A 144,179-nucleotide genomic window follows, 5' to 3' on the forward strand; every position below is an offset into this window, starting at 1 on the left:
TGATGAAAAGTAAACCTCTCTCCCACTAACTCCTGATTAGAGCTCCCTAACTACATGTTTAGGGCTTTGTGAACACACTCACACTCTCCTACAGGGAGAGCTGGAGAAAAATTTCTTATCCACCCCTCTGCCCTGCGGTTTATTCCTGTCCTCGGTTGGTTATTGTGCATGTGTGTGTGTATGTGTGCATTGCTGCATGGGGTTGATTGTCAGGATTGTGACATAAATAAAGCATGAATGCTGTTATGGCATGGTGGGGAGAAAAGTTGTTTTAAATGATTTAAGTGTTGGTGATTGAGGGTGTACTGTGCATGCATATGTGAATTGGTTCCCTAACACAAAGCTCACTGCTAGGTTACTAGGATACCTACGGCTCATTAAGAACACCTGGAAGGTAAGATGAAGCCTGGCCCACCAGCATGGCAGGACAAAAGCTATGAAGTTGGACAAAACCAGAGGCTGAACTAAAAGAGGAGTCGAGCTGAGATGAGGATTAGTGAAATAGAAATACAACAAGAGGAAACCGTGGGATCCTCAAGAATTGACACAGCAGCAACATTACAAACCCAAGCTAACAATTCACTGAAACCCTCACTACAATGCTGTTTCTGTATTTTACATGTCATGGATCATGAGATGGTAAGGTATGGATGCTGACCTTTTGCCTTAAACGCATGCAGCTTTAGCCTCAGTCTGTTAGCATAAGTCTTTTAGCATCATCACCTCAGTCCTTAAGTTTGGTTATCATGCATGTAGCCACCGAGATCATATTTAAGATTCCTTTGATGAGCTAGACACATTAAAAAGTCATCCAGTAGCAGCATATTAAGCCTTGACCTAGCTAAGCCATGAAGCTAGCCAGCAGATAAGGGAGCGTACCTATGTTCCCCGGATCCTATGTTCCTCGCTTTGTATGTGACCGCGGAACAAAGGGTCAGGTGTTCCCCGCTTTTCCCAAAAAAGGTCTGTTATTTTCACCAGAATCAGTGCCAAATTCTCCAGCAAATAGGCCTATGTAGACCCTAAGGGCGCACTCACACTGTCAATCCGTACCGTGTACCGTAAGTCTAGTTTGCTTGTCCAGTGTGAGTGCAATCGTACCGCGGCTAGGAGCGGTCTGCTTGATGACCACGCACCGTTTGGGAGAGGTGGGCTTTTGTAAAGCACGTTTGCACATGTATGAGCACGAGCGTGCGCATGTGCACAAGCACAAGGCCTACGGCGGTTCTGACGTCATTTTAATGTGTGCCTGTTCGGACATAGAAAAAAAGACGGACCATGTCCGGACATTCAAAACAATGGTGGTGAAAGGTTCGCGTTAGTGTGATGCAGAGGTTGAGTGTTTACTGCAGATTTGATCGGATGAAAATATTCAAAAACAGTCGGACAAGACGCACAAATACTCTGAGGTCTATGGAAAGATTTGTAACAAAGCGACGCATAGCGATGACGTCCATCAATGCGTGTGACGTGTTACGGCGTGATGACGTATAGGCAGGCAAGAAGCATTCGCGCGAGGCCCAGGCAGTGTGAGTACAAATGGGCCTGGGGGGCGGGGGTAGAGGGAAGGGGGGACAAGTACCCTAAAGCACGGGGCATGGTACGGATGGACAGTGTGAGTGAGCCCTAACAGTACCCTCTAACCCTGACCCTAACCCTAACCCCTAACCCTAACAAAAGGCAAAATTAAATCCCCCGAAGGCAGAGACTTATGCGACTGGGGAACATAGGACCCGGGGAACATAGGGATGACCCTGCAGATAACCACATGTTGATAATCTGTTAGCGACAGTTGTTATTTTCACCGCTGAGATGTCTTTTGTCTACCAGTGTAGATAGAATGGAAAGATTGTTAGAAGTAGCAACATTAACTTGGGGGAATAGGGCTTAGCAAACAGTCAATTCAATTAATAAAAAAGAGATTGTTCAGACCAATTAATTTCAATCTTTATGAAAGTTTGATCAAGTAGAGGCTAGAATAAAATTACTTTAATGATCCCAGACTGGGAAATTATTTAATTTGCTACAAGGCAACATTCAAAATATCCTCTGAGTTACTGCAATCAGGTAATATTTTTAATCTTTTCATCTGTGTTTAGGCAATAATAGCTGCACTGTAAGCATGATCCTCTGGACAAATGCTTTCCAATGATTCCCTCCCCAAAAAAGCTTGTGACAGTAGAAATGATTGCAGATTTCTTGTTTAACTTTGTACTCTGCTCGGTCCATTTGGCCACTTAAAAATGACATGAGGTAAACAGTGGTCTCCTGAGAGGTAACAGTGTGGCCCCTGGAGTCCCTGCCTGCAGTGTGGGGGGTCCCGCCCCTGGCACACTTCCCTTGACCTTAGGGTTATCACCATGGTAATTCCGGCTACAGCACCCATGAGGAACGGCTACTGGGTGTTGCCTGGACAAGACTTGCAGCTGTTCTGGTGTGATGGTCACTGAGGAGTCATTTGCTGCATCAATATAGACTCAGCCATATCTGTTATTGTTACATTAGGGAGTTGTCCAACAACAAAACGCAACACAAATGCATACAAGAAACAAAGAATAATGGCTGTGAATAATATGTTCCCATTGCAACACATTGAAATAATTTGTTGTAATAGTTTGTAAGTGTTATATAAGAATGTACCCATGTTCATGCATGTGCACAGTCCTAACATGTGTCTCCACATGCGGCATACAGCAGAGAGATTGTTTGGGTTGAATCCAGGGTCAGTTAGTTTCTCCTGACAGTTTTATGTACCCAATAGATGACAGGCTGCTTTCACTGTGACGCTCAGATGTTAATTTCCTATGTTTGAGGGTTTAAAAGCGTGCTGTGATGGTGTGTCGCATGCTGTATTTACGTTAGGGCCCTGGCTGTTCTGTTTGACCAGGGCTCCGCATGGACCCTCACCGTGCTGCCGTGGCTGGGGTAACTCCTCCGCCCAGGCAGGCTCCTGTGTGTTGACATTTGAAAAACCAAACAGCGCTCAGCAGTGAAACATGAACCCTGCAAGAGTAGGAAAAGGCAGCAGCTAGGTGCTAAAGAAAGAAAGAAAGAAAGAAAGAAGAAATATATATAGAGAGAGAGAAAATATGTGGTCGTAAAACAGAAAAAATAATGAAGGAAATACTCCACACCCTGTAAGATGAGGGAGATGAGTTTCAAAGTCCCCCCCCTCTCAATTCTTTCCTCCTTTTCGGCTGGAGCAGCTGAGAGTGGTTTCAGCCGGGCTTTGGCTCAAATCGTCTGTCAGTGAAAATCTGTTTCCAATATGAGCGTTTCCTGTGAATGCAGGAAACGGCCCTCCACACAAAGCGAAGCCTGTCAGGAGTCGCTGTGGAGCTCCCGCACTCCTCTCTCTCTCTCTCTTTCCACTCTAGAGCCTGCGGTACCACTCAAACCCAAAAGAACACCAACTTCCAAACAGATGTGTAATGGAAAGGGCTTTGAATCCTGTACTAGGAAAATTTGTAGTCATAGTGAAAGATTGTAATATTTGGGTTTCTGATCCCGTCCCAAAAATAAGGTCTCTTAAAGCCCCGGCCTCCATTGGCCAAGTTAAGTTGATCATTATTTATTTTGTATGGTTATTCTCTCCTTTAAATGATCTGGGCCTATACTTTTATATAGTAGTTTAAATGAACATTAACTACAAAAACAAACCCACTTACATGAAGGATGGGTATGGGGGAGTACACAATATAAACTTCTCTGTTTCAGCACATGATGACAAGGATTACCATCCCAATGTGATATTAATACTTCTCTTAAAACCACTGCCTTATCCACTGATCCAAAAACAATCCTTGCACCAGAGTAGCCTGAATCCCATTTCTGATCTAAAAACCAGCAGCGTAACACAATATTTCCCAGGGGGCACGCCGTCATCACACCCACCACATACCACAACAGGCTTCAAGGCTCGGGGCTCAGCCCAGAGGATGTGACAGGAATCAAAGAGGCTTTCCCTGCTATTTAAATCAGCAGCTTCAAATACTCACTTAGTCGTGCAGACACTCAGACCTGCTTTGCCTGCCTTCAGAAGTCGAGGTCAGATGACTTACAGATGAAATAGAATTTCTCATAAGCTACTGCAAGAAGACTGCTGTCCAGAATATTGAAATAAATGATTTGTTGAACAGATTTGTGACATCTTTAGTGATAACTTGCACGGTGTTTTGACTGATACCGGCTTCAAAATGTATAGGCAACATAATATAATTCAATAATAATCTAAAAGTTGTTTGTTTTGAGCCGATTTAACTGATTTCCTTCAAGCACATGACAAAATAACATCAGGCCACAGCTGGACAGTCGTCACAGTCATTGTGTTGTATGACAGAGGCCCCATCTTGTTTTAGATATGACACAATGCAACAGGGGTCACATCATCGCTGCACCGGTCCTGCCCCAACAATGAGCGCTCCTCATTAATGCTTTTTCCCCCTTGTGTTTAGCTACATGACTTACAGCACTTCGCTGAGTAGTTAACCCTGAGGTAGAGAACCGGAGGGACAACGTGGCCTGGCTCCACGCAGCCACATATTTGAAATTCACTGTGTTTTGTCGCTGCCCATATCGATTTTATTTGTCACCTCTCTCTGCCATTGAAACATTGATGAGATGTCAAGATGTCTCATTGTGTGTGCACTGGAGGTTCCAAGTTTCTATATCATACATGTAAGAAGCATATTAAACCATGATTGGCTTCCAAACTAGTTGTAATGTCAAAGAATCATGCTCCTACATATGCGTGCTAAACTCAGATTCAAGGTGAGCACAGAGAACATTTTCCCTGTAGCGTGAATGTGAAAAGTATAGAACAGCTGTGTCATTCTGCACAGTGATATCTAAGTGAGGTAAACAGTAAAGCAAGACCCATTTTTGAGTGTAGGGATACTTTAGTATGTGCACTATCTCTCAGAAAGTCTGTGGCTAATCCTTCTGTTCATGAGATATAATTTTTTTATTTTACCTCAGCTACCTCATTTCACCAATTAGAGAACACACGCTGACAAGTTCTCTTTGACACAATGTGAGCACTAAGTGACCCAGTGAGTCTGGGCATGGGATCAGATACAGACAGTGAACATGGTGTGTTTTTCTTAATGGCGCAGGTCTGTCTACAGATGTAGCGTACACACATGGCGCACGCCTCTGTTTCACGTTGGTGTCCTCTTTAAGTTACAACCATAACAAAGTTTATGTGTACGACATCAGCCATGCAGTGAGATTTGAACTCCACCAGCACATCATTTCTCTATGCCCTGTTTACCCTGTAGCATGGATATAGATTTAAATAGGATGGAGACTTAAGAAAAAGTGAGGGGGGATGAGGGATAAGGGTTATGTATATATAGGAATATACTAGGGATGAGTGATTTTAAGACTTCTGTTAAGGTGTAATGGTTTCTTTTAGGGCCGTTGCTTTACTTTTTGGATCATTAAGCTCATGGATATCAGCCAGGTTCGACCTCGAGAGAGCAATCACTTTGTGCCGAGATGCTGTGTGGAATAACTTAACATAGAGTAGCAGGTGAGTGTGCTCATGCATCAGTCAGTGTAGGGGCCTAATTTACATCCGGCTGATATCGCATGCACCCTTATTCCCATAAAACACGCTGCACATTTCAGAAAAACTTTCCCAAATGGAAAAATGGCTACCTACTTTTTTTGCATGTGTGTACAATGCTTGTGTGTAATAGAGATCCTCGCGACCATTCCTATTCATATGTCGTGCTTCCATCTGGATCCTGCTTCTCTGAACACATGTCAGGTAAGTAAGTGCCGAGTAACAGAATACAGGCACAGATGATGAGCATTTTACACAGAGCTAACCTGTCATTTATCTGATTCTCCACAGCAGGTTGAGGGACTGAAATAGTGGGGTTATACTCACACAGGCTTCCTGGTGGTGCTCGAAGAGGAATGAACAGGCTGTCACGTATATTAAGTTACATGCAAAGTTTCTTGACATTTCCTATCCATGTTAGAAATCAGAAGAATAAAACCAACCTAGCATTAAAGATTTAAGTCTAATTTTGCATTTGATATAATGATGCCTGCTGATGTGAGAAGTGTTGTGATTGATAAGTAATGAAAACCAGGTGAGTATCAATCAGGCACTCTGCTCCTGACACAAGGTCACCAGAGGTCGGACAGAGAGGTCACTTTACCTCAGGGGGCTGATGGGGGGCAGAATAGGCTGAAACTCCAGGAGTCGGTTTTCAATTAAGTCACAGCTCAAAGTGTCACAAGGATATATGAACAGCCAACTGCTATGAAACTCCCAATCCATCTTTCCATTAAAAACTCAAAGGAATCAGAGAAAGCTTCATGTCTTTATCAAACATGAACATGACTGTCTCTCGTTACTATCTATCATACTTTATCAGTCTGAGACTAGTGCACTCTCCCTGCGTGTCTCTTCATCTCTGATCACAGACAGGATGTGGTTAGCCTCACAATTCTCTCATATGGTTCATGAGAGCTGAATGCAAGGTTTTAACTTCAGCATTATCTTTCCATTGTCAAATATCAAACGTATCTTACTGTGCTCATACACATGTTTCAAAAAACACATTCTCAGACTGCTTTTTTCCCATAAAGCCCAGTCTGCTCCAATTGGTCAGTGTTTTTGGGACTTCTGCAGCTGCGCTCTCTGTCTTTGCACCGTCACTGCAGCTGAAGATTACCTGTAACAGCCCTTTTTCCCCATATATAGCGCAATTGTGACATCACAAATGTACAGAAGTCCTGACGGCTCGTTTAAAGGCACAGTTTCTGAATACAGGCTGTGTGCATTTCTCTGTGGATTGAGTGTTTTGATATGCAGACACGGGGGAGAACATGCTAACTCCACACAGAAGATGATTGTGATTAGTTTAAATTATTATTATCATTTATTTTTTTAACCCAATCCCAGAATGTTAAGTTGTGTCACTGCTTTTCTCAAGCACTGACACTGAAACCTGACAGGTTTGGCACTGGGATTCTATACTGTAACACCTCAATGTAACAATATGGGAAGGTAAATTAAAATAATCAAGTGCAATGTGTGTGTGCAATGCAATGTTATTCTGTTCACACTATTGCTCTTATGTTAACCCCAGAAAATATGTTTTTCTCCTCTGTAGATGTTCCACATTAAATGTGCTCATTTGTATCTGTTTGCTTTTGTACAGAAAGAGCAGTTAAAGAGACACAGACACAAATAAAGACAGAGACACTAACAGAGAGATCATATACTACAGGAAAGACAGAGCAAAAAAAATTCAAGAAACCTCAATCTCACTGATGGATGGCTCCATCTCGGAAACTCAGACATGTGAACCAGATGGTGGGCAGGCTCGGAAACAGGTCTCTGCTGATGAATGGGATGACAGTGAGGCTCACATTTATACTTAAGCACTCCCTCTTATGCGATTGGCTGATAACCAGTTGCAAGGTCTTGAAAAAGAAAGATTTTTTTTAGCCAAATAGTAATTTGTTTTTGACTGTATTAATAAGGAATATGCATTTTGTAGTGCTGGTGAATGATTGTGACATACTAAAACACTTGTGCTTCGGTCTTTGTATATGAAGAAGCCCCTCGGCATCTCTACATTCCTCTGCGATTCCTCTCCTTTGACAGATTTTTCAATTAAACCAATTGACCAATTAGTTGAAGAAAGCCTGTGATCATCAGTCAGCTACGGTGGTGGAAAAACTTGGGTCCATGGGTCAATTTGATCTGTTTTCAAATGTATAATGGATTTATAGTTTCTATTATTATTGTTTATTAAGCGAAATTGGCTAAGAATGTGTAACAAAAAAAAGGATGATACATTAAACATTAAAAGCAACCAGTTCAGACCGGATCACAAAAATTGCACAGTCAACTGGAAGCCAATACAAAGAGTCAAATTTAAAAGTAGCAAGAAAAGTAAAATAATATAAACACTCTAGTCAGTACCAAAAGGAAAAGGATGAAGAATGTCCCATGTTCAGAATGCTGTATATTTAATTATGGTGTATGTTTTGTAATGCATTCAATATTATAATTATTGAATGCATTAACATCAGTTGGTAGAGATTGGGATCATTTAAATCACCTTATATTGCTGTGTGGCTTATGATTTTCTCTCTGGGGATAAGGTATTATCTTAACCTGTAATAATACCTTGTGATTTATTTGTTGATCATATTTGGTATCATTAAACTGAATTTGTAAAGTAACAGGTCTTTAAATGTAGTGAAGTAAAAAGTACAATCTTTGCCTAAAATGGACCTCAAATACCAAAAAATTGTACTTAATACAGTAAATGCACTCTCTCTGATGTCCATGCTGTGACATCTCAAAGGTCACTCATTGGCCAACGGACTAACCAGCATCACTTCAGAGTCAACAATTTAGACAGTGTAGTTTTGTACACCATTATTGGTTATTATGGCTAGATGTTCACAAGGTAAGCACAATGCTTTCAGTATATTCACAGTACAGTAGAGTAGCGTTGGACCCCACTGCTGACAAGTAAAAATACAATATCGTAATGTTTATAATATAGTGTTGTTTTCTTTAGGATAATGTGAATAGGCTACACTTGTTATAGAAGAAAACAAAAGACAATACTTTTATCCTGATTTGATGAAGAGACATTATAAGTGCCTAGGGCTTTTGGCACCAGAGTGAAACAGATATTTCTGAACAGGAGAGCCAGCTCTACAGCGGCAGAGCGAAACATGACATTGATTAATCAACAGTAAACAGAGAGGGTCATTATCTCATCTCTCTGGGACTCAATGATGGCTTGAGCTTTGCCGAGGACAAGGGCAGCAGTAAAGAAAGAATGATTGTTGATTTATTTCTAAGACTTTTCGTGTTTTTTTCTATTAACCCTGACAAATCTTTGTGCATTGGAGAACCACAGGGCAATGTGAACCAGCAACAGAGCCCACAGGAGCCTACAGGATGAATTCATCGTCATCAATGCATATATAAGGTCAACTTTGCTTTTTGCATGCTGGGACGCCAAGCTCGTCTTCTAACATGTCCCCCTCTGTATGCTTAAAAAATCCCATGGACCGGCATGAATCCACAGTGGAAATTTGAGTGTGATCTTCTTCTTTCCTATAAGTTGTGGAAAGTCCAGGAGGAAGTGAGTTCACAAGATCAATTTAAAGCTGCGGGCTGCAAAGTCATTGATAGTGCATAAGATTTCTCACACTATGAGAACACTTTGCAGAGATGTATCTAAGTATTAGCAATCAGGGCACACCATAAAAATGGCTTTGCTCCAGGGCTCATAGTAAGTCTGAGTTTTAAGCGGGGGATGTGAAAGATGTGAGGTGAGGGGGTTGGAGGGTGAACGGCAGACTGTACACACTGCAAAGAAATTAGACAGGTTGTCAGAGTGTGCAGCAGGGCTTTGGCAGCCAGCCCTCCTTTGGGATCTGGAGGAGCGTAGTTTCAGGAACGGAGGAGTGTGAGAGCCGTGCACAAGGGGTTGAGACACGGTTTCCTGTGTGTATTTCCTGTGTGTTTAATGTGGAGCTCAGGGGCCAGGGCCTGTTTCCTGTGTGTGATGGGTGCCAGGCCCCGGGACTCCGACACAAAGACAACACACCATGAGGGAACACCAATGTCAGTAACAGGCCAGGCAGCCGGTACACACATCAAGACTGTTTCAGAGGCTTCTATATACAGACTCAGAGCTTCAAAGTTTACAGAATGTCGCTCTTGAGAGGCAGAGCTCTCTCTGTCTGTCTGTCTTTGTTATTATCTACGATGGGTATACCTCTGCCTGGAGGGCTCGATACAGCTAGGTGTGCCTTCCATAAATACTGTAATGGAATAATAATATGACAGTTAAAGGATAAGGCTGATGTTATTCTATGTTTGCCAACAAATACTAGAAAGGATCAAAACCAACAATGTGTAAGTCCTTCTCTTGATACTTTCCGACTCTCATATCCTGTTTGTGACCCTCAGCCCTCAAGTCCATTTTGTTCTACTGAAGATGTAAAGCTTTAAAAACTAGTCAAACATAAATAGATAGTCATTCACTCAAACAGTTACTCAAACATAGGGCATAGCACATTTGTTTGGGACTACTTTAAGTGGATACACATTTGATGCACTAGTGATTATTTACAGCAACAGGATGGTATATATGGGATTGACACCCAAAAACTTACACCGGGCACATTCCTTCTGATGAATGAACATGTCCCCAGTGTCCTCATGGGGCTCACTGATGTGTTTTTAATCATTTTTGGAAAACAATAAATATCCTATGTTCACCTGCTAGCTGCTAACTTTTGACTTTTGTCGATCTGCTGTTTGCTGCTGAGCAGATAGTGTACAGTGGGGTTTTTAAGGATATTTCCGACTGAAAACAGCTGCATGCTGCGCCAAAAACTGAAAAAAGCTCTAAGAGTGAAAGTAATAAAAAATCTCTGTTGAGGTGAGACTTCTCTGTGGGTTCATCAAGCAACTTCTTTCACATTCAAGTAGTCCCTTGATCCATTGTTACTATAAGAATATTGATTATAGCCGCTTTCTGTCTGTACAAACAGTGTGTTCAAGCTTGTTTGAGGTGTGTGTTTGGACAAGTGGTGGAGTGTGTGTGTCAGTGTGTGTGTGTGTGTGTGTGTGTGTGTGTGTGTGTGTGTGTGTGTGCGTGCGTGCGTGCGTGCGTGCGTGCGTGCGTGTGTGTCTGTGTTGGGGTCAAGCCGGGAGCTCTGACAAAGTGACAAAACCTCACTCAAGAAAACGGAGCATGTTTGCCCAGTAAGAGTAGCCTAAAACACACAAGCAACACAAACAAAGACCCTGGGCATATGGGAGGACAGGGAGAGGGAAAAGAGGGCAAAGAGAAACCAGAGAGAGGGAGAGGAAGGTAGGGATGGAGTGAACATGACTGAAGATATTAATTCACCTCAGACAAGCACAGACACACACACACACCGAAACTGTTACGTCCCAAATGACTCTTCCTGGAATTCTTTGTAAGTGTGTGGTGAAAATGAGCTGCGCATGCTCATCCAGGGCCGTGACGTATTTATGGTTGTGACATTGTAATTACTGGCTTTGCTGACTGATTTGTTGATTTCCCAACAACAAAGCCTCAGGACATATTCATAAACTCAAACACATATGAATATAGACACAACAAACACACAGCTGAAATGCATATCAGCACCACACAGTGATTTATGGGTCTATGTGGTCTGCTAAGGGCCGGGGATTTTATGAGTCTATCAGACACACACAGATAGGTGAGCCAGACTGCTTCCAGAGGAAAGGCTCACAAAACGAAGCCGGCAGTCCTCTGTCATCACATGTCAGTGCACTGCAGCCAGGAATAAACACAGGGAGGCAGCCAGAGACTCTTCATCCGTACTGGAAAATATCAGAAAGAAACATAAGACGCAGTCATTTTAATGTGAAGGCAGAGTCCATGAGGATGAGGGAATGAAGGCCAGCTACAGCAGCAGGTGTACTATTCTTCCATATTCTCTTTTACAACCTGAAAACAGCATTCACAAACAGATGTAAATATTGTGTTAGTGATTTCCAACCAGGGGTACTTGGAAAAAATAGAAATTATGACTTGATGGAGAAAAAACAACCCATAAATAACAGGATTACAAGTTTGTGTGAGGATAATCTTTATCTATCACATAACTGGTAAACTAGCAACAACAGGTTGATTTTTTTCAGGACACACCTCCTATAAACCTGAGTCAGGTGTAACACCTTGACATCACATGCTGCAATTGACAGCTAGTTGGCAAGTGAGCAGACACTTGGGCATATAACATTTGGTGAAGGCGTGCTTGAGCTCATCTTTTTGCGTGTCAGACAAAAACGGTTCAAAATCTGTGTTTTAAATTACAATCAGTGACATGCAATGTTATAATTGAGCTTTGCACAATTTTAATATATCAATTATGTAAATCTTAAAACATCTATTTTAACAAGTGTGTAATTCATCCCATTTTGTACACTTACACCCGATTTTATTTTTGTTTTTTATTTTCACTGCTGCTTAGTGTAACCAGTGTTACTTAGAGGGGTGGTATCTTTATCAGCTGTTTCTTAGCTTCTAACCTCCCCTGCACGATGTTTTCCCTTGTATCAAGCCTTGTTGTTTTTTAATAATTTCTACATAAACTAAACTGAACTAAACTTTAATTGTTGCAGGTATGAGATGCACGTATTTCAGTGTGCATCACTCAAAATAGGATACTATGATAACCCCAACACGTTTATAAATCATTGACCTGACCAGGTGTCAGAGCTATAAGACATAAAACTCATCAAAGACCTCTCCCCAAAGCCATAAGTCCCCCATCACTCAGCTCTCAACTCTTTTGTCCACCCTGCAGTTCACTGGAGGGAGGAAAGCTGGCACTTTCAATGTGTGTGTGTGTGTGTGTGTGTGTGTGTGTGTGTGTGTGTGTGTGTGTGTGTGTGTGTGTGTGTGTGTGTGTGTGTGTGTGTGTGTGTGTGTGTGTGTGTGTGTGTGTGTGTGTGTGTCCAACAGGGCTGAAAGGAGGGGGATGTATATGTCATTATGTACAAAAAAGACCATGCTGGAGTCTATTCAAAAGGCTCTTGAGGACAGAAAAGACCTCTCACCCACTACGAGGAATCCCCAAAGCTTTCTTTTTTTAATTTTTTTATTTCACATGCGTCTTTTTGTGCTATTTGCTGCAGAACTCATTTATCAGAGGAATGAAAGGATTACATCCAGATGGGTGTGTGTATTATTAATCTGTGTATGAAAAACGGATATGTATTCATCTGCTCTCACAACATGTATGACTGATAAAAAGCGCAGCAGTGGCTTAGTTACCAGCTGTGTATGTCTAAGAACTGAAGTGTAATGATGCATCAATAACTCATTATAACCAAGACTGAATTTTACAAAAACATTAGGATGGGCAGGAACAGGGACTCTCTAATCCATGCCCATTATTGCTCCACTTTTTACACTGTCATGAACGGACAGGTCTGAACATGAAAGTGGGTGGAAAACAAATGACACTGATCGTGTGGTTCAACAGTGGAAAACTTCACCCATACAAGATGTGGCAGTTTAATAAAAGGGCTTCATTTTAAATTCTGTGACCAAATGTGTCGTTGGCCAAATGACTAGACAGCAACACACTCATCCTCAGCTGATCTACTGTTTCTGTTGGTTTTAAACAAAAGGTCAGAGAGACTTGGCTTTGCCTTTTTGTGGAACAAAAGCTTGTTATTCTGCTTTAAATCCTGCGTAAACTGAACTTTGACATTTACTCTGTGACTTTTCATCTGAGTACTTGTTGTTTTCCTCATGTCATACATGTGGCCATTCTTTATTAGTCACCACAAAGATTTGATCAACACAGGGGCAAGGCTCTGTGAACAAAATTTAATTTTGTTTTTATCTTAAAGGCACTTAGAGTCTGGCTGAATCTCTGCTGCTCCCTGGGGACAATGTAGTTTTTGACAAGTTATTCTACATTGCAAGCCTCTCATATTGAAATACATTCAGTGCAGCCTTTTAGTTTGAAATGAAGCCTTCACGTTGTTACCCAGGCCATTTTAATTCGTAAAAAGTGACATCACAGACAACCTCTGTCTATACCTATGCAGTGACATCAATTAGCTGTAAACACAAATAGGACAATTGTCTGGTTAAAGTCTTGATTTCTATTTACACAGTTATGATGATATTCATATCATGAAAATAAGCAAAAAAAAAAAACCAATTATTTCCTAAACTCCTAAAGACACAGTCTGGTAATGCTGCATGATTAGAAAATGAAACATTTTTTTTTTTTTTTACCTGTGGTTCCCTCTACTGGTGATGCAGTTTACTACTCAACAGGCTACAACAGTGTTTCAATAACAAATACTGTAGGAACATTAAAAAAACAACAACACCACACTGACCTCATAGTAAACAGCTTCTCCTAGCTTTTTATTGCAAATGTTTAATGCTATTTCTGCAATCGTTTTAATAATAATAATAATAATAATAATTCATTTTATTTATAGGCGCCTTTCTGAACGTTCAAAGTCACCTTACAACATCAAACAATAAAAACACTCAGTCCTAAAATCAGTAATAATACTACATAATAATACTTAATAATAGAAACAAAGAGAAAAGGGTGGGGTCATTACAAACTTAACAGAGAAAAAGAAATGAAAGGGAGTAGGCCTGTCTGAAAAGATGAGTTTTCAGGTGAGATTATAAGAAGTGTTGGATGTGGTGAGGTAGAGAGCTCCAGAGGTGTGGGGCTGAGAGACTGAGAGATGCTGCTGATGCTTTCTATGTTGCAGTAGTCCAAACGGGATGTGACCAGGGTGTGAACTAGAATTTCGGCGCTGTTGGGGAAGGGGGAGCTAGGCGCAAGAGCAAAGTGTTCCGTAAGTGGAAATATGCCGACCGAGTGATGATATTGATGTGGGACTGGAAAGATAGAGTGCTGTCTAGGATTTTATACCATAATTAAGAATATTCTGACCTGGCAATTATATTTTTCTATTCTGTTGTCTGTTCTCAGCTTTGAAAATAATTGCCCTATCTGTACCAGAGTATACAAATGCAGATTGCTATTAATTGCCAAGACTTTGTTGGGTAAACTACCAACTTATTTCTCTCAGCCTTATATCCTCTCATACCAGCACCTGTAGACCTAGATCTGCAAATTGTGTTCTTTAAATGCCCCCAGGCTTGCGCTCAGAGCTTGGTAAAACTGCTTTCTGTTTTTATGCACCCTGGGCGTGCAAAATGTGACTCCTTTCTTTGAATACCTTTAAATGTCTTTTACAAATGGCCCTTAAGGATACATTTTACTAATCCTTGACTTAGGTGGAATGCGTTATCACTGGTATGGTCTGGCCTCTCCTCTTTTCCCCCTTTCTGCTCCTTGTGTTGCTTTTATGTGTTGTATGTGTTCTAACTTGTGGAATAGTTTTTATGTGAAACTACTTTTGATGCTGTCATAACCAGGACTCCCTGGAAGAAGAGATCCTGTATCCCAATGGGACCATTATGGATAAATAAAGGATACAATTAAACAAGCCTATATAAGACACTTCTGATGGTGATGGTGATGATGATGATATCAATCTACACATCAGACTCAGTGACTCCCTCAAAAGTGGACACGAGAGGTAAGTTGATATTAACCAGTACTCCAGGCTTTCTCTGCAGGAATTGCTGATGTAAAATGAATTTGTACTTCTCCCCTGAAACACTAGAGGACATCAGAGAGTTGTTATGTTTACCCATTGGCTCTGACCCAGTTACATTCAAATAAGACAGCTGTATTTCTTAGACACCCCCCCCCCCCACACACACACACACACACACACGCACACGCACACACACACACACACACAAAATGATTATTTGAGACAACTCAGCGTGAGGATTTTCTTAGTCATCTGTCTGAAAAATCTATGAAGGGATTATACAGTCTCTACACACAGCCCTTGAGCTAAACCTCAACATTTCCCACATGTGACTATCAATGCTGATTTGCTTTCATGTTTCTGACTGGTATGAAAAGCTCAGAATGATGAGTCCAAATGATCCACCATGTTGACTTAACAAATTATTGTTTATGATACGTTACACATTGTTTTGTTCACCATATCTACATTCTCCTTTTTATTCCAGAAAGATACAGAGTCGATACAAGTTGTAAGAAGATACAATGACAGCAGTTCATATTTGATTAATGCCCTTTGAAACTCTGGAACAAGAGCAATCACTAATATTGGGTTTTCTTAAGTGAATGATGACAAACATTAAGTTCTAAACAATATATAAAATATTTCATGACATTTAAGGACTTTCTATGCCTGAAAAATATTGTTGTTCTTATTACCTTTACAGTCATTTTGCTTTTATTAGATAGTGTGACAGTTTTCCACTCCTCCACACTGGTGTGACAACAAATAAAACATCCACAGGATAAGGAAAAGGGGGATTACATGCAGCTAGGGCTATAGCTGAATTTGAACCTTATAAGTACCAGGGGTCATTTTTTTGGGTCAGATTTAACAAAGAGATGTAATGTTTTAGTTAGTGAGCTTTAGCTTTAGTGAGCTTTGGTGATTTCCCCATTTTCAGTCTAAGCTAAGGTAACTAGCTGCTGACTGTAGCTTTATATTGACCGTAAAGACAGTAGACCTGTACTATGAATCTTTTTTTTAACAGTCAACAACAAAGTGTGTATATGTATATGTCCTAAAATGTCATACGATTCACAATTCAACATTCAACTGTAGCGTAAATCATTAGTTATTTCATTCTATAATTCTATCTTTTATTTGAAACACTCTAGAAGAAAAGGTTGCATCTGCCTACACACACACACACACACACACACACTCACACACGCACACACACACGCACACACAAACATAAAAACATAACTCTTGTATGCAAAGCAACACAGCTCATCATTGTGGTATTTGCAAGTCAACACTGACTTTGAAGCCCCTGAACCCTGTTGTTATCGAGAGTTATGGGACTGCTTGAAAGGTAAAGTGGTATATTTTCAAGAGGCTAAAGTAAAGTAAGAGGAGGACTACACCCAAACTGTGAAGGTATGCCATTCCAAAAATAATAGAATTAGATGATGTTGGAACCTAAATGTCTTGACCAAAAGATAAAAAATGGAGGTTCAGAGATAAAGAAATTAAAGGGAAAGCGTTGCCAGACCAGTGTGATAGTCTTCATTTTCTTTTATTAAGGATGCAAACAAGTCCCATTCATTTAATCCTGACGTTTTGCCTTTACATCTTAAAAAATGTGTCAGTTCTTCAAGCCAAGAGAAACAATGCCCACCCATGCTATTACTGAGGAAATTAACAACCAAGCCACACTGGTGAATCATCAAAGACAGTGCCATTATTTACATCAGTTTGTTCAGACATGTTATCTGCTCTGTTATTAGAAACTCAGTATTAACACCAGCTGCAGCTATGTCTGTCTGCCCTTCACACTGTTTCCATTACAGGTCAATGAGTTTATTACACAGTGTTGTAAAAATCAAGTTGTTTCAGTAAATGAATTGTAACCAGAGACTTGAACTGAGATCTGAGACTGAGATATCTAGTTCGGAAGCACTATACTAAAACTCTGAGACATGTCGTTTTTTCTGAATGTTTGCACGTTCTTTTAAAATTACAAGTAAATAGTATGCTCATCATTTTAACACAATGTGACTTAACCTCAAAGCTGTCTTGTTATTATTAACAGTCTAAATTGTGTATTGTTTGTTCAAAAGATGACATAACATAAGGTGATTTGAACCTGTGTGTACACATGCCTTATGCAAGGAGAGTAGCATTCACTTTCACAGGACCACCCTATAGTCAGATTCAAGTTCTTCATTTTCCAAAAGAAGATACAATAAATGATCACTATAAATGCAGGTTACAATCACAGCTGTTCAGTTCAGTGTGCTCATCAATAACATTTGAATGCTAATGCTTAAATTTGTCACCCATTAACTGTTAATTTGCTTCACTGATATACGCAATATATTTGATTTACAATTATTTTCGGCTATTATTTTGTTTCTGTGCACCACGCGTGTAGTATCTTTATGTCCACGTGTGCTTAATGTGCGTAAATATGTAGCCATGCTAACATCACAAGCTCACCATAGCTACAGAGCAGAGAACAACCTCTCAGCTCTTTCTGGTTTTATGTCTGAAATATGAGATGTCACTCTGTGGTTTCTTGAAATAAAAATTAAGAATGATCCCAGTCACTTCCACTCAGTGAGGCATACAGCATATTAATTAACCGCTGGTATCGGATCAGTACTCACTATCAGCCAATACTCAAAGCCTTTGTATTGCCATCAACATTGGAACTGAAAAAGTCGGACCAGTGAATCCCAAGTCCAAAGCTAACAAAACCAACATACTGGCACCTATAAAGCTAATTAACAAGTTTTATCTTGTTTGTTTAAATGCAAAAACAAAGTATACAAACAACAAGTCACAATTTTTTCTGGCCAGTATCAGTAACTTCCTGGAATCCCTGGTATGAATCCTGGCCCTAGACCTATCGCCTGAATCAAGTCTACTGGACTGTATTTCTAAAATGAATTACAACCCAGACAATACTTTGAGCCGAGACACTAAATATCTGCAGATTACCTTTTACATAATTATGAGTGGGAACTTTTGTGTGGCACATTATTGTGACTTTGAACAGTTTAGCACTTAATTATCCAACTTGGACTTCCCGATTGATGTGTGATGTGTGATATGATTGGATAATGTTAGTTATACTTTTCCTTTCCCCTATCTAATCACCAGTCTTTGTAATGGAGGTATGAGAGCAGGTCACTGTGCTATTTGTCACTCGGACAGGTGGTATTTGGAGATAAAGCTGCAGGCATTTGAGGATAAAAGTGAGAGCCTGGTTGTTCCTCTGCCTTTCTCCTCTCCAACTCTGTCTGAAAGAACAAGGTGAGACAAAAACCAAACCTTCAAGTCCCTGTGCTGTCCTGTGGCAGAAACACAGCCAGGGTCAGAACCAAATAGTTCTTAAGGATAACTCTAAGCAAACACAAAGGCTGAGCTTTGGTTCTGTCTCAGACGACATGAACGTAAGCTGATTTGTCTCGTCTCCAGTCTGCACTTAGACAATCACAGAAAAACACAAAATCCACGCACACAATAGCATATTCATAAAGCTGAGATGGAAAAGACTCCCTGCAGGCAAGAACATGACACTCTCCTGTAATCTCTGCTATCCCCCATGTTGTCACACACCTTTAAATCCAGTTAAATCAGCTCAACATGTAGAGCAATCAGTGGTGGAGAAAAGAGAGAAAAGGGAGATCAGTGTCAATCACAAAAGAAAGCACAGAAGACAGACCCAACATGTCATCATTCAGTCCTTTTGCATTCCTCTCTCTTTCTGGAAAAACAAAACAAAAAAAACTCTAAAACACCAAGTAAAATGTGATAAATCCCCTTTACCCTATATCTCTTCGGACCTACATTTTTATTTCAAGAAACCAGCAAATAAAATCACTCACCTTTCTAATAAAAAAAGACTGCATATTAAAGGACCATATTATTTCATTTTCAGGTTAATGCTTGTATTTTGGGTTTCGACTAGAACATGTGTAGATGCATTAATGTCAAAAAACATTTTATTTTTTTCATTCTGTCTGTCTGAATATACAGTGTCTATAGAAAGTCATGATCCCATTTTTAAAAACAACTTTTTTGTTTTACAGCCTGAGATGATATACATACATAATATAAATATAAAAAATGTATTTTCCCAGCATGATTTACACATGTTGCCTTTCAAAACGTTTGCAAATTAATATAAAAAATCAAAAACTAGAATAGCAGTGTTTGAAAAGTGATGAGTCCCTTTAGAATAACCATTATAAACATTCTCAGGTTTAACCAATCACCTTCCAGATTACACACCAAGTTAATTGGTCTGACATCGACTGAGGTGTTTCTGATTTTACTTCAGAATAAAATCAGCTGTTCCTTGAGGATTCCACTCCTAGAGCAAGGTAACATAAATAATTAGCCATGGTTGTGGATAGACACAAGTTAGGAGAAGGATATAAAAGATTTCAAAGGCTTTAACTTTCCTTCTGAGTACAGTTCAGAGTATTGTCCAGAAGTGGAGGCATATGGATCCACCCAGACCTGGCCTAGATTGGGCTGCCCCTCCAAACTGGAGACCGAGCCAGGAAAAGATTGATCAGAGGAGCTACCAAGAGGCCCATGGTGACCTTGAAGGAGTTTTTAGTGTAAATGGCAGAAGTTGGTCAATCTGTGCATGTTACAACAATTTCAGTTCTACATGTTTGGCAGGGCAGAGAGAAAGAAGCCTTTTCTGAAAAGATGTCACACTGAGTCTCCTAAAAAATATATTGAAGATTCTGATGCCATGTGGCAAAAGGTGATATGGTCAGGTGAGACCAAAATGTAACTATTTAGGGTGAACTCCAAGCGCTATGTTTGGAAACCAAACACAACACATCACCCAAACCACACCATACCTACAGTGAAGCATGGTGGCTCCAGCATTATGTTGTGGGCTTGTTTCTCCTCAGCAGGGACTGGGTAGTTGGTCAGGGTTGAAGGGGAAATGGATGCTGCAGGTGGTTCACCTTCCAGCATGACAACGACCCAAATCACACCGCCATAAAAACAACAGTGGTTAAAGGACAGGAAGGTGAATGACCTAGAGCGGTCTAGTCAGAGCCCTGACCTGAATCCTACAGAACATCTGTGCAGTCCATCGCCACTGATCTGACTGAACTCGAACAGTTCTGCAATCTAGGTGCACAAAGCTGGTAGAGACAGATCCAAACAGACTGATGGCTGTAATTAAAGCAAAAGGTGCCTCCACAAAGTATTACATCTGGGGACTCACTTTTCCAACCCTGCTATTCTAGTTTCTTATATTTTTTTTATTAATTTTCAGAAATTTAAAAGAATTCGCTGGGCAAAATGTGTAAATCAGGCTGGAAAAATATATTTTTATTTATTATAATTTCATGCTGTAAAACAAAAAAAGTGACTGTTTCAAAAGGGTTATATGAAGTTCTATAGGCACTGTACTTGTATTCACCCTCTGTCTGAAAATAATCCATTTTAGCGACTGTCTCTTTAAAAAGCCCAGTCTTCTCTGATTGGTCAGTATTTCTGTTTCTTTCGCATCTGCACTCTTGGTGTCTCTGCACCATTATTGCAGCCTAGAGTGACTGCAACAGCACTTTCTACTAATATATAGTATAGTTATGACATCACAAACAACATCCTGACAGCTTGTTTAAAGGCACAGTTCCAGAAAAGGGGAACTCAAACTCATTAGTGCACATGCGCGAAAGTTACATGCTGCCTGTTACTGCTCCGGTCTTTGAGTTCGCTTTTTTTTTTTTACTTTCTTAACTTCTCTTCTCCTTTTGTTTGTTCTGTTTCTTCACCCTAACGTCTTCCTAAGTTCTGCTTTCTACAATGAGGTGACTTTTCCTAGTTTTTGGTGTTTTTTCCACTGGGACACGCATGCATCATCATCATGTCGGGAGACTTTAACCACGTCACCTTGGATAGAGTTCTGCCGACCTTCCAACAGTACATGAGCTGTCCTACCAGAGAGGAGAGGACTCTGTACCCGATGTATGCTAACATTAAGGATGCATACATCTCATCTTCTCTCCCCCCTCTGGGCAGGTCAGATCATATCCTGGTTTCACCTCAAACCCTGCTATGTGCCTCTGGTAAAGAGGAAGCTGGCAGGGCTGCTTTGAAGTGACTGACTGGCCTGCACTTTGTGAGCCGCACAGGGAGGACATCGATGGGCTCACTGAGTGCATCACAGACTACATCATTTTTTGCGTGGACTGCAATGTCCCAGCTCGGACTGTGACCTGCTACGCCAACAACAAACCCTGGATCACCAAGGACATTAAGCCAATCCTGAATGAAAAGAAGAGAGCTTTCAGAGATGGCAACCGTGATGAGGTTAGGAGAGGGCTCAGACTTAAAATCAGGTGGACTAAAGACAATTATAGGAGAAAGCTGGAGAACAAACTCCAGCGAAACAACATGAGGGATGTGTGGAGTGGCATGAGAACCATCACTGGATTCCAGGAGACTAATTGCACAGGGTTGGAGGACCGTGTGGACCAGGCCAATGAACTGAACCTATTTTTCAATAGGTTTGATACTGCGGCCCATCCCCCACATGACTCGGCTACTGCCGGCCCCTCAACCAATGCCACTTTACCTCCCCCTACTCCTCCTCCTTACAGACCCCTTGTCTGCCCCTCACCACCTCACTTCACACCTACCTATTCCACCCCTCCCCCCTGCTCTACAGCATGTCCTCCACAACCTGATAACCTCAGCCCTCCCCCAATGGACACCTTTAAAGTGTCCTTCACGCTTGACCTGGTGAGAAGACAGCTGACGAGACTCCACTCTGGCAAAGCTGCAGGCCCCGATGGTGTGTTTCCCAGGGTACTTAAAGCCTGTGCCCCCCAGCTGTGTGGAGTACTGAGTCAAGTCTTCAGCCTGAGCCTGCACCTCCAGAGGGTCCCTGTGCTGTGGAAGACGTGCTGCCTCGTGCCTGTGCCAAAGATGTTGTGTCCCAGTGGCCCTCAGGACTACAGACCGGTGGCCCTGACGTCCCACATCATGAAGACCATGGAGAGACTCGTCCTGGAGCAGCTAAGGCCTAAGGCCCTACACTGATCCATTACAGTTTGCCGACCAGCCCCACCTGGGAGTTGAGGACTGCATCACCTACCTGCTGAACAGAGACTACAGTCATCTGGACAAGCCTGCAAGCACTGTGAGAGTCATGTTCTTTGACGTCTCCAGTGCATTCAACACCATCCGTCCGGCTCTACTGGGTGAGAAGATGGCTGCGATGCAGGTGGAGGCCCACATCGTGTCCTGGATTGTGGATTACCTGATGAGCAGACAACAGTATGTACGCCTACAGAACTGTGTGTCTGACAGGGTGGTCAGCAACACTGGGGCCCTACAGGGGACTGTCCTCTCTCCCTCTCTCCTAACCCTCTTCACCTCAGACTTCAACTATTGAGTCCTGCTACCTTCAGAAGTTTTCTGATGACTCAGCAATAGTTGTCTGCATCGGAAAGGGGGATGAAAGTGAATACAGGACTGTTGTTGGCAACTTTGTCATTTGGAGTGAGCTGAATCATCTGTAGCTCAACGTGACTAAAACAAAGGACTTCGTAGTGGACCTGAGGAGGGTGAAAACACCTGTGACCCCTGTCTCAATTCAGGGGGTCCCTGTGGACACTGTAGTTTTAGTACCTGGGGGTGGACTAGTAATAAGTGGAACTGGACTAGAAACGCAGAGGCTGTCTACAAAAAGGGCCAAAGTCTACTCTTCTTCCTGAGGAGGCTGAGGTCCTTTAACATCTGCCAGATGATGCTGAGGATGTTTTATGAGTCTGTTGTGGCCAGAGCGATCTTCTTCACTGTCACATGCTGGGGCAGTGGACTGAAGGTCGCAGACACCAACTGACTGAATAAACTGATCAGGAGGTCCAGTGATGTCGTGGAGGAGGAGCTGGACACCCCGACGACCGTGTCTGAGAGGAGGATGCTGCCCAGGCTCCGGTCCATCCTGGACAATGTCTCCCACCCTCTCTACGACATACTGGCCCAGCAGAGGAGCACCTTCAGCAGAAGACTCCTCGCACCCAGATGCACCACAGGAAATCTTTCCTGCCTGTGGTCATTAAACTATACAATTCATCCCTAGGAGAGCCTGTCACCTTTCTCTGTAATTCAGACTCAACCACATACAATCTTTGATCTTGTATATACAGTATTTCACTACTATAAATATTAATTTCTCTGATATTAAATTTGAGTTTTTTCTAATATATGTCTAGTCCGTATAATATTTATTGTTGTTTGTGTATCTGGAATTTTGTAACAAAAATCATTTCCCCCTGCGATTATTAAAGTATTTCTGATTCTGATTCTGATTAATGTATCTGTGGATTGAGCATTTTGAAACGTTCACAGTATTTTTTAGAGCACCTCACCTTTTACAATACGGGACCTTTAAAACATTTTTTGGTTTTGAAGGATGGAAGGAATCTTATTTGAAATTTAAAATAAAAGAAACATTTTGAAATCAAAAGTATTGTCAAAGATAGGGCAATTATAAATGTTTGTAAAAGTGGATAATGAGACATCTGTAATGCAGTACAGTCAGACAGATGATGTGAAAAGATGATTTAACATTTCTTTCTCTCATAAACACATGCTTATACCTGTGGATTTACAAAAGCTTAGAAGGAGTTAATTTTCTGATATTACAAAAAGCTACAATTCCTGCCCACTTTCCTCGTCTTATTTTGTTATATCTAGTTTGCTGGGTCCTACTGCCAGCCTCTCTGCACACTGAACTCTCGCATGAGAAGTAGTACTGGCAGACAATGACAGGAGTTGCTACTGGCCTAAATGTTTGTTATAATATACAGTATTTTCACTGACATCTTCTCTTGTCTACACATCTATGAAATAATATTGAGATACCCTACCCTATAGACATGATATATTTTTCTTCCACTTTTTTCTGGTTGGTTTGCTGAGCATGCCATTTGTTGTTTTTTAATAGCACAACTCTGTTTGACATTCATGTCAAATCCTACTAGTAGTGGTAAAAAATACTGTATATCAGGGAGATTATTACTATTATCACAGTCCACAGTTACCTGCTACTAAACAAATCCACCAACAGACTTAGCTGTAATTGTTTTCAAGCAAAATGCACCTCCAGCACAAACTTGCCTTTAACCTTTACGCTGTTTACTGCTGTAGCCTGGTTTTGATAAAGACAGAGGGATGTGCCACGAGAAAGAGAATATTTTAAGGTGGGAAATCATGTGCAAAGTGCAAATTGAAGCAGTTCATACCACTAGTCATCTTGTCTCTATTGTCCCAAACCAACACAGGCTAAAAAAAGCAGTGTTGGGAGAACACACATTCTAGTGCTGGAATGTATTTTTATTAGTGCAGCATGGTTACGGTTTCAGTTTTGTTGGCTGATTCAAAAGATCCAGAGCAGCATGACACATCTGCCTCGCACAGATTTCTTTCAAGCTCTGCCTGCCTGACTGTTTACACCAGCCTCTGACTTCTCTCTCTCTCTCTAAAAGTACAAACTTTAAATCAGTGACTAAGCACCAGTGGATGCAATGAAATACATGATCCATCTGAACACCAAGGGTGTTGTCAAGGCAGTTTTTATCCTAAAAGTGAAGAGATTAAACATGCATGATTGAGAAAATGTATCACACTTGGCATTACTGCCACATGGCATCATTTTTTAGCTCCACCTCTGACAAACAGTACATAGCAATCGTAACTGTCAACCCACATGAAAACACAAAGAAATGGCAATGAAAGAAAAGAATGTGTATGTTATTTCTGTTCACTTACAAAAGTCTTGTGCCAACATGTAACATTAATGTGAAATTTAATGTGAAAGTTAAATACCACAGCAATCTAATCTCTAATGCTAAAGAGGCTTGAATGTCTGTATCAAAGCCAGAGCTCAATCAAAAATCATAACCACTTTATCTACTATAATAAATGCACAGAAATGTATCTTATTGGTTTAGGCATAGGTATTTACAACCATCACTACCTCTTAGCACAAATGTCAAGATTTCCCACAAAACAAAAGAGTGCAACGTGTAAGACAACAATACACAATATTTAAAGTTCAACACACTGCAGAGTAACACTCGGAACATTCAGACAAAGTCTGGTGAGTAGCACTGTCACATGGTTTACCTGAACAAAACGATAAAATTCATACAGTACCGAAATACTGTAGAACCACCATTCAGAAAAGAACAGGGTTGTGCAGGTATATTGTAAAAATAAATAGCACCCTAATTAGAGGAAACAGTGGGAAGCTGTCAGTAAAGAATGGTGAGGAGTCTAAATCGTGTAGATGTAAATTATAGGGGTTGAGCCTTAGAGAGGCTGGTGGGGTGACAGTTTTTAAAAAGAAGATAATAGAATCGAGGAGTGTCTGTTGACTGACACTGTCAGACTATTAATTTTGATGAACAACAGTATCTCTATAAGGAACAGTAGATCTTTATTCTTCCTTTTTTCCGGGCTATACTGGAATCTACTAGGTGAAACCCCACATACCCAAAGCCTGTGGTTAATGCTGAGGAAACATCAGTCTTCCTCAAAAAGAAACATGAATGTAATGCCACCCAGGCCATCCCTCTCCTTACCATTGCGGTTATGGTGAAAGTCAGCTCATACTGATGTAAAAACACCTGTGTTTTGTGTCACGTTGACAAGAGCTCTTTTTCACTGAAGACATGTTTACATGTTACAATAGAAAAAGCACAGGTGCAGGGGTCAGCAGATAAAGTTGCCAGGTTGCCACTGGCATCCATTTTGAGAAAATTTAACATTTTTAACAAAATTGGGACCACAAACAGCAAAACGTGCATGCCAATATAAATCTTTAAAAAAATATTTTTTGGTGATATTTCTGTCATGAATGGTGAGGGGAAATAACACTGGACCCAAATGCAGACACGGACACAGGGTAAAAGTACAAAGTAAAACGTTTAATATAAATGACAAACAAAACGTGAAACAACTGCAGAGTAACAGAAAAACTAGGACTAGACGATCGAAGGAAAACAGGAACGGGGAAACAACGGACGATCAGGGAATAGGACGAGGAAACAGGAACGCGGGAAACTACGGAGAAAACAAAGAGAACAACAATTAATAGAACAAACAACGGGAGCCAATCCGACGAAGGGTTTACCAGGGGAAGGATAACAACGATCAGGTGCTGCATGCCTGCCAGCTGACTGTTCTTATAGTCCTTCAGGTGATTAGCGTAACAGGCTGCAGCGGGGGGGGGGGGGCACAAGCCTACCGGACCTGAACAACAAAACACAAGGGAGAGACACATGCAGGGAAAAACAGACAGAGGGAGACAAGCTCACACAAAAGGGAGAGAGGAAGGTACTGACAGAACCAACTCTTGACAGTACCCCCCCTCAATGAGCAGGCTCCAGGCGCTCCACCTGGCCTCCCTGGATGAGCCCGGTAGAAGTCCCGGATCAGGGACGGATCAAGGATTAGTGATCGAGGCACCCAGCTCCGTTCCTCAGGACCATATCCCTCCCAGGTCACCAGGTACTGGAATCCGCACCCTCTGCGTCGCACATCCAAAATGGAACTGACCGTGAACGCCGGATGGTCGTCAACGGCACAGGGGGGTTGTAGGGCGACGGCAGGCGGGCACAACGTGCTGGTGGATACTGGCTTCAACTGTGGGGACGTGAAAGGTTGGATGGATCTTGAGGGCCGCTGGAAGCTTCAGGCAGACAGCACTGTGGTTGAAATGGCCTCCAGAGTTTCCTGGATGCAACATTCAGGGGGATGTCATGCGAGTTGAACCAGACTTTCTGACCTGGTCTGTACTTGGGCGCAGGGATGCAATGGCGATCCGCCATCCTGCGGTTCTGCTCCGCTGTCCGTACCTAGGCCCCTCGGGTCTCTCTCCATAGCCGACAAACTCTGCGGAGATGGTGTTGGACGGACGGAACAGCAATCTCTGATTCCTCGGAAAGAGAGGGGGTAAGTAGCCCAACGAATCCTCGAATGGGGACATACTGTAGCGGTGCAGGTAAGGGAGTTGTGGGATATTCCACCCAGGACAGCTGCGAAGACCACGACGAGGGGTTGTGGGCACAGATACAACGAAGAGCGGTCTCTTCGCTCTCTCTGTCTGCCCGTTGGACTGAGGATGGAAGCCAGAGGATAAGCTGACCTTGGCTCTCAAGGCTTGGCAGAAAGCTCTCCAGACACCGGAGGTGAACTGGGGACCCTGGTCTGACACGATGTCTTCAGGTATCCCGTGGAGGCGAAAGACATGGTCCACCAGGATCAATGACGTCTCCATGGCAGAAGGCAGCTTAGGCAGGGGGACAATGGTCGACCGGGTACCGGGAGAGGGCAGAGAAGACCTGCTAGAGGGCGATGGGAAGCCTTTACCCGGGCGCAGATAGTGCAGGCCAGAACAAACGGGTATCCGTACCCATGGTCTTCCACCAGAAGTGGAAGTGATAGGGTCCTGGTAATTCCGGGATGACAGGAGAGACGAGAAGAGTGCCCCCACTGGAGCACCTGGGAGCGAACACAGGCAGGAACAAACAGACACCAGGGTCGGGGTCAGTGCGTTGAGCCGGTCTGAGAGTCGACTAGATCTCCCAGGTTAATGGCGCCATCACACAAGATGCGGGAACGATGTGATCCGAACCGGTCTCTTCCTCCTCTGCAGGTCCAAACTGATGAGAGAGGGCATCTGGCTTAATGTTCTTGCTGCCAGGAATGTAGGTTAAAGTGAAGTTAAAGCGGCCAAAAAGCAAGGCCCATCGGGCTTGATGGGAATTAAGTCTCTTAGCAGTCTGGATATAAGCCAAGTTCTTGTGGTCAGTCCAGACCACAAACGGAATTTCTGCCCCCTCTAACCAGTGTCGCCACTCCTCTAATGCTAACTTAACTGCTAGAAGCTCACGGTTCCCAACGTCGTAGTTTCTCTCAGCGGGGAACAGCTTCTTGGAAAAGAACGTGCATGGGTGAATCTTGTTGTCAGAAACTGCCCACTGGGAAAGAACCGCCCCCACTCCCAGATCAGAGGCATCCACCTCCACAATGAACTGAAGAGCGGAATCTGGCTGAACCAACACAGGAGCGGACGAGAACCGTCTCTTTAGAGTCAGAAAAGCGTTGTTGGTGGCTGAAGATCAGACAAAGGGAGTTGTGGGGGATGTCAACCTGGTCATAGGCGACACTACCTGACTGTAGTTTCGGATGAAGCGACGGTAAAAGTTAGCATAACCCAAAAAACGCTGTAGTTACTTCCTGGAGGTAGGCGTCGGCCACTCTGTCACAGCCATGACCTTAGCAGGATCCGCCCTAACCTGTCCACTCTCCACGATATATCCCAGAAATGTCACAGAGGAGACCTGAAACTCGCACTTCTCTGCTTTAACAAACAGACGGTTCTCCTGAAGACGCTGGAGAACCTGACGGACGTGCACCACATGTTCGGTCAAGCCTGGATGTCATCCAGGTACACGAAGACCGAACAATTCAGCATATCACGGAGTACGTCGTTAACTAACGCCTGGAAATCAGCTGGCGCATTAGTTAAACCAAACGGCATGGCAAGGTACTCGAAGTGTCCGAGTGGGGGTTGAACGCTGTCTTCCATTCGTCACGCTCCCTCACCCTCACAAGATGACACACTTGCGGAGGTCTGATTTGGAGAAGACCGTTGCCCCATGCAACGGCTCGAACGCGGAATTGATCAAAGGGAGGGGGTACTTATTTTTGATTGTGATGTTGTTAAGACCACGGTAATCGATACAGGTAAGTAGCGACTTGTCCTTCTTGGCAGCGAAGAAAAACCCAGCTCCCAGAGGTGAAGAAGAAGGATGAATGATCCCTGACTTAAGTGAGTCATTAATGTATGTCTCCATCGCCTCACGTTCGGGCCCTGACAGGTTATAGAGACGACTAGAAGGGAAAGTTGACCCGGGCAACAACTCAATGGGGCAGTCATACGGGCGGTGAGGTGGTAGAGATAACGCTTTAGCTTTGCTAAATACTTCGGCGAGATCATGGTAAACGGGAGGCACAGAAGACAAATCTGCAGGTTCAGGTAACGAGGGTCTGGGTTCACTGGGGCATGTAGGGGGAGCTGAACGAAGGCAGGAGGAATGGCAATTGCTGCTCCAACTCACAACCCTGCCAGTTAACCGGGTTGTGAGTGATAATCCAGAGAAGACCAAGAACCACGGGAGCGTTAGTGGATGGCATGACGTGAAAAGCAATTGACTCGGAGTGGTTACCAGCAAGAGACATAGTTAGGGGAAGCATCTCCGCGGAGATCTGTGCGAGTTCACATCCACTAAAGCTATTAACCACCAACAGGGTCTCCACAAACTCCGAGTCAATTATGTTGGTGTCAGCTCCTAAGTCAATTAGAGCTTGAAGGGAGAAATCCCTACTCTCACAGCTCAACATAATGTCTAAGTTAACGCACTTACGGGGAATAGCAGGAACAACTGAACGACTCACCAGAACCCTGTCTGCGACTGGTGAATCTGATCGTTTAACCAGAGCGGGCAGTTAGCTAACTGGTGATTGAGAGCTCCATATTAAATACACAATCTACCCCTAAAGCGCCGCTGACGTTCAGCGGGAGTCAAACAGCTATGACCTAACTGCATGGGTTCCTCCTGGACTGGAGCGGGAGACAGGAGTACCCGGTTGCTTACAGGTACACTTGGAGTGAACTCAGGGGGAATGACTGCCTCTCACGGCGCCTCTCACGGCACCTCTCACGTAGACGGTTGTCTATCTTAATGGTGAGGCCAATAAGCTCCTGAAGGTTAGAAGTCTCAGATCTTTCCACTAAGCTGTCCTTAACCTCCTCGTTTAGCCCTTTAAAAAATATACTCTGGAGAGCCCGATCATCCCAGCCTAATTCAGCTGCTAAGGTCTGAAACTCTACAGAGTAGTCCGCAGCACAGGCGGAACGCTGACGTAAGTCAAGCAACCGATTGCTGGTGTCACAATTAGATACCGGATGATCAAACACAGACAAAATCTCACAGGAGAACTGTTGGAATGTAGCCTGCCGAGTCAGGGGATTATTCAAAAACACAGCTCCCCAGACTCGAGCCCTACCGGATAATAAGGCTAACTCATACGCTATTTTGGTGCTATCACTAGCGTATGTGAGAGGCTGCTGACTGAACACCAGAGAGCACTGAAATAGGAAAATCTTACATTCCCCTAGTTTCCCACAATAACGCTCGGGTGCCGGAACATAAGGCTCACGAGGCAGAAGGGTACTCATGGTGGTAGCGGGTGACTCAGCATTCCCAGGTGTAGAAATGGAGGCCCTACCTGTCTTCCCTCCAAACGAGAAACACAGGCAGTCAGTTGACTCAGACTTTCCATGATCCCTTGCAGAGCCTGCGAATGCGCTGGGGGGGAAATAACACTGGGAGACTGGACCCAAATGCAGACACGGACACAGGGTAAAAGTACAAACAAAACGTTTAATATTAACGACAAACAAAACGTGAAACAACTACAAAGTAACAGAAAAACTAGGACTAGACGATCGAAGTAAAACAGGAACGGGGAAACGACGGACGATCAGGGAATAGGACGAGGAAACAGGATCGCGGGAAACTATGGAGGAAACAAAGAGAACAACGATTAATAGAACAAACAACGAGAAGCGCACAACCAATGAACGAGTATCGGGAGCCAATCCGACGAAGAGTTTACCAGGGGAAGGATAACAACTGTCCGGCGCTGCATGCCTGTCAGCTCACAGTTCTTATAGTCCTTCAGGTGATTAGCTTAACAGGCTGCAGCGCGGGGGGGACACGCCTACCGAACCTGAACAACAAAACACAAGGGAGAGACACATGCAGGGAAAAACAGACAGAGGGAGACAAACTCACACAAAAGGGAGAGATGAGGGTACTGACAGAATCAACTCTTGACAATTTCAATATTGTTGGTGCAGTCAGCACTGGAACTACAACAATACATGTGCACTTATGCATTTACTTGCGTGCACACAGACATTAGGTTTTAGAGACAAAAATTAAAAAAATTGGAAAAACCTTTAAGAAAGAATTTTGTTCGGTTACTTTAATAAAGCTTTTATTCTTTTATGGCAAATTTTCATTATTAGGCCAACGTATGGCTGCATAGTATCTTAATTAGCCTACTCAAAATATAAAAAAACATATCTTCTGTTTTGGCAACAGAAAGCTGAAGCCAGGTTGCCAGCCTGGCAACCACTTTTGGCCAAGTGACTGTTGAGCCCTGCAGTTGTAAATAAGAATTATTAGGCTACATCTAAATTACATTTAGGGAGCACTCACACTGTCCATCCGTTCCGTGCCCCGTGCTTTAGGGTACTTGTCCCCCCCTTCCCTCTTCCCCCGCGGCCCAGGCCCGCTTGTACTCACAGTATCTGGGCCTCGGCGCAAATGCTTCTTGCCTGTCTATACGTCATCATGCCGTAACACGTCACACGCATTGATTGACGTCCAACTGTTTTTGAATATTTTCATCTGACCAAATCTGCAGTAAACACTCCACCTCCGCATCACACCAATGTGAACCTTTTGCCGCCATTGTTTTAAATGACCGCGCATGGTCTGTCTTTTTTTTTTTCTATGTCCGAACCGGCGCACATAAAATGACGTCAGAACCGTCGTAGGCCTCGAACTCGTACACGTGCGCACACTCATGCTTGTACATGTGCAAACATGCTTTACAAAAGCCCACCTCTCCCAAACGGGCCGTGAAACGTGCTTTTCAGGGTCTACTTCATTCATGCTGACTCACTCTAAAGGTCTAAAAGTCATCGCTAATGTTATTAATGACACCTTTACTTTTTGTGCTCTAACAAGGCAGCCACACAACAAACTGCTATCAGGGAGAATTTCTTTTTCTTTTTCCAAAGTACACAAAAAAAGCATTACAGCCATACAGTGTGTCTGCTTTAAAGTGAAAAAGAACAGAGACAAAAAAAAAACACAAACACAACCAATCAACATAAATCCCACCATCCCTCCCAACAAGAGATGTCAGACACAATAACCAACCAAGCAACCAACCAACATAAAACATAAGTTTAAAAAAAATGAATAGCAAAAATAAATAAAGTAATTCAAGAAGGAGTGAAATAAAAAAAAAAAGAAAGAAGAAAGGGGGGAGGGGGCTCTCCTTCGAAGCACTAGGAAGTGTCCTCAGCATCATCAGGAGTGACAGTAAGACTATTACTAATAAGAGTCAGCAGTGGGTCCCAGGTTTGGTGGAATGCTGTCAAAGATCCCCTCTGTGAAAACCTTAACTTCTCTAACCTTAGACATTGTAAACTTTCACATCTCCAAATATTCTGAGAATATTACATCTGGCTAGCAGGGCGGTAAAGGCCATGACACGTTGGGTAGTAATGGGCAGATTTTTAGAGAGAGGGAGCCCAAAAAGAGCAGGATTTGTTCCAAATTTGTGTTGAGAGCCTGTTTGAGGGTTTGAAATATATCGGACCAAAATACAGCAAGCTTCGGGCACGTCCAGAACATGTGTGCGTGGTCAACTGGGGACTTTTTACAATGGTTACAAGCATCACTGTGACTAGGATATATCTTAGCCAATTTAGCGTTGGTGAAATGGGCTCTATGAAGCACCTTACTTGTAATAGGCCGTGCCTGGCACAAATCGAGGATGAGTGGACTAGTTTTAAAATGTCCCTCAACTGGACCTCAGTAATGTCTACCCCCAAATCCTTTTCTCGTGGAATGGAGAACTTGGCTCAGAAGAGCAATCTAAATGACGGATATAAGTCAATTGTGTTGTACTTTGAGAGCCAGGAATTGTTCCATTTCAGCTTCAGCGGTTTGAAAATGTGGAAATTACTTTTGGATAAAATGCCTCATTTGAAGGTATCAAAAAAGGTGGCTACTAGGCAGGCTGTATTTACCTGACATAAATGCGAAGGATGCAAAAACACCTTCGAGCATTTTGAGGCCCTTATCTGAGTTAAGTTGTTGGTCTAGATTAGCAAAAAACGATTTGTTAAGACAAATTTGGAGGTGTTGAAAAAGATACAGAAACTTCGGTAAAATGACCCTCTAAATAAGATTAACTCGGCCTGCAAAGGACAGGGGGAGGCCTGCCCATCTAGACAAGTCTGACTTGCATTTATCTAATAGCTGCTGGAAGAACACCCTCAAATACTTGTCAGCGGTTTTAAAGGGGAATATGTGTTGTGGGAGGGATCTCACCAGATTGTTGACAAAAAATAACTCACTCTTATATTCAATTTATACCCCAATAGGTGCCCAAACTGATCCAGAATTGACCGTTAACCGTTGCCGTTAGCTGTTACAGCTGAGTAAACATCAAAGTAAGCTTACCGATCAAAGAGACACGTAGACATTTGGGTGTGCAATTTAATGCCGTTATACTCCTTAGTCTCAGTCCATGGAGTGAATGCTTGGCATATATTGACGCTAGTTTTTGCCCGTCTCCGGTTACTCAACTGCTAGAACAAATAAGCAGGATTGACAAACTCCATTTCACCAGTGCCAGCCTACAGTAGCTGCGTCCAACAACAGACAACCCTGGCAACCCGCAATGCCGGCCGCTATTGTCTGGTACAATGGAAACAGATCGTGACAGAAGGTCATTGTCAAACCCGTTAAAAAAAAGTAAAATATTAATTCAGACTTAATATCTTTATTTTAATGGAAAAGCAATACTTTCAATCTGTACCACGGAAAACACCCCGTGGGTGAATTATTTAAAAATATATAGCTTTTAATGAAGACTCTACATATTCAACCTTTAAATAAGGACAGACTCTAGCCTAATGATATTATTTACTTTAAAATAAAAATACAACTGCACAAAAGCAGAGAACTTTCTCAACTCCCTCAGGTGTCCTGCCCTAATGGTTTGAAAATGAATTATAATCTCTTTAAGTAAGCACACTGGTAAGGTCACAGTTATTTATGGGAGAAGTGCTGTTCAGACATCATTAACAAAACTACAAATTAATAATAGATGTGAAGAAAGGGGAAAGGGCTATTTCCATTAGCTGAGATGACCCCATTTATGTTTGAGTAATATTTCTGTGGAGTCAGCATTGCATTTAAAAAAAAAAAAAAACTAAATCTATGAATTAAATACACACATCTTTGATTTGTTTTTAGACAATGTATAGCTTGCTAACACTAGGCAGCATACTTTATTTTGTAAGAAGTTCTATTGCCAACCTCCAAGTTCCTGCCTGAAATTATCATGAATTCATGCATGCGAGTGAACCACGTCAGCTGACCCCCAAATAAGAGAAATCTCCGTGATATCACGTGACCCCGAGCGCCCTGTGGTCCTGTTTTACCTGAAAAAAGTAGCGGAATTGTTGGACTAATGTTGCAAATCTACATTGTTACACGGGTTGCTTGCAGGCAGGAGCAGGGAGGGACAAGAGGCAAAGAGAATGAGGTGGGGAAAAAAGCAAAAAGGGAGCGCTTAAGACTCCCCTTCAGGCATCCGAACAAGTCTGGACTGTTCTGCTTGTGTTCAGCTAAGCAAGACAGCCTCGGGAATCAAAAACAGCGTTTACAGGCTCTTGCAGGGGATGCAGCCACAGGAGTTCAGTTACTGAGCTACAGCGGATGATCGTGGAGTTGCCTCAAGTGCCTTTTTGAAAGCTGTGACACTGGACACAGGTGACTGGGATTACTGCGGTCTGTCCAGACACTGCACACACTGCAGAGCTAGGGGCTGGGATATGCCACAGGTGGAAAGGTGAGGAGCGGCAGGCTGCGTGGCCCCGGTGGACGGAGCAGAGATCCCCCAGGTAAGATGAGGCAGAGGCGGAGAGATAAGGTCCTGCGATGGGCTATGTGGCCTAATACAGAAACATTTTTGGGGACATTTCTGCGTACAGGATCGAGGCATAACTTAGTAATGTATCTGCAATATCATACATGCATGCATGCATGAATGAATGGAAATGTGTGCATTCACTGTGCATGAACATGCTGGTAAGCTATAACTCTTATACTACTGAGCACTTATCTGAGTGGTTGCCAGTACCACTCCTTAGTATCTATATTGCTTTCCCTGCAGCATATCAGAGCATTGACTTTGAACAAGACCGAGCAGAACATTCATCAGACATTGTCTGACAGACATTCAAACATTTGACTCCTCTTGGTGATTAGACAAAAAAATGTATAATTAAGTAATGTCTTACCCCGTCAAAACCTGTAATTAAACTCCGTAACTTTCTGCATTAGTGTTCATTACAGTTTCTCAGGAGGGGGCGGGGGGCGCGCGCGGGGGGGGGGGGGGGGGGGTGCTCCACAGCCACTGACCTCAGCTGAACTCATTTAGTTATAGGGCATTATTCCTGCTACACATCATGATGCTGCACAGAGGAAGGGATTCTCATCCTCCGTTTCCTCTCTCTCTGCCTTTGTGTCTAGATTGGTTTTAGTTTCCTTTTAAGTGCACCCATGTCTTTGCTGTGGTTTAGCTCACTCAACAGAAAAAAAATCCCCTGTTGACATACACTTTTTTGAAATATTATTATTAATGTCTGGAAACCATTTAGCAGGACTGATTAGACTCTTCCTCTGCTTCACCTTCATCCTCCACTTTCTTGCCAATCTTTTCATCCTATGCATCGCCGCAGCCATACTTGGTCGAGTTTTGGCGTGGCACTCTGGTAGCGGATGGCTCTGGACTGCTCCCAAGTGTGTCATCTATGGAGGACTGCTGCTGGTTACTGTGTGTGTTTGATGTTTTTGTAAGGGAATGGTTTCTGTTGTCTTCAAAGAGAATAGTATTTTCGGATCTTCAACATTTAGCAAAACAAGCACTAAACAATGGGTCTTTTTTGTGAAAACATATGCAGCCATAACTTTTACTTTGAGTATTATGATTGCTAAACAGGGACATATGCTCAATTCCAGGTTTATACTTGTATTTTGTGACATCACAACTGTACAGAAGTCCTGACAGCTCGTTTAAGGCACAGTTTCTCAATACAGGCTGTGTGCATTTCTCTGTGGATTGAGCATTTTGATACTTAATACTTCAACCTGCTTTGTAATTAAAACGACATGATATGATGTTGGATTAAACTAGCTAAATAATAGGGGGATTTTTACTTATTGTTTCCATTCATTCATATCTTTGTATGAGAATGAGATGAATGCAGTTATTTCCTGGATTGATTCCATCTGACCTTTGTCAATGTAGATACAAATCTTGTGAAATACTAAAAAAAGGAGAATAAGATCATTGATTCTTTCAAAACTTGTTTCAACATGAGGTCACAGAAGATACTCAAAAGCTGCCTGTTTTTATTTATTTTATTTTATTAATTTCGATGAAAAAAACAGACTAATGATCCACTACTGGCAGACGTGAGAGACGCTGTACTTGACCTGAGGTTAGAGGTCAGAGGTGACAGGATCAGGCTATCCTGTTTTTGACTCTGAGACAGCCTCAGGGTAAGGCTCTTGTGTCCTAACCACCAGCAGCTTTTGGTATCCAAGTACACAAAATCCTGGTGTGTGAGCAAAGTTGCAGGAGACTTTGGTAATTTACTGTGACACCCTGCCCTCCTGTGACCTCCTCCATCCCCTTGTCCACTTGTGTCACTCTTTGTCCCTGATGACTGATATTATGCCCAGGGAGCCTGGCTCTTACACAATCCTGCACTCTGTCACATTGCAGTGGCCTGCCACCCCCCTGGGAGAATGGCATCTCTACTAAACCACAACTCTGATCCTGCCTGAGCTGAGCTTTCAGAAAGCACAGCTTCTGTACTACTCCCACCAGAAGCTCTGGGATGAGTCCTAATTTCTTTTGCTCCCTGTCCCCGAAAAGTCCCTTTCTTGCTCTGTCAATGCTGTTGTGCACAGGTTGTTTTTTTTCTCACTAAGTATTTTTGATTCCTGTTGAGGATAGCTTTTAGCAGCACTTTTCATCTTAGACTTTGACCTTTCAACCCATGTGTCTGGTTTAATTCCCAGGTGGCCATAGTGGGTGTGGCCATAAACCAGTTACTTCATCCTTTTAAAACTCCAGGTGTGGAGGCCGCCCTAGGGATGCACTTGACGAATATCTTTACATATGGTCTAATGAAAAAGGAGTGTATCAGAGGAAGTGGGTTTGTGCCACAATTAGCGTGTGAGTGCATTATTTCAGCAATGATTTGAAAATCTATAGCAGCAGGATTGTATTACTCATAGATTAGAATAGTGTTTGAAAATAGAGTCAGGTTTGCAGGTGTGGGGCGGGTGTGGCAGGAAGAGAAATCTGTTCTTTGTGATGCTTTTATTTTTTAACAGTCACTTATTTTAGTTGTCAGCTGTTGTTTTTATTGTCCCTTGAATCATCATTAATGACTTTCAATTATGATCTGTTAAGTCAGCCAAGACATAAGTGCTGAAAATAGGCTGTGGTCTCAACACCTGTCCTATGAAACCAAAATAAACACTGATTCATTAGATCCCATACAGGAAAAAGAAAAATAACATCAGAGGTGAGCGATCTGATGTGGCTTGTCAGGAGCTAATTGTACATCATTTAATTATATAGGTGTAGAAATCCTGGAATAAGTGCTTTGAATCTTGAAAAGGGAAACGGGCATTACATATGGAACATATTAAATTTTATTGCTGCGTGTTTGGGGCAAAAACTGTGTGGGCTCTGCATCTTACAGAGGGAACAAACATTCATGCTAATTATGAGCTTCTGACTTCAGAGTGCAAGTTTTCATTCTTGAACAAATTAAAAGAGGAAACTGCCACCAGATTCTGGTGTCTATTTTCAGTTATGCAAGTTTTTATTGTTGTGCTGCACTATTTGAGGGTATTCAAGTATTATTATAGAAAGACCTTGAGTGAGAAAGAGGCAGCTAGCTAAAATGAAAATTGAATTAAATTATTTATTTGTACAAAAACTTAAGTTTAAAAATGAGAAGTTGTGGTTTTAGGAGGGGTTATATATCAACTATTTCTTGGCCGGGTGCAATGATTAAAAGCGCAGCATCGTTTTTACCTGTTAGAAGTTGGTATGCTAAGATAAGCTAACAGGTGGCTAACTGTAGCCTTTACCAGACAGATATGAGAGTGGTATCAATCTGTTCATCTAACACTCAAATACATGTATTTCCCAAAATGACAAATTATTTATAATAGAGCCATAATAGGTTTCATATTGTAGTTTTGTGTCTGCTGAATGTTCCCTGCCTTTCATGTGTTCTGACGGAAACAGTCGGGTTTGGGTCAGTTTTCAAACAAAATGCAAAGTGATGAAAACGACCAAATTCCAGATGATGCTGATGTTCTTTGGATTTCTATACAGACTCAGTAAATCAATTCTGTCTGCTGTTGTCCTGCTGCTCTCACTTACATACATTTGGTTTCATCAACTTAAGTGGTTTCTCATGGTTTTGATTCAAACGATGTTTACTCTAGCTACCATAGCTCTACAGAGTAGATCAGAGGTTTAGTTTGTTGGCTCAACATCTGTCAGCTATTTGCAGTAGCCGCTGTGTCCTGTATCACCTCTTTAAAAAGGTGGATGTAAATGTAGGTTGTCCTGAAAAGAACTGCGCACATCCGTTTCAGATTTCTCTCATCAGATGAAACTGGCTGAGAGTGATCGCCTTGTTCAGTGGATGGTGACAATGATTATGGGTAAAGGAAAAAAATAAAACAAATGATCTGCATTCTTTGTATCTCAAAGGAGAGGAAAGATGTTCTGCATTTTTTTCAAAATGGTACATATTGTCCATACGGTTCTGGCATCTGCATTCCAGACATACAGTAGTAAAGTTTTAAGGTGCGATGCTGTGGAGGGTGTGTGAGAGTGGAATGATCAACTTCACTCCTAAAACAAAAAGAGGCCAATCCGACCAAAGGGCTTTAGAGGAGTTTATCAGCTCTCACAAGGGCAAAGAGGAGTGAGATAAAAAGAGAAAATGTACACGCGTCTCTGTGTCTTAAGCTGTTTTCTCACATGATTTCCAGACAATGTCGAACAAATCAAGTGCAGACACAAAGTTGCGTTTTCTCACATGTAGCACACAACAGGAGACATGTTCTCATTTACTGTAAATACTCTGATTGATAGGAGAGGGGTGGCGCCTTGGTAGAGCCTGCAAGAAGCAGGACAAGACTCAGATTACACAGAAAGTGGTCACATAGCCGGTTCGTAATTTGGTCATAAACAAACGAGTCTCTCGCCTTTTCCTTGAAGTGGTCTGATGATTACACCATCTGCCCTCACCAACATTAGTTCTCGAATCTCATTTTATCTCCAGTTAGACATTTTTGTTGCCGTATTTGTGTAAATCACCCTTCTTCATCCTCTGAAGTTTATTTTCTACCGTTTTTTCCCCAGATTTTCTTTATTGAATTCTGCAGTCAAGTATACAGGAAAAAGTATGACAGTTGTACATTGCATCTGCTTTAAGGTGAAAAAATACAGACAAGAACAGAAAAACCCCAACATGAATCCCGCTATCACTCCCAACAACCCATTACAGACACGGTCACAATGACCAACCAACTAACCGAATAACATATACCATTTAGATAGGTAAAGTTAAAAAAAAAATAAAACTACCTAAAAACTCGAAAAGTAAATAAATAAATAACAAAGAAAGGGGGGGGGGGGGGGGTCTCTCCTTCCAAGCACTAGGAAGTGTCCTCAGCATTATCAGGAGTAACAGTAAGAATAATACTAATAAGAGTCAGCAGTGGGTCCCAGGTTTAGTGGAATGCTGTCAAAGATCCCCTCTGTGAAAACCTTAACTTCTCTAACCTTAGACATTGTATAAGTTCACGTATCCAACTATTATGACTTGGTGGAGAAACATGTTTCCATATAAGGAGAATGTTACGTTGGGGTTGTAAAGGCCACAACAGGTTGCGTAGTAAAGGGCAGATTTTTAGACAGAGGAAGCCCAAATTTGTGTTAAGAGCCTGTTTGAGGGTTTAAAATATATGAAATCAAAATTCAGAAAGCTTCAGGCACGTCCAGAACATGTGTGCGTGGTCGGCTGGGGACTGCTTACAACGGATACAAGCGTCACTGTGACTCGGGTATATCTTCGCCAATTTAGCCTTGGTGAAATGGGCTCCAAGTAGCACCTTCCACTGTAATAGGCTGTGCCTGGCACAAATCGAGGATGAGTGGATCAGTTTTAAAATGTCCCTCCACTGGACATCAGTAATGTCTACCCCCAAATCCTTTTCCCATGCATTTTTAGGTGAGACAGTGGGGACTGGGCTCAGAAGAGCAATCTTTTTTTAAATGACGGATATAAGTAATTTGTGTTGTACGTTGAGAGCCAGGAATTGGTCCATCTAAACTTCAGGGGGGTGGTTCGTAAATGTGGGAATTGCTTTTGGATAAAATGTCTCATTTGAAGGTACCAAAAAAAGTGGCTACTAAGCAGGCTGTATTTGTCTGACATAAATGCAAAGGACGCAAAAACACCTTTGTCATACAGGTCATTAAGTGTTTTAAGGCCCTTATCTGACCATATGCGGAACGCAGGGTTGGTGCAAGAAGGGAGAAACGCATAGTATGTACGCATAGCATTAAAAACTGGGGCAAGGATTGAAGCCCTTTGCAAGCCGTACTGCTTCCTGAACTGGATCAAAATTTTAATAGTATTGGCAACAACCAAAGTAGGTGAGACCCTATGAGCGGTTATGGGGAGCTGTGAGCAAATCGTAGAATGCAAAGAGGTGGAAGATGTTATTTCAGTATGGGTCCAGGGCGGGCAGGCGTCTGCAACTTCACCACTGAGCCAATATAAAAGTTTATTTATGTAGCAAGCCCAGGAGTAGTGGTGGAAAATAGGGAGTGCTAGCCCCCCTTCAGGTTTAAGGAGCTGAACAATATGTTCTTTGATACGAGCAGGTTTATTTTGCCAAATAAAAGCGTTAAGTTTTTGGTCTAGATTAGTAAAAAACGATTTGTTAACACAAACCAGGAGATGTTGAAAAAGAAACAGGAACTTTGGTAAAATGACCATCTTAATAAGATTAACCCGGCCTGCAAGGGACAGGGAGAGGCCCGCCGATCTAGACATTATTGACTTGCATTTAACTAATAGCGGCTGGAAGTTCTTGTGAAAAAGGTCCCTGAAGGAGCTGATGATAAACACCCCCAAATACTTGAACCCCTTGTCAGCGATTTTAATGGGGCTTATGGATTGCTGGGGTGATCTCGCCAAGTTGTTGATAAAAAAATAACTTACTCTTCTGAATATTCAACTTATACCCTGATAGGTACCCAAACTATTCCAGGTTTGATAAAACTGGGGGTAGGAAGGATGTGGGGTTTGAAATAAATAAGAGATGGTCATCTGCATATAAGGCAAGCTTGTGGATAAAACCAAAGCGAGTGATGCCTTCAAACTCATTCCAGTTTCTAAGCCAGATGGCTAATGGTTCAATGTCTATGTTGAACAACAAGGGTGAGGGCGGACAGCCCTGCCAGTTCCCACATTTGAGAGGGAACTGTGATAGGAACATGGTCAGAAGTGACTATTGGGTGATATTCACACACATTCACACAGTTGAGGAGATTGTTGTCAAGTAAAAAGAAATCAATTCGGGAGAATGTGTGGTGTACATGGGGAAAAGGAGAAAGCTTTACCATAGGGATTTCTAAACCTTCAAGGATCGGAAATTCCCAACTGTGATGTGTATACTTTTACTGTGTGTGCTGATTTGGACGGTGTAATTTGTGTAGGGGAGGATCTATCAAGAGTCACATCCTGCACCAGGTTGAAGTCTCCACTCATGATAATGCGGTGACTTTCAGCGTTTGGGATTTTTGCAAATAGCCTTCTAAAAAAACTGTTGATCATCCCAGGTGGGCGCATAAACCGAAACTAAGACCACTGGTGTGTTCTGAAGTGTTCCCGAAACTATGACATAATGGGCATCAATATCTAGGATTACATTTGTCGGCTCAAACAGGACCCTTTTGTGAATGATGATGGCTGATTTTTATCGCATTGTTCATTCCCTTAGTATTCCAGTAGATCAGACGCACTGCAGTACCTGTCGTTACAGCATTAGCCATAGGAACAATGGTTCATGATGCTGAAATAATAATTTAGAATAGTACTGCATGACTCAAATTTTTCTGTAGTAGTGTAGGAAGAGAGTGGGGAGAGGGATGGTAAAACAGAACATCACAAACCAAGGGGTGGGGGGGCAGACACAGACGCAGACACAGACACACATAAAACAGAGTAAAACAACATAAAGGAAACTAAAACTAAAACATTTGTGACCAATCTGAGGGCTACTCCCATAGGAAAACACCTTCCTGAGCTCTCCAGCTTGCAACTAACAGTTAAACTGAGCTTCTGGGGTCTCCTCCTCTAACAAACAGTGTTTGACCCCTTGAGTCACATGAGAATAATAGTAAAAAAAACAAACTAATAATAATAATTACAGAACAGACAATACATTAGCCAGCAGGGGGCGCCAAGATGCCTTAGGGTAGGCAGGCTATGAGGGTATTTCTCTACATCAGATAAGATGAACAAAATGCATGTATGAAACCCACAGTACACCCTGGGTTAGAATGCACATACTGTATTGATACAAGTCACCTCTGTACATTAGTCTATGACAAGTGTCAGGCTTCGGTAAAGCCCTTAGACCAGAACAGTGCACAAGAATACTTCAGATAACCATATGGCGGTTAGTGATAAACATCCAAAACGAAATAAAATAAATCTGTGAAGAAAATATATAATAACGAACTGAAATCCACACGTGAATGAGCTTCCAGTACTTGACTCAGGGGCCGATTTAAAGATAATCTGAATTCACATAACAGTGTAAGCGGACACATAAAAAAAGATTTTAAAAAAAAGGGAATTCAAAAAATATCAGAAAACGCTGGATCTCAAATTAACATGTCCACAGAGCGTTAAAATGTCAATTTAGTGATTTCTGTTCGAAACTCTTTAAAAGACAGAGTATCAGCAGCCTGTCTGGACTTTAACTATTAACACTGCGGTCTAAAAATAAACTGCGTCCTGTCCGGGGCATTAACACACAGCTATAAAGTCAGCAACACACAAACTCATGGTTATCCAGATAACATGACAGTGGCTCTTCTGTGGTGAAATCAGCTGCTCTCCGCTGTTATCAGGTCTCCTCCGTGCGGGTGGATGTTATGAAGGCTTTCGCCTCGGTGACTGAAAAGAGCGTGTTTCCTCCCTCCGTCCTTCATCGTGATGACCAGCCTGGCAGGGAACAGCAGTGCGGGTCTGAAGCCCAGGTTATAAAGTTCCGATATCACCTCTCTGTATTTCTGGAAGCCTTCGCCGAAAACCTCCATGAGCAGCTCCACCGCTGACCCTCCACCGATTCAGGAACGCCAAACACTCTGATATTACTGCGCCTACTGCGGGACTCCAGTTTGCTGACTTTAACCAGCAGCTCAGCGTTGCTCTCTTCCAGTTATTTTTTTAAGCAAGCCGCATGATTGAAACATCATAAATATGCCCATTCACTTGCTGATGACAGATTACCTGCTCTAGTCACAGTTTGGCTCAGTCGGAGATTACACGGTGCTTACAGGGTAAAGTCCATTTGATGTCTTAACCAACCGATATTTGCATTGTCACATACAGCTACTCTGGAAAATCTCTTGGCAATTTCAGGTTTCTCTTGCATGTGTGAAACAGGCTTGAATGTATCATGTATGTGGTTTGAAATTAAAGCCCGGTGATGATAAACATGCACATCTTGGAATGTTATGAAGTTAAAAGTATGAGTGTAGAATTTGCCCTTTATCATATAAATATCACATCAGTGATGGTTATTATTTGCATCTGACTGCATTTAACATAATTTTTAGCGCTGCTTTTTCACTTTGCCCACCCAAATTTATCCTGCCGGTAACATATCAGGGAGACAATCTGATTAATTGTCACAATTTAATTTACTTTGAGTAAGTGAAAAGACTTAAGTATTTAAACCACATGGATTCTTTACTCTAGTTAATTATAATCAAAACAGAATTGGAGAATGTGAGAAGAAATTTTCATAATAAAACAAACAAACAAAAAATAAATCTTGAGTTGTTGCAAATTGTGGATTTTGTTTTTAGAAGGCAGTACTATAAAAACATCAACACCACAAGGACAATACAAAGCAATTAAGTTAACATGGTAAACAGAATAAATACTGAAAGTAATTGTAAAACATAAACATACGATTAGTCATGACATTGCCTAATGTGTTTCCAATATAGCTACATGAATAAGTGCCAGGATAGACAGAAGTAGAAAGGAATGAGCTCAGAAATGTACAGTGCTGTGAAAAAGTATTTGTATTTAGTAAATCTCCCCAACCGGTGCAGACAGATGTCCGTCCTCCACAGAGCTGGGTCTGTCTGACGTTCCTGTCTGTTATAGTGAAGGTTTTCATTGCCACCGTACTCTACGGGGGAATTGTTGGGTCTATGTAAATCATAAATAAGTCATAGAGTGTGGTCTTTACCTACTCTGTAAAGTGTCCTGAGATAACTTTTGTTATGATTTGGCACTATAAATAAAACTGAATTGAATTAAATACTTTTCATAGCACTGTAAAAAAAAAAAAAAAAAGGGGGGGGGGGGGGGTGTCTTCTCCTTTGTTTTTTTTCTTAAAGTAAGTTAATATGTAACAACAGGGCTTGATTGACAATGAAATTCAGTCTTCCCAGTTGAGAAATATAATTATAATGAAAATACTATGAAAATGAAGTGTTCCACTTGAAGTAAGATGTTGGGTACACAACTAGCTCCAGTTCTGATAATTATGCTATGTAACCTCCAATAATATAATACATTTTTTAAAATAAGAATCACTTGAGTCAGATGACAAAAGAACATTTCATGTTGATTGAGTTGAGTGTTTTGCCTTCATCACTCGCTTGTGTAACATTAGCAATCTTCTGCAGCATTTGTCATCTTCTGATGGTATCCAATCTAAGATTTACTCTGGTCTAATGGACAACCTTTTCACAACGACGACCACTATGGGTATAGGCCGGCTCATTTCCAATTGATAGGGATTTTTTTTAATGCCTGACAAAAGCATACCACTTGCTACCTGTTGTAAAAATCCATATTCTACATAAATCCTAGTGAGTTTACATTTCCCAACATGAAATCAATGTCAAATGTTAGTGTTTTCAGTGGGCTAACATGACACAAACTATTATACATTTTGTAAACTTGCACACCATAAAAATGAGCAAATCATTTTTTTTTTTTTACAATGTTACGTTATCCGTCATATTGGTATTACATTTTCATTTAGGTTAAGGGTACATTTTATTGCTTTTTTTTGGTTGAAAAATGGACCATAGCAGACTTGTGAAGCTTGACTGGTATAATAAAACAGAGGGATGAGACTGGCAGACAGGATATCAAAGATGCTAGGTGGTTCAGAACAGGTACAGGCAGGAATAATGACTATAACTCTAAGGAAACATTGATAGTCTGACAAATAACAGGGCTGAACTACCCTGGACTTATGCTGAGGAACAAATTACTAATGGGATGCAGCTGAACAGGAAAGTGACAACACGATATTCGACGAGGGAAGTTTTTATTTAACAGGATGCCTTGGAGACACAAAGAATGGAGGAGTTGTAGTTCTAACAAAAACAAGGCCCTTCAAAGTATGCAAGCATGAATACGGAAACAAGTTATTTTTTTAACCACCAATGAATGGATGGATGGGACTATTACCAAAAGAAATGTAAAAGCAATATAATATCACAATTTTGTAATCAGGCTATTTTGTAGTGAGATCATAAAAAGGTTTAACTGCTCTCTGTCTACCCAGGTTGTGAAGATGTGGAGCTGGTTTTTCACTGTGACTGTCCTGCTATCCTCCATGAAATGGGCTGAAGCTCAGGGTATAAATAACTCTAATCCCCTTCTCAACTACCACATCAGCCTGATAGTTCCCCTCTTATTTGTGTTAAAAACAGGAAGTTTGTCTTTATGTGCTCACATGTATTCTCCGTCTCAATCTATTTGTATGCGCAGGCAGGTGTGATAATGTGCAAGCAGCAGATATTGTTTTCCTGGTTGATGGGTCTTCCAGTATTGGCCGAGCTAACTTCCTGCAGGTGAAGGGCTTTATGGCTGGAATCGTCAAGCCATTTGCCAACTCTGTCAGCGAGTCAGGGATACGATTTGGGGCCATACAATACAGCGACACCTCCAGGTGACCGGCGGATTACTATTCACCTCATTTACTTTTCTGTGCATGCAATGACAAAGGACCTTACCATAATGCAGAATTATGTATTTAATGCACGTTTCTCTCCATTTTCAGAGTTGAATTTACATTTACTACCTACGTGGTTGGCACTGAGCTGGTCAACGCTGTGGAGAATCTGAACTATAAGGGCGGAAACACACGCACTGGTGCTGGTCTCAAGTTTGTCGCTGATAACTTCTTCAACCCTGCGTCCAGTCGGGATGTCCCAAAGGTCTGAGGAGCTGTCATTCTTTGTAGTCTCAGCACTATAAAACTGCATATTTATCATTGCACTTCTTGTATCTATAATCCTACTGGTGGGACCTCTTTTACTTTTAGATCACTATCCTGATCACAGACGGGAAGTCACAAGACAGCGTGCAAGAACCAGCACAGAAGCTGCGCAGTCAAGGAGTGCATGTTTTTGCAGTCGGTAGGTGTCTCACCTGTGGTCTCTCCTCAATTACTCGGAGTAGCTTGGATTTTTCTTTTTAATTGCTTATAAGTTACTGTGATTTCTTTCTTACTTGACCAATTTTCTGTGGTTTGTTAGGTATAAAGAGTGCAGACAGGAACGAGTTGGCTCAGATATCCTCCCAGCCCAGCAGTGATTTCACCTTCTTCGTTGGGGACTTCAAACTGCTGAACACACTTCTTCCACTTGTGAGCCCTCGAGTTTGTTCCAAAGCAGGAGGAGCCTATGCTAGTGATGGTATGTGGGTTACCTTAATAATCAGTACATTATTATTATTATTTGTTGTCTGATTTCCTTCTTATACTGTGACTGTACTGCTGCTGTCTTGGCCAGGTACCCCTTGTAAAAGAGATCTGTGATCTCAGTGGGACTAATGAGAAAAAAAAAAGAAAAAGAAAAAATAAATAAAATACACACAATCACCAATATGTGTCTGAATATTATCTCAGGCTTTATTGTCAGACTGTAAAAACCTGCAAATAAATGTATCCATATCAGACACTGCTTTCACCCTCTCCTTTCCTTTCAGAAGCGTTTTCTGGTCCCTCCAATATTCAGTTCACAAGCCAGACGTCTGACACTCTCAGGTTTCGTTGGAGTGCAGCAGCGGGGCCTTTGAGTGGCTATGTGGTCCAGTATGTGCCACTCTCTGGCCTGGGTCAGCCTATAACAGCAGAACTACGTCAGGTGAGTCCAGGCGTTGGTAGAGTAATCCTGACACATGGAAATAACCTTTATTGTAGTAGCAAAAGTCACTTCTGCTTTGCGAGAGAAACGTGTGCCTTCAGGCTAAGTATAAACATGTCTAATGGATGGATCTTCTTTGTGTAGATACTATAGAGATTAAAATCTGTCAGAGGAAAGAGTGAAATTCCCTTCCCTTGGCAGACAGGATAAAGATAGAAGAATGTCAAGCCTCACCCATCTATTTCAGTCATTCATTTTGCAAAAACTTGTCCTAGGCTTGACTGATTACAGAAATGACCTCTGTCTCTCCCTACAGGAGACTGTCTCTGCCAGTCAGAGAACCTTTACCGCACGAGAGCTGAGGTCAGGAACTGACTACCTGGTGACTATCATCGCCCAATACCCCAACAGTGTGGGGGAGTCTGCTTCTGCCAAGCAACGAACCAGTGAGTAAAAATTTAAAGGAGGGCGCAAATGTCAGCAGTGAAACATGCCAAAATGCTAACGCAACCTCTCTCATATAAGAGAGAACCCTTAATGCTGAACTTATCATCAGCCATGTTTCCATAAATTATTTTTTTGTACGCATAGAAAAGCTGGATGGAAACAGTATAATTTGATAAAAACTTCCTCAGTTGCACGTTTTCACACTTGGTTGAGGTGTTTTTTCTTTTGTTGAAAAAGAGTTGATGTACATAATGGGATACGGAAACGCCTTTGTCCGAATATGTTCTGACATAGCAAACGTTTAACACACATGGCTGATCAACTGTTTCAGTTGTTGATGTCTATCCATGATTGTATTCATTTGTCTTTGTCTCTGGACAGCATGAAAATACTGGCTGACATGTGAACAATTAAAACCAATTTATAGATGAGTTAGCCAAGGTAATTTGTTTTGTTTCCGGTTTAGAACCTTTGCTCCTTCTGCTGTTTACTGGCGACTTACAGCCATGTGTAGCCTAAAGCACCAACTTGTGATGAAAACACGCTGTAACCTAGTTTATTTGTTCCAAACCAGTTGATGTAAATGTGCTTAATTCACATTTCTTTTTTGGGACACTGGGACACACATTTGGGACACAAAATTCACTTTTCACTTGAATGGAAACACTGCTACAGTCATACATGTGCAGTGTCTAATTTTTCTCATATAGGGTCTTTGCCAGGGGTCAACAGTCTTCGCCTGGTCCAGGCAGGCTTCTTCTCCCTCTCTGTGGGCTGGGATCAGCCTTCGTCTCCTGTGCAGGGCTATAGACTCACCTATGGACCACGAGGTCGGGCACACACACACACACACACACACGCACACGCACACGCACACGCACACACACACACACACACACACACACACACACACACACACACACACACACACACACACACACACACACACACACACACACACTGTTTATATTTCCCGTCTACCTGTCTCTCTCTTCTGTCTGCCTCTCATCTGACTTGTACATTTGTGTCACACTTACAGTAGATTAGCAACATCTCCTCATGAACTGACACCAAGTACTTTCGTTGGCAGAATTATCTTGTCACAAAAACTGATCCTGGCAGAATAAACGATTACAGTAAAAATGATGGAAGAAAAGGATCTACAGCAGTCTATAACAGTTAACCTTTGGTGGCAAGTTGGAAACATGTTGAGAATGTACAGCAGTCAAGTCTGAGTATGGGGAACATGAGCCTCTTTAACACTTTACCTGCCTCAGGCAATGACTGTCAATAAGCATTTTTATTGCCCAATCATTATTTCAGATATCAAATACATTTTATCATCACCACACTTGAAATTAAGATAGACAGTGAAAAGCTTAACTTATGTCAAGGATCGTCAGTTATTGTGTCCTTAAATTTCTAGAGACAGGGTGTGGCATAGATCATAAAAGTGTCAAGATGTCTGGGTGCTTATGCTGTGATTCCGGGAGGAAAGTGGCCCCTCCAGGGCTGACATAAACAGTTTCTCCCTCCGAACATGTGGCAGGAGTGCCAGTCTCATATGGAGCTCCTCTTCTGACTAGTCGGGCGGGCACATGCGTGAGAGTGAGGCCAGTGTGTATTCTGTAAGGGGAGGTGTGATGTTTCTACTCGTTCCTGTTTCTGCCCGTACTCGCACACATACACGCACTGCCTATGAACAATGCTTCTCTACAGCTAGGTGGCTGCAATACTTTGTGCTCTGAGCTGAGAATTAGGTAAAGTTAATGAAGTGAGGACAAAGCCTGTATGTTTTCAGCTTGTTGTCAGGCAATTTATCTAATGACATACTGTGCGGTATAATTTGTGATTGCTATTAGTGTACTAATTGATCTTCTGCATCCCCTTAATGCCTACTTTCCCTACCTATTGTGTGGTTGGAAGAGCAGGTCAGCCAGCAGCTCAGCTGTTAGAGCAGTCTCTGTCTGCAGACACCACTTCTGTCACCTTGGAATCTCTTCAGCCCGACACAGAGTACGTCATCAGCCTCTACCCACTGTTCCCCAGAAACTCTGCATCCCCGTCCGTCCTCAACGCCCGCACATGTAAGTCCGCCTTGTGGCCCCATTATTAATGCTTTTGTTACTGTTATATATGGGGAAGTTTGGAGAAGCTCATAGAAGGACCAGCACAGGAACTAGGCAATGTACTGCTGAAAATGACAGAGTAGCTAAAAAAGGCCCACCAAAAAACAATATCAGTTTGCTATATTTACAGTATTTTTTTTACAGCTTTAGCTTGCCATTAAACAGCCCTGTTTAAGTTTACACGGAGGAAGCTGAAGCTGTTCCTGCCTCTTTAAAGCCACCAGACTACATCGATAACATGATTTTACCTCACAGCACACAGGAGTTGCTGGTTTACTGCTGCCTCGATCAGTTAGTTTGTTTGTGTTATTGTGTGTTAAAAACTTAGGTGTTTTAAAGGGATAGTTCTGCAAGGTAAAAAAACGGTTTTCATCCATGTCGTCTTCAGTTCCCCCCGTGTAAACTAAACAGGGTTGTTTGACAGCAAGGTAAAGGAGTGAAAATATTTTAAATACAGCTCACACTTAAACTGATATTGTTTTTTAGGTGTGTTTTTTTAGGTGGCTAAATTACATTTAACGGTTGACCTCATTCACAGCAGTACATTGCTTAGTTTCCGTGGTAGTCCTCCTGTCTATTTCTCCAAAGTGGGTGAATGATAACTGCCAGCTACTGTGAGTAATACACTAACTATGGGTAAGTAACTCAAACAACCTCCCATCTGAATTTTTCCTTTTAAAAAAGTGTCAGACACAGTATATGTATTTGATACAGTCTCCTTGTGGTTTGAATGGGTTTCAATAAAATTAGCAAATATTATTCAGATATGTGTCTTCATGTTTTTGCATGTGTCAGTGCGCCTTGAGGCAGTACAGCAGTTATCAGTGGAGACGGAGTCAGAGGGCAGTGTTCGTGTGCGGTGGAGAAGCGTCAGTGGTGCGCGGGCCTACCGTCTGGTCTGGGGACCATTTACGGGTCAGGACAAAGCAGACAAACAACACCTTGTCACTTTGCCTTATTTTTTAAAAATTTGCATACTCATGTCATTATTTTGTTCACAAAGGTCGAAATGTTGAGACAGTGGAGGTTGCTGGTGGCAGTGAATTTCACACTTTGTCCAGACTGCAGCCCGACACTGAGTACATTGTCACCATCATCCCGCTGTATGAGGGCAACACTGAGGGCCCTGTAGCAACAGCCAGGTTCAAGATAGGTAGGTGTGGTGATGCTAGTCCATCCCAACTTCAACATCTGTGTCTGCTGTTTCAATTTTTCTCTGTGTTCATGCAAAACTCACAGTTACACACACACACACACACACACACACCAAGACAGCGTATTGCCACAGTACACTAAATTACATTCTCTTTTTGTGTTTGTGCTTCCAAAATTAGAAATTGTAGTAGAGGAATGCTTGTTGAATAGGTGCTTGCCTTCTGCTGTGTCCTGCTAAGGATACAGAGACAGGAAGCAGAGATGGAGAAGATGACTACTCTTCTCTGCTGTTTGACCTACACATGTTACTGTTTAGCTCTGTTTAAGGAACATTGTGAGCACACCTACACACTCATCATTATACACACACACCATCTGTCTCTCGTGAGTAAGGCCATATGGTGTCACTTCAGGCGGACCATCGTTATTTGAATGAAGCTTGAGTCACAGCAGGGCTGCTGTAGTGAACAGAGAGCTGCTAATGGAGGACTGAAGCTGTTGTGTGTCCTAGTTCTGCTATCAAAGAAGTCAGATATATATACAGTGCTCTACATACTGTACACCACAGTAACTTAAACTTTACTTTTGCTCAGCTTGTTTGTTCCTATGTAAACCAGTAGTAACAACTATTTATGTTGTCTGTGGTTTGTGATTACTTGTCTGTCTGCTTTTTAGGGAAAAATGTTAGGACCACATTGAATGAAGCCTTAGTGTTTACCTGAAAATATATCATTAATATATTCAGCAATACCAAGTTTTCTTACAGGTATGATGCCAAACATTAAATTAAATTCTAAACAGTATATCAAAGTTCATTTTGAAATGGAGTTTTTCTTCCACATTCCCAGCCACTCTAAATAGCTTCGTGTGGCATTCCAAAAAGGCATGTGCTATGGAGTAAAATGTTGAATTTGTTAGCGTATAACCCCCCCCCCCCCCCCCAGACCGCACAAATGTCACACAACCAGCTTTGTGCTGACGCGACTGTCTCTACCGGTTCCATCTGGTCCAGGCATTTCAAAGGGTTGAGCATCAAAGGAGCAGGCAATCTTTCCTGACACTAAATGTTTCCTGCTCATAATCCTATATGCTAAGTACGTTAAGTACGTTTGAGAGAAGACAAAAGTGTTTAACTTTTAAAAAAAATGATTTACACATTAATATAAGAATTACACAGTACAGAATCAATACATTAACTGCAGTAAAGGAGACATCAATAAAACCAAAGAATAAGGTCAGATAATAAAGTAAAGATAACATGATAAAAATAATTAAAATGATAAAATAACCCTAAAATATGTAGTACATTGTAGTAATGCAATCAACATTGCATTTACACATGTATTGTCAAAATATAGACTTAAATAAGCTTCAGGCTTATGCTAGCATGCTAACCTGCTAGCATAAGTAAATTCTGGCTATTTCAGAATGCATACTATCATCATTTACATCTAATTAAATAACCACTCAGCATATTTATTAGTACATCCAATTCAAATGAATCGAGTGGTTATATCCAGTCATATTATCTGCTGGTGGCTGCAAACTGCCAAACAGGAAGTGAGCACGAATGGGCTTTATAGTAGAGGAGTAGTAGTAGTAGTAATAGTCTTTTTTAGTACCCCAAATTATCTGTATTGTTAACATGTCCGCATTTGGAGGACAATGAGAATAATGCTTTATAAATACCGTAGTTTTTGTTCATTTATTAATTGCTATTTAATTGTCTTACGTAATTATGAACTACTGCAGGAGGAGCTTCTTGTTTAAGTACAAGAGGTAGAAGCTCCACAGAGGTAGTCCATAGTTGAAGAGTTCAGTTCAGGTGTTGACCTGAAGCTTTCTGCGAGCTGAACTTTTTCTTACTTATGGATGTTCTTTATCACAACCTCACCAAAACCAGCCATGTGTTATCCCCAAAGCAATTTCAGATAAAAGCAACTGGACTTGGTTATTTGTCTAGGAAGACGTTTCACCTCTCATCCAAGAGGCTTCATCAGTTCATGTACGCAACTGACCAGGCTGGGACATTTGTGAACAGTTGTTCTTTGTTTTTGAATTGTTGAATCTCCTGGGAAGGGATGAAAGGGCAGCATTGTAAATTGGAGATAAGTGTGTCTCAGACCTCCTCCTCTGTTTAGCGATGGTTTCTCTACTTTTGCATAGAAGTTCACAAATGTGACTCTAACGACTGTCGTTAAGACTCCATAAAGCACTAACGAAGTCAAAACCTACTTCCTACCAACGACTGTTGTGAGAGGTTAAATACCTGGATTTCCGTACCATTAATTGGACCAGTCCCAGTCTGGTCAGATGCGTACATGAACTGATGAAGCCTCTTGGATGAAACGTCTTCCTAGACAAATAACCAAGTCCAGTTGCTTTTGACTGAAATTGCTTTGGAGATAACGATGACCTGGACAAATGAGAACATTCACAGGCTTACAGCCATGTGTTAGTTTTAGCTAAGCTTCTTTTTTCCCCCGCACAGAGCAGGGACTGAGGATTTTTTCACTTAGATTGAAATCACTTGAGAAACTGATCTCCTGTTGGCAGAAGGAATACATAATATAAAATCAGTAAACATGCACATACATTTCAGTGTTGTTTTTAAATCATGAAAAAATGTGAATCTGCCTGTTTAACATTTTTCAGATTTCATTTTTTTTTCATAATTACACATATATTATATCATGTGTCTTTCCCCCAGAGCAACAGGAACAGCAGGTGCTCAGAGCAGCTACCACTGGCCCGTCCACTATTCGCCTCACCTGGAGAATCATTCAGTCATCTCAAGGATACCGCCTGCAGTGGATGGCGGGGGAAGGTCAGACGTGCACGTACACCCACATTTGTCCCTTTTGCAGTCTTTTTGTACCTTACATGTAACATTCTGTGATTTTAAGGAGGACTGTGCAACATAGACATGTTATGAGCTATGATGTGCTAACACATGTCAAATCAAGCCTAAAAAAGGATCATGTTAATACAAAGTGGAGTTGTGTCAATTCTTATGTTGTGACAGATATTAATTTACATTGTTTGTGTTAATATAGACAGATAGATAACAGGGATGTTATGTGTACTGTGTCATTCTGACTTTGTAATAGTTTTATTAATACATGATTTTACTGAACTATAGCCAAATAATCCATTAAATGCCTGCTCTCCATCTAAGTTTCAGTTAAAAGGAAGTATCCACTGGTACTGTTGGGATGAATCCACTGATCTTGGACTGTTGCTTTATCTCCAGGAGGCTCTGTCCAAACCCTGACTTTTCCTAGAACCACTACCAGTTATGAGCTAACAGGCCTTCAGCCCAACACAGAATACATCATCACCCTGTACACCCTGTTCGAAGGTCGTGAAGAGGCCACTCCTGTCTCCACGACATCCAGAGGTAGGTAACTCAATCAGAGGAAATGGAACTCTGAATCCCAATCTAAATATGTATAAACATATTTGCACTTGTATTTACCTTTCATGAATGTCCTAATCCTATGGTGTTGCAGAGGAACAGCCAGTGGGGAGGGTGTCCAACCTGAGAGTTGTAGAGTCTCTGGGCAGTACTGTCAGACTTGGCTGGACTGGTGTAGCCGGGGCAACACAGTACCGCATCATTATCCTGAACACAGAAGGTACGCTGACCAACAGATTTTTATTAATCATTTTATTATTCATTATTCATTTCGATTTTTTTCTGCGTCCAATTAAGATCGAAGACATGCTTGTGAAAATACTGTTTTTTTTTTCTTTCACCTCATGTAAGCGGGATCAGAGGAAATACGGAGTATCCCTGGAAACCAGACGACCCTTGACCTCAGAGACCTGACAGTGGGAGTGTCGTACGGTGTTAGTGTCACAGCGCTGGTGGGAGAAAATGAAGGAGACCCAGTTACTGTCTACATTAAACCAGGTGGGAAGAGTAGTGACACTGTGCTGTTTTGTGATAGCAGATAACTAAAATGCCCATCTAATTTTTAATGCAATTCTTCCCCTACTTTGTTAGTTTATTTGTTTCTTTTTTTATCTTGACATTTGACAATAACTTTGCTGTTCATTCACACAGACACAGAGATAGCTGTTGTGATCCCTTATTAATCTTTAAATATCAACATCCCTGGATGTTTTAAATGTAACAGCTACTTTATATTAGTATATTCAGTAGCAGATTCATTTTTTTATTGTTCATTTTAAACAGGAGCGACAGACCTGGTTCAATTCGTTCACCTGTGACTAGCAAACCGTCACATACATAACCCCCTAGCTATAATTTAGATAATATTATAGACCCAAGACCAAACTGACTGAAGGCTGGGACTCTTGGAGAAAAAGTCACCATTACAAATCCATCTGCTACTTCAGCACCACAGATGAATAGATGGCATATATTATAGATATTTCAGAGCCATGGTCGGATGGCATTCCCACTTAAATCGCCTACTGAATTTATTATAGATCAATTGTGTTCCTAATGTCTTTTTTAACCATATTCAATTGAGTGTTTCTCATAATCAGACAAACTGTTGATCTAAGCTTAGATAAAAGAACATCCTCACCAAAAACATTCTATTCAATGAGTTTGTTATGTTTATTATGTATACCTGTGGATATCTTAATGAAGGCATTGTTCCCCAACATATCTATTTATATATTTCTTTGAAAGCCTATAGCCTGGGTTGGGGAATGATGTGCAACCTTTTCTGTATACCTGTTGTTCACCTAGAAGTGAAATATTTTGGTTTGCTTTCCAAAAAAGATTTATGCATTGAATTTTGCCACATTAGGTCCCGTATGCCTTTTATTTCAGAGCTTGGTGCAGGCAGAGTGACTAATCTCAGAGTGACAAACGCAAACAGTCGAAGACTTCGAATTGCCTGGACAGGTGCTCCTGGGGCAACAGGTTACAGGGTTACTTGGAGACAAGGCAACAGTAAGTGTTATATGCCGTTAATGTTTTTTATGTGAATTTATACTTTTGAATCCTGTTATTGTATTTGTCTTTTACATTGAATTGAAGATAGAGAAAAAACTGATTTATTTTCATCTTATTTCATGATCCTTTGAAAAACAGCAGAGTATAAAGCTGACTTTGTTTTATACCTTTACTTTACAGTCTTTTACAGTTTTTAATGTGCAAGATTTAATATTGTCCTTTATGTTCCTCGTTTCAGGTGCAGAGCAGTCTCGTATTGTGGGGGCCGAGGTCACAGCCTTCACCATCGACGGCCTGCAACCAGATGAGGAGCTGGTAATTGGTGTTGCATCTGTGGCTGATCAGCGTGTTGGAGAAGTGGTCACACTGACCAGTCGGACGAATCCCCACGGTGGATCAGTGTCTGGCCTTCGAATTGTGGACGTCACATCTCAGAGGATACGCATCTCATGGTCACGTTCCAGTAGAGCAACTGGCTATAAAGTCACTTGGCGCCGTGATGATGGTAAGCAATTATTAACCATTAATGATCAGTAGTTTCCAGACATAAGATACATCCATATCAGTGTTGATTGCTCTAAATATGCAAGGGAAGCTCAGCATCCCCTAAAATGTCACAAAAAAAAAAAGTGGTGAAATATATACTGCTGTGTACTAAATACGCCCTAGAAAGCCTTCATTTTTGTACAGAATCAGCTTCTTATCACAGGTAACCGGAGCAACTTCTCATTCATCGCCAAAGCGCCACAGCTTTACACAGTCGGACGCTCAGCTTCTACTGACTTCAATGGGGAAGCGTAGAGCGGGTTGTTCCACTGCAGCGAAACTAGACGCTCATTGGATAAATGCTGGGCTTTGTCCCGCCCATTGGACGCTCAGCGTCTCTGGGGCTCTATGGTACAGTGGGCTGGCCTGGACGCTCAGCTTCTGTATGATGATTGGATGAGCTCTCTGAGGCAGAATCCTTTTTTGATTGACAGCTAAATGAGCGAATCAGCGATCTTGAAGAATAAACATCCACCGGAACATTTTCCAAGTTTTTCATTCCGTTGTTCTGAACTAACTCGGAGACTTTACCGATCCCCAGAGACTTTGTCTTTGTAAAAAACAACTAGCGTTGTGTTTCGCAACTCTGTTCTGTCACTCTGCGGTTTCTTTCCCCAACGAGCAGCGGCAGCTTTGGAGCTTCATCCCCTGTCACAATCACTCATACTCACAGGCGGTCACACTTCACAGTTGCCTGGCGCAGCAGCTCCAGCTGGCCTAAGGCTGTTTAAGCAGCCTAGCTCTGCTGCCATTGAGAGGACAATGGTCAAGTCCCTGGAAAAGCCACCTAGTTGGTATAACAAGATATGAACAAGGAACGAAGGGTAGAATTTACATATAAATAAACAAACACATTTATGATGTATGCCGCAAAAATGAGCTTCCCTTCCTTGAAAGACCAGCAGCCGTCACTGATCCATATAAATGATAATGGGGCAATATGAAGAACAGGAAAAAGCTCAGTGTTTATCTATAGTTTGAGGAAGTCAACATTACTACATTTCCATCTCTTTGCTTTGTTTTGCCGGTGCAGGAGTTGAAACAACTCGTAACGTGGGCGCCGATGTCTCTTCCTTCACCATTGACGGACTACAGTCAGATTCAGCCTACAGCATATTAGTTTCTTCACTTTCTGGCTCTCGAGAGGGAAGTCCTTCCACCCTGAATATTAGAACAGGTACCACATTGAATCCGGTCTGAGAAACCTGGCTGAGTAGGGCAATACAAAATAAAATAATCAACTGATTCTTTCCTGTTCCAACCTTCAGAGGCAGATCAGTCTGTGGTTGGGACTGTAACGTCACTGCAAGTCCAGGAAGCCCGTGGAGAGGTTGTCCGAGTGACTTGGGTTGGTGTGCAGGGAGCAACAGCCTATCGTGTGTCTTGGAGGAGAATGGATGGTAATCATCTCATATAGATCTCACATCTTAGTGCAAGAATAATAGTTTCTTTCAAATCATCAATTTGCCAGTCAAGGGAGATTTTGCCCATTTAAAACCAGCTCTGTATCATGGCAATGTGGGCAGTGTGTGTAGATGAATAGTTTTTGGCTCCCCTTCTGTGGTGGAAAATTCAGTGGGGTCTCGTTGGACTCCTGGCAGACCTCCTTTGCCTTGAGCATCGTGCGCTGCAGCCCTGGGCCAAAGCTAAGCGCTGCTCATCTCCAGACACCGCCCACAGTGCCATGACATATAGCTTCATTTAAATCAGCAAAGTATCTCTTTTTATGTTTTAATGAGAAATAAGTTGCTTTCCTCTGTTATGCATGTTTTAAAGTAGGCACGGTGTGGTTCACTCACTATTACGACTATGTGCTGCTGTAGGTGGTGAACAGAGGAGTCAGCTGGTGGGTGGAGATGTGACGGCAGTGGAGTTAGACCGTTTGGACCCCGGAGCCCAGTACGAGGTGCAGGTCATGGCTTTAGTTCAAAACAGAGAGGGAACTCCTGTGTCTGTCAGAGTCACCACACGTAAGTCCTGTATTCCTATATTGAGAAATTATTTCATGGTTCCGGCACATTTTGATAATCCTTGTTAAGTGTATAGGCTGGAGAAAATAAACAAATGATGTTCAGCTTTGACATTACTTGGCGTTTATAAATAAAGTGTAACTCACAAATGCTGAGAATAACTTAAATGGAAAGAGTCTCTGTCTGTCTGTCCTTCGATTTTCTTGACAACTGTTCATCTGATCGACTTCACACTTGGCACTGGCCTAGCAGCATTGTGGGCGCAGCTCAGTCTCTGCTACATGCTACAGTCAGTCACAGACTTTTATTCCTGAAAGTAGCCTGGTCCCAAATAGCTAGCTGTTAGCAAAAGATGTGTATACTAGCATACATACTAACACTAGCAGCACCCTACCATTGCTAGGAGAAATAACTATGTCATGGCAGGTGTATTCAGGACACAAGAAAGCCCAATGTCCAGTGTCAGGTTGTTTGGATGAGCGATTCTCAAGAAATCTGCGAGCAGCAATACTGGCACGTTTTGAACGGGTACTGCACTTGTATAGTTGCTGAATATACAGTAGTCGAATATAACATACTGCATATTGCATTGCGGGCCTCAGTGATATCTACCTCAGTAAAATCTTGTATTTTAACAAATATTTTGGATGAAGTGTCAAATCGAAATTACCAATGCTCCTTCTTTGTATCCGTGTATACAGCCGGTGCCCCCACTCCCGCAGTAACTACCACAACTTTACGAGTGGCAGAGGTTTCCCGCGATTCTGTGAGGCTTGGCTGGACTCCACTATCAGGTGCCACAGGATATATTCTACGCTGGAGAGATGGGACAGGTAAAACATGTCATTATTCATGTTCTCATTTATTTATTGAAGGTTCTGCCTGCTCTTCACTCCTATCATTTTAACTGTTCATATCTCTCAGATACCGGTCCAGGCTTGTCTGTTACGCTCCCTGCTGCGTCCAGCTCTTACCAGGTGACTGGGCTGCGGTTGGGCCGTCGTTATCGCTTTACCGTGCAACCCACCTTTGAAACTGGATTGGGAACTGAGAGCTCTGTAGATGAACGCACTGGTAAGACACCAGCACATCCTCTTTTTTATATACTAACCATAAGAACCTTTTGATACCTTACAAACTTCTCTCTCTGCAGTGTGTGTGAGAGGGCGTCTGGACGTGGTGTTCCTGGTGCCAGCTTCTACTGATCGGATTAGTCTCGCAAGACCACTGCGGGAACTCCTCACAAGTGCAGCAGGGTCGCTCACTACTATCGGAGCCCGTGACTCTCAGGTACTGCTTTTGTATTCCCAAAACAGGGTCTGGAGAGGTACATTAGCTCACTTATTTTTAGCTGTCTACTGCCAACATTTTGATTATTTTCTGCCTGTTACAGGTGGGAGTTGTAGTATATGGTTACAGACCCAAAATATGGTTCCTGCTTAATCGCCATGGCAGGTCTGACACGCTTCTTCAAGAGATCCAGTCCACACCATTTGATGAAAGCCCTGGGAATAACATTGGTCAGTTTTTTCTCTCTCTCTTATGTGTCTCCTTTTCCATTTCTGCTCGGTATGTGTGTGTTAGGAGTTGTAATGTTGTCTATCTCCCTCTGCAGGCGAGGCTGTGACATACACCAGGCAGTACTTTCTGACCCCCTCAGCCGGACGGAGACCGAGGGTCCCCGGTGCTGTCGTCATCATCGCGGACAAAACATCAGCTGACAACCTGACTGTCGCAGCCAGTGGTCTCAGGGCTACAGGTGTGCTGGTTCACACTGCAGTCATCTTTGAATGAAACTAAGGGTTTACTTTAACCAGGTTGGATGCATCTACCTGCACCCACCAGATAACCATTGACTTCATCTGGACAATTTAGTTTTTAAGAAATCAGCCACAGAATGCAAGCTGATTCGCAAAACTAGAGTATTTGTCACTTGACAAATACTCTCATGTGGAACTTAAACAAGTTGAAGAACATGGAAAATGTTTGTGTGTGTGTCTTCTTTTGAAATCACAAGAACTTAACCTTTGTATTTTACAAAGCCTTCTGATACTTCACACACACATCCAAAAATTCACCTCTGTTTTGTGAATGTTTTGGTGTGTTTGTGTTCTAGGTGTGACAGTGTTAGCAGTGGGTATAGACCAGGCCAATACCGAGGAGCTACGTCGGGCAGTGACAGACGGCAGCACCCAGAACATCCTGTATGCCCGTGATGCAGCACAGCTGGACACCCTACACACTGATCTGGCAGACTTGCTTTGTGGCATTGCCAGAATACCAGAGGTTAGAAGAAACCTTTTAAAAAAAGCACATGTATTCATATGTTCATGTTTTTTCCTGCTTGTTGTTATCTGTGTACAAAAGAAATACTGATGGCCAAAACAACTAATTTTCCCATAATTGTTTTAATGCTGACTGTTTGACAAACAAATAACAACATAAGTAACATTTGGACCCAGGTTCCAACAAATATCGTTCATATGACTGTTTTTGTGGAAATATCATATCATATATGTAAGTATATAGTATTGTAATAAAGACTAAAAACGTTCTCACTTCAGTTTAATGTTTCTATCACTGTTATGTTTAGGGACCTACAGGTCCAGACCAGTGTACCACTCAGTGCCCTCAGGTAAGTTCTCTGACTTAGATAACTTTGATGACGACCTGAAACATCATTCAAGTTCTGATGGCTCCTCTTGCTTACTGATGAGTTTAATCTTTCCAATGACTTTTAGGGTGAGAGGGGACCACGTGGAGAGAAGGTAAGGTGCAGAAAGTTTGCTAAATGTCTTACCACTCTCCTCGTAATTTGTATTTTCAGCTGTTAAGGTACCATTTTTTTGTTTAACTCCACAGGGTGAGAGAGGCAGAGATGGTGTAGATGGACGCAAGGGAGATCCTGTAAGTCATCCATTTAGACTGATATATTAAGAGCAATGTACGCATTTTTCCAAAAACTGTGGATTGTAAGTACCGATGTGGTGTTCATATATGCGTGTGTGTGTGTGTGGGTTGTTTAGGGTCGTGATGGTCTGCCTGGTAGGGAAGGGCAAAGAGGTCCTGAAGGACGCCCAGGTACACCAGGCCAAACTGTCCCTATTGACCCCTCAGTGGGGGTGAAAGGAGAAAAGGGGGAGAGAGTGAGTACAGCTAAGGCTATTCCCAAACTATTCAAACATCCCTAATGAAGACTGAAGTGAAATTAATTCTGGTTTAGGGTTTTCCTGGAGTTGATGGAAGTCCAGGGTTGCCAGGACGACCAGGTTCCTCAGGAAATGCAGGGGTCCCGGTGAGTAGCGGGACCAGAACCCACGGTTGTTCATGCTGTTGTATTAGCATAGAGGTAACACAATGATATTGTTTTTGCGTCTACAGGGTTCGCAGGGCCTGCCTGGTATCAGAGGAGATCCAGTGAGTTACTCTCATTCTCCTGACCTGTAGCGTTGTTCATTGAATGTTTTGATATGAAGTACTGTGCTTCCTCAGTGTTTTTCCTATTGTTCTAGGGTGAAACAGGTGTGTCAGGGCCACAAGGGCCAGAAGGGCCAAAGGGCGGTAAAGGTGAAAGGGTGAGCTGAGCGATCATTTGCTAACCCACCTCACAAGTGTTTGTAGTTTCTTTGCGTCAGTTTGAAAGAGACGGTAGGAAGTGTGTGCGTGCGTGCGTGCGTGCGTGCGTGCGTGCGTGCGTGCGTGCGTGCGTGTGTGTTCGTTCGTTCGTTCAATGTGCTTTGATTTGCTTCAGGGTGAACCAGGCTCAACTATATCGGGAGGGGGTCTTCCAGGGAGGAAAGGAGAGGCAGGCATCCCGGGAATACCGGTAAGACAAACAAACTGGAGTGACTTCGACTCCACTCTTAAATGTGCTTCGTATGGCCTCATTTATCCTAATTTATCCTCACGCAAACGCTCCACACTCTTATCTGTAAAGTGATGTCCAGCTGCAGTAGACAGGTCAGGTGTAGCTGTCTAGAAAGTAATTTCTGTATACTAACCAGTGTTTGCGTGGTGTACTAAGGGTTCTCCTGGACGGCCAGGCAGCGATGCGGCCAAAGGTGCTGCCGGAGTCCCTGGGATACCTGGTCAGGACGGTCGTCCAGGTTTGCCAGGAACCCCAGGACTCTCCATCAAGGTTAGCCTCCTCCGCCCTGCTTCTCAACATCTCAGTCAATTTAGATAAGTGTCTTCAGTATAGACCCAGTCCCTATGTTTGTTTACTATAACTTCTGGATTGAAAATCTGTGTACATACAATTCAACAACGCAGAAGCAATAGACAACTGCATTAACTTTCAGTAACGTTCGGTTGGAGACCTGATTTACCTGTTGGGCTGCAGACTAAAGAAAATTACACCACCCAAAACTACTGTAGATGCTAGTCCGGCCACTGTGACAGATTGTGATTCATGCTAGCGAAATAACACAGTACACGACATAGGCAGCAAAAACGTCAGATACGGCGGGCAACCGTATTTAACTATATATCTTTACACGTTACAGTTACGGGTAAAAATGACAACAGAAATAAACAAGTTCGCCAATTTCACATATCTCTGCGATGTTAATCAAGCACCAGTTGTCTACTTGGAAGTGACTTTTGTTGTCATGGTGATTCATTCTATGCGACCTGTTTCATCAGGAGTTTCCTTTGAAAATACACTTGCCTCAAAGCCTTGAAGTGACAGAAAGGTTTCCATCACTCCTTAACTGAGATCAAATCATTCACTCTATCAGCCCAAAATTCTGATGTTGTGCAAGTGACGATTTTAAAACACAAGCTGTCTTTGAAACTGCCATGAGTGTCTTTGTGTGCAGATAAAGCTGTTTTACCGATGTTAGATGCTGTCATCCCTTTTGCACTGTGGAGTGACATATGAACCTGCCGGGTTGTTAAACATGAGTGTGTTGTGTTCAGTTTACTAACGTAAGCTGAAATTCAAATCATTCACTGCCATTTGGGGCCAAAAGCATGCAAAACTTGCTTCGGCTTTTACATATTCAGTTTGCAGGCATTACATTTGAAAGGAAGCATTTTACAGTCTTAAATACGCAGACAAATCTGTTGCTTTAAACTCTCTAAAGTAAAACAATATCCTGTCATCTTTGATTTCCCTTATGTTATTTTTGTCATGTTAACTAGAAATCAACTGCACTCTATTAGGGTTATTGTAGTGACAGATGCAGTCTTAAAAGTTGAGAAAAGTGCAGACACCCTCTCATTTAAATCTCTACATTCTATTAAAAAGATACTTTTCCTCAGCTTTCTCGAGGCATTTTAGAGACCTTAATGAATTCTCAATGAGTCCTTTTGCTTTTGGCCAAGATGAAGTCAAAATGTCAGAGTCATGCACATGGGGGCAGCATTGAGCTACTTAAGTATTTCTTCAGGGGAGGCTCAAGTATTTGTATGTGCCGGGAAGGCTGATATTTCAGTGTATGATTTTTCATTTCAAAAGTCATGTTTTTTTTCAACTTTTAAAAAAAGAGGACTGCATACATATTTCACTCTTTCTTTAGTTTCCACTGTATACAAATAGATAGTTGAGACACATGCTGAGGGTATTTCCAGTATAAATTGTGTTAGGACTCATTCTCTGGAAACTCGTATAAATCACATGGTTAAAAATTATTGTATTGATTGTCATTCCCAACTAACTGAAACCATGTTTAATTGCTCAGTTATGAAACAATGGTTTTCTGTGGATTAAGAAAAGAATGACCTTACTTAACTACTTATTTCTATTAGGTAAATAATGAATATTTTGTCCTGGCACTGTGTTATCATCGGCTTTTCCTTATATTAGTTTGCCTTAATGTTGAGATACTACAAGCATAAACATGGCTTGTTTGTATGTACACACATGAAGCATGTCAATGTCTTTCCTAACAACAACATTCAGCACCCCCCACCTCCCTTCTTTCTCTCTGCAGGGAGACCAGGGCAGCCCAGGAGAGAGGGTGAGTCATACCATCACCAGCATGTTCTCTTGGTGCAGAAATATCCTGAGGAGTGCACAAGCATAATGATTTTCAGCTCTTATCTCTCCCTCTCTCTTTGCTGACAGGGACCTCCAGGAGTTGGCAGCGGGGTGGCAGTGAAGGGCGAGAAGGGCTCCCCAGTAAGAGCTGTCAATAATTGCCAAATGTGCTGACATGTTTAGTTTGTAGATAACTCTGCAGGGGGGGTGGCTATTTTGCATTGACTAATTACATTTTTATTATCAGGGAACTCCAGCAGCTCTAGGGGCTCAGGGTCCTAGAGGGCTAGCAGGACCACAGGGAAGCAAGGGAGAAAAGGTAACTGCGGACTGATTCAATGTGGGATAGTCTGAGCATGTGAGGTGTTTATCCCTCATTAGACCTATAGAGTAACAGCTTGTGGTTGTTTTTCAGGGCGATGGAGGTGATGGGGCACCTGGACCTCCAGGCAAGCAAGGAGAGCCTGGGGACAGAGTAGGTTGAAAACACAGCTGTTTTTAGATGGCTGATGTCATGGTGGTGAATCTGTTTTTTTGCACTACAATACAGCAACTACTAAAAAAGCAATGACGGCGCATAACTTCTATGCCTGCACAATCGTCGTCACGCCATCACAATTTGAAAACATTTGGACCCAGACCCAGATATGTAACCTGGACCCAGATCTGTATCATATGGTGACAGAAATCACACAGATTTAGATTGGAGAATACCAATCAAAATCTAAATCCTGTGACTTCTGGAGTTTGTACAAAAATGATTTATGCCAAATTTCAAGTGGGAATAATCACAGTTATGGTGTGGTCATTTGAAGTCATCATGATTTTGTAGCACCAAGCTGCTTTGTGCATAAGCCATTAAAATAAGGTTGTAATCGCACAATAAGTTTAAGAATTGTAGATATTTATGTCAAACAGGTTGTATAATCATTTGCTTTTTCAGGGTCATGCAAGTGTTTTGTATTACATTTGTTGAATATTGGATAAAGTGGTAGAATGCATGCCATAACACATGTGGCCTATATGGGTGGGAAAAAATAAATATGGTTCTGTTCCTCACAGTTTAGGAGTTGTGAGCAAAAGTATAAAGTGCTTTATAAATGGCCACACGGTGGCACTTTCACAGTTAAAACCATTCAGTTCTTTTGTAGGCCATAGCCCAACTTTCACTGAAATTTGTCATGTCATGTTCCCTGCTATCACACAAATAAACAGGCTTAATTATAACCTTGTTGATGTAATTTATGATCCAGTATTTTGCTCATGTCTTTCAGGGTCCCCGTGGGCCTCCAGGAGAAATTGGTGGTAAGGTAAGAAAAAGGTAAGGAAAACCCCTTCTTTTATAAACTGTGGATAGAGAAATGACCTCTGTCATTCCTTTTATTCTGATAGGGGGACCGAGGACAGCCAGGTGAGCCTGGATCACAGGGAGACAGGGTGAGACAGTGTGTGTGTGTGTGTGTGTGTGTGTGTGTGTGTGTGTGTGTGTGTGTGTGTGTGTGTGTGTGTGTGTGTGTGTGTGTGTGTGTGTGTGTGTGTGTGTGTGTGTGTGTGTGTGTGTGTGTGTGTGTGTGTGTGTGTGTGTGTGTGTGTGTGTGTGGTGTGTGTGTGTGTGTTTTAATGACTATGGTCCATATTTACAGATATAGCATCATATTTAGCACTTTTTCAGCACAGTGAAAAACACATGTCAAGTTAAGAAATGTTAGGTGGAAAAGGGTGAAGACACAGCAGGCTGTAGCTTTACTGCTCTACTGGCTGTCTCTGTAAGTGGAAATGGCTGGTAAATTGAAGGGAATCCATCGATTTTGCACAAATAATACTTGATGAGCTCATGCAAGTTGAGAAGCTCTTATATTCGTTAGCAACAAACCGTCCCAACAATTGAAAAGTACAAAAATTGAAAACTGAATACCTACCCAACAAATGATGTCTGAAGAGTCGAATTTTCGGGTCCAGCCCTACTGTAGAGGCACTTTCTGCCCATATATAGTATAGTTGTGACATCACAACCCGTACAGAAGTCCTCGCTTAAAGACACTGTTTATGAATACAGGCTGTGGGCATTTCTCTGTGGATTGAGTGTTTTGATACTTTCTTAGAATTTAATGCTTTATGATTAAAAAAAACACAGGTTTTGTATGTTTTTTTGAGTCAAGTCAGCCTCCAGTTACAATGGTCACAGTCACAGAACATGCTGTTTGTTGAAAACAATCAGTGAATCTGGACATTTGTCTCTTTGCAGGGGGAGAGAGGACCGGCTGGTGAAACTGGGGAGAGAGTGAGTAGAGCTGTCTTGGCTCAGTTTTTAATTTAATCAAGTTCAACGGTTCACATCCTTTTCCTTTTAGTGGAACTGTGAGCTGTTGACTGAATAATGTTGTCTTGCAGGGGGACACAGGAAAGCCGGGCCTCGCAGGAACACCAGGGTTGAGAGTGAGTGACAGACTGCCATGTCTTATTGGCTAATGACACCTATGTGCCTTTTTGTCTCATATTTGCTGCATGGTCTGACTATTCTAAATGCATAGAGAGTCTCATGAATGAGTCTTTCCATTTGTCATCAGGGTTTACCCGGTCCCAATGGAGCAGCAGGAGAAAAGGTGAGACTGATTAAATTAGGTGTAATCATACAAGAAGCAGCAGGTCAATAGGAACACGGTTCCATCACAGAACATTTCATAATCTGATGTAATGAATTTTCAAGCAAAGATGAAGGGACAATTTCACCTGTCTGTTCTCAGGGAAATGAAGGTGGACGCGGGGAGCCAGGCAGAAGTGTGAGTGATCAGATAAGAAAAAATCATGACATATAATAATTCATCGTCCTTTCATTTAAGATATAAACTTAATGTCTGTGACTGTCTTCGTCTGTGATGATGTCCTTACTGTATTATTCAAATTATGCAGGTTCCAGGTTTTCCCGGGAAGAAAGGTGATCAGGTAAGATCAGATCAGTAAAATGTTTTAATTTTAGCAGAGCTAGCTGTTCCTCCACTCTGATAAGTTTCCTGTCCTTTGCTGTTCTCCTACAGGGGGACCGAGGCCTGCCTGGTTCCGAGGGGCCAAGAGGAGACAAAGGAGAGACGGGACAGAGAGGAGAGAAAGTAGGCAACCAAGATATAATGATGAATCTCTAGAAAATATGGAATTGTTTGTGTGTGCAGTTTGTGTGTGCTACTAACAGGTGAACATCTGTCTAAATGACACTTCCTTCTCTGTCATTTTGCAAGGGCTCTCCAGGATCAGGAGCGTCAGCTGTCGGACCTAAAGGAGAGCCGGGAGAGAGAGTAAATTCATTGCAACACCTCTTTAACAGAAAAACAAATGGCACAACCATGATGTTTACAGCTGCTGTGATATATTCCTGACAATATCATCCATTATTCATCATGAAACACTCCCTTGTGCCACCTGTCAGTGTAAGTCATGCCCCCAAAAACGCCCTGAAAATTACATAAAACATGTGCTCTTTCCTCAGGGAGTTCCTGGTGTCAGTGGAAGGCCAGGTGCCAAGGTGAGAGGCCGATCGTGTTTTTAGCCTCTCTGTTTAGTTCTGTATGTTTGATTGTCAAACTGGTCTTTCAACTGTTGTTTAGGGAGATCCAAGTGAACCAGGAGAGAGGGGAGAGAATGGGCGGCCAGGAATCCCAGGAAAGCCTGGTCTGCCTGGTAAAGAGGTAAGAATGGTGTGTGGTCTGTGAAAAGTAACACAACACCAATAATAACTACTCCCTCACACATGGGTGATAATTAAATGGCAGCTGTTTTGATAGTTGACTCATCGTTAAGGGGGGTCTGCTATTCTAATCTGCTACACTTTTTGTCAAACTCAGTGATTATGTCCTCACAGCCTTTTCTGTGTTTGCGCTTTGAAAAACATCTGATGCTCATACAGTACACAACACAGGTAAATGGAAAACAAACAAAGTGGATCAGACTGAGCCCCACAAAACTATTTCATTTGTGCTCATGCACAGGACAGGGGAAAGGCCAATGATGTGCAAAAAGACAGGCAGTGGGAGCGAGAGGGGCAGTAAATCTGGTGCATGCTAATTGTCTGAAGGTGCACTGGTGGTAAGGGTTTATTTGTTTGGGTGTTGAGCTCAAATATCAACAATCTTTCTACAGAAAAGCAGACTCCACTTTTTTAAAGGGATACTTTCCCAATTTTAAACCAGCTTGGTATTGTGGCAATGTGGGCAGTGTGTGCAGATGAACAGTGTATGGTTTCCTTTCGTGGTGGACCTAAGGAGTGTAGCAGCAGAGGTCCGCTGAAATTCACTTGACTCAAAACCAAACACGGTTCATCTGCACACACTGCCCACGTTGAGCTGTGTTTAAATCAGCAAAATATCTCTAAGTAATTTTTAGTAAAACATACCAATTATTCCTTTTGTGTTCCAGCTTCTTTAATGTGAGGATGTTCTGTTTTTACTGTTTTAAATCATTGTAAACAAAAAATGTCAACTTAGGCTCTGGGGGAATTTGCTTATTTTTTCTCAAATTTGTAACATGGTATAGAGCAAATGATTAATGAAGAAAATTGTCAGATTAATCAATAGTAAAAGTTAGTTTGTCATTGTTAGTTGCAGCTCGAGTGAGCTTATAATGTTATGGCTATTGTTTCTTTACACAGTGAAGTGAGACATTACATTGTACTATTGTAAAAAAAATAGTCAAGATGTTATTGCTATTGCATGTTTCTCTAATCCTAAGCCCCTTTCAAACATTGTTTATCCTTTAAATGTTTAGGAACATTTCCTGCATGATGGGATCGATATTCAGAGAAATCTGTACTGCCAATACCTCACTTTAAAGTGTAATTCTGGTGCAAAATCAACCCATGATCCCATGGATTTTTTTTCGCCGCTTGCATACATCAAATAATCCATCGAGACAGTTTTTTTCATGTAACAACTATTTACTGAGAAATCCGGGAGAGTCGCTTACAGCCAGACGTGGCTAACACTGAACACAGCTCGGGGCAGAACAGTGAAGGCATTAAAACGTTTTTTTAACCACTAATACTGCTCAAAATCAAAACCTTTGCTGTAGCATGATAAGAGTCCCTATACATAAAACAAAGCACTAGAAACGTAGTTAGTGAACATTTATTAAAAGATGGTTTTTGAAAGACTTACATATTGGCCCCGGTACCAGCTCCTCTTGAAGTGAAGTCCATTTAAGTCGATAACCAAATGCAATCCAAAAGGAATGACTCTATTGGTGCTTCGTTTTATGTGTAGGGACTCTTATCATGCTACTGCAAGGTTTGAGCAATGTTAGTGGTTAAAAAAGCCGTTTTAATGCCTTCCCCGTAATGCCTCTATCTAATCAGTGTTAGCCATGTCTGACTTTTAACAACTCTACGGGATTTCTCCGTTAATAGTTTATACACGAAATAAACTTTCTCGGTGGCTTATTTGATGTATGTAAAAGACCATGATTTGGTGGCGGAATTACATTTAAGGAACATTTCAGCAAACTTTTGTTCCTGAAAACAAAAGTAGATGCATTCCGCTGCAAACACATACATCTGGCCTTGCCCCATCTTCCTCTTCTGCTGGACCGTACCATCTACTCCTGCTGGAACGTACCATCTACTCCTGCATTGTCCTGGCATGTCTGAAAATTCCGGAGATGGAAATGTTCTTAAATGTAGTGCATGTGTGAAGCGGTGCCTAAAAGTTATCCCAGTAATAAACTATGTGTGAAAGAGGCTTTAGATCAGTCCATCTGTTAAGCTTTCTTCTGTTCCTTCCAACATGCGTCTCTTTCTAAAGATGCCATTTTAGAGGTAAAACAACACTTTGTGTGACAAAATGACATGAAATTCTCTATTTATTTTGTTTATGTTCTCTGACCCTCTACTCATGCTGTAGATTTTGAGATGTAATGCCAGTAAGGTTTCCTACTCAGTTCAAATGAATACAGTATTTCTACTTGTGTTTTATAGGGAGATAGAGGAGAGAAGGGTGACGAAGGCACTCCTGTAAGTGTGATCTCTTCTTCTTATTGATGCCAACATTTCAATGTCAACTCTCTTCTTAAAAAGTGTGTTTATTTGTAAAGATTAGTGTGAAATGTCACTGCAGAATGTCTATTTTTTCATCAGGGGGAATCTGGCCTTCCAGGGAAGACAGGAGAAAGAGGACTGAGGGTAGGACAAGTGTCTTTGAGTTTTCACTCTTATACTTAAAGTTGACCCTAGAACATCAATGGAAAGTTCAGTTAACGGACATATTTAATTGACCCCCTCAGGGACTGGCTGGTCAGCCAGGACGATTAGGAGAGAAAGGAGACATGGGAGACCCAGGAGAGCACGGACGAAATGTGAGGCACACATTTATGTATCCTCATACAGACAGCTTTTCAATATGCTCTAGTGATTCTCTACTGAAGTCTGTGAGGAAGGTCAGCTGCTCAGCATATTTATTGATCCGTGTTCGATTATAGGGCAGCCCTGGACCCGCGGGACCAAGAGGAGAGAAAGGAGAACTGGTTTGTTGTCTGCTTTGTTTCTCCAATGTGTTTATATAACTTTTTATATACTGTAAGTGGGTTAACATATTTCCCTCTCTTCTTCAAGGGACTACAAGGGCCTCCAGGACTGCCAGGAAAAGTTGTGAGTGTGTCTCACTCTACTATATGTCTAAATCAAAATGAACCATTATGATGAATCATGAACCATTTCTAGCCTAGTCAACTAGAATTAGAAATTTCAGTCTGCAGCATATTTCATTGAAGTAATTTCCCACAACTCAATCCAACCCAATTCTGAAACATTTGTTCTCTTTAACAGGCAGACATCCAGGGCCAACTGAGAGGAGAGAGAGGAGAGAAGGTATGTACTTTACCTGTGAAGAGTGTGTCACTTGCAATAAGTATCGCCCCAAATCCGTATTTGTAGTTATAGCAGACACACTTTGGAATAACTCTCAAAAAGTTAGTCGTAGTTAGTAATTTACATCACTGTTATTTTCAGGGTGATGCTGGCGACCCAGGAGAGCATGGCAGCAAAGGTGCAAAAGGCGAAGCGGCGGCTCCTGGAGCCCCAGGGCTACGAGTGAGTTTGCCTCATTCTTACAATTTGTACATGCTTCTGTGAGTGTCCAATAAACCACTGTACAGTGTATGCATCTGTATGCACGCTGACCCCTGTCCCTGTTGATTTGGTATGCGTGACTGATGATCCTTTGTGACTTCTTGTTCTTTCCTCAATGCCTGTAAAGGGTCCTGAGGGACAACGAGGGCCTGCAGGCTCAAGAGTGAGTTTGCTTTCTGTCACTGCTTCTCTACTTCAATTGTCTCGCGCTCTCTCTCTCTCTCTCTCTCTCTCTCTCTCTCTCTCTCTCTCGCTCTCTCTCTCTCTCTCTCTCTATATATATATATATATATATATATATATATATCATAACTAGATATCTGTAAATACCTAAATTATTGGTTTCCTTTCACACACATTTTACATAATTTTAATGTTTTCCAGGGCGATGTGGGGGAAAGAGGAGCACCTGGAGAGAAGGTTTGAAGTCAACGAGTGTGGCTGGTCCTCACAATCTCACCTGCTGAACTGATCATTTTATCAATATTGGAAACAAAATAAACTGGCAGGTCTCGCTATCCTTCATTCCACCGGATTCTGTTAGAGTCCTAGTGGGATGAAGCGCATAGAGTCTGGCAGAAAGCTTCTTACTGTAGGCTTTAATGTCAATGTGGTTTTCTAACCCTTAACATCTATGTGATCAGGGAGAAAGGGGAACATCCGGGTTAGATGGACGTCCTGGTTTGGACGGTAAACCAGGTGCGGCTGGACCACCTGGCCAGCGGGTACATGCCATCTTTTCCCCAAACATACAACACATTGTATGCAAAGCCTCACTGGGTGGTGAATGTGTGACACTGATACAATGCATTTGTTTTTTCTTTGTGTTACAGGGGGATCCTGGGAAACAGGGGGATCCAGGGAGAGACGTGAGTTTATTTTTTCCTGTGGGGTTGTTTGAGAAACGCGACTGGTCCTTTGTATTAGTTATCTGTAGTCATATGAAAATAAATGCTGAAAGATTTGTTTGTGTTATACTCACTTCCTAGTGAGGTATACATTTCTTCGGTAAGTAGTTTAAAAACTGTATTGAACACATTTTCAGGTTACTCGTCTGCCTCTGAATTGCCGTCACATATTTTCACTTTATGTGTACGTGCTGCAGAGGGCACTGTGGACGTTCAGCCTTCACTCCTGTGGTCAGTTGCATAAGCCGATTGTAGGGAAAGATGTCTCTAGGCCAGTCCAGTTTCACAGGACACTGTTGTAAAATAGACTAAAATATTGATTCTGAAAACTGCTCAATTTACAGTTTAGTTGAAGAATCTAATTCCTCTTTTAAGGGGCAGACACATGGCAGCTATATCAATGCTCCTGTACATCCAAAACAAACTATCATGCTTTGTTTTGTCGCACTTTATCTAATAAATTACAAATTTTAAACTCTCCTTTTGACTGTTCTTACATCCCCACAATGTAGTGCAAAATGTGTGCAGATCTAAATAGCAGGGATTAAAGCATTGTGATGTATTTTGGGTTGATTGACCAGGGTTTACCAGGACTTAGAGGGGAACAGGGCCCACCAGGGCCTGTTGGGCCTCCAGGTACTGCAGGAACACCTGTAAGTACACACAAACCTTTATTTCATCTGTTTTACATCCGTTTTTGACCACATTTATTTACAGTAGTTGTGTGCCCTCATCCTTGTTGTTATATTTCAGGGTAAAGCAGGTGAAGATGGCAAACCTGGTCCTTCTGGAAAAATGGTAACTCCTTACTATACCTTTCCTGACCTGATGTACTTCAGCATCTTGAATTTAATAGCCACTCTCCTTGACATACTGTAATACGACACGTTGCACATTTTATCAATGATTTAGGCAGAATATGAATCTTGCTCAGTAGTGCTAGTTTATTTCTCTCAGTGTGTCTCTCAATCATTCTTTAATTTGGTAATGGTTTTGACAATAAAGCAGAGAGGACATTTATTTCAGTGTATGCTACATAAGGGCTTAAGTGAGTCTCCAGCAGTGGCACTGAATTACCTGAGTGCACCTGCTGCAGACCAGCCATTATTCAGTTTGTTGTTTGTTCAAGTCTGCAATACATTTTGTTTTGAAGGGTGAGGATGGTGTACCAGGTGAAGATGGGAGAAAGGTTTGTAGCTCTTCTTTTCAATTAAAGAAAACCAAAACATTTTACTGTTCGACACATTTATCTACAAAGATATTTTCTCATGAATGTTGTTTTGTAAAGTGGTCTCTTAAAGTGCCTCATCTTTGATAAAATACTATGTTATTTTGCAGTGCTATTCATACTACAGGACACACCTCATGTAAAATCACCAAACAAAATAACCTAATATTTAAATCTAACAATGCTTTAGCGATGTAGGATTAGTGTCTTTTTAGAGTACTTCATGGAGATTTTGCTTATTATGTCTGCATTTCTTTGTGACTGTGACTCTGCTGTCTTTAATCTGCAGGGTGACAAAGGAGAATCAGGAGCAGCTGGAAGAGATGTCAGTTATGCCAAATTTCCTTTATATCGTTATCTTTTTCCGTTCAGTTGTCAGTTTTTTTCCCCATGCTGTTATTTGTCCTGTCAACCTGTCCTGTCTCACGCCCTGCTTTCTGTATTGATCCTTCACTTTATTATATTATATATCAGCTTTCCTCCTCTTTTCATCACTTTCTCACTCAAGTGTGTATTTATCAACCATAGTTTGCTCTGACATTGACATTACCATCACACTCTTGCTCACTGCTGAATCAATAGGCTTCTCAGAAGTGGCTATATAAATTCACAAGCCTCTAATGATCAAGCCTAGCCTTTAAGAGGGAGCCACTTCTGAGAGGAATCCAGAGAGGCACCAAATGTCAGTGTGCTGTTTTCATGTGCAAATTCACATTAATTATCTCAAGAACATCAGTGGAGGGGTGGCAGCGGCCACCTGCTTTGATTTTATAGTTCAGCCTCTACTATAGCACAGCGCAGGAGGAAGTAACCCTGTGTAGAGAGAGTTGTGTAATCGCGTGTGTTTTCCAGGGCCGGGACGGACAGAAAGGAGACCGGGGCCTTGCTGGGTCTGTCGGACCCTCTGGCCCTTCGGGGCCTCCTGGAGTACCTGGCAGCATTGGTCCTCCTGGACAGGTGCAACCTTTGTAGACCAGAGAGTATATATAAAGATGGACGACAAGTCTCTATTTCCTTCCACTGTACAAAAGTGAAGCTAAGATATTCCAGATACGGGTGCTATCACCTCGGTCATTTGCAGGCAGAGTCTGAGCAGTAGGGAACAACCAATCCGTTCATAGCTGTCAGTCATGCCGTTTCACCCAGTTTTTAAGTATAAAATAGATTATTATAGTCAAACTTATCAGAAATATAAACACTTTCTAAAATTGCAAATAAACTATTTGACGAGGGGGCGGGATTTATGATCTTTACCGCAGTTAGCCATCAGGGGGCAGTCGAGACATTTTGGCTTCACTTTTCGGGAGCAGTCATGTCGTCCATCTTTATATAGATTCTATGATTCAGATACATTTGAAATATATTATGAATGAGAATTACAGTTTGTCATCTTTACTACTATACACTGTTGCTCAGGTGGTGTATGTTAAAGGAGCTGAAGCAGCACCAATCCCAGGCCCGCAAGGGCCTCCGGGAACCCCTGTAAGTATGCATGACTTCGCAGCATTCTGACATTGTTGTTAATTATATTTTATAAATGCATATTACAGTCATTGCTTTTCCTTTAGCGTAGTGTGCTAGGAACGATATGAACGCTTCAAGGCCTAATGTGCATTAATGGAGGATGAAATCATTATACACACAAAAAAGTCTGTGTGTAATTATGTTTTCATATGATTGTTTCCTTATGCAAACTATTAGAGAAAAGGTAATTTTAAAGCATAAGAAGGCAGGAAACGTCTGGCTCTTGTGTGGTCATATTGTCCCCAGCAGCATGGCTTTCCCACATGTAGCTGAGGAGATGTGTGTTTTATCTATATCTGTTGCTGTATGCTACAGCAGCCCTCCCACAGTCTTATCTGTTGATGCTTTTATCATTGTCCTTGCTCTGTCCTTCAGGGTGTACCAGGGATCCCTGGAGCTACGGGAACCAGAGTAAGTTGTAGTTGTCAGTGTTGGTCTCAATTTGCTGTGGATTATTATTATTATTTATGACCTTCAATCTTTCTTTGTTCTAGGGGGAAAGAGGTCCAACTGGTCTCAAAGGTGATGCTGTAAGTTAATCTTCCATTCCTATTTTATTGAAGGTGTGACATGAGTGAGGTTTCATTTGTTTTCTGTTGACACTTTGATATCTTTTTATTGGCAGGGAGACCCAGGAGAGGACGGGGCGCCGGGCAAACCTGGGACAGCAGTGGTTAGTCATAGGCACATCACCTGTCATGACGTCAGCACATCACTTGTCATGACTCATCTGTGACTGTTTATGTATTTCTCTTACCAGGATGTACAGAAGGCCCTGGCCAACCTTGGAATTCAGGTAAGAGGACTGCCACACAAATAGGATTAGCACTTTGAAGGGATCATATCATGAAAAACTATTTTTTCAGTGCTTGTGCAAATTAGGTATCTAGTGCCTACCAACCCACAAATGGGATTCAACAAGCCGTTCAGATGTCACACGCAGGTTCATGAGAATCTACATTGACTCTTGTATAGGAGATTAAATTTCACAAAAATACATTTGGCAAACTGTAGATTCCCATAAGGACGGTAAAACCGTATTTGTGTTCATTCCTAACAGCCTTAATCTCAGTTATTACTCTAATTAATCTATGTATGGATGTATGGATGATTGTTTTAGCCTACTAGTCTGGTTCATCCTGGAACTTGTGCTCATTGTTTTTTATTTGTTCTTCCTTCTTGCATGTATCATCATTCTGTTTAAAGCTTTCAGATGTATTTATAACTTTCAGCGTCAATTAGTTTTAAAACAAAAATGTCCTTGATCCAGTAAAAGTGGATTAACAATATTGCCATGTTCAAATATGGGATTTGGCTCTTGGTTTATGGGCATAATAAAAATAGGACTGCAAGTTGTTAAACCCCACAGCAGCATGTGGGGCTTGATGTTATAGACATAGACCAACAGACGAAGGTTTATGACTGAATTAGAACTTCTCACTTCTCAGAATAAACGTTGCCCCAACAGTGTTGAGGAGTTTGCAAACTTCATTTAGTTTTCCTGCAGATGAAAAACTCCCACAGTAAAACAATATATTTCAAAGTTTTTGTGCATGATTCGAACGCATGTGGAGCATAAGAAAATAGACCACTGACTACAAGCAATTCTCCAGCTGCTGAGATGAAATCTGAGTTACTGGTCTTTAACTGATGCAAGCATTTCCCAGACAGGCTTTTTATAAAGCTTTTGCCAACCTTTTTCTTATTTCTTCTCTCCTCACAGGTGTCTGATCTGAAGGTGGTTGTGGACAGGAAGGACATACAACCAAGTTCTACAGTGCTGAAGGCAGCAAAAGGTGAAAAAGGAAACATGGGTGAACCTGGATCGAGAGGACTATCTGGTGCAGATGTAAGTATGGCTAAGGGCATCTTGGAGGCTTACAGCGAAAAATAATAATAATAATAATAATCACGATCCCCAGTAAGATCATAGTAAGTCCAGATGGTGCACTGCATTTTGATTTTTGTCAAAAAGTCTTTGAATTTTAGATTTGTTCATCATTTCCTGTTGTGCACCAGGGTCCCCGTGGTTTTCAAGGCGAGAGAGGAGCAAAAGGGGATCAGGGGGAGCAAGGCGTCGTTGGACCAGCTGGGCCTCCAGGTAGAGCCATTGGACACCAAGGACCAGAGGGACCCAGAGGGCCTCCTGGAGAGTCAGGCAAACCAGGAATACCAGGAGTTCCTGGGCGAGCTGGGGAACTGGGTGAGGCTGGAAGACCTGGAGATAAGGTGAGTTGAGTAAACAAATGAAGATTTTTCATTGACTGAACACGAGTCTGCTAATATCCTGTGTAACTGTATTTCAGGGGTCGACAGGAGAGAAAGGTGACAAAGGAGAAGTTGTAAGTGTTTATATCACATTAACATTGTTTATTTTGGTACTCTGCATAAAGGTATTGAGAATACATTGTTTTATGTAAATATTACCATGATTTCTTCTGTATTTTAGGGTAAAATGGGGCTAACAGGAGCAGCAGGCCCACCAGGTCAAAAGGTACATTTCTTCTCATTGTTGATTGAAGCAGATTACATTATTTTTAAATATAAGATATCCGTACATAGAATGCAATTCATAAGCATTTGTGTGTGTATGTACTGTAGGGAGCATCTGCTGACTCAGTACTGATTGGTACGCCTGGAGTCAGAGGTCCTCCAGGAACCATAGGGCCGAAGGGAGAGCCTGGTGCTGCAGGATCACCGGGACCTCAAGGAGAACAAGTAAGATTTACACATAATACAACATCATATTTCATCTCATGCTGTCATTTTTCTATAAACAAATGAGCTACTTCCAATGTGTCTCACAGGGTTTCTCAGGATCTCGTGGTGATAAAGGAGACAGAGGGCAGTCTGGAGAAAAAGGGCGTGATGGCTCACAGGTGAGCTGGCTCTCCAGTGTAATCTAGATTACAATATTGTAATAATCACAGACTTCTTAAGTGAGAATTTGGATCTTACTCACTTAAGACTAGGGGTACGTCCACACGATAGAAATGCGACCTTTTTTTTCTCAATCGTTCTTAAAAAGATTTCCGTCGCCAAAGACTCAGCTCAAGAAATATCTGGGCCCACACGAAACCATCTTAAAACGCTGTAATACACATGCCAGACCTGGACGTGGCGCTGTAACTATAACCAACAAAGGAGAAGAAGAAAGGGAGAGCCGCTGTTGTATATAATCATAATACAAACACCGGAGACTTTCTTGCCAAATCTGGCGACTTCCCAAAACCTCATCCATCCTAGAGACTGTCGACTGTTTCTGGTGTTATATGAGACTTTTGTGGTGTTTTGGACTCTGATGCATAAATCACTCTGTAGTCACTCCTAAACGAGCAGCAGGTGATGCTGTGAGTCCCTTGCCCATCCCAAAGCACTCACAGGCGGCGGTTCTCATGTGTCGTTAAAAGTCTTGAAAGTTTGTGAATTTCAGGGGAAAAATTAAGGCTCTGAAAGTTTTTGAGAGTAGACACAAATAGATATGGTTCATTGAAACTGCTTGAATTAGTTTTTTACAATAATATAAGTTGAAGTTCTTTCGGACATCTGGTGCTCCAGTACTCCAGATGTCGTTCGTCTGCACACACTGGCCACACTGCCATGACACAGAGCTGAATTTAAATCAGCAAAGTATCTCTTTAATTAAACACTTGTATCAGATCAGTACTCTGTATGTGAAAAGGTCGGATTATGCAACCCTTCTCAAGACATGATGAAGAACTATTTAAAAATATTTATTTTACAGGAAGCAACCTGTGTTTTATCATTTCAGGGAACACCAGGAGAACCAGGAAAACCTGGTCAGGATGGGAAACCGGTAAGTGTGAAGTACTGGATGTGAGCTAAGTTATACGCCTAAGTTATACGCCTTTTTTTTTTTTTTTTAATAGAGCATAATATTGTAATGACTTTCATGGTTTAGAGACACTTGTGTTATTATATAGTGAATATGCCTTTCAACAGACTTGGTAAGTGTTTTTTTCATATATATTCATACAGTCATTAATATATATTAAATAATGTATAAATTCTTGCATATTTCCCTGTAAATTATTTACAATACTGTAAAAAGTAAATATAGATGTATTAATTCATATGAAAGTCTTGATGCCCCTGTTCAGCTTTTTGAAAATATGAAACCAGCAGGATTCCAGTTAACATCAGATGTTTCATATTTTTCATTACCATAGTATTTACTGTGATCACTAAAAGCCCAAACACAAATGATACACTGTGTGTTTTTAAGTGTGTGGTCAGTTTGCAGGAATAAATTAAAATAAAGTAGAGGAAAGGTATTTAGCACTTCCTCACACTTTTTATTTTCCTTCCCTCCATGTTGGAGCAGGGCCCAACAGGGCCCGCTGGTCCTCGAGGCCAACCAGTGAGTAACCAGTAACCCAGCAAAGGGGCCTCCTCTTAGGCTTGATCTTCAGAGCAAACCACTGGGTTGGCTAATAGAGCTCTCTTTTCCCCCTTCTGGGCTGAGGCTTCATAGATCCTTAGACAGTAATCTTTTGCAGCTGTGCGGCTGATACCTCGCTGTCTTACTCCCTCTCTCTCCTCACATGTGTCTTATATCTGTCCATTTCCTTTTCTGTGTTGTTTGTTTCCCCTCTTCCTCCCCCCTGTCATCCTCCTTCCTCTATCTTTCATCCTCTCCAGGGCCTGCCTGGGTTCCCAGGAGTTCTAGGCAGACCGGTAGGTTCTCTGCTGCTGGCTGCCGTGCTTGAGCTTTTGAGAAGGCAGGGCTGGGAGATGCTGTCCCAGTGGTATTAGATACAACTGGGAAATGAACCTAGGCTGTAGAGATACCAGTGAGCTTAGACAGAAAATAGCTTGAAAGATGTTTCTGCATTTAACAACAGGAGACCATAAAAACCTATCATCGGGATGCACGCTTCATCATGTACCTCCCAGGCAAATTTCCCCACTTTAATCTTAATGCATTTGTATTGGTAACATCCTTCTGGGAGCTGGGGTCCAGGATAAGAGTCAGACCTTGATCCGTTCCTCATAAAACATTAATCAAGACCAACTGTCCCCAAAGAATACATGTCAAACTCAAAAGTTGACTTCTGAAGTTGGATTTTAACTGTGTAAAACACCACCAATTTGTTGGAGGAGATGAAAGGAAGTGAGCTGAACCTCTCACTAGGATCCAACGTACAATAGTAGAGGGGAATACAAAATGAGTTTTTTGGTACTCCAAAATGTACAGTGTTGTCGATTCGCTTGAGTCTGCTTATCGTGCATGCAGCTGTGCCTGCTGTCTGTTGTGTGCTTATCCCTCTCACAGCACAGATTTTTCAGGGCTTACCATGTGAGTGTCTCTTTGTTATCATTGTCGATCCTCTGTTTGTATTGTCCTACTTGTTGTTTGTGTATTTGTGCCTCCCTAAGATCAGTTACATGTCTGTGTATTATTTATGTAAACACCATGTTGAGGGTATGAAAAAACATACAAATGTTGCTGAAAGTAATAGTTCAACATCTTGGGAAGTTCTCTTATTGGCGTTCAAGGTGAGAGTTCGATGAGAAGGCCAATACCACTCTGATATCTGTTTGCTAAATAATATGCAGCCGCCAGCAGGCAATTAGCATGATGGGGCAAGTTCGGGGGCTGAAAAATCAAGCCAACGGTGTTCAGTTGTGCAGTTCCACGAGTGACCTCTTGACCTCTGGCTCCAAAAGCGACGCAATCCCCATAGAGCCCGATGTTAAAAATCCCAACCTTATAGCAGAAATAAAAATGTTTACAGCCTGATGCATAGATACACAGATTTGGTCTCTATAGCTAATTTTCCAGTTCATAACTGTACACGGGGTGATTTTTTACATCACTCTTTCGTTTAATTTATAGCTATCATAGACTGTAGGCTTCATTTGGCCCACATCAGATCCATCCATCTTTGCCCATTTGTCAATAAGCCAGGAGCAGGTGGTGGCCCTGCCAAGATGGTGATGGCCCGAGCCGCCCACTTTGAGTGTCATTTTTCTCTTCAGAAACCTATGGGTTTCAGTCTATGCTTAATTTAAAGACTGGAAGCAGCTAGCCTAGCTCTGTCCAAAGATAACAAAATGTGCCTACCAGCACCTCTAAAACTCAAGAATCAACATGTTATGTTTAATGGAGGATCATATGCAGGACTAATTGTCAGGTGCGGGCAATTGCTTTCTGGACTTTTGCTGTCACCGTCAAGTTGCCAAGCAATAAGCGGAGACTCCAGGAAGTCATATTTAATGACAGACCAGAATGGTATCAATTCTCTCATCTAACTCTCAGCAAAAACAAGTAAGCTTTTTCAAGATGTCATAAATATTCCTTTTAAAATGTGGCCTGTGTGTAGTTTTAGCGAGTACTGTATGTATACTGTATATGACTTGTATTTTGCTTCCAGGGAAACCCAGGAGAGCCTGGCATAAGGGGGCCAACAGTAAGTATCACACATACACGATGCAGCACACATTTAAAGACTCTTAACTGCAGCAGTTCACATGTTGGCGGTATGTGTTTCAATCAGGGCCCCATGGGTCCCAACGGGCTTCCAGGTCCACCAGGTGTGAAGGTGAGTTTAAATACATCTTTTTGTGCTGCAAGTTATGGCACATGTACTGAAATTCTTTTCTTCGTTGCTTTCTGAAGAGTCATAAAAAGTTTGTGTGTGTCACAGGGTATTCCAGGAGAGCCAGGTGTTGGCGTCCAGGTAAAACTCCACTGGCATTTTACATCTCTCTAGACGAGAGGCGCAGTTGCCCGAGTACTCGATCACATTACAATCTAGACACTGAAGATGTACGACATATCTGCAGTGTGTGAGTTTATTTCTCCTGTCTCCAGGGTCCTCCCGGTGCCCAAGGAAGCACAGGTCTGCCAGGACCGTCAGGTCCCCCCGGAGCTGTAGTAAGTGTCCCCACAGCTTCTCTTCAGGGAAAAAACTTATTACATGTTTTCTCAGGAAATTCAACAGAAATGTAATGGTGTGTATCACACTGTTTTCCTTCTTACCACTGTGTTTATTTTTCCCTGCAGGGTCCACAGGGCCCTCCAGGACTTTCAGGGCAGGTGGTGAGTATGCATCGTGATCTGGCTGCCACTGTTGCTGCACTGTGGAGTACATTGAGGAAGTGTAAAATTAAAGAAATGTTCATTTTAATTAGTGCTGAAAATGGGAAAGTCATTTAAAAGAAATGCCAAAACGTCGACCAAGCTTTTGTTGACAAATGCAGGTTTCAGAACAAGTTGTTAAGCAATGTTATGTACACCATACTGACTTTGTATTTATGTACACAATACTTTTTCAGGTTGTCTGTCCGTCACATAATAATAATCTCACTATTCTAAAATTAAATTATTAAAATGTATATAGAATAAGATCGGGCACCATAGCTCATCCATATCGGTTGATCATTTGTGGTGCTTCTCTGTGAACTGCTCAGAACTTTTTAGATGATTTGAATCTTTTGTTGTGCAACATGGCTATACATGCTTACTTTACATACATATTAAACATAATTAAGTATTCGCTGCTCCTCAGGGTGAAGCAGGTAAACCAGGAGTCCCTGGGAGAGATGGGGTGCCTGGCAAAGAAGGAATACCTGGATTACCAGGAAAGCTGGTGCGTGTGCATGTGTGTGTGTCTGCGTCTGTGCATGTGTGCGTGTGTGCATCTCTATGTGCCAGTGTTTGTGTTCATGTTGTCAGCTGTGTATGTAGTGTGTCATGTGCACTGCATTTTTTTTTTTTAAATCAAGTCCCCGTCTGTGTCATCATTGGGTAATTTGTTCTTTAGGGCATTGCTGGACCTCCAGGCCTGGCCGGCTTAAAGGGGGAGCAGGGAGACAGCGGTCCTCCAGGGAAGGTGAGAACATATTGTATCTACCAAGCAGCCTCTGGCTAAAAGCACAGTCAATCAAATTGGTTTTGCGTTTTCTTGTATTGGATGTGATCCCAGCTACGAAATGATTTTTTGCCTGAAGTGATAAACATCTATGTAGTTCTATTATTAGCTTGCTATTGCAAGAGTTTTCATATGATGCCTTCTTTTTTTGAGTATTCCTTCAACAAAAAAAAAAAAAGAAACTCCCCCCTTCAATGTGTACACTTCTGAATGTTGTCCGGGTTGGTTATATGCTGCTGCCTCTATAAACTGTTGTTGTACCTGACATACATGTACCAATCATGTGGTCAAAGCCCCACCTGCTATTATCAGAAAAAGATCTGCAATTAATTAACTTGAGTCTCATAAAAATATACTAAACTATCAATTTGGAATTGTAATTAATAATTAAATTAATATCTACCACCAAACTAGCCATTATCAATAGCTAGTAAAGTCAAAGGATTTCAGAGAGGTTGTCAGAATTACTCATTCTTGTGCAACATTAAAGGCACATGATGTATATTCACCAAATTAATAAAAACAAAATAAAACACAATATCTGGGAGCCTTCTCTAAGGCATTATTGGACAGCCGTCTAGGCCTGGACTCTGACCTGTTTATCTCAACAACACAAGCTAAAAAAATACCGAACAATGGCAAAGAAGATGACAGACAATATGGAGGAGGTGAAAAAAATACTAAACTTCATGACTGAAGAACTAAATTCTGTAGTCAAGCAAAAAGACTTGCTGAAGTTAATTGATGAAGTGCGACAACTAAAGGACAAAATCAAAGAAAAGGACAAGAAGATCGAAGAACTACAAAAGAGAGTGGATGATTTGGAGCAATATACAAGGACGGATGACCTGGTCATAACTGGATTGGTGACAAAGCACTGCACCTATGCTAGATGGTGCTCTTGAACAGCAAGTCATTCACTTCTTTAACAGCAAAGACATTCCTCTAGAAGGTAGGAACATCTCTGCATGCCACACAATCCCTCAGAAACAAGGGACCATCCCAAAGATTATTTTGAGATTTGCTAACCACAAACACAAAGTTGAAGTCAACAAGACAACTCCGGGGCACAGGTGTTTATGTAAATGCACACAACACAAGAAAAAATGCAGAGCTTGCACGACAGGCAAGAGTGCTGAAAAAACGAAACAAGATCCAGGGTACATGGACAAGGAATTGCAAAGTAATGATCAAACTTAATGGGTCTACAGAACAAACCAAGATAATAATAATACGAGAAAGTGAAGACTTGGACAGATTCAGATAAATGGTTTGCTAATGGATTGGGAAATTACCAGCATGGTATCAACCTTGTAGGATGATAATGTTAAATCAACAACATGGAGGAACAAACAGACTTCAAGACTTTTGAGTACCAGGAATATAAATCATACGATCTAGAAACAGACATTGATCCTGATGGCTATTTGTTGGAGAAACTAAAACTGGACTGTGGATATTACTCAGAAAACGAAATTGAAGCATCATCAGAACAATTTTCAATGATTCACTTCTACAGCAGGAGTCTCTATAAAAACAGCACTAAAATAACAGACTATTTAAATGGATTTAAATTTAAGTTTACTGTTGTAGCAGTGTCCGAAACGTGGTTTCATGATGATAAGGAGTTTGATTTTGAACTGGAAGATTATGATTTATTCATTCATTCATCTTCAACCGCTTATCCCGGGGTCGGGGTCGCAGGGGGGGCTGGAGCCAATCCCGGCTGACATCGGGCGTGAGGCAGGGTACACCCTGGACAGGACGCCAGTCTATCCCAGGGCACATAGAGACGCACAGAGACAGACAACCATTCACACCTACGGGCAATTTTAGAATCATCAATCAACCTAACACGTGCATGTCTTTGGATTGTGGGAGGAAACCGGAGTACCCGGAGAAAACCCACGCAGACACGGGGAGAACATGCAAACTGCGAACCTGGAACCTTCTTGCTGTGAGGCGACAGTGCTAACCACTACACCACCGTGTAGCCCCAAGATTATGATTTATTTAAACAAAATAGGAAAAACAAAAAGGGTGGAGGAGTTGCCCTTTTTGTGTAAAGGGTATAACATGTAAGATTATTAGGAATATGACAATGGCTGTTGATGAGTTGTTAGTGTGTTTTTGTTGAGATACAAAATGAATCGGTAAAGAAAAGTATAATAATTAGTTGTATCTATAGAACTCCTGGATAATGTATTGATGATTTTAATAGCAAAATATTAGAGTTATACTCCAAACAAATTAACAAAAGTCTTTTGGTGTGTGGTGATTTTAATATTGATTTATTGAAATCATGTGAACACACCAAAACAAAAGATTTTGTAAATAATATGTTTGGTCTTGGAATGAACCCTTTAATAACAAAGCCAAGTAGAATCACAACTGACAGTGTTACATTGATCGATGATATACTGTATTTGTTAACCTAATGGACAGGAAAATTCAACGTGGGTTTCTCGTTATAGACATAAGTGACCATCTGACAGTTTTTGTAGTTCTAGAAAACAAATTGAAGATTCTAAAAGGAGAAACTTATAAAGTAAAAAGAATGAGAAACCCACAGACAATTGAAACCCTTAAAGTAGCACTTGCTAATTATGATTGGAGTGAAGTTTATGTTGAAGATGCAAATGATTCATATAATGCTTTTCTCAAAACATTAATGGCATTTTATAATTATTTTTGCCCACTGAGGAGAGTTAAAATAAAACACAAGCATAAACTGAATCAATGGATGACAAAAGTACTCCACAAATGTTGTAAAAAGAAAAATCAATTGTATAAAATATCCATAAAACGGCCAACTGAGGAAAATGAAGACAAGTATAAACTTTATAGAAACAAATTGACAACCCTTATAAGACATCAGAAACAACACTTTTATAGTATCTTGGTGCAAAAGCATAAATCCAACATAAAAGCTACTTGGGATATAATCAAGGAAGTAATTGATCCCTTAACACACATAATTAAAAATGATGGTAATGTAACACATCATGTGCTAGAAATTGCAAACGAATTTATTACATTTTTTGTCAATGTAGGGCCAAACTTGGCAACGCAAATACCAAATACTCTTGCTTCAAATGCGTCTCTTGAAAACAACAAGAAGTCAATGTTCCTTAGGGCAGTGTGTGAAAGTGATATCTTAGAAGTGGTCAACAAATTAAAAAAAAAAAGATCTATGGATTGTAATAATATTGACATGTCATTGATCAAGGAGATAATTGAAAGTATTTCTAAGCCTCTCACACATGTGTGCAATAGATAATTTGTAACTGGTACCTTCCATGAGAAAATGAAGCTGGCCAAAGTGCTACCTATCTACAAAGATGGTGAAAATCACCTATTATCCAACTACAGGCCAAACTCATTATTGGATCAATTTTCCAAAATACTTGAAAAATGATTTGTTCAACAACTGCGTAGATTTTTAGAACAACATAACCTACTGTGTGACCAACAGTATGGGTTTCGATGTAATAGATCAACATCCCAAGCTGTAATGGAGTTAATAGAAAATGGAACCTCAGCTCTTGACAACAAACAAAACACAATTGGCAAATTTATAGATTTACAAAAAGCATTTGATACCATTGATTACAAATTACTTTTACAGAAATGCAATTGTTATGGTGTCAGAGGCGTGGCAAATGCATGGCTAGAAAGCTATCTGAACAATAGACTTCAATATGTTGAAATCAATCAGACAAAATCGCAATTTGAAACTCTAATTTGTGGGATCCCCCAGGGCTCTGTTTTGGGGACAAAACTATTTATTCTTTATTTAAACGATATTTGCAAAATATCTAACATTTTGAAGCTGGTGATTTTTGCAGACGATACCAATTTGTTTTGTTCAGGGTTTAATATAAATCAGTTAATACAACAGGTTGAAACTTAATTGACTTTTTTTTTATTTTTGGGCCCAGTAGGAAAATTCTAATTTGAAATGTAATGGAACGGGATCAACATAGAGAGGGTCTACGAGACAAGATTTTTGGGGGTGATTATTGATCACCAGATAAGACTAATCAATAAAGTGGGATACCGTGACTCTACCAAGGAGCTTTTCATAAAATCTAATATTTTAAAATTTATGGATATAGTCAAGCTAACTTGAAATCTTATTCAGAGCTGTAAAAAAAGATCTTCCTACAGGTATTCAATCTTTATTTAAATTAAGAAACAATTGCTATAATTTAAGAGGACTGCTTCGATTTGAAATAAGAAAAGCAAGAACTAACATTAGACAAAGATGCGCGTCTGAGTCCGTTATTGGTGTAAAAATGTGGAATGACCTTAATGATAAACTGAAAGTAATTACACCATGACCAAAATTTAAAAAGACCTTGAAATTTGAAATAATTAATGCATATGTATAAATGTTATAATTGGAAAAGAGAAAAATACATAAATAAATAAAAAAGGGAAATGTTATTCATTTTGATTATTGAATACATGGAAATGAGAAAAAAGTAAACCTTATTTAAGCAAATATGTATTTGGATTTTGCAGATATTGATTTTTGCTTTGTGAGTATGTGTATGTTTACATGTATAATATGTTTAAATGTATATAAAGTAAGTAAATTATTTCATTTATTTAAGTATAAGTAAATATACTTTTAATCAAATATATGTTTAATCATAAGTAAATATGTTGTGTTAAACAGTCAGAACTGTGATGTTAGGATGGGCTAATAAAAGCAAGTTGCTTCAGCCCAATCCTTTTTTTGGTTGAAATTGTCAAAATATTCTGTCATTTTATTTATCATCTGATGTATAACCAAAAATAAAATTAATTCGTTCATTCATAATAGCTGCAGCTGTTTGAGTCATGAAGCTTAAGGGAGATGAACTGAGAACATCAGAATACAGACATTTCTGATGAGGGGATCCGTCAGTAGCCTGTAGTCAAAGTCCAGTGACGTCAATATAATAGGCAAGTCAGAAAGTTGTAGTTTTAAGGGTCATTGAATCCAGAAACTGTGTTCTACATACTATGGCAACGTCACACACAATAACCTCCTGCTACAATGGAGTTCGACCAAATAATTGCGGACCTGCTCTCATTTCTGCTTCTCATTTTGCCTCTGCTTATGCAAACGATGGGTTGGCTACATACCACTAACCTGGGAGATGTTTATGAATGTCATCATCATCATAATCATCTTCAACTGCTTATCCGGGGTCGGGTCGTGGGGGCAGCAGCTCGAGCAGGGGACCCCAAATATCCCTTTCCCAGGCCACATTAACCAGCTCTAACTGGGGGATCCCGAGGCATTCCCAGGCCAGTGTGGAGATATAATCTCTCTACCTAGTCCTGGGTCCTCCCAGACAAAGGAGCAGTGGCTCTACTCCGAGTTCCTCACGGATGGCTGAACTTCTCACCCTATCTCTAAGGGAGACTCCAGCCACCCTCCTGAGAAAACCCATTTTGGCCGCTTGTACCCACAGCCTCGTTCTTTCGGTCCTGACCCAGCTTTCATGACCATAGATGAGGGTAGGAACGAAGATTGACCGGTAGATCGGCTCAGCTCTCTTTACGTCACAAAGGTGCGGTAGAGTGACTGCAACACCGCCCCCGCTGCTCCGATTCTCCGGCCAAACTCATGCTCCATCGTCCCCTCACTCGTGAACATGATCATGAAGTACTTGAACTCCTTCACTTGGGGCCATGGCCTCAGATTTAGAGGTGCTGATCCTCATCCCAGCCGTTTCACAGTGAGTGCTGAAGGTCACCGACGATGCCATCAGGACCACGTCATCTGCAAAAAGCAGAGACGAGATCCTCAGCCCACCGAACTGCAACCCGTCCCCACCAGGACTACGCCTCGATATCCTGTCCATGAAAATCACAAACAGGATTGGTGACAAAGCGCACCCCTGGTGGAGGCCAACCCCCACCGGGAACGAATCCGACTTACTGCCAAAGATCCGGACACAGCTCTCGCTTTGGGTGTACAGAGATTGGATTGCCTACAGAAGTGACCCCCTCACCCCATACTCTCGCAGCACCTCCCACAGTATCTCCTGATAGACCCGGTCATATGCCTTCTCCAGATCCACAAAGCACCTGTAGACTGGATGGGCATACTACCAGGTCCCCTCCAGGATCCTTTTGAGAGTGAAGAGCTGGTCCGTTGTTCCATGTCCAGGACGGAATCCACATTGTTCCTCTTCAATCTGAAGTTCGACTATAGGACGAACCCTCCTTTCCAGCACCTTGGAGTAGACTTTACCAGGGAGGCTGAGTAGTTTGATACCCCTGTAATTGACACACACCCTCTGGTCCCCCTTTTTAAACAGGGGGACCACCATCCCGGTCTGCCACTCCCTTGGCACTGTCCCAGACTTCCACGCAATGTTGAAGAGATGTGTCAACCAAGACAGCCCCTCCAAACCCAAAGCTTTCAGCATTTCTGGACGAATCTCATCAATCCCTGGGGCTTTGCCACTGTGGAGTTGTTTGACTACCTCAGTTACTTCCGCCAGCGATATTAACAATGATTCCCCATCAGCCTCCAGCTCTGCCTCTACAAAAGAGGGCGTGTTAGTCGGATTAGTGAGTTCCTCAAAGTTCTCCGTCCACCTCCCGATTACCTCATCAGCTGAGGTCACCAGCGTCCCGTCCTTACTGTAAACAGCTTGGACGGTTTCCGTTTCCCCCTCCTGAGGTGTCGAATGGTTTTCCAGAAGCACCTTGGGGCCGCCCGAAAGTCCTTCTCCATGACTTCCCGAACTCCTCCTACACCCGCTGCTTTGCCTCTGACACAGCAGAGACTGCAGCCCGTCCCGGAAGGCGTCCTTCTTCAGTCGGACAGCTTCCCTGACCACCGCTTACCACCACGGTGTTCGAGGGTTACCGCCTCTTGAGGCACCTAAGACTTTGAGGCCACAGCTCACTGCTGCAGCTTCAGACATGGAAGCTTTGAACATTGCCCACTCCGGTTCAATACCCCCAACCTCCACAGGGATGCCAGAAAAGCTCCGCCCGAGGTGTGAGTTGAAGATCTCTCGGACAGGGGCCTCCTCCAGACATTCCCAGTTCACCCACACTACTTGTTTGGGTTTACCTGGTCCGTCCAGAATCTTCCCCCATCGTCCGACCCAACTCATCACCAGATGGTGATCAGTTGACAGCTCTGCCCCTCCCTTCACTCGTGTGTCAGAAACATACAGCCTCAGATCAGATGATACGATCACAAAATCGATCATCGACCTTTGGCCTAGGGTGCTCTGGTACCACGTACACGTATGAGCATCCTTGTGTTAGTTATAGACAATCCGTGACTAGCACAGAAGTCTAATAACAGACGACCGCTTGGATTTAGATCAGGGAGGCCGTTCCTCCCAATCACGCCTCTCCAGGTGTCTCCATCATTGCCCACGTGAGCGTTGAAGTCTCCCAGCAGAACTATGGAGTCCCCTACTGGAGCCCAATGCATGACTCCATTCAGGGTCTCCAAGAAGGCTGAATACTCTGAACTGCTGTTCGGTGCATATGCACAAACAACAGTCAGAGTTTTCCCCCTACCACCCGCAGGCGTAAGGAGGCGACCCTCTTGTCCACCGGGGTGAACTCCAACACCGCAGCGCTCAGCCGGGAGTTTGTGAGTATCCCTACACCCGCCCGGCACCTCACACCCTGGGCAACTCCAGAGAAGAATAGGGTCCAACCCCTATCCAGGAGTACAATTCCAGAACCGAGACTGTGTGTGGAGGTAAGCCCCACCAGATCTAACTGGTAGCGCTCCACCTCCCGCACAAGCTCCGGGTCCTTCCCAACAGAGAGTCGACATTCCACGTCCCCAGAGCCAGCCTCTGCTGCCCGTGTCTGGTCCGTCAACTCCCCTCACGTTTCCTGCCGCCCCTCGCCTGAGACCACTCTGCCATGGGAGACCCTACCAGGAGCACTAGGCCCTCAGGTTCACCGGGACACACAAACCTCTCCACCACGATAAGGTGATGCTTCTCGGAGAGGTGTTTATTAATGTGGTTTATAGATTTTATGTGTCCGGCGGAAAAGGTGTTCAAAGCACTCTGTGGTAACACATCTAGCTATGTTCATAACCAGAAACTTTTTTTTACAAAATTCTTAAACGACATCATGTCTGTCAGTAAACTCCCTATTATAATATTAAGTATCCAGCCTAAATATTCCTTGCCATGCGGTGGGTATTTTGAGCTGTGAATATGAGTGCAAGCTGTCTCAGTGGGATTTCTCTGTTATAATACCATTATTGATTGACATTCAAAGAGCAAATTCTCTGGCACTTGCTCACAGAGTCAAATGAGTTTTCACATGTCTGGAGCATATTTTGTCACTCTCTTGTGTTCACACTACCCTCACAGGTCTATATTATCTGGTGCAGTTCAGCCCTGGAGATTTTTGCAGAATTGTAGCAAAATGGGGGAAAACCCTGTAGAGGCCTGTAATGCCTCCCACTCTAAAAAATAACAGAGGAACCAACTGTGAATGTGAATTTCAACTGAATCCTTGCATACATCTATGGATGATTGGCTTCAGTGTTCAAATCCAAGATAAGATAAACTTTATTGATCCTGCACACTGGGGAAATTCAGATGTTACAGCTGCTCAAAGTTTATTAATGCTTGTCAGTCTGCAAGTGGCTGGTATGGGTTATCTTGCATCAGTTCAATTATTTCTTGTAGTAGGTGAGATGTTAACAACATCTAAGGCTGGTCAGAATTTATTAGCTGTAACAAGAAAGAGAGCTTCGAAAACAGCCTTGTACAAATGTATAATGCCCTGCTAGTTAAAGATGTGTCTAGTGTAGTCTCATGACGACAACAAGGAATGCCCCTGTGCATTATGGTCTTACCATTTCAAAAAGTCCTACAAATAAGAAATCTTACAACTGGAAGTTCCAATGTAGCTGCTCCCATTATAGCTTGGATATAATATTTCTCCCTTGCATACATATTACGTGCAAAAGACACTTTGGTAGACTAATAACCTGAATTCACTTACATTACAATAAGCCCCGCTTCTGCTAAACTGTGATGTATAAGCATCACTTGGCCTTCAAATGGAAACTACCTTACAGCTGACACTGAAATATTAATGCCTGCCAGTTGTCTCTATGTGAATAACTGCAGACATCTGTTAATAGGGATGAGGATCTTGATTAAGCCAAATTTTAACTCTGTGAGACATAAAATGATAGAGAAGGTCACATGCATTCATAACTTTCTCTCTAATCACATCATCGCATAGAGTCCAAATCATCTCTGTCCTGCACTTTTTATTAGAGATGGCTCAATACAACTGTTTTATTGATAATATCAATACCATTACACTGCAGATACCAATACCAATCTGACAAATGTTATCATCTAAATGTTTATCAAACTGCTAGCACACTGTTAGTAACCTATGAGTTCACCTGACCTTGTCTTGTAAAATGATGCGTGTACTGTTATTTGTTTTTGCTGTGGTGCAGATTCCCCTCTTGTCTGAATCAGCAGCAATCAAACTTTTTAGCCTGGAGCGCAGCCTTTTGAAATGCAAAACTCGAGTCTGTCAGGTTTGCTGCCAGATTTCATAATTGCACGTAATAGCACATACATTTAGTAGCTGTTTACTCAAAACTGCAATGTATTCTAAGTATTTTGATTGGAATTCAGTGGCTGGCTTGTACAGATGTGGAACAGCTGTTTGAGAGATGAAATGTCCATCTGGCAGTATGTAGAAATGCTTGAGCTGTTCAGCGCATAGATTGTATAATAAAGCAGCTCCCTGTTTATTCAACCATGGAAAAGGTGTTGGTCATCACAACAAAAACTTCGATCTTTTTTCTGTTGTCGGCCTCAATTTGTTATCATCTGAAAAGAGTTTCTCCCAGTGCTTGTTTCCGGTAGTGTTCTTGTTTACGTTAATATCTTAGCAGCAGTATTTTGTACAAGTTGTAGTTTGCTAATAGTTGATTTAGGTAAACCAGAGAATTTTTTTTACAGTAGTTCAACTTAGATGAGATAGTTGCATGAACATGTGTTTCAGCAGCAGCCATTGAAGGAACAGAATGAATCCTAACAATGTTTCGTAAGTGGAAATACTATAAGTGTAGTATAAGTGTTGAGTGGCGAAAAAGACCCAAAGATGGCATTTGCTTGTCAGACAGGTATTCTGTTTTTGTCCTGTTTGTACTGATTGTGATGTTAACATAAATCGTGATGAGTGTCGCTAACAGTTCCCTCGCTGCTGACTGCACCAGTCTCAGCACCTTGGACAGAGCCACCGCAACACTGTCAAAAAGTTCACTAGTTTGATGAACAACCAGGCAACACTTGCCCATCTGCTGAGCTCCACCCTTTGTTCACACACACACACACACACACACACACACACACACACACACACACACACACACACACACACACACACACACACACACACACACACACACACACACACACACACACGCACACACACACACGCACAAACACACCAAAATATGAAGTGAAATTGCATTTTCCAATTCTATAGTTGCAATGGAGTTTTATAACGGACACATGTAAAGTTTTCTAAAATACAGCTTTGGTTTCAGTCCCTCTAAGTGCAAGAACTATTAGAGCTAGAGCTTCCTTTTTGCTTCATTCACTCATTCTTGACTTGGACAACCTTTCTGGAAGCTGTCATTGTGTCAAGACGGGTCCAAAAAATAAAGAAACTGCACTAAATCATAAAGTAACTCCTGGGAGACAATATCACTTTTGTTGTACATAACGTTTCTGAAACCATTTTGTGAGAAATAAGCAGTACAGTAACGCAATCTTGATTCATATTTGATCAACGTTGCCTAGTTTCGAAGTTTTATCAGAGTTTATGAGCAGTTATTAAGACTGCTCTTGCAGATGCCATTAGGAGCACTCAGGGAGCAGCAGGTGGAGGTAGAGCTACAGGACTTTTCGCAAATGAGCTTACAGGATGTGGCGACAGTTTTCAGCAAATTTCAGAAAGAAATTTATAGAAAGTTACCCACTTCAGCTTTAAGTAGGTTGTTCTAAGGCATTTGACTCCTTCAGAGAAGAAAAGTATAGCTTATAAAAACCATTCACTGTGGTGTGATGCAATGGTGAGGTAGTAGAGTGGTGCATTTATTGGCTATCCTTTCTGAAGATATTAAGACTTTTAATCTTTGAGAGCTGGAAAAGATAATGGCTGGGCTAATACATATGATACTTAAATACCAAGGCATTTAAGTACTTATTTACGTCATAAACATGTATTCATGTAAGGCCGAACTTCTATTTTCTTCCTTTCTGCTTTTTTTCTGCACTCTTATAGGCTGTGGCAGGACCCCCTGGGCCCAAAGGAGAGCGGGTGAGTCATTGTTAATAACATTCACGTGGTAGCTGCAACTTCTTTTTTTTAATGTAATGCATAATCTAATCAGGTAAGGCACCATAGTGCAGAAATGAAAGACCAGAACAAATATTAGGAAGCTGAACAGAGTAGCTAAATTCAACTTGCATCACTTCCCTGGTTATGATTGATGCAGGGTCTCAGTGGTCAAACACTACCAGGCGTGGCTGGAGAGAGAGGTCTACCTGGAGAAAAGGTGAGTCTGACTGAAGCATTAGCACTGAAGGCCACGAGACAGTCTCCGTGCCAACGAGACAGAGGGAAAATGTCAAGTGCTTTTTCATTAACAGCGTATCATAACTGCTGTCTTTCAGGGCAACAGGGGAGACAAAGGTGCTCCTGGCAACAAAGGAGAGAAAGTGAGTACCATCATGCTGCAGAGCAACACATAATCTTCATAAGTTAACACAACATATTCACATCATGTTATCTGCCGTCATACTAGGCAGTGGATGGTGAACCAGGAGAGCCTGGAGAAGATGTGAGTAATCAGCATCCACTGGATGTTTTTATAAAGACTCACGTGTTACGTTGCTGCCTGTGGTTTTTGTTGTGTATCTTCACATTGTTCCCAAGTATTATGGATAAGTAAAAAATCTCTTAAAATGTGAATCCGTCTATAACTTTCATATTGCCATTTCATAAAAGCAGTAGCTCTCAACAGGGCCGTGGTATGTTGTGATTATTTCACGGCTATGCATCAAATTTCTAGTGACTATAATTAATCGGTTATTGAGCCAATGTGTTCTTTTATTCAAGTACCTGGTTTCATTGACTTTTTCATCCAGTTCAGATTTCTAAATCAAAATCATCAAGTGCACCATATTTATATTAAACATATTTTTTTGCCTGGAGGGCCTGTGTGCTAATCAGCTCCAATTTTGAATGTTTAATGAATGTTATCAAATGTTACATCCTACTTGTTTTTGTGGCCTGACATTTCTGTTATCCAGGAATCACAACAGTGTGGCAAATATATAATAATAATAATAATAATAATATAAAAATAATAATAATAATAGAGGTAAATGTATGGTAAATGGACTTGTACTTATATAGCGCCTTTCTAGTCTTCTGACTACTCAAGGCGCTTTCACAGTGTTTGTCACATTCACCCATTCACACAGACATTCACACTGATGGCAGTGGACATCTACATACCATCTAATCTATTGTAACCATTCACACCACATTTACACACCCATGCGCAGCACGGGGAGCAATTCAGGGTTCAGTGTCTTGCCCAAGGACACTTCGACATGTGGACCGGGGAAGGTGGGGATCGAACCGCCAATCTCTCGAATGGAGGACGACCCACTCTGACAATGAGCCACAGTCGCTGAAAACTTTACCACATATTCTAAACTAGGATTCTTTATGTTGAACTCTTTCTCTCCAAAGTTAGTCCAATTATTTAATATTACCGTAATCAACCATTTTCTATAGCAGCCTTATTAAAGTCTCTAGACCTCCTATCTAAAAGTGTCCATTGTAATCGAGACCAATCTCCTCTGACGCTTGAGGTTTGATTATTTGTTGTCCTTTAGGTTAACAAGGCATGTTAAGTGTAATGATGACAACCAAGCCGTTGACAGGACATGCAAATACTGATGAAACAAGTCCTCACGTGCATAATAATGAATAAAACAGATATCATTGATAATAATTTAAAAACATATATGTTGTCTTTCTATGAGCCACTTTATCACATTTTCACACCCCCATATTTGTTTTTCCTGCAGGGTGCACAAGGATCTCCTGGACAAAAAGGAGATAAGGTAAGCTCCAGTCATGTGTTTAATTAATTTGCCTGAAACCAAACCCAGTCCATGTGACAGTTATGACTAAATCTGTGTTGTAGGGAGAGAAGGGCATAGGAATGGCAGGTCCTCCTGGTCGCGTTGGGCCCCAAGGTTTAAAGGTGAGCATGTCTCTGATAAGTTAGTGTGATTTATCAGAGGTGCCAAGGGTCAAAATCTAATAGACTTAATTTCCAGGGAGATCCAGGACTTCCTGGTCCAGCTGGTCCTCCGGGGCTTCAGGGGAAGTCGGGTAATGCTGGGCCACCTGGCCTGAGAGGGGAAACTGGACAGCTAGGACCTCCTGGACCACAAGGGGAGAGGGTTGGTGGAATTACTGATCACACAAAACTGAATGCTTTCGGTCTTAATATCTGTGGTTGTTTTTCAACTATTGAGGTCTCATTTTCAGGGTCTACAGGGCTTTGCGGGCCGCCCAGGAAATGTCGGACCCCCAGGTCCATCTGGACCTCCTGGAGAGGCAGTGAGTGATTAGTTACTAGCTTCAGCTAAAAGTAAATCTGTTTAGGAAATCAAGTTTTTAAATAAATTAATAACAATAATAATAGCAAGAAAGGAGATGTTAAAAAAAGAGCTAATGATTTTATTCGATCAATACTTTGTTTTTCTAGGGCTCTCCTGGTACCAATGGGGTCAAAGGGGACAAGGTGATTATCCAAGCAAATACACATTTCTGTCGACCTGCTTGAATGTTAATGGATTTTTGAAGGGTGTACCTATTATTTCTGTTGCCAGGGGGAAGTTGGCGTTGGAGTTCCCGGTCCCAGAGGAGAGAGAGGAGATTCAGGGCCGAGAGTAAGAAGTTGGTTCCGTCGGTGTATCATTGAGGATGTGATCTAATATGAATCTGCCTCTGGATGATGGAAACTGGTGTGTTTGTGTGCCCTTTTCATGTCTTTCTTGTCTCAGGGGGAGGAGGGACGTGCTGGCTTGGATGGGGAGAGAGGGTCAACGGTAAATACCAAGTGTTTCTTTTTTCATCCATCATTCAGGAACACGATGTACACCAACAAAGCCTCTCCAATAACACTTTCATCATCTCTTTCAGTGAATATTTTCAAAATGACCAATTCACCAGGAAGCAGTCTGTATGCAGTCATTAAGGGCAAACACACAATTCTGAGGTTTCCAATTCAGTTTGATAGCAGTTGCATTAAAGTACTATCTATTTAACATGAAGGCATAACAGCAGTCAATGCAATAAATGCAACTCTATAGGTCTTTTTATGAATCGATATTGGATCATTGAAATGAAGATTGATTTTCTTCAAAAAAAAAAATGTTTTTCTTTGAAACAAGCCCTAGAAAACATCTATAAATCTTTATTGCTATGATGGAAGAACCATTCTTCACAAGGACACAATGTGTTAGCTTGTACACATTATATTCAATAGGCCTTGTCCTCCCTCATTGTGGACTTAATTTCGTAATACTGTGATTTCAATTTTGTCGTCTGACCGGGGAAAACATGTCTTCAGTTATAAACACACACGGAAGTTGTTCAGTGTGGAGGCGTGTATAATATATGTGTGTGTTTGTGTGTTCATCAGGGTCCCCCAGGGATTCGTGGCACTCGGGGAGAGAAGGTGAATACCACCAGTCCTTTCCCCCGTTTTTATGTGTCATCATGGCGGTCGTGTCCCCCGAGCATTCTGCTCATGTAAAGTGTTGAATTTAATTGACACGCCTGAATGAAATGTTTTGCTCTCAATCTTTTTTTTTTCTCTTAGGGAGACATCGGGCTGCAAGGTGACAAAGGAGAGAAGGTGTGTGCATTTTAATATCTAATAAGCTCCACCACTGCTCGCTCTCTTTCCCTCTGTATATTTGTATTTGTAAAGATGACATTGACACAAAAATGGAGAAAGAAGAAAATAAGACGCATTGTGTCAGCCGTGGCTGTTTTTGAAAGAGCTCTTTTTTCCTGAGAGAGCAAGAGGAATATATGAATACACACAATGTTAATAAGCCGCAATACTATAAGTTACGCAGCGGAAGAAAAGGTAACAGGCTGAAACATTGTGTGTTGATGTTTTGTTTTTGGGGGAGATGCCATATGTTTACAGTAGTGCTGTCGCTCACAGGGGGACACTGTGCTGGTGGGAGGACCTGCTGGAGAAAGGGGCAACAAAGGAGAAACAGTCAGTGAAGGCCTGGATGGGTCCAAATGTTGAATATAGTAAAATATCCACTTCTGTTCTTACAGTGTACATTTTGCTTTGTTTTTTGTTGATGTAACTTTTGTTCCATTTTAGGGGGACAGGGGACCCAAAGGTGTGCAGGGAGAAAAAGGGGTGAAAGGTCAAGAGGGCCCTCCAGGGGAACAGGTAAGTTTGTTTCTTGCCAGAACATATGTGATGATTTATAGTCTAGGAGGAGAAACCCTGAATAATTGATGTCGTAGCCCACCTTCCACATAATTTGTCCAGTACCGTAAAATTATAGCCTGATAACTTAGACTAGACACAATGACATCAAAATCTGAATATATACTGTATATATACCGTTGTTAAGGAAACCTTCTAACTACTAACAACTCTATACATAGGAAATTGTACCTCTGGCATAATTTTGAAGTTTACGTAGCTGGTTTAATGACATTAATCAAAGGCGAAATAATGTCCTAGGGGTGTGACGAGACACTCAACTCCTGAGACGAGACGATACATGATATTGAGTTCACAAGGATGAGACGAGATTTTAATACTATTTTTAACTTTCAGTATTTTTCTTTACAGGGGGGTTGATTTTAGCAGAGAGCTTTGTTACGACCGCCTCTCGCTCATCTCACAGAACAAATACATTTACATTTTATTAAATGTATCGACCCACACCCACATTTTCTCCTGCTGTTTATGTGTTTTGAATATATTAGCCATATCTACACTGACTGATCAGCTCAGTCTGTGTGTGTGTCTGTGTCACTACAGGCTTCACATGGAGCCGGCATGAAAACTATTTTGGTTTAGTAAATGTCTGTCAGTCAGCTAGTGAAGGCAAGTTATCCAGCCACTGTCACTCGGCTCAGGAGCTGCTGATAGACAGCAGAGACCAAACCATCCTCCCAACTTGTACAACACATACAACAAACTTCTCCATATTAACCAACTTTATTAGTCATACATTTATAATTTATAAATTATACAAACAGAGGTACAATTTCCTTTGTATACAGTTGTTGTAAGGTTTCCTGGTTGACATGTAAATGTAGAAATTGCTGGAAAAAGTCAGGAAATAAAGATGTCACCACTACTTACGACTAACAACTATGTTGTTAAGGGCCAAATTAGTATCATTTGTGGGCACTACCATACCACTCTTCATATTTCATCCCCTAGGACCATGATATCCGATTGCGTTTTTATATATAGTATATATGTATATCTAAATCTCACTTCTTATGTTATGTGACTGTTAAACAATATTCTTAAATTGCAGTAACCAAAACCTGAGATAATGTCATTGTATTGATATTACAAATGCATATTCCTGTGTATGTGTGTATTTGACATCAGGGTCTGAGGGGAGAGCCGGGCGAAAGAGGATCCACTGGATTCCCGGGGGCCCGTGGCCCCGGTGGACAGAAGGCAAGTAACGCTGAGCATGGATGATGATTATGATTAAGTTTGACATAATTAATAGCAAACGCAGTCGGCAGTCAGTGCACGTAATAATTTGGCTGATCTAATTACTGTAATTCTGTCGTCTCTGCAGGGAGAAGCTGGCCAACCTGGAGTACCTGGGGAATCGGTCTGTGATTTAATTCTATCCAACACAAATTTAGCATTTAATGTGTGTGTGTTCTTTCTTTGATGGACAGAACAAGGTTTTGTTTTTTTCTTCCAGGGTTTACCAGGAATAAACGGGCTGCTAGGGCAAAAGGGGGACAAGGGAGAAATTGGTATCGTTGGAATGAGAGGAATCAAGGTATTTTAAGTGTTGGTGTGTGTGCATGTGTGCGTGTGTATGCGTGTGTGCGCACGTGTGTGTGAGTGGTTTCAACCTTGAAGTATCTTTCAGGAGTCGTTGATGATGCTCACATCTCAATAATAGCATAAAATTGATATGATTACAGAGGATTAATACACATTGTGTTAAAGATATCCATGCATAATATTTGCTTTCACCCCAACATTATGATGATTTATATCTGAAATTGGGTGTTTTTGTTCAGCCTGATAGAATAAATTCCCATTTTTCTTTCACTTTATTTATTCATTCATGTGAATTTTATTTGAATCACTGAACCAATCAAAGATGTCGGTGATCACAGAGGGGTGCTGGCAGCCTAGTTTCTTCTTTTTTATTACAATAACATTTATCAGGTAATCTCATTGAGATTCAACATGAAGCATATACCAAACATTTCAGAGGCAATGACAGACATCTCTAAAAAGGTACAAAGTTTAAAATTTCTCAGTCGGATGATAAATTGAAGCTTGAAAGTAAAAAACAGCTAGCTTGGTGCTGTCCAAAGTTAACACTATTCACCTACCAGCACCTCTTAGCCTCTTTGCATTCATTTTATTCATCCCTTTTCAAAGGGTTTTATTTTCTTAGCAATGTTTCCCTTGAAAGGTCAAATTTTTTTTCCCTGGGTCAATGTGTGGAAATCATCCACTCACAACCTTTGCCAACTGCATTTCAAATATCCATCCCCCTTTGTTCTTTTGCTATTTGAAGTGTGAAGACAGCCCTTACCAATCTCTTAAAAAGAGACACACATGCACTGGGAACATAGGGATGATCACCCGCAGTTTTGGTAGGACACATTTATAAACAAGAATTTATTTACTGAGTTTGTTAGTATGTAAAGTGAGGACCAGGTACAATAATTATCTCCTTGTAGTTTTAAAGTAGAATGAGCAGCATTAGAGCACAGAATATCTCCATAGTTAGGTGCAGATATAATAATGTAATAGTGTGCTACAGTAGCTGCTAAAATATTTTGTATACAATGCTAAGACTACCACTGCTACTCTGTAATAAAGTTGTATGAATCACTACTCACCTTTTTTTAAATTTGCAAAGAAAATTGGTTTTGAATAGACATAGAGGATGGTTCAAGTTCTCTGGATTTGAATATAATACCAACTTTAAAAGGGTTCAAATGTACAGGTGGATTTAGCACCGCTGTTCTCTGTGATAGCCGCGGCTGTTTGGAACTTGCTGGACAAGTTGGGTCATGTTCACTGTGTTGTGTCGGTGCTTGTGGCAGGTGAATGGGCTGTCTGTGTCTATATATGGGCTCTCTGTCTGTCTGTGTTGGAGCATGTTGCCTCTTCACGTGCCTCTGTCAACGATGAACTTATGTGTTTCCAGGGTGACCGAGGACTCAAGGGGGCTTGTGGAGGTGATGGACCCAAAGGAGAGAAGGTGGGATTGAGACAGTGAAAATTTTATTTGGTAGGAGGAAGAAGAGAAGAAATACACATTATTGAGGAAGTTGTATGGTGATGATTTCATACCCAATGTGATTCTGGCACTGATTTCACTTATAGATTGTGATAGCTAGTTAATGTGTTCTCTTGTTTTAATTATACAGTCAAGTCAATTTGTTTATTGTCATTTGCACAGTTAAATTATGGACAGTTTCCTTGTACAATTAAATTCTTCCTTTTGCCTTTCACTCTGAACAATGTTTGCAAGGAAACATGAGTTATAAAGAAGAAAAATTATAAAGAACACTGTACAATATACTGTACATAAATATCTCTGCAAATATATCAAACTTAAGTAAGGCATTTACTGTATGGTAAATACTTGACAACTGAATTAATCAGAAGTGTTTGTGTTCAGGGAGATGCTGGTACTCATGGACGATCAGGCCTACCAGGAAGAAAAGGTGAACAGGTATGACTAACTTCTGTGGTAAAAACACAAGCACTATATGTTGTATTATATGCCTCTGTGTGCTTCTTAAGATTGGGTATCTACAGGCATGCTCTCTGTGTTTTCTCAGGGGGAACTTGGACCTTCAGGAGCCCCAGGGAGTCCCGGGAAAGAGGGACTAGTCGGTCCTAAGGTATGTGCTGTATAGCTTTTCTATAACTAACAATAAATTTGTCTAAATATAAAGTCTAACCACTTTCTTTGTCTGTGTAGGGTGACCGTGGATTTGATGGACTTGCAGGACCCAAAGGAGCTCAGGGAGAGAAAGGTGAAAGGGTGAGTTTTGACTTCAGCAGTACAGTGTGTGCATACATTACATTATCTGTAACCACTTATCCCAGTCAGGGTCGCGGGCGGTTGAAAGATCCTAGCTGGCATTGGGAGAGGGCGTTGTAGTTCCTGGACAGACCGACAGACTTTCACAAGGCTGACACATAAAATTTAGAGTCACTAGTTAACGTAAGACCTGCATGTCTTTGGATTGTGGGAGAAAGCCGGAGAACATAGAGAAAACCCACGCTGACATGGGGAGAGCATACAAACCACACAGAAGGGCCGCAGCCAGTGAACGACAACTAGAAATCTTGAGATCCATAAATAACTGTCGCTCCCATTTATGTAGGGTCCGTCTGGTGTACCTGGTCCGCCTGGCGCCAGAGGAGTGGATGGGGTCCCGGGCCTGACTGGCCCCCAGGGACCAGCTGGTGCTAAAGGCCCAGAGGGGCTCCAGGGACAGAAGGTGACTAACTCACTTTGGCTTGATGGTGGCTAATGTCGTGTTTCCACTTTATGGTAAAAGTCTTCTCGACTCACTTTTTGGTACTATGACTTTTCCCTTTTTTAGTTTCCCACTATAGATAGTAACCTCTTAGTGTAGTCAGGATTCTCAGCTGATTGCCATGGCAATGGTACGTGAAACTGCCACATCATCTTCAATGTAAAAAAATCAAATGTTTCATCAGCAACCAAACAGAGGAACATCTGCACATCGTCAATTGTACACCATAGTGCATAACATCATACATCTTAAGGTAAGGTAAGGACAGGCTGAATTTTTTTTTTTGTTGTGGTTGTTTTTGACGGTAGCTTGGTTATTTAAAAATAGCGTTATTGTGCAGGGTTTCCACTGTCGCTCTAGTGACAGTTGTCTCTCACCAGGTAGTGTGCGTTGTTTTAACTCCACATTCCAGTGTCAGCTCAGCTCGCTTGGAACCTCAACCATAGTCGTATAAAAAAAAGATACCAGGTACTATCCACAACTTTTGCTAATGGAACACAGTCCCAGATGTCCCATGCAGTGGAAAAGTGGCATAATTCTGCACTTTGGTCACATCTAAGAAGATCTATTAAAGAGACAAGATAAGACATAAATACATTTCAACAAGACCATGACACACCGGCAAATGGGTGCACTATCAGCTATGATTGTGCACACATTTGATGGTGATAAAGCAAAGGAAAACAATTGGATAATGGTAGCAAGAGTATATTTACAAAGTGCACACAATAGCAGCAGACAAGTGTGTGAGTGGCAGTAAAGATACATTTTTTGTAGTGCTATAAAAAGAATACAGTCTTTTTGTATTTCTCCTTAGTTTGTTCTCTTTCTTCTTCACCTGACTGCTAGTTTTTTTTGATTGCTGTGCGTTGCTTCATGATGTTTGATTGGCCCTGCGTTTGCCTTGCTTGTCTGCTGCATCAAGTAAATAAAAAAAGCAGGTGACAGGAGAGCAAGGCCATATCCAGTCTCTTTAATAGGCGCACATTTTTTTCAAACTATGATACTCCCTTCAGTCAACCTCGTTGCATTATATTCCTAATCCAATATTTTTGCTTTTCTGCAGCCTGAAAGGGCACTAATTAGAAGGAAAAGCAAAAAGTTTCATACTACATCTGTCTTAATGTTGTTTTGCCTTGTGTGTCAGGGAGAGAGAGGTCCAATCGGTCCCGCCATGGTGGGTCCACGCGGTATCCCAGGGATCCCGGGGGAGCGAGGAGAGGCGGTTAGTATCACACTTGTTGTCTTGTTGTTTTCTTGATAACTTATTTTGATAGGAAACCACTTGCTGAAATCAGGAAATCTCTTGGTACTTGGTTATTGAGAACATTTCAAAATCTTACTATCAAACAGCACAGAATTCCCCTATTACACATCCAACAGTGTGCCAAATACGTAACATTTTTAGAGAGTGAATTCCCTTGTGTACCGTGCTCCTCAACGCCAGACATCACTGCTTTGACAGTTAAATTTGGATAGACGACCACATATTATTAAAGCTTTTGTCGTGAACGATACAGGGAATAACTCAGAGGAACGGGACCCAAATGCAGACAAGGAAGCGGAGTACGGTTTTAAACAAATATTTGATAAACAAAAGGTAAACAAGGGTGTCCAGTAAAAGGAGAGAAGGTACAAATCAAAAGACGACGGGATCTTCCAGGGAAGCAGGGAATCTAGGGAAACTACAATGAAAAGGAATAAAGAAACAATTAACAACAAACAAATTAACACGGAGCGAAAAACCAAGCATATGTAAACGGGAGCCAACCAATGAGAAACGGTACCACGTAAATGAGGAAACGGTCTGTGTCCCACATCCGGCTATTTATGCTGCAGGCATTGATCAGGGGCATCAGCAGGGCAACGCCTTCCAGCTCCAGACAAACAACACAGAAGGGAAGACACATGCAGGGAAAAACAGACAGGGGAGACAAACCCAGCACAAAAGGAAGGGGGAAAGGCCTGACAGGACAGGGATCCTGACAGCTTTTCCAGCTTTTCCAGCTTTATTTGAATTTCGATTCTTCAAAGGGATCCCATACACAGACAGGACATCAAGACTGAGTAATCAAGACTGAGTAAACAAATTAATTTAATGATAGGACAGGAGATATATATATATATATATATATATATATATATATATTGCTGATTTAACCTTTCATTTTGACATTTAGTTCATGTGCTGCACCTGATCTAAGCCTAATTAATGACTTTCCTGCAAGCCTCTCTGTGGGTCTTGTGTGTCCTAATACCTGTTCATGTTGCAGGGAGAGTTGGGCCCAGATGGAGCGAAGGGAGAAAGAGGAGAGCCAGGCATGACGGTCAGTGCCTGAGCCTTACCGCGGGGCTAAGTCTGAAGACACAGACACCAAACAGCACACATACTCACACACAGTTGATATTACAGGTTTTATGAAATAAGGGTTGCGTTTGTAAGTGTGTTTGTTTTTTTGTTTTTTGCTGTTTCCCCCTCTTTATTTTGAATTCAGGAGTATGAGGTCAGAGAGTACGTTCGCTCAGAGATGAGTCAGCACTGTGGTGAGTCTTTCATGCAGATTGCATTTGCTAATTTATGACATAGTTGTCCCTGAGTTGAACTTCAGATGGCAATCACAGCATATGAGTCACAGCCTCAACGATGATACAAAAGAAGCTACAGAGAACTTAAATAATGCTATGACTCTTTAAGCTGACCTTTTTTTTATTTTCCCATTTCTTTCTGCTTCCTTCCTGTCCATCTGTCTGATCCTCAGCATGTGGAGGTAAGTGAGCCATTCGACCGCAGCAGAAGAGAGGAGGCTGAACAGAAGGGCTGTGATTTTCGCATGAGTCACAGCGGTATACTATACCACATATGCTGCTGCAGAGTCTGTAGTGAGATCAGTCAGTTTCACATATATACTGTATATATATTTTTTAGGAAGACACTTGCCCTCATTAAGCGTGTGTGGTTTAAATGATCATTTAACCTCATGCACACACAGATAACAGTTTTACTACCTGTGTGACAGCATCTGTTTTAAAAAAGTAACAAGGCCGTGTAAAAATGTACTTGTTGTCAAGGAAGATACATCTTTTGAAAAAAAAATTGCCTGAAATATCTTCCACTAGACAGATGTTTTGTGACGTTCCTTATTTACTTTTTCTTTTTAGTCTCAAGTGCCTTTTTATAAATAGTTTTGGTATTTTATTAGACACAATGTGTTGATCAAGTGGCCATTTATTATATTGTATATTATATAAACATGCAAGACTAAGCAACATACTTTCTCCAATCATTCGAAAGGGATATTTATATGCGTTTTTTTACACTAGGTCAGGTGATAAATATGTCTACGACATATAGAGAAACATAATAGCAATTCCACGAGATAAAATAAAGCCAAAATGGCAATAAAAACAATAAAAAGTAAATGTATGAAAAGAAAATAAGTTTTAAAAACAAAGTTTTGACTAATTTGTTTGTTGTGAGCTGCAAATCAATGCAAGACTTCACCAGTGTTGTGAAGCAGCAGTTAATAAATATGCAGTGTTATCTAGAATGAGGCCAAAACAAACATGTCACTCATGTTTAATTTATTTATTATTACCTAAGAAATAGTTTCATAATGTACTAATCAGTAAAAGTTTGAGCCTCCAGCCTTCAACTCAAGTCAAAAAAATGTTTTGACTTGAGGGCGACACAAGTCCATACAGCAGTGACTTGAGTCCTTAAAGGATTACAACCGGTCTTTCGAAGATTGCCCCCTGTTGACCAGTCTTTCAAAGACTCTGTAAATCCTTTTAGCTGGTGTGTATGTTGGAATGGTGGAATGATTTTTGTGGTGCTTCGGGGTTGTTGTTGGGTCATGTGTCTGAAGGTTTTACTACCAGAATGTTCTTTCCTTCCTTGTTTTTACCTTTCTGGTCCCCTTTTCTCCCTCCTTTGTAACACTGGTCCTTATCACTCCCTGAATCCTGTCTCTGCTCCCTCGGTGTCCCTGATCGCTCCCCCTTGTCCTATCTGGCTCTCTCAGGTTCAGGCCCAGTAAATCGGTCCCAGCCCCCGGTCAGGTCTCGGCCTGCACCAGAGCAACAGCTGGTCCTGAAGGGTGAGGAGGGTGAGTGTGTCCGTCCATCGCTCTCTCCCTGTCGGCCCCGATCTGTGTGTCCGTCTGTGTGTCCCTCCCTAACAAACAGGTTTAACTTGGTGGAATCTGGAGACCTCTGAACACTGGGTGGTTTTCTCATCAAGAAAATAGAGGACTCCATTTATGTTTATGCCCCGCAAAATGTATTCTGTATCTCTATTCAAATATACAAATATCCGGCTCTGTTCTCTGACTGTCCTGCACCTGTGTTTTGAGGCTTTTTAAGGTTAATATGGTTGAAGGTATCAGCTTGGAGGTTGTCAGACAGAGGCGAAAGATCAATGACCTCTGTGACGTTGCATTTCTCTCAGGCCGTGAGCTACGTGTGGTGGTGAACACTAACGACCCGGACTACGAGCACATCTACTCCATCGAGGCCTACGACGACCCCTTGGACGAGCTGCTCTACTTCACTCCCTCTGCCAACCAGAGTGATGGTACTGTGTCTCATACTGTGTCCAATGCTATCGTGCAGTTAAATAGCACTTTCCGACACACTAAGGGCGCACTCACACTGTCCTTCCGCACCGGGCCAAAACAGGTTTTTCGGGTAGAGCCTAGTGCGTTTGACCAGTGTGAGTGCAACCGCTCCGCATCTAGCTGCGGCCACAGCCCGTTTGAGAGAGGTGGGCTTTTGTAGAGCGCGTTTGCACATGTATGACCACGAGCGTGCGCACGTGTACGAGTACGAGTACGAGCAAGACGCCTACGGCGGCACTCACTTCATTTTATGTGCGCCTGTTCGAACATATAAAAAAAAAAGACGGACCATGCGCGGACATTTAACAACAACAATGGTGGTGAAAGGTTTGCGTTGGTGTGATGGAGGTGGAGTGTTTACTGCAGATTTGGGCGGATGAAAATATTTAAAAACAGTCGGACAAGACGCACAAAAACTCAGAGGTCTATGTAAAGATTTGTAAACAAAGCGACGCATCGCGATGACGTCAATCAATGCATGTGACGTGTTGGCGGCGTGATGACGTATGGACAGGCAAGAAGCATTTGCGCGAGGCCCAGGCAGTGTGGCCAGCGGGGGGAGAGGGAGGGGGGGACAAGTACCCTAAAGCCCGGGTCGCGGTGCGAAAGGACAGTGTGAGTGCGCCCTTAAGCGCCACCTAAACCAACCTGGCCCTGTGTAAAATTTGTAAAATGAGCACTGCAAAACCTGTATGGGTTCCCCGCTTGAAGTGAAGAAAATACGTTTTCCCAAAATAAAAGATTAGGTGCCTTGTGGTACCCAACCTGCCAAACAGCGTCAGAGTAACACTGATTTTTAACATGAAACTGCTTCATTCAGTTTTTAATCACCAGCATGATTCAGCTCCCAGTAAAAACCTCTGTAATGATAAATATTGAAGAACCTAATCGGCAGAAGCTGACTGCAGTGAAAATGAGCATTTTAGGGAAGACAACAACTCCAGTGATCCCACGCTACTTCATGATGTCACCAAACTGCATCTTTATGGTATTGTTTTGATTGGGACACAAAATGATATATCCATGTTTGCTTGCTAGTTGCCCGTGTGTCCTTACATGCTCCATTCATCGCATGACGAGTGGTCAAAAACTCCACAAGTTACTTTTTAATTAAATATTAAAACGACATGAAGTTTGTGTTTTGTAGTTTTGAGAGGCAGAGGCGTACCTTTGTTCAGCTCACAACTTTTACCATCAGGTCTGTGTCAATGGAAAAAGTTTTATCCTTACCTCGAAGAAATAGGTCAACCTAATTGTTCTATTTTTGACCATTACACCTCTCTGTTGTGTCAATTTTGCCGGAGTTTGGGTTTTCCTAACCTTTACAATGGAGGATGATTTTAAAAGTTATTATTACAAAAAACGTCCAAGCAGACACACAGTATATAGGAGAATAAGAAGCAAAATAGCGGGACTTCCCTTTAACTAAATTATAGTGACCCCACCATGAACGGAATTTTAATGTACTACAAACGTATCTACTCCATGTTGCCATGTGATAAACAGATGATGGCGTGTCAAATTTGTGCTCATATAATAATTTGGTTTATTCTATCGGCACATAATCCAATTTTTGCCAGAGGAGCGTGTCTCATATTTGTGTGTTTCACTCTGTGCTCATTTTATAACATTACCAGACTGTGTTGGTTTTGCATATTCTCTCACACTCTCCTGCTACAAGCACACACCCGCCAGTCTGTGAACTTTCACGTAGATCATGATCTTTAAACACGTTGTCACGTTAATTCTTCTTATACTGAATGTCTATACTCTGTGTGCGCCTGTACATTTTGTGTGTGTGTGTGTGTGTGTGTGTGTGTGTGTGTGTGTGTGTGTGTGTGTGTGTGTGTGTGTGTGTGTGTGTGTGTGTGTGTGTGTGTGTGTGTGTGTGTGTGTGTGTGTGTGTGTGTGTGTGTGTGTGTGTGTGTGTGTGTGTGTGTGTGTGTGTGTGTGTGTGTGTGTGTGTGTGTGTGTGTGTGTGTGTGTGTGTTGTGTGCTGGCAGGTGAGGTTGTCAAGGATAAAACTGACAAAACAGTCAAAGTTGAACCAAACAAATCAGCCACAGCTGACATAAAGAAAACAGCAAGAGCTGATGGTCAGAAAGCAGCCAAAGTTACACCTCTGAAAGCAGTCAAGTCCAGATCAGTCAGGTCCAAGAGGAGTGTCAAAGGGGAAGGTAAACCAGCTCATGCGCTGTTGTCCTGTTTTGGTATTTATTCAGGGTTAATTCTGCCTGTCTGGTGTCTGGCGCTCTCTGCATGTCTCAGGCTGCGTTGGCTGTTTTGCTATTGACTTAAAAGGATAAATGCATCCAGTAAGAAACAAAGAATAATCTATCCCTGCTAATGAGTTACATTGCATTTTAAAAAATGTTTTTAAAATAAAAGATAAACAAGTTTGTTGTAATTGAATTTCGATCTAATAGGTCACGGATGCTTGTTTTGGGTCCCCTGTTGCTCTTTATTGCTGCTCTCCCTCTGCTCCTTTCCACCTGGCCTGCCCTTTTCTCACTGTGCACCTATTTGTATCTCTGCATGCACACTTTTCATGTGTGTGTGTGTGTGTGTGTGTGTGTGTGTGTGTGTGTGTGTGTGTGTGTGTGTGTGTGTGTGTGTGTGTGTGTGTGTGTGTGTGTGTGTGTGTGTGTGTGTGTGTGTGTGTGTGTGTGTGTGTGTGTGTGTGTGTGTGTGTGTGTGTGTGTGTGTGTGTGTTGCAGCTCCAGAAGACTTGTGTCTGCTGCCCATGGAGGAGGGGAGCTGTGGACGATACACTCTGCGCTGGTACTTTAGCAGTCAGTTTCAGGCCTGCAGGCCCTTCATCTACAGCGGCTGTGAAGGAAACGACAACCGCTTCCTCCACCTGGAGGAGTGTGAGGAGCTTTGCCTTCGGGGGGCCGAAGGTACACACAAACACACACACCCACACACAAACACATATACACATTTATGTCAGGTATTGAATGCAGACTGATAACTGATCTGTTGGGCAGGTACTCGTCCCTTGAAGACAGCACAATGATTGAGGCCAAATCCTCCACAGCCACTGGAATGATAGCCTTTATATAACTTTTATATATCATTATTTTGTTAAATGTTGATGGTCAAGTTTTTTTTTGTTTATTTATTGTGTATGTAAACCAAACCAAACTTTACACCAGGTTGAAAGGGGAGTGTCTGCTTCCTTTATGTTCCCTAACCATGCACACAACATACAAAATACTGTTTATTTAGGGTTTAAAAAAGGTTTAAAAATACTTTTCTTTTTGAACAGTAATACATTTGCACACTGAAGTAGAGTGTCTTTGCTTTCACCCTAATTGTCTCAAGTTAACTCTACCACAGTATTGTAGTAAAGTTCCCTCAGTACATAAGTCAGCATACAGAAACCAGTTACCAAACAGTGTAAGGTAGATACCAACATGGTGGAGCTCATGATGTTTATTCAATGCAATGGTCATTTCTGGGGCTGTAGTTTGTAGTGTTGTTCAGTGATTGTGTGTTTTTACTTGGAGCTCCACTTATTCTAGGTCATTTTACCAGAGCTGGCCAGCATCATGTAGTAAATCATTTTGTCAAAAAAAAAACTTTTTAAGAGGGTGATGAATCCCCATCCACACCCTGAAGGTTCTCTAACTTCAAGTCACCAAATGCTGTTTGTGCAGAGACTGAACAGGACTTTTACTTCCAGAATCCCAGGGTCCTGAAATAATTCCTCACACTTATCTACATGTTAACTATGCAAGCTCAAATATATTGGGTTAATATTGATAAAGTTTTATCATTTGTTTTAAATATGAAGAATGGAGCACAATATTCTGCCAAAATGTTGTACATAATGTATTTTATTGTTTGGGGGAAGTTGTGTTTCTGATCACGACTGCATGTTTACCTGCGAGAGAAAAGGAGCTATTTTTAAAGGTATTTTTATACTGTACTGAAGATGTAAGCGTGTTTTTGTTTGGTGCTAAAAACATTCGTTTTTTGTAGTATTATGGAACATTTTGAAAGTAATTATGAATAAACCAAATGTTTGAGTAAAAGCAAGTTTTGTGTATTTTCTGATTTTAGCCATTAAGTGTTTCCATACTTTTAACACAACACAACACTTTAAAAGACATATAGGAACCTGTCACCTTTGTTAGCAAACATTTGATAATAAAATGATATGGCCTCAACGATCTGCTTCCTTCTGCACACAAAATTGAATATTTATAATCATGGAAATTCACCACATAATTTGTCAATATAAGGTGTTAATGAATAAGATTAGGAGATAAGAAATTGTTGTGTAATCATCAGAGGTGTGTGTGTGTGTGTGTGTGTGTTTGTGTAATTGGTCAAGACATTTTCTAATTTCATCAGCAGATTTGATTAATAAGAGGATTTTCTGCATGGCCCTCCCCATGCATCTTTGCCATGCTCCCTGGCCTCGGTTGATTTCCCTTGGTGGAGGGACTCAATCTCCACTTCATCACACTCCACAGACCTCATGCAGCTTTGTTGTCACCTTGTCCGCTTACTTTACCTGACTTAATTTCACAAGTTGTCTCGGTCAGCACCGTATCATGCTGAGTTCGTGTGACCGACAGTTGGAACAAACACACACTGACAAGGACAAGATCACGGCAGGCTAACAGTGATTGTGGGTGTAAAGATAAATAGGTGTAAAAGGCTTCAAATTGATCATGTGATGGACAAAGACAGGCCACTGCCACGGGCATTAGTACGCTATTACAACAGCCACCACTCTATTGGGAAGTTTTTTCACATCAGCCACAAGAGCATCAGTGATGTGTGACACTGATTCTGGGCAATCTGACCTGAGATGTGATGTAGGTCTCCCCTTTGCAGTCCATTCAAACCATTTCTTCATGCACAGATTCATTGGACCTTCCTCAAACTGCTCAAATAAAGCTGGCAGCATGAATTATTGTCTAAAATATCCCTGTATGCTGTAGCCAGTGGTAGAATCTCAAAAATCTTGATATATAAGTACTAATACTACAATATAAGAATTCTTAATTAAAAGTCTTGCAATCAAAGTTTTACTCATTAGCTTCTTTTGAATCAAAAATAGCAGCGCACATTATGTAGAATGATTGCTTTCACAATGTAAAATTACTGAAATATAACTACTAATGCTTTAAAGAGTAAGCAGCATTTAAATGTCAGCCTTTTAATATGATGTCAGGTATTTTCTATAATAATGTGTCATATTTTAGAAGCTGGTATAAGAGTAGGTATTGAATGAAATCAAAAAGTAACCTAATCTAGTGAACAAAGAGGTATGAACGGAGTAGTAGTAGCATAAAAAGTGGATATATAAAAGTACAAGTAACTCAGAATTGCACCTACATGCAGGAGAGTCAATTTGCTGACTTTCACCGACTGGCAGTACTGTAGCATTAATATTTTCTCTTTGTTGGGATTAAGGGTTCAGTGTATTTGCACCTAGAAATTAACAATACTATGAAGTTACGTATATTCATTTTGTGTGTTGTGTTTTGGTGTCAAATACGTGAAACACTGTTACATTTCAAAGCAGCAGCGCCCTATGACACCGCAGCGTGAGGCTAACAGCTACCTGTGCTGAGCCTGAAGCATGCTGAAGCTTTACCAGCGAGGCTGATTTATGTAATGAGCTGCTTTTATCGGCTCATAAACCTACCATGACCCACCCTGTAGTGAATAGATAGTTACTCGAACACTCATCTCTACCATAACGTGAAATACAACCCTGCTGGTGCCTAACATACATGATTGAATTTATGTATGTTTCTCACACTTCCCTGCTGCCATGCCTTTCCCTCAATCTGCCTGATTCTTCTCATGTTACAAATGTGTATTTTTGTGCCTGTTCACTGGTACACACACACACACACACACACATACACACACAGACACACATTTCATCATGATTTGTGTGTTCGAGATACATTTCACATAGCCTATCCTAAAAATAGCAGCCGTCACTGATTTCAGCAGCCGTAACTAGTCAGCTTTGCACAAGACAGCAAAAGCCTTTAGAGCAGTTCCGTAAGTCTTTCAAAGGACATGTGAGGATAGTAGCTGTATTTATATATTCTAAGATTGACTGCAAACTTAGGTCGCTATGAAATAAGGCTGAGTTTAATAACCTTAACTAATTTGATATACACTCTGCTAATTCTGAGGCTCCTACGGTCTCTCTCTCTCTCTCTCTCTCTCTCTCTCTCTCTCTCTCTCTCTCTCTCTCTCTCTCTCTCTCTCTCTCTCTCTCTCTCTCTCTCTCTCTCTCTCTCTCTCTCTCTCTCTCTCTCTCTCTCCCTCTCTCCCTCTCTCTCTCTCTCTCACTCTCTCTCTGATTTTGTGACTTAAGGTTGTCCTTCACAGACTTATGCTAGTGTGTGTGTGTGTGTGTGTGTGTGTCACTGTCTCTCACTGTGCACCTATTTGTATCTCTGCATGCACACTTTTCGTGTGTGTGGGTGTGTAAATGTTGGCTAGCTGAATTGTATTTTAATATGAACTAAGTGCTCGCCTCATTGCATTTATGTGCTGAGCTATATTGCTGTTATTTTAATTCTCACCATTACTGCTGTCATAAAGTTGAACCCAGAATAGAACAATTTTTAGATGATCGGCTTTTGCATTTAGGGTTGCTGCTTGTACATTTATTTATTTATTTTACAGAAAAGAGGGTGTAATGTGATGTTTTTTTTGTTTTTTTAATGTAGCCAGATAGCGGCAATCAAATAAGGCATAATAAGGATTATGATCTGTGACCCTTCAAGGGTATTTCACAGGCACCATGATCCTTCTGCTGGTATGTAGTGGGTCTTGTGGAGGACAATCATGCTCATGCCCTGAGAACAATGGTGGCTCCCCCTGTCTGTGTGAGCCTGAAGTGCTTCTCGTCACCCCCCTCGGATTGTGGAGTATGCGGGAACACGTATAGTAGTTGTTAATTTTTCCTCTTCAGTGACCTTGACTGTTTAAAGCCCCAGGGTTGGCAGGAAGCTGAATTGGTAGAACCTCGCCAATAAAGAGGAGCAAGCCAAAGTCTTTCTCTCTCCATCACTCCTCTCACTCTTGCTCTTTTTTTCTGCCACCCACGTCCCTCTGTAAGTACAAAGGCTGTTGCTATAGCAATGAAACATACTAGAAATGTGCTCAATCTCATTTTTACCCTCTCAGTCATACTAGCATATGATCGGTATCTCTTCTATCTTTATTTCTGTCCTACTTGCTCAAGTGTATTGCTCTCTAAGCAAAACACAGAAGCCATTTGTGTGTTTGTACTTTTACGGTGCATGTGCACTTGCTCATTTATACGCATGAGTGTCAGGAGCAAAATGAAGAAAGAAAACTGTGAGATTAGTGTAAAGCTTGTGTGTGCTGTTCACAGCAGATTCCCCTGATTCCTTGACCCCCATGTTTTCACTTTTTTTTATCCCCTGGAGTTTGTGAGTGTGGGCGGGGCATCAGACATGCCTTCTGTCCGGTAAGTCTTTCACTTGAGGGCTCTGAATAAATGCTTAGACTGGCTCAAATCAGTCTATCGATCTGAGCATTTAAGGTCCTGGGTGTACTAAGCACTTTCAAACAAAGTGGTTTCATTTAGAAATAGGTATTACACATCAGCATACCTCTGCTCACCTTATATGACTTGACAAGGATTTTTATTTAAGTTTATTGGGTTTTTTTTAAAAGAAAATCAATATTGCAGAGAATGAAGGTCACAGAGGCATCAGCTGTACATTCAAGGGTCCTGTTTTATAAAAACATATAGTATATTTGCCTTGTATTAACAATTTTATTATCTCTGCTGTGTAAATACTGTGAAAGAATCAAAACACTCGATCCCCACAGAAATGCATAAAGCCTGCATTCAGAAACTGTGTCTTTTAAACGAACTGTCAGGACTTCTGTATGGTTGTGATGTGCAGATGCAGAAGACCTGGAAACACAGACTTTTTTGGGAGGGGGGCTTAAAGAGACAGGCGCAGAAATATAGCTTTTCAGACAGAAGATAAATACAGGTATATTCAGACAAACACTTTGAGTATGTTTCTAAGCATTATGGCATGAAGATGTGTTCTCGAAGAAACCCAAAATACAAGTATGAACCTGAAAATCAACACGATATTGGACCTTTAATAGTCAATTTTTTTTAGATTTAGCATGGACCAACTCAGTGCTAATGTCATGCAGCAGCACCTCCTCCCTCCATCTCATCCATCTCTCTCCCTCTATGCCTTTCCTCACTTTGTCTCTTCCCATGTCCATCTCCCCCATAAACTGACGGAGAGCAGTTAAGGTGTTGTTTACCTTGTTAAATTCTTCCTCCAGCAGATGAGTCAGCTATTAGCATATTCTCTTCATTATGGCAGTGATGAGCACAGGCCACCTGAGTGTCACAATGCCTCAGCATTATTAAAAGCCTCCCATGGGATATTTAGGGTGCATGCACCTAAATTAGCATATGCCATTTCTCATCTCTCCCTGCTGTCATTCAGCAGCCCATGCTCTATTTAAATTTGTGCTCAAACTACTGATGGCCTGGGATTTAGTTTAGTTTTCTCAGCTCTCCCTTTCCATTACTCTCCCTCTCATCTTCCCCCTTCTCTCCTTCAATCTCCCCCTCAGTGATCCACTTCCCTCTCATGACTGTAAGCAAATCTGTAATCTGTAATTTTGCAGCTGACTAGGAAGCAGAGGGTGGTGGAAATTGTTGGGTATTGGAAAAGAGAGGGAGATAGCAATAGTATCCTGTAAGTCACTTCCTGCTCTTTGGAACTGGTGTAACACCTAGACCTAGTCATGATAGTGCAGTGAAGCATGATGGCAAGATGGACCTGGATGCCAATGCAGGTTGCATCTGCAGGTTGATTCCTCTGATTATATCTTTTCATATGATTTAATATCTTTTCAATCAAAAATGCATCAAGAAATCAACCATTTGTAGATGATTATACTATTAGATAAGGTGGACAATAGATAATCAGAAGTGTCAGGTTATAGTGGCAACGCTGGAAAGATTACCATCACAATTTGGAAATCGCTGAACCGTAATGAAGCTGATGAGCCTTTTCATCTAGCACCATCATGAGGTAAAAATTTCTCTTAGTCCACCACTTTAGCTTATGATAAAAAAAACTACAAAACTAAGCCTCCCCTGTAGGCCCCACTGTGTTTAGTTCTAATTAGTAAATGTTAGCATGCTAATGCAACGTGAGAGATAAAGTAGACACCACTAAAAGTGACTAGTTAAAGGGGCTGTACTCGACATTAAATACTGTATAGCAGCAAACACATATCTGCTATACAAAGTGGTGGAGTAATGGTGTCCTCACTTTCTCTGTTGTTTTTTTAGATTGCAGGTGGCAATGCTGGCGGGCATGTGAATCCCTTGAGCTTCGGTATCAGATGCCGAGGGCCATCCGAAAACCTTGGTGTTTGATTAGATGGGAAAGGTTAAGTGAGGACTGCATTTTTTTCAGGATTTAATGTACAGCTCCCTTTAAAGGATCAGTGTGTAGGATTTAGTGGCATCTAGCGGTGAGGTTTCAGATTACAACCCTTTAAATACCCCTTCCTCACCCCTCCCATCCAAAGTGTGGAGCTGAACCTATGGTGGCCCTTGGGTAACATAAAAAGACAAAAGACTCTCTTTAGAGCCAGTGTTTGGTTTGACCATTCTGGGCCACTGTAAGAACATGGAGGTGTAACATCGTGGAACTACTACAAGAGGACCCACGCCCTATGTAGATATGAAGAATCACTTTAAGGCTGAAAACACACCAAGCTTTGGTGAAGTGGGCCGGCAGCAAGCTGCCACTCAATGTCTGTGAAAAACGGCGCTGTGGCAAAGTGCAGCCAAACTAAAAGTTGTGGATAGTTGAACTTTAAGCAGTGAACAGCGGCCAGATAATCAGTAACAAGGTTGTGTGACTCCTTGTTGACCTGTGTCAATCCGCTTGAAATACACAGAAAAATGAATTTATCGTGGCGAGCTGCACTTCACGTCTGCTTGATGTGTTTTCAGCATAAACTAACAAAAACACGATTCTTTGTTTCAGGTTTCAGGATTATACGTTAATAAAAACAAGCATGAACAATTTATTACATTTCTGCTATTAGATCCCCCTAAATCCTACACACTGCTCCTTTAAGGAACGATTTGGATCTGCATTGTGTTGCATTGGAGGTTGTGACGAGGAGCCTGCTTCTATTTCTGCATTCATTCATTTTCTGTACAGGAACAGAATATGAACTGCTCAGTCATATAGCTGGTTCTCCACAGTCTAGCTCAGACTCTGCACCCTATAAGTCACAACACTAACATGCTCATACAGAGCAGACATATTGATATTCATTTGTTGCATTTGAACCCCGAGCTAAACAACCTACCTAAAGCATAACACATTTACTTACACCCTACTCCCTCAGACATGGTCCGCAGCGCAGTCTGTTGACCTCTGACCCCACTTAGCCTGAGCTGCCAGACTTCCCTGTTACTGAGATCTTTCCGCAGTTCTCAGCTCATATTTCAAGTTTTGATTTTAGATTAGTAAAGTTTGTCTTCAGCTTTTAACTCTATTTCACACCTTTATCCATCTGGGTTTAATGGCTTTTGAAACACTATAATCTTCAACTGAACTATTCATTCTCTTAATGACTCAGATTGTGCTGTTGCTGTGGAGGGATCATTACCCGAATTACTTTTCTGGTCCCTGCTCTCTAACTGACCACTACAGCATCCCTAAGTAATTGCCTATTGATTCATTAACATTAGTGTAAAGTGAAGCTCCTTTGGACTGTATGTGTTGCAACCAATCAACTTTAACACACAGAAAAAAAGGACACTGATGCAGAGACATTGTCGTTTAGTGGAGATGAAAGAAAGACCTGTGAAGAAGATTATTTCCTCCTCGTCTCTGTAGATGGATGTATGAAAGCTGTCTGTGTGGATGTATCAGTTTGGATTACTGGGCTTCAGGGCTCAGTCTCTTATACACAATATTATCTCTGTCAAGGCTTCAAGTAATATTGTCACTCTGAATCAAATGGCACCCTAAAGAAAACACAGATACCGGTTTGTAGAAGTAGGGGCTTGCTCAAAAATGTTTGAGGATGATGACCCACAAGCCATTATCAAGTTTATGCATGCAGGCGAGGTACAGGAGGGTCCTGCTGTTGCTGGAGAGGTGAAGTGTGGGGATGGGAGAGAAGTGACAGGCTGTACATGTGGACAAGGAACAGGAGGGCTGAGCTGAAGACAGGGCTGCGGATGTCAGATGCTGCCCAGGGAGAGCAGACCGCACACACAAGGGTTAGGAAGGAAGGGGCCAAGAGTGGAAGCAGAGGGGGGTCGAAGTGACAGGTCAGCGCACGTCTCATCTTCCATCCATCACACAGTCCCTTTGTAGTTGAATCAAACCAGAAATGTCCTGACAAAATTTGACTGCAGGAGCACAGGTGAACCGGACAAAAATATCATCCAATCAAATGAAAAGACACATTTATCTCTTATTGAAACCCATTCATGCTGTATGTGTTGCTGTATAATTTCTTAACTAAAGCATGTATAAGTAAATTGAGGGTCTGAGCGTTTATTGTAACATCATCTAGAGTGAAAGTGCATTTTCCCCGAAACCTGGCCTTTAGGGAGACTATGAACTCCAGAATTGTTCTGTAGCCATATTGTGTGCGGAGATAAAACTCATTTCACAGCCCATTACACTTATTTGAAAAGCAGCAGCCGGTGGACTCACAGTGGGATATGCAGCATCAAAAAAAATTATAGTTTACAGTCGCCACAAAATACCAGCTCAAGGTGACTGGCCAGCCGTGGCAGGTCACACAGTCATGGTGACACAGGAAATATTAGACCCACTGTGCAGGTCCACGGCTACTTTCTAGGTACACTAATGAGAGGGTAAATCAAGCTGTCTGTCCATCCCCTCCTTAGGCAGGACACCATGAGCTTATACAAATACACTTAAGAGGTAACGTTAAGTGAACTGGCCTCTGTGTGCCCTGCATTCCCTTCTTTATGCTTGGAAATTTGTTTCTCTGGTTGGATTCTGATCAAACAGCTACTGCAGATCTTCTTGTCTTTCTCTCTTCTCTTTCTTTCCCTCACTTGCTGTATGTATTTTGTCTCTCTCTCTATCTCTCTCGTTCCTCAGATCTTGGCTCTCTTCCTCACTCCACCTCACCCATAATCCTCTCTGTCTGGCCCGTCCCCCTGGCTCAACATTTGCCTCCCTCAAAACCTCCACCCAAGGTCATTTTGTCAAGCCACGATGGCTTCATGAAGATTTAGTTTTTTCCTTGTATTGCCTTCTCCTTCCTCATACTGTCTCATGCATAATACAGTCATCAGGTCACACAATTTGATGGTTCATTTTCTTTTGTGTCAACTCCTCTGCTTATTCTTCTCATTTGCATTTTAGCACATCAGTTCACAAACTCCTTGTTCATTTTTGTCTTATTGCTTCCTCTCTTCTCAAGTCTATCTGATCGATCTTGCCTCTTATGTTTGAGTGCCTTTCATTTGAGCAGGAAGTGTAGCTGAGTCGGTGGGTGACATGGTGAGGCATTGTGACATTTTAATTTGCACCTTTTCACTGTTGAGGGGACACTCCAGCTGGCCATCTTGCTGCTCATGACTTTAATAAGGTCAGTTGTATGTAGGTGTCCACAGCATGTTTCTGTCACATACAAGGGCATTCCTAACCATGTCTGAATATAGACATATCCCAATTATATTCTCAACACGTAATACCTGTTGTTATCTTTCTTGGCAGCTCACCAGTTTCTTAGAGGTGGAATGGTAATAATACAGTATAAGGTGAGTTTTTGGGAAACAAGTAACAAAAGTGGCAACATTTAATCTTGTTAAAACAACCCCATAAAAAACACAAACAGTTTTTCTGTTGTGCATTTAAAAATGTATGTAAAATTTTAAATAGGCTATGTTGAATTCAGCATCAGCGATATCACACAAGAATCATGGGGTTACAAGATCACACAAATCCATCTGGTCGGGCTTCAACTTCAGTTGTTGTACAGACACAGCTTTAGGTGTGTGTGTGTGTGTGTGCGTGTGCGTGTGCGTGTGCGTGTGCGTGTGCGTGTGCGTGTGCGTGTGCGTGTGCGTGTGCGTGTGTGTGTGTGTGTGTGTGTGTGTGTGTGTGGTTCCTAAAGAGGTTAGAGTAGATGCTGCAATAGCATCAGTTATACCAGAACTGATAAAAATATAATAATCTTTTATTTCATTTTGAGATGAAGTCATAATAGAAATAGGTTGCTATGAGTCATATTAATAGATTTTTACATTTTAAAATGTCACTTGTGGTATTCATAGATACATATCTATCAGACACAAATTGGTGCATAAAAATCTATCCGAATGCAGGAAATGAAGTGCTTGAAGCTCAAAATTTTCTCTGGCAAATGTGTCTGGTCCCCCTCCATTGACCAGGCCCTGATTGATTGAAGGTCTATCCAAAGTCATTTTGGTCTATGGTCATTGAATCGAGTGGTTCCAGATTGACTCTTTGCGACTTGATCTGTCGATGTAAGCTTATGTTAATATGAGCATTTAGCTCAACTTTTAAAGCACAACAACAACAGAATAACTTCCACACATTTTAACTTGTCATAGCAGGAAAAACACAGGTGTAACGAATAACATTAACAGTGACTTGGTTTCAGCAACTGTGATGCGGCAATTTAAATGTTGATAGTTACAACTGTGTGTGCACCCCAAGTGGAGAACCAGTTGGTTATGAAGAAGTTTAATTTTGGCCTCGCATGGATATGTGTGAGTTTGTTGACCAGTCAGCAGGACTGAAGCCAGACTGGGCCCCATGATTTCGACATGTGTCCACGCTTAACAGCGGTTATGCCAGGGTCTTTGACGCTGCATGCGCCTGGACAGACGGAGACACAGACCCCTCACTGCCAGTCGGTCAGATAGGACACAGGGACTCATTCAATAACCCTCACCACAGAGACTACAGTAAATGCACAACTCGATGCACATTATCACACCAATAAATGTTTAATTTCCACATTGATCTGGAAACGTGACTTTAGACTGATTACATTCACTACCTTGGAAAAGAAAAAGACACAAGAAGAAAATGTTCGTGATTGTATGTTATATGACTGTATATTACAGGCTACAGGGAAAACATCCTTAGAACTTGTAGGGATTCGGTCGATAACAGACAGAAAACTTTTCAGTACTCGGTACTTTCAGTACTACAGAGAAAAGGTCACATTTTTATATCACTCCTTAAAATCAAAGACTAAGGGTTTCTTTTAAGCCTTAGCATTTTTGCGCTGACTCAGTTACATGTTGCATTTTGAATTTATTGGCTGTTGCTGCTGCTCCTTAACCCACGACTACATGCAGCAAGTTCATGCCCCTTGTCTTGGCGTTGCTGAAAGGCATTCTTGAAAATAAAGGAAATCAGTAAAATAGATGAGGTGATGAGCACACAAAGCAAGAGAAGATACATACATTGAAACTGTCAATATACAGCCTACAGCAAGTGTCTGTAGGGGTGTTTTCATATCCATGAGTGTGTCATTTTATGTGTGTTTGGATGTGTTTTCTAGTATTTTGTGTTAAGATGTTTTATTTTTTTCCTTGGCGGAGGGACAGAGGCATATGGTATGTGGGTGTTTGGCAGATGCTCCTAATCACTGGCTAGCTTTGCATAGTATTTGACTGTTTTCACAAGAGATTCAGATCGGTAGCAAGGGCAATCCACTGTGTTTTTGTGTTTGTAAAAATAAATAAATGAAAAACTGCGGGCTCACGGGTATGGTAGGCGTCTGTGTCCTGTAAAATGCGTGGTACAGTGAAAGGGAAAAAGTGGGCTGCAGAGAAAACATGGTGAGAGGTTTAGTGTGAAGTGGGTTGGGAGGTGTGACAAATGTGCAGAAAACAGCTCAGATCTTTGGACTGAGCCCATGAGGTGTTCAATACAAGCTCAAATGTTGTTCCGCTGTCTTTCCCTTCCAATATCTAACATGCAGTTACTTTACTGTACTGTTTCTTTGTTAGTTACGTAACTTAACAAGTTAAAGGGGCTGTATTCAAAATACTGAAGAAAAGTTTAGTCCTCACCATGGGGGGAGGTCTCGCTTCAGCTACAACTAGTTAGCTTAGCTTAGCTTAGCATAAAGACTGGAAGCAGGGGGAAACAGCTAGCCTTTCTCTGTCCAAATTAAACTAAATGCGCCTACTTTTGTGTCTTAAATGCATAAATGAACACTTTATATCTCTCATAGAAAAGAAATCTGTGTAAAAAACATATGGTGGGTTGTATGTTGTTTCATGTTACAGTATGTTGCTAGTCTTAAGGTTGCCAGGCAACTAGCGGATACTTCAGGAAGTTACTGCTCCCATCCAAGAACGGTCCAGCACATGAGCCCCTGTAAAACTGCATTTTTTTCCCTTTTTTTACAGTTTTATACTGATGAAGAAAAAAAAGGTCTAATATATAAATTAGTGAGCTTTGGACTGAAGGTGCTGGGAGGCTAGCTGTTTCAACTTGTTTCCAGTGTTTGTGCTAAGCTAAGTGTAGGGGTTGTGAATGCAGCCTACCTTAGCTCCTCCCCCTTCATCCAGGTGCAGTATAAAATGCCCAAAATGGCACCTTCTCTTCTGTTTCGTTTGGGTTTATTTGTCCATTTTTGCTTTATTGTAGTTTTGATTTGTTTCTATGGTCCTTTTCTGTTGAATCCTTGAGTTGGAAATATTGTTTATCAATTGTGTTGGTGTTGTTGGTTTTGTTAACTTTCTTTTGCTTTTTGTTTTTCAGTGCAGCCTGGGTGTCGTCAGCTGGGAGGCTAGGCACTGTGGTGAAGACCTCGCTTCCGGACCGGTGCATGCAAGTAGGCACTGGGGCACCTTTAGTGCATGTTTTTAAAGTGTTTTGTATTGTGTTGAACCCAAGGCTAGTGGGAATAGGCACATACATATATAGCCTACTGATTTTAGTTTTCTGTTATAGTTATCAGAGTTTAATTGTTTGTCTAGCCGGCCTTTAATAATTCTGATTGTAATAAAAATGCTCTTTAGATTGTTTCTGTTAATTACAATTATTTTGTTATACTTATATTGTGTATCTCATGTTCTTTCTTAACAGCTCCAATTTTCTCAAGTTTATTCTTTAATTTACTTACTGTCTCTTCCTCCTTAGTCTCTCGAACCTGATCCCTTATAATTTCTGCATTACACCAGTTTAATTTCTCTGTCCTTTACTTTCTGGGGTGCAAGTCCCAAGATGGCGTTGTTGGTCCCTCTTTAGTTACCTCCTCTTTAACATCGTGTTACACTAAGCTGCTCCCGCCACAATTTGGCCTAGTGTGGTTCACTACAATCTACTCCTGGAGGAGCTATGGTAGGCTGCATTCACAACCCCTACTGAGGTTCACTACATAAGCTTACCAGCTGCTAACTGTAGCTGTGTATTTACCAGACTGATATGAGAGTGATATCTAACTCACTGCAAGAAAGCAAATGAGCGTAATTCCCAAAATGTCAAAGTACTACTTTAAACACAAAACACTCTACAGATAAAAAGTGAAGGGCATATAAATCATGATGATGATGATGATGATGATGATGATGATGATGATACTTAAGATAAAAACCTGGGGGGGGGGGTGATGGTGGGTGGAGGTGCAGGTGGGCCTATATTGATTTTTTTTTAGTTTTACAGGCATGAAATGTTTCTTGTTCAAGGTTATATAAACAGCATTAACACCATCTGTTTATTAGCATACTCAAGGGTCAAACATGGGAATTTCAGATGTGGGTGTAACATTTCCATTTCAAAATATGTTTAATATTCAGAGTCAGGTTTTCTAATCCATCTATTTGGGGCAACAAAAAAACCTATCATAAAATGTCTAAATGGAAGATTTTGGGGGGATTATAGCACACATTCCACTATGGGAATTTCTGAACAGTGAACATCTGACATGAGCTTCCCGGGCTTTCCTCAGAGACCCCAGGTGTGCACATCGTTTATCTAAACTGCCCTCCTCACGTATTCAGTAATTTACACCTCTCGTTAAAACAACTGTCTGTGAATCAGCGTGATAACTGCAGTAACAGGGACCTCATATTTATTGCATGCCCAAGGTCACAAATTCAACAGTGAGTGACCTTGATCCCTGCACACGGCTCATAGTGGCAGAGTGGCTGTGGTACAGCAGATGGAAGAATGCACCTTACAATGAGATCATAACCTCAGGTGAAATATGACTTCAAGCTTCATGAATCTGCTGTTTAACCACTCCATCCTCCACCTGGCAATGATGTCACCATAGAAATGTAGAGTCTGATATGAGGACATACGCTCACTGTGCAGCCCCCGGAGTGCAGCAAAGCATGGACAGAAGCCTTCAAAAAGCCTCCTCCACTGAGGGGGGAGACTGATATTATCGAGTCAAGCCTGAATCCAGTCATTTCCCTTTGAGGGAGATCAGTTGAAGTGTGTGTGTAATATGTTTTGAAAGAGGGAGAGGGGAGGAAGACGCAAGTAATTGGGGAATCTTGCTGAATTACTACAGAGGCGCGTTCACCCTTGAGGAATCTCAGGTCGTCCTTGTTGAAGGAAGGCTACCCATCACACACACACACACACACACACACACACACACACACACACACACACACACACACACACTCCTCCTGCATCTCTGTCTCCTCCCCCTTCCAACAAAAAAAAACCCTCTCCTCCCTCCCCCTCCTACGCTTGCAGATCACCGTATTGGTCGCTGGGATGGAGCGACTGCGCTCCAGCGAGCGGTTAGCGCATAATCATGCGTATGGCCGGTCCGTGTGTGGGATGCTGTACAAGTCCGCTGCATAAAAGTGGACAGGTGTAGCGCGCCGTGTTGAGTGGGGAATTAAAAGAAAAACGCCCAAACGCTGTGATATTACCTGACTTGTAAGCCACTGCTGCGCTCTGCAACTGCAGCACTGAAGAGTATTCTCCCCCTCCCGCTGTAATATTTATGACAAAACGGAGGTAAATTATTCCGGTCACGTTTTTTGGCTGACAGCCGGCTGTCCTGGAGAGCTCTGGAGTGAATCGGGGTCCAGTGTTGGAGATAGCGCAGCGCACCGACACCTGCAGTAGGATGTAAAAGGGAATTCCCACTCACCAAACTGGTAAGTTAACACTTGACTAAAGCACTTCGTCTACACTCGTATTGGAATTTCAGGTAAAAAAGCATTTTGATATTGATCATGTATTTACGAATATGACCATATGTTTAAAAGGAGATTTCTAAGGGATCAAATGGGATTCGGTCTTCTGGAAAATGAAATAAATGGTGGTTTGTCTGGAGGGACAAGACAGTCCAAACCTGTTTTGATCCCGGACTGGAGGCGACAATAACACCTCATTGTCAGACCAGCACTTATGATTGGTCTGAAACAGCCTCGGGACATGTTAACTAGCCGCTCTGCATTTTCGGACATGAAGTGAACCCGTGGGACAAAAGAAAGAAAGAAAGAAATCCCTCTGACCATTTCTGGCTTTTTTTGTTCCATGCAGCAACAATCAGACAACACTTGTCCCAGAGAGGGGAATATAATCCAATATGTTGGTTAGAAAAAAAATACACCTGTAGTGATTTGTTTTGATCCAAAAGGGCTGATAGTAATGTTGATCTTCTAAGTCTCCCATTTTTAGGATTGTTATGCTTCAAGCTTCAGCCACATGGATGCGCTACACTTGAATGTTTGATCATTTTCAAGAGCAATGACTCAGTTCACCAACTGTTTTGATATTTAAATAATCCTAAAATACAATTATCCACAGTGCATATAAGTTGGTGTTGAACTGGCATAACGCAGGAGGCCATGGTTTAAATCACTGTTTACCTTTGCATATAAACCTTCACTGGAAAGACGTCAGGGACAGTAAAAAAAAATCTTTTTTACTTCTGTTTTTGTGCATTTAAAATCCAATATGTGGTGTCACAATGTTGCAAAGTGTTCATCAACATTTATCTTTACACATTGTTTCCTCCAATATAAACGAGGCAGGGGTTTTAAAATTGACTACTTCTAGGCTCCTGTATTATTTGTATCTGTACTCCTGTGTTGCCATGTGTTTGAGTATGAAGCAGTCTGCTCTCCTGCTGATGAGATGCGGGATGGGAACATGTGTGGTTGGAAGGTGGCAGGGTGGTAATGGGTTTCTCCCTGCTGAACACTAAAATAACATATTCTCCTGTTCCAGTTAGTTTAATGTCAAACTAACCTACTCTCTGTTTGCATTAGTTGACAGTGATTTTCATTACCAATTACAAATCAAATTCTTGGGATCAATAACTGCAAAACGTTTGCTTCATTGCATGAGGTTTTTGCATATGATGGTCACAAAATTTAAAGAAAAGGGTTAATATGTAATAGAAATATTTAAATCAACAATAGAAACTACACATTTAAAAGTGATCTAATGACAGCAATTATTCTGTATCAGAGTGCAAGGTGTTTATATGAATTGGCCTTAATGCCACAATATGTGGCAACATGGAATTTGTTCTTTAGTCTTAGCCTTTAATACTGATGCAGTGTTTCGTAAGTGTGGTTATATAATTTGTGAAGAACTGACAGGTTATGGAGAATTTCTATGATAAATAAATACGACATGATCTGCAGGATGTAGCCTAGTTGGTAAAATTAAAAACTATAAATTAAATATTGACTATGCAGCTTAAAACAAGATAGTATAGCAAATAATGCAACAACAAAAAAACAGGATTTTTTTTCCCCCTCTCCTCAAGCTTGTCAAACAATCAACTTTTTTGTACTGACAGTTATTTAGCTACTCTGAAAACATGTTACATATGTTTGTTGAGAATGAGTACAAATGTGCAGAAGATTAAAATAAGCCCACCTTCTCTTTAGTGTTTTCTGTCTGCCTTGTGTGTTACCTTCTCTTTTCCATGTAATTCCATGACAATTGTTTTAACCTATTCCCATTTACATTCATTCTTATGTTGGCAGCCTTTGTGTTTGCTTTGCATGTGGGTCATTGTGTGTTTGCGTCTGTGTGTGTATTTATAGAGAAGCTTTGATGCTACTGGTGGAGAAATATTCCACCACACGTGTCACTCTCCAGCTAGATGCTGTAGGTTAGTTCGGGGAAGTTGTCATATTTAGTTTCAGTCTGATCTGATGAGTCTTATTTAGCTGTAATTATTAAGCAATGCTGAAGACAAGATGGTCACAGTCTTGCTGAGATTATATTGGGACAATAAAGTGTGGGACAGGCGCACAATATGTATGCAAGAGCGGCTCAATTGTTGCAAAAGGCTCCAATTAAGCTTCTGTCTGTGTTGACTATGTTTTGAATAGGATTTTACTTGTGAAAACGATTGTGTTAGTTTTATATAAAAACAGTTACATCGTGGATTCACTCACATGTAAGCTGAGAACAGATATGTTGTAACACAAATAGTCTGAAAAGTTTCTTTTTCACTGACAATTCAACTGTTCATTTTTTTAATGTATCTTTAACTTCCCTTGAAAAACTGGCTAGACTGTAAGCATGGTAGATGTTAAATGAGCATGTGTAAAATGCACTGCAGTAAACAATCACATTTACTGCTGTAAAAGCCTCCAGCAGGCTATCAAAGCAGCACTATCAGAGGACTGATGAACTGTATTTAAGGACTATATTTGTATTTTCCAACTTAGAACAATATTTTGACTGGATTTGCCTTTTTTTAACCATCTTAGTGGAAATATGGTTGAGATCAATTTTGCTTTTAATATCTGCCTGTAAAATAAAATGAAAATGATCTGAGCCATAAAAAACAAGTTGTCAAACCTGAACTAGTATAACAACATTAAAATAGGTCACAACATAACAAACACCCTTAACTGTCTTGCATGAAGGCTTAGTGATTACTGACAGTCGTTGCTCATCCGTCTTGTCAGAGTGCTCATGTTTACTGTGTGAAATTAAAAGCATGCTGCACTTAATTCCCTAACCTAAAATAACAATGTTATGTGTGTGAGTGCAGGGAAACCTAGAGGTGAAGCAGATCTCAGCACCAGAAAGGACAAAAGCACGAGGAGGATGGTGAAAAATGTGAGACACAAAGAGCAAATAAAGAGAAGAGATGGAAAGATAATTAAAGTCAATTGAAAAATAGTGACTATTTTCTCATGTTATTAACAACTTAAGGGCGAAATAAACATAACGTGCATGGATCAGAACGTAAAGTGTTGTCCAAATGACATGATTACTGCCGTAATGGAGTTCAGCTGCTGTTTTTTCAACATAAACAATATAGAAAAATATGTACAATGGACATTTTGTATAGTTTTGATGATATTCATCTTCCTCTTTTCAATTCAATCTATAATATATAATACAATGTAAATCATAATATATCACAATATCTTCTCACATTTGAAATCCTCTCGCATATGAAATCACAAATGTAATCCACTTTATGTTAATCACATTAAAGTGTATGGTAATGTTTGATTAGTTTGATCATTAAAGAAAAACTGCAGTTTTCAATTCCCAGATAATTTCTGATAGATTTGAATTTGTGTGCTTATTGTCAATCTAGACAACTTAATTGCATAACGCAATATCTCAGATGATGTTTTGTCTCACAAAAGGATTCCATTAAAATAAGAAACAGTAAATTATATTATAGCCCTGTATTTAGTATGCTCTCATTATGGCGTGAGAGTACAGAGCCTGCAGTGATGCTCTCCCCTCTTGGCCAATGATGTCCTATCTGCAAGAGATAAATGGCATTAATTGAGCTCTAATTTCCTTTTGTAGTGGAATAGCTTAATCAGTTTAACCTGTCACAGTCAACTTCAGTCTTTTTTTTCTAGTACTTCATCACTTCCACTTTCTACTTTGCTCTTATTAAATTGCGTTTTAATTTTTTTCTAGTTTTCTGACCTCTTCAACTGTTCTTCACTTCTCTAATGGACGCTGATCTTGAGTCTATTTCAGATAGCAAAAAAAAAAAAAAAGATATTGATACACAGAGAGATTGCTCTCTGCAGCACGATGGCGTGTTAGAGCCATGTATGAAAAAAAATATGAGGGAGGGGGTACTATTTTGAGAAAAAAGGCGCAAATCTACGAATATTGCTATTCTGTATGTTTAGGCCTGTTGAATCGGTGAATTGATAAGATATCAAATGCTAAAATTAGCAATAAATCCACCGTCAAAAAAAGCCAGTACTTTATCACTCTGCTCAACAGGCATAAACATGTAGAAAAACAATATTTCAACCACTAGTAGCACTATGGAGCAATGTTTTTATGAGGGGGTTCTCATTTCTTCTTTTGCACACAAATGAGTATGTTAACAACACGATACACATTCCTCATTCTACATTACAATGTAAGAAGAAGAAGAAGAAGAAGAAGAAGAAGAAGAAGAAGAAGAAGAAGAAGAAGAAGAAGAAGAAGAAGAAGAAGAAGAAGAAGAAGAAGAAGAAGAAGAAGAAGAAGAAGAAGAAGAAGAAGAAGAAGAAGAAGAAGAAGAAGAAGAAGAAGAAGAAGAAGAAGAAGAAGGTGTGGATGTGAACAGTGCAGAACCTCAGATAAGTTCAGACTGTTCACCTTCAGCTCTGCTCATTAAAGAAGGATGCAGGGTGGAGCTATGAGGTTTTTTCAAACCCACAGATGTAAAGGGTGACCTATAGCATTGATTCATTAAAGAAAAAAGATGTATGTAAGTATATAAGTATTGCAATACAAGGTTTTCGCCTGACAGCAAAAAAATGTTCTATGAGGAAGTGATTAACGCATTTGTTAGGCCTCAAGGATACAATCTATTTCAGCAATGTGGTAAAAAAAAAAAAAACAGAATCTTTGTTTACAAGAAAAATGTACAGGATGCCTTAAAGCAGTGGTTCCCAACCTGGGGGGCCCGACCCCCCAAGGGAGGCGTCAAAGATCCAGGGGGGGTCGCAAAGCCCTCTTGATTTTAAGGGGTTTAATAATTTTAATGTAATTAAAATGTTAAATAAATGAGTAGGCTAAGCATTTAATTCATATATGTGACAAAATCAACTAAATCCAAGGGCCACATTAAACATTTATTCGGATATTTCAAATTTTAGATAAATGAACAAGTTATAGGCCTATATCACGAGGAACAGAGCGTGTGTGACTTGAACGCCTCACGTGCAGCAGTCGTTGCTAGGCGGAGCTAAGGGAGAGATGGCGAAGCGTCAGATAGAGGAGTCTGCGGAAAATGTCAAAAAGAAAACGAGGGGCTACCAAGAAAGTTATATTGAGTTTGGCTTCATAGAAGCAATGGATAAAATTAGAGCAGAATGTATATTTTTAATTTTATAATAATTAATTTTATTCATTATATTTCAATATGTTACTATGTTCTGAAGCTGTTTTTCAAATTCATTTAAGCAGGTAACACATTGTCCCATGCTGTTATTAAATAACTGAAATATAAAGTATTTCATGTAAAAGAAGTTATGATGTTCCTTATTTTATTTTTATTTTCATGGGGGGGGGGGGGGGGTCACCAAAGTTTACAATGGTAAAAAATATGGGTCCCTTAAGAAAAAGGTTGGGAACCACTGCCTTAAAGGAACACTCCAGTGATTTAGAAGCATACTTTAGATAGAGTTGAAGACTGGTTAAAGTCAAAGCAGCAGCAGCAGCCATATTCTGATTTTTAGCCCCTAGTAAAAGTCAAGTTCCAAAAACCATTGGGTTCCCCTTCCCATGTCCTAAACACCCCACATCCTACGGTTGTAGCATAGGCTGTCTCAAGTCTCAAGCCAAATTTGACTACTGCTCTCTTTACTAAACTTCTTTCAGAGCCACAGAATAAGCACAATGGGCGTTATTTAAACAATTTATAGTGTAAGGCCCAGGGGGCTAAGGGGTTTTATTCAGTCTTTTACTAAAACATTCCCTTCAAAAGCCAGGTGCCCCCGCAGCTGGTGCATTGGTATTTAAACAGCGGCTTCAGGAAATTGGAGAAGTGTGGGTGGTTTTCTGCTGAGGAAACCGATCTGCTCCAATCCTCTGTCCCATTAACAACTCTATTTGACTTCATATGAGCAAATACACCTATAACCTATGTAACTGAGGAGGAGGTGGAGTGCTGCTACGTGTTCCTGTGTCTGGACAAGCACAATGCATGGATCAGTTCTGAGGCCATACAATTCCATTTGTACAGTTAAATCATCCAAACGCCATGCGTAATGTGCACAGCAGAGCAGCAGCTCTTCAGGTCTGCTCTGTTCTCATTTTTTGGGAATGTCATTAATATATTCCTCATTAATTACGTATTTTTTTCACCAACCCGCAATCCATCCACTATTAATTAACAACGAGGCCATTCATTTTAGTATCTGAATAATGCGCCTTTCAAATATCAGTAAAATACTGTGCCATTGACTTTAGAGCAGGTCTTAGATGGTCAATGGCGGGGTTTTTAAGACCAAAACACCCATGGACACACAAATGGGTGCAAGTACATTTGCTACTTACATAATGTGGTCGTTGGTCGTCAAAATGACAGCTGTGCTGGTCTGAAACTAGCAATTATATTATATTTCCACTGTGCGCCACCGTGTGCCACTGTGCACAACTTTGCACTACTTTGCACTAGTAAAATTTAGAGCTATAAAAATGTTTTCACACACTGTGTTATACTCCTTATGACAAGTAAATTGATCCGTTCAGTTGATGGAGTGCACATTTTGATCATTAAATAAAGGAAATCCATTTCTTGTTTGTCAGATATTTTCAAAGTTTGTGTAAGGATATGGTCAACACAGCAATGCAGGTCTGTGCATCATATGAGCACAGGTCAAAGCTTTTTCTAGCTAAACAAGAACAGGGTTGGGTCTTTTATCACATAGTCAGCTTTTGGTTTGGTGCTTTGTCACCAGAGCAGCATTAAAGCAACCACAGACCTCTGTGACTTGATTATGTATTCATAACACTCCAACACAACACACAGGTGGGTGCAGCATACTGGATACTTGACTACATTCGGACAATCAGTTTACTTCTGATGACAAGGGCTGTTTCAATCGAGAGAGAGATTGCTAATCACATCCAATCACTTCAGAACACATAAGGAAAGTAATTGCTAGTATAATAGAAATAAAATCATTGCTCTTATATCTCTCCAATTCATCTTCTTTTATTGTCTTACCGTCATTATGACTAATCATTTCTTTTCTGTTGGATGTGCCGAAAAAAAAGCGTTGATTTACGTAACAGTCTCCACTTGCTCTGACTCAATTCTTTCTTAATTTCGCCAGCTTTCACATACAATTTTGATTTCTTCTGCTTTTAAAGAACTATAATTGCATGGTTGCCTTGATTTGTGCTTATTGATGGGTGTTGCTTGTAATAGCAAAATTATAGGCTTGAGATGTCATGGCTAGGTATAAGATACCTAGGAGTGTCTTTAATGAATGTGTGGAGCAAAATGAAATCCATCAAACATGCTGTCAGGTGATAATGATGCCTAACACCCTGTGTGAGCTGTAGAGACAAAGGTCTTCCTCTGTACAGAAAGTGACTGGACATATGAGTCTCTTTGTCTGATGTGTTGACAACAATCTGCAAGAGGCTGCTTGCACTTTAATATTCTAAATCACAGAATAGTCTGTTCAGTAGATCTGGAGGGATTACACAAAGATATTGCACAATGTAAAAGCAAACTGCCATGTGCTGGTTGTAAGATGGATGGCGAGGAGAGGCGAGGCAGCGCAACTGGGACTGTTCAAAAAAGAGATGGATAGAGGTACTGAGCAGGGAACAAACATTCCCCTCCAGCGTGCACGCCACTCAGCATCCATCTGCACACCCCTAAGCCTCCCTCCTATCCATCACTCCCTCGCTGCATCTTACCCCCCATTTTCATCTTACCTCCCATTACCCTTGTCCCTTGCTTCCTAACTTGTCTCAGGCATATGTGCGGATGGGATTCAGCAGTTTCTTAAGCACACAAGATGTCATTCACCTCGGATGGCAATCCATCTTCCTCTGTATCTGTCCGGAGCATGTGGGCAAAGATATGGTTTGGCGGTGTGTGGGTGTGTTGAGAGAGATGGCATTTAGCCATACATTGTGGATTACATGCTGTGCTTGTGTGTGTTTGGCGAGCTTGGCTGGAGCCATTCTTACCTTTTACAGTGTTAAATGTTGTTTAACCTACCTTAAGGAGTAGCAGTGTTGGTTTTAACAGTTCTGGAGTTACACTTACACCTGTAATAAATATACAGTATTGAGTTTGATGCACACTAAAAAATGCATTTCACCTGGAGTTCCTGAAGCTCTCCTGATCAGAAACAACAGGGTGGGATGTTGTTGCTCTTACTCAGTGGGTTGTGTTGTTAGCCTGTCCAGGCTGGTTTGTTGGGAGCCTGCCAGAAATGCTGCTGCCCAGCTGGTGGCTGCTCGCTGTTAGCACTGCTGAATGAATCGAGTGGGAAAATTAAGCCTTTGATCGATTGTCTCACTGCGGACGTTAGGAATACCTAAGACAGCAATGAGTCAGCGTGCTGCATGCGCCATCATCCTATTTGCTTTCTCTCATTTCCCTCTTTTTCTCCATCATTCACCTTTCCTGTCTCCTCTCTCCATTTCTTCCCTTTATGTCAACGTATGGGGTCATTCCCATATATTCAACGAGCAAAAGCTTCTTTGTTGTTCCACCATTTTGTACAGACATTTTCTAGTTTCACAAAAAAAAAAGAAACGGATGAAAATTTCTCTGTGGATAGTAGCCTAGATAAGCCACAATTACAGCTATATGATTCACATCCTGCTTTTTGCAAAAAGGTTGTTTTTTTTAATGTGAAAAACCAGGCACTGCTTACTTACACTTACTAATTTACAGCAACAACAAAAACGACACTGTACCTACTCTAACACTTCACAAAATCACAATCACCACACAAATGATTTATACCAGACAGAGATTCTCATATGGAAAGTTGTTACACCCTCAAAAATGTGTAAACTGAGCACATAAAGTTTTATAGAGGGCACAGGCAGTACTTACATTTAAATAATTAGCTAAATCAAGTCTCACGTGTACCAGCCAGCATTGTCGCATCTAGATTGCCAAGGACTGAGGTTAAAATGGAAGACTGCCCTCGGGCAGGGTGCAGGATCAGCATTTTCAACAGCAGCTGGTTGGGACCCCGGCATGCAGCAGCGCAACAGACAGCAGTCATGCCACAAAAGTACTGATTTAATAAGCCTTTTCTGCCTCATTTCATACGTCCTGGGGTGTATGTGTGTGTGTGTGTGTGTGTGTGTGTGTGTGTGTGTGTGTGTGTGTGTGTGTGTGTGTGTGTGTGTGTGTGTGTGTGTGTGTGTGTGTGTGTGTGTGTGTGTGTGTGTGTGTGTGTGTGTGTGTGTGTGTGTGTGCGCGTGTGTGTATGTGTATGTGTGTGTGTGTGTGTGTGTGCTTTGTTTGCCAGACAGGTGCACTGGCATGGAAGTGCAGTTGTCATCTGATGTTGTGTGAAGTATACAGTAAGTGGTGTGCCTCTACCCATTGAGGATTACAGAAGTGACAGTATAGTGTATTAACAAGTTCATGTTGTTTGTGAGTCTGTTTTGTGTGGAATATTTTCAAGCTCTAAAAAGCAAGAGCAATTTCGCGCAGATGTGTGTTAATAAAAGAAGGCTTTCATGTGGAAACTGAATTACTGTAGTTAAAAAAAACAGCAACTTCTTTGAATAAAAAAGGGAGCAGTGATCATTTTTGAAAAACACATCTGAATTGGGCACAAAGAGGAATGGCTTGAATTAATCTTGGCATTCACTGAGCTGCTGTGGCACGATGCTGATTGCGCTCCTAATACAACCAGTCCAGTCCAGGGTGTATCAACTGTGTTTTACCATTTCTCATGGACTGTTGGAAATTGTCCATCCTCTTCCCCTGACATTTCCTGTCAGTGTTATGCATTATTTCACCAAGACATGCCTTACACTGTTACGTTTTAGACGCCGTTTTGGCCGAAATCCTGCCTATTGTTTGTCTTTGGTTGATGTTGGGAAGAAGTTATTTAGCCTCTAACGAGAGATGTGTTGTCAGTAGAAAACATTAAATACACGGAAAGCTTAGAGCATGTGCAAGATTACACAAGCAAAGGAAGAAAGAAACTGAACTTTTCAGGATCTGCTTGAGCATGTACCCTCTGATAGTGTGGAAAGGGGCTTGACAACCCGTTATCTACTATCCGTCCAACACCTATAATAACCCTGACAGCAGGCTCCAGGAAGTTGTGCAGTCTAGCACACTGTTGGGTTTTTGTTTTGAAGCAAACCACAGAATCTAGTAATTGTATTTGAGACAACAGATTTGATGAAATTGTGTAAAAAGACAAAATAAAAATCTGTAGATGACAGTTACTCAGTAGATTCCGTAAACATAGCAATGTGAAAACTAGTGAAATGTGTTTCACTTGCAGAAAATTCTGCTGAAAAAGTGGCTATTCCAGCATGGAAAAGAAAGCAACCCAAACTTCTTTGGTTGGTTGCAACAAGCATTGCACAATGCAATGCACTTATGAGAACCAAAACATTGTTACAGTATACTGCAATGAGTTCTCTGCACCTTGGTTTTTAGTTACTAGGACCATAATAAATTGTATAAGACTAATCTGAAGCCTCAAATGAACCTAAGTAATTTCAATTCCCGCTGAAAGACACCAACGCTGGGGTTCATCAGAAAGTTCACCAACCTGTCTACACATCTGAATTTTCTTCTTCCCTCTCTCTCCATAATTACTACAAGTGATTTCACCCGCAGGTCAGTCACAGCTGTTCATATTCGGGGCTTATGACATTTTGTCTGGTCCCCAAACTGTGTGCTAACAGAGACCTATATTTCTCCTCTTTTGTTTGTGTCCCTTTGTATCTCTTGCCAGTACGTCACAAAGTACTGAGTAGTATCCATTATCACAGGACTGATAGTGGCTCATTGTTTCTCTTCGTCATAGAGTGGCATAAATGACTCTTGTTGAAAGCGATTCAGCCTTCTCATTTCACCAGAACACAATCATCTTCTTGTAATTATTGGCATGACTGTTAAGAGAAACAAATGATGGGCTGATGTTTGATGGAATACCTTTTTAATCTTGTCAAAGAGAACAAATGCATCCATTTTGTTTTTACATTATCCGTTGATATTAGAATAGAATAGTCTGTATTTTCATTGTACATGTACAATGAAATTAAATGTAGTCCTTTCAGTGCAAAACAGGTGAGAAAAATAAATATATATAAAAAGTAGCCTCCAAAAGTCACTATAGATATACATATATAAAAATATAGTTATAGTTTTCAAAACATCCTCTGATGCACTGATTGGGCACATCATCAGTGTTGTTTCCTGGAGTCATTGAGTGTTTCGGGTCTCACAGCAGACACCCTCTTCCAGACAACCCGACCGAGTCTGATCAGACCCCGGCCTGTGTCCAAGTAGCATTCTACTGCCCCCACCGCTCTCCCCTCCTCAGCCAGAGCCATCTGGACGCTTTCTCTGCAGCCTCAGCATTGCTCTTTATGGTTTTCCTCCGGTTTTCCCCGTTATGCCGTAGGCCTTACTCAGGGAGTGGCTGACAAATCCCTGACTGCCCACCTCCCCTGGCATGCATTTGGTCCTCCAACTGTTCAGCCGGCATTCCTCCACCAGCTCCTGGTACTTTTCTCTTTTCCTCTCCTGTACCTCCTCCATCCTCTCCTCCCATGGAACTGTCAGCTCCAAAAAGACCAGCTGTTTTTGTAGCCTCAGAGACCAGGATGATGTCTGGTCTCAGCTTGCAACAGTGCCTTGGAACAGCTGCTCAGGTTGTGCTCTAGTGTCCTTGTCTTGAAACACAGGGGGCACGCAGGTGTTTCTATCTTTCCCCAGGTGCAAAGGTTAGATGGGCTTAGGAGGGCTTAGTCCCCTTGGACTATAAACTTAGTGCTGTTGGGGTTCCACTGCCAGTTGTCCTTCCAGGTGATGTGCCGCTCCTTCGCCTGCTCCCACTTCATCCAAGCGCCTTGCTGCTTCATGGCCACTGCTCTGCTGGTTCACCCTTCCTCAACTGAAGCTCGCGCCTGCTCCTGCACCAGCCTCTGCCTCTCCCTCCCACTGGCAGACTCGTACCTGGTTGATGTTAGGCTCCCAAGCCCAGCTCTGCTTTGTGCTTCAGATGAGTTTTCAGCTTGCTGGACTGCCTCTGCTGCCCTCCACTTCCTCCCTGTCCTTACCACAATTCCTGTCCTGATGTCAGTTGGCCAGATGAGACTTTAAGGCTGAACTTGCTGTAATAATGGATGAGGTCCTTCACCTTGTGGGGTACGTGGTGGTTCTTTAGTGCAACCTCCACCAGCTTGTGGGGAATAGAGCCATACGCATTAGTGAGGTCCAGCCACAGCACAGCCAAATCACCTCTGCCCTCTCTGCCTCCCCGATGAGCTGGGTTACTACTCCTGTGTGTTCCAGGCAACCGGGGACTCCTAGTATACCTCCCTTCTGTACAGATGTGTCTATGTACTTACTGCTCAACAAGAAGTTGGAGAGTATCTAGGCCTCTATGCTGAAGAAGATTTTGCTCTCCACACCAGTTTCGGGTAATCTCCTTGCTCAGGAGATTACCCGAAACTGGTTGATGTTCTCGGACTTCTCTTCTTTCGGTATGTACACTCCCTCAACATACCTCCACAGCTGAGCAACCTTCCCTCTCCTCCAGATCACCTTCAGGGCCTTCCGAAGCCGGTGTAGTAGCTTTGGGCAGTTCTTATACACCTTATACGGCACGCCACTTGGGCCTGGTGCTGAGCTTGATCTTGCTCTTCTCACCACTTCCTAAACTTCGCCTTGGTTCGGTTCCTTTAAGTTGAAGTCTGATGTCGGCTCTGGTGGTGTTTCCAGTGCATCGCATGGGCCTAGCGGTTGCTCTCTCCTGGGGTCACTGTATGTGGCCTTGAGGTGGTTGTTAATGTCGTCAACCTGTGGACGCTGTCGTCCGCTCTCAGGTCTGCTAGGCCAGCCCTCTCGACTTCCGAGCCTTCTTATACAGCCTCTTCAGCAGCCTAAGCTCTTCCCTGAGACACTGGATCCTCCTTGCTCTGTGGCATGGAGCATATGCCGATGGTACGGGCTTGAGTACCTTGGTTCTGAATCGCTCAGCTGCGATGTTCACTATGAGGGTGGTCATCGTTTTCAACCAACGATCTACATCACCCTTGGCTGTCACATCCAGGATTCGATCCACAGCTTCATCAAACTGCTTCTGTCCTTTGAGCTTGCTGTCTTTGGGGGTCCTACGGGATGTTGAGAGCTTCTAGAGGAAGATTTTGGGTGGTAGTTGAGCTGCTGGTAGTAGGCTCTTGTGACACGAGAAGGCTCTGTGGGTTGCCTCCGGGCCTGGCTCCTCCTGTGTGTTCATTGCCCCAGTCAAGCATTTCATCCTGCCTTGATGTATCTTTAAGCCCCTCTTATAAATGATATATATTATAAAATATATGTAAAAAAAAAAAATCAAAAATCAAATCACAGTTGTTTTTTTGTGTTATATCATTACATTTTCTGGCAATCATGGTATGCTTCCATTTTCAGCTTTATTTTTATTTCATATATATATAGTAGCACGCAATCCAGTTCTTCCTCTGGCACTAATTTATGTGTGCTGTTATGTGTGTTGCCTCTGTGACTGATGTAAGTGCTTGACTGTCAAATATAAAATGTTCATTTGTTCTCACCTTGATGTCCATCATATTGAATAAAGACTGTATATGCAATTTATGTTGATGGCATTATAGGTCACAGCACACTGAATGTTCTTCCGGTAGATGCTCAGTGTGAATAGTCTCAAACACAGGATGGATTTAGAATAGGTTTTTACTCCCTGGACTATGATTATTCTTTTATTTCCATTTCCCAGATAAATTTGTGTTTGGAGATACAGTAGGAGAATGACGAAAAACATTGTATATCCAACATTTTAAACACACTACTTTTGTTAATTCAGGGGACAGTTGGGATATTTTGAAGTGGAGTCGTATGAGGTACTTTTCATAGTCATTATATTAGTAGATGGTTTTTGGCATGACCCTAATTTGGAGAAGCAGTGAAGAGTATCTACATAAAGACTAAGCAGTGTACTGCTGAAGATGGGGGCAGCTACAAAACATATTTTATCCACCTAAAAAAATGCAATATTAGTTCAAGTGTATGCTACATTTAGAATATTTTAACCACTTTAATTTGTCGTCAGAGAGCCCTTTTCAACAGGGAACTGAAGTCGTTATCCACGCTCTCTTCAAAGTCACCAGACTTCTTCAATAAAAACAGTGATTTTACCTCACAGAACACAGAAGTTGCTGGTTTACCACTGCCTCGATCAGTTTGTTTCTGTTATCATGTGACTTTGGTGTTTTAAAAGGGTTGACTAACAAACCTGACGAACTACAAATCGAGGCGGCAGTGGACCAGCAATTACCATGTTTTATGAGGTTTTGTCAATGGAGTCTGGTGACTTTGAGGAGAGTGATATAACGGTTCCATCATAAAGGGTTGTGTGATGGTAAGGTAAAGATGTGAAAATGTTCTAAATAAAGCATACAGTTAATATGATATTGACTTTTTAGTTGGTCATTTTTTAAGTGGCTATAATATTAGTCCCGCTGTGGAACTAATGAAGGATTATCTTATTTTATATGTTTTGCTGCTGCCCAATCAACATGTCACTTCTCTAAACCAGGGGGACACTGACCGCCATCTATTGTGACTTGTGTTCAAGTTAAATAATAAAACCAACTCTTTAAGTGCAGTTGGTGTTAAAAGGGAGGAATAAAATTAATTTGCTATAACTATTTTATGCAGTGCTCAAAATGAGACCTCGGGTGCCCATGAGAGGAGGGAGTGTGTTTGTGTGCTTCATTGCTGCAGGCTTGTTAAATTGGCAGATCGATGATGCTTTAAATCAATGTTCCAGCAACACGACAAACCCCATGGAACCCATTAGTGGATTAAGATAGACCACTGTGCCACACAAACTCCTGTTCTGCCTGCAGATCCTTTCCACATGACAAATAGGAGGGAAAACTGAAATAAAACAAAGGGAAAAGGGCAAACGAGAGGGTGAGAACAGAGGCAGAATGAAGGTTGACAGCAAAGGTTGAGGTCAATGTTGCCAGTCAGAACACACCTGTAGCTCTTTGTTCAGAGACTCAGGGAATTTTTTTTTCTTACCAACCAGGGATCTTATATCTAATCAACCAACACTTTATATGATTCCTTCCCGAGCACAGGAGAGAAACCATTCAGCCATGCATAACATGCTCTACATGCAAAGTAGTCTGTCTCAGCCAGTAAACTGAAAAGGGAACAGAGTACGAAGGCATGTGAGGGATGTAGGAGAGCAGATGAGAAAGGGGGATATGGAGAGAGGATGCCAGGGGAGCTGTTTTTTTTCTGATAGCATTGTTTATGTGCCACTGACTGTGGATCATTGATCCATTCGTCTTCATTACGTCTCCCTGTGAGAACTATTAACTGCTGCCACCCTCAGTTGGGGGCCTGCTATGTTGCACTGCACAGCCTCTCTATCAGCCCACCAATGTCCCTGCCATCTTTCCTCTTGAAGGTAGAAGCTGACAGTTTTATACTGCTTGTTATAGGCATTAATTGTCTTCACAAGGTGGATTATCAATGGACAAAAAGGTGAAGTTAGATCATACTACTACAGACAACCGGTAGAGTGTAACTGCCATCTAAACAATAAAGGTGTACTTGGTTTCTATCTGTTTCGATGTAGTTTATTCTGCAAGCCATATATATATATACTACATAATAAGGATTCAATAATCCACCCACTCCTGCTCATGAGAAGCATTGCTACATCTCTGTAACCAGTTACCAGTAACCGGTTAAGAAATGAATCCCCATTGGTTTGTTAAAATGTGTAGACTGTTCGGGGAGTCCCTGCTTAAAGCATTTATACTTGCAAATGTCCCCCAAGAGACCTCCTGCTCCACTTCATGTCTGAACTGCTACTATTGTCTATGGGAAGCATGTTGATGTAAATGTCTGAGCCAAGTGAGGCATCATGGGTCCTCAGCAGCAGCTTGAACTGCACCCCACAACTCTAATCGCCTGCCAAGATCACTTTCAACTCGTTTTTTTCAACTCATAGCTTCTCTCCACTTGTGAAATCTGACAAGTCTGACGTGTACTTGCTGTGCAATGTTTTTTCTTTGAGTAAATAGGAGACAAGCTGACTGATAACTGCTCGATCTTTCTTTGTCCTCTGTCTGTCTTTCTACTCCTCTTCTCCTTTCTGTCTCTTTTCTATTTTTTTTTCACAGAATCAACCATCGATCTGGCCGTCATCCTCGTCACTGTCTCGTTTGAGCCAGAAGAAGAAAAAAAAGACAGAGCATGGTCTGGCGTGGTGGCCGCTGTTGCTATGTGTGAGAGAGTGCTGTGGCGTCAATGGAGACCGAAGGCTATCGTGACCTCCTGGAGACCAGTGATGGTCAGGAGGTAGGCCTGCTGAATGGTGGGGGCGAGTTGGGGGTGGAGGACGGCTGGAGCACACCCTACCCCCTTGGCTTCCAGGTGTCTTTGACCACTGTGCTGATGCTGGAGTTAGTTTTGGGCTTCAGCAGCAACCTGACGGTACTAGTGCTCTACTGTGCTCAGTCCAACCTGGTGGATTCAGTCAGCAACCTGGTCACAGTCAACCTCCATGTGCTGGACATACTGGTCTGTCTGCTGTGTCTGCCACTGACTGTGGCTGTGATCCTGCTACCAGCGAATGAAAGTGGAGTTGGCAGCCTGGCCACGCTGTGTTGCTTTCACGAGGCGTGTGTCACATTCACGAGTGTGGCCACAGCGGTCAATGTGCTAGTGATCAGTTTGGACCGATATGACATCTCAGTGCGTCCAGCCAGTCGTCTACTGACCCCCAGACGTGCAGCACTGCTTCTGGCAGCAGTGTGGGCAGTGTCTCTGGCTGTCTTCTTCCTGCCCTTCCTTGAGGGGGATTTCTTCTCTTCCAGGGTTGAGGATGGTGAGGATGAGGAGCCGGAAGGGCAAAACAATGACTCTGAGCTCACCACTGGATCGACCCCCATTTATTCCTCCATCTCTCCTTCCTCTTTACCTTCAACTCATCCTTCCTCCCCTTTACACCACCTGACTCCAGTATGGCAGAACAGGACACTGCTGTGCGTAGGAGGGCAGGGGTATTACACAGGACTGGCTATGTATTACCACTTGCTACTCCAAGTGCCATGCTTCTTCATCGCTGTGGCTGTCATGTTGTTCACCTACTCCAGGATCCTGCAGGCCCTAAACATTCGCATAGGCTCCCACATGATGAGGGGTACGCGTGCAAAGGACTCCACCTGCAGGATACGCTGCAGGAGGCAGAAGAAGAAGGACCTGAGCCTGCCCACAGAGGTAGTGTCCTCCAACCAGAACCAGAAACTCACCCATCCTCCTCTCATTCCCTCTCCCACCCCAACACCAACATCACCCCCACCACTCCCCTCCATGCCCCAGGTGATGTCTGACAGTGGAGCAACAGTCACCACTGTCAGTACTGCTGCCACAACCCCTATCGCCACCACACCCGCCACCCCTGCTTCTCCAACCCCAGCTTTAGCCTCAACTCAGACTACTTCACCACAGCCTGCTTCCACCATGGGTGTACAGGCCTCGGTTTCAGCTATCATCGCCTTGAGGAGGGCAGTGCGCAGACACAGGGACCGTCGAGAACGTCAACGTCGGGTCCTTAAAATGTCTCTACTCATCATATCCACCTTCATGGGCTGCTGGGCCCCTCTGTCTGCAGTCAATGTTCTGATCCTGTGCATGGGTCCCAGCGACAGCCTGGTGCGGCTGCGCCTCTGCTTCTTGGCGATGGCTTATGGAACCACTATTTTTCACCCTCTGCTCTATGCCTTTACCAGGCAGAAGCTGCGCCGTGCCCTCAAAACACGTGTCAAGAAAAGGGTAGTATCCCTTCTACAGGTGGACCCTGCTCCCAGCGGAGGGACAGTTATTCATAACTCCTGGGTGGAGGGGGGAGGCCAGAGGAAGAATCGCAAGCCACGGGTGGAGGCAAGTGATGGCACTGATCGATGCCTCACAGAGGCAGTGAGGGAATGAGGCTGGTCTTCAGTGTG

At 41.7% G+C, this 144,179-nt stretch overlaps 2 protein-coding genes across 3 annotated transcripts; both read left to right on the forward strand.

The window, feature by feature from the left end:
• The first annotated feature begins 34,791 nt into the window (after positions 1 to 34,791).
• col7a1 (collagen, type VII, alpha 1) lies at positions 34,792 to 106,625 on the forward strand. 2 transcript variants are annotated; one of them, XM_083939882.1, is made up of 114 exons: positions 34,792 to 35,000; positions 46,045 to 46,117; positions 46,251 to 46,431; positions 46,543 to 46,699; positions 46,807 to 46,900; positions 47,021 to 47,179; positions 47,472 to 47,629; positions 47,946 to 48,075; positions 48,787 to 48,906; positions 50,008 to 50,163; positions 51,001 to 51,120; positions 51,209 to 51,358; positions 54,071 to 54,187; positions 54,614 to 54,760; positions 54,873 to 54,998; positions 55,130 to 55,276; positions 56,171 to 56,293; positions 56,535 to 56,801; positions 57,876 to 58,019; positions 58,111 to 58,242; positions 58,666 to 58,812; positions 59,514 to 59,645; positions 59,737 to 59,886; positions 59,966 to 60,102; positions 60,206 to 60,332; positions 60,428 to 60,571; positions 60,929 to 61,098; positions 61,406 to 61,447; positions 61,554 to 61,580; positions 61,675 to 61,719; positions 61,839 to 61,958; positions 62,036 to 62,107; positions 62,194 to 62,229; positions 62,325 to 62,387; positions 62,564 to 62,638; positions 62,837 to 62,950; positions 64,749 to 64,775; positions 64,883 to 64,936; positions 65,043 to 65,114; positions 65,211 to 65,270; positions 66,070 to 66,105; positions 66,188 to 66,232; positions 67,041 to 67,076; positions 67,187 to 67,231; positions 67,363 to 67,398; positions 67,540 to 67,575; positions 67,706 to 67,738; positions 67,831 to 67,902; positions 68,029 to 68,085; positions 68,277 to 68,312; positions 68,395 to 68,475; positions 70,755 to 70,790; positions 70,914 to 70,958; positions 71,060 to 71,131; positions 71,255 to 71,299; positions 71,388 to 71,423; positions 71,601 to 71,642; positions 71,784 to 71,864; positions 72,031 to 72,066; positions 72,288 to 72,323; positions 72,548 to 72,628; positions 72,737 to 72,772; positions 73,393 to 73,464; positions 73,565 to 73,609; positions 73,965 to 74,000; positions 74,329 to 74,364; positions 74,892 to 74,996; positions 75,456 to 75,521; positions 75,939 to 75,974; positions 76,058 to 76,093; positions 76,189 to 76,236; positions 76,324 to 76,359; positions 77,287 to 77,412; positions 77,583 to 77,792; positions 77,870 to 77,905; positions 78,013 to 78,057; positions 78,165 to 78,281; positions 78,371 to 78,442; positions 79,336 to 79,380; positions 79,909 to 79,944; positions 81,962 to 81,997; positions 82,085 to 82,129; positions 82,235 to 82,267; positions 82,402 to 82,464; positions 82,594 to 82,629; positions 83,099 to 83,179; positions 83,354 to 83,422; positions 94,784 to 94,819; positions 94,998 to 95,057; positions 95,176 to 95,220; positions 95,307 to 95,342; positions 96,604 to 96,639; positions 96,723 to 96,782; positions 96,859 to 96,984; positions 97,073 to 97,144; positions 97,293 to 97,328; positions 97,417 to 97,476; positions 97,591 to 97,635; positions 98,232 to 98,267; positions 98,412 to 98,447; positions 98,766 to 98,822; positions 98,937 to 99,008; positions 100,197 to 100,272; positions 100,400 to 100,431; positions 100,528 to 100,608; positions 102,004 to 102,057; positions 102,481 to 102,534; positions 102,644 to 102,706; positions 102,787 to 102,849; positions 103,196 to 103,312; positions 104,499 to 104,576; positions 105,625 to 105,678; positions 105,847 to 105,895; positions 106,111 to 106,625. In XM_083939882.1, the coding sequence occupies exons 2-114, from the start codon at positions 46,054 to 46,056 to the stop codon at positions 106,125 to 106,127; spliced, it is 8,682 nt and encodes a 2,893-aa protein (XP_083796008.1). In that variant the 5' UTR covers positions 34,792 to 35,000; positions 46,045 to 46,053; the 3' UTR covers positions 106,128 to 106,625. The 2 variants fall into 2 exon arrangements, with proteins under 2 accessions (XP_083796008.1, XP_083796009.1); XM_083939883.1 differs by lacking the exon at positions 79,909 to 79,944 and adding an exon at positions 80,226 to 80,261.
• Positions 106,626 to 142,479: 35,854 nt separating this feature from the next.
• On the forward strand, positions 142,480 to 144,162 carry LOC310966081 (G-protein coupled receptor 22; the record flags this gene model as incomplete). Its single annotated transcript, XM_083939884.1, has 1 exon — positions 142,480 to 144,162. One exon carries the CDS (start codon positions 142,480 to 142,482, stop codon positions 144,160 to 144,162), a length of 1,683 nt encoding a protein of 560 aa, XP_083796010.1.
• Between the last annotated feature and the right edge of the window lie 17 nt (positions 144,163 to 144,179).

The sequence above is a fragment of the Echiichthys vipera genome (assembly GCF_963691815.1).
Source record: "Echiichthys vipera genome assembly, chromosome: X".
Lineage (NCBI taxonomy): Eukaryota > Metazoa > Chordata > Actinopteri > Perciformes > Trachinidae > Echiichthys > Echiichthys vipera.

What these genes read in the sequence shown, in the direction of transcription:
- col7a1 (XM_083939882.1), top strand. Translation starts at nt 46,054, where the DNA reads ATGTGGAGCTGGTTTTTCACTGTGACTGTCCTGCTATCCTCCATGAAA. An exon ending in CTCTGTAGATGAACGCACTG is followed by an intron (nt 59,887 to 59,965) that starts GTAAGACACCAG and finishes CTCTCTCTGCAG; the next exon opens with TGTGTGTGAGAGGGCGTCTG. An exon ending in GCATTGGTCCTCCTGGACAG is followed by an intron (nt 74,997 to 75,455) that starts GTGCAACCTTTG and finishes ACTGTTGCTCAG; the next exon opens with GTGGTGTATGTTAAAGGAGC.